Source organism: Ipomoea nil, unplaced genomic scaffold (genome assembly GCF_001879475.1).
Source record: "Ipomoea nil cultivar Tokyo-kokei standard unplaced genomic scaffold, Asagao_1.1 scaffold2694, whole genome shotgun sequence".
Lineage (NCBI taxonomy): Eukaryota > Viridiplantae > Streptophyta > Magnoliopsida > Solanales > Convolvulaceae > Ipomoea > Ipomoea nil.
Window position 1 is genome coordinate 1,847,098 of NW_017619122.1, and position 144,179 is coordinate 1,991,276.

At 41.0% G+C, this 144,179-nt stretch overlaps 3 protein-coding genes and 3 long non-coding RNA genes across 9 annotated transcripts; 5 read left to right on the plus strand and 1 right to left on the minus strand.

Moving 5' to 3' along the window:
- Positions 1–26,003: 26,003 nt before the first annotated feature.
- On the plus strand, positions 26,004–27,891 carry LOC109155189. Its single transcript, XR_002049869.1, has 3 exons — positions 26,004–26,124; positions 26,237–26,293; positions 27,634–27,891. It is a non-coding gene; the product is annotated as an uncharacterized LOC109155189 (long non-coding RNA).
- A 22,976-nt stretch (positions 27,892–50,867) lies between these two features.
- LOC109155139 lies at positions 50,868–68,628 on the minus strand. Its single transcript, XR_002049860.1, has 3 exons — positions 68,618–68,628; positions 58,471–58,477; positions 50,868–50,941 (listed from the first exon to the last, which is right to left on the minus strand). It is a non-coding gene; the product is annotated as an uncharacterized LOC109155139 (long non-coding RNA).
- On the plus strand, positions 63,204–66,224 carry LOC109155137 (protein S-acyltransferase 24-like). Of its 3 annotated transcripts, none has more exons than XR_002049856.1 (5): positions 63,204–63,564; positions 64,941–65,079; positions 65,185–65,284; positions 65,946–66,050; positions 66,152–66,222. XR_002049856.1 is itself a non-coding variant. In XM_019302872.1 (5 exons), exons 2-5 carry the CDS (start codon positions 64,956–64,958, stop codon positions 66,154–66,156), a joined length of 318 nt encoding a protein of 105 aa, XP_019158417.1. In that variant the 5' UTR covers positions 63,204–63,564; positions 64,941–64,955; the 3' UTR covers positions 66,157–66,224. The 3 variants fall into 3 exon arrangements, 1 of the variants encoding a protein (XP_019158417.1); XM_019302872.1 differs by having other exon boundaries at positions 65,962–66,050; positions 66,152–66,224; XR_002049857.1 differs by lacking the exons at positions 65,946–66,050; positions 66,152–66,222 and adding an exon at positions 65,732–65,930.
- LOC109155138 lies at positions 66,229–67,686 on the plus strand. 2 transcript variants are annotated; one of them, XR_002049858.1, is made up of 5 exons: positions 66,229–66,319; positions 66,385–66,471; positions 66,578–66,810; positions 66,913–66,982; positions 67,455–67,686. It is a non-coding gene; the product is annotated as an uncharacterized LOC109155138 (long non-coding RNA). The 2 variants fall into 2 exon arrangements; XR_002049859.1 differs by having other exon boundaries at positions 67,486–67,686.
- Positions 68,629–96,181: 27,553 nt separating the features above from the next.
- LOC109155174 lies at positions 96,182–97,204 on the plus strand. The gene has a single exon (XM_019302903.1). It carries the CDS (start codon positions 96,182–96,184, stop codon positions 97,202–97,204), a length of 1,023 nt encoding a protein of 340 aa, XP_019158448.1.
- Positions 97,205–99,933: 2,729 nt separating this feature from the next.
- Positions 99,934–101,274, plus strand: LOC109155175. Its single transcript, XM_019302904.1, has one exon. The coding sequence runs from the start codon at positions 99,934–99,936 to the stop codon at positions 101,272–101,274; it is 1,341 nt and encodes a 446-aa protein (XP_019158449.1).
- The last annotated feature ends 42,905 nt before the right edge of the window (positions 101,275–144,179 follow it).

The following is a 144,179-nucleotide window of genomic DNA, read 5'->3' on the forward strand; positions in this document are numbered from 1 at the left end:
AATTAATTCATGGATTGGAGTATGGATTTTTCGGGGTGTCACATCCTCTCCCCCTTCAAAGAAGTTTTGTCCCCGAAACTTGGGTACAACGAACTAAAGCGAAAGGTAACAAGGAAACAAAATTGTGACAAGAATTTCAAGGTTCAAAGCAAAGAAGAAAACATTACGAATCCAAGGATTGGCAAGAGGTCAACAAACGGATAGATTGAGCATCAAGAACTCTACCCTCAACACAACAACCAACTTCTAGACAACAACTTAGAACTAAACAACTAACCCAAACACCAACTAACAAACTAGCTAAACAACAAGGCAACAAACGAAACAAGCAAGCACACAAAGCACACAACAACCTAACACCAAGCTACAACAGCTAAGAATCAACAAGAAAGAAGCGAACGGGATTACCACAACACAACTAGAACTCCTCACTCTCCGACTCTTCGGCCTCTTCAGACTCTTCCTCTTCGGCTTCATCTCTGTGACTAGAACTAGCTTCAAACCGATCCAGCCTCTGATGCACTGCGGCAAACTGCGACCTCACAAACGCAAAGCCCTCGGCGATCAAACTGTTCTGCTGACGAAGCAAAGAGACAACATCCTGCTCTCTCTTGGTGCGAACTTCTTTCCTTCTCCGACTTTCCTCACTGTCTGATTCACTTACTTCAGCTTCAGCGGTCTCCGGTGTTCCTTCTTCTTCTTCCTGATCTGCTTCCTCCTCAACTTCTTCGTCACCACCCAAACTCTGGACTACAAGACTCAACTTCCTGGCATGGATCCCAAGCCCAGCAGCTAACTCTGCTATCTCAACAGGTGCTTTCCTAGCAACCTCTTCAAGCGTGATGTACTCACCACTATCCAACTGAAAAAGATTACAACTCCGGAGATTGGCAGTATCCAACACCATCTTTCCCACAGCCTTCGGGAGACAACCATCCACACTAACACCTTTCTTAACCAAGATCCAGCTTAGCACCATGCCATACGGCAAACTCTTCCGGTTGTGATCCCGGCAAAACACCATGTGTTGCATCATCAAAGCAGGCAGATTGAACTTAACCATATTCTTCAAACAGAAAGCAAAGGTACATTCCAACTTACCCAACAAACTGCTCTTGTTGTTGTTAGGCAACAAACAATCTGACACCAACATAACCAAGATCCTTTGTTCCGCAGACAACCACTTACTTTCCTGCCTCGAAGCTTGAGTGAAACCACTCGTACGGCCAAACAGATAGCTCAAATAGTCACGGTACCCCATGGCATCCGTACTAATCCAAGAATGACCACTGTACTGAGCCACTCCAGAAGCAGACAAACTCAACAACTGAGCTAACCTCTTCTCAGACAACACAACCTTCACACCTATCACCTTAGAGATGATCTCAAGCCTTTCACTTTCCTTCGTCACAACCATGTGACGGTAAAACTCCTTCACCAAATTCGGGTAAGTCTCGGCCCTTATGGCGAGAAACCCATCCAACAAACCTTGAAACTTAAGCAAATCCAACAAGGAACTTGAAAAACATTCCGGATCAAAAGCTTTACCTTCAAGCACAAGGTAATGGGCATCCACCCATTCCTCTTTCCTAGCCAAGCTTGACCTTCTAGGCATGGTGGAAGATGATCCAAAGCTCAACAAACAAAGCCCACAACTCTCCTTCTTCACACTCACGCTGCACTCTCTCTCTCTCTCAAGCTCTCTCTCTCTCTCACGGCTGCTCTCGGCAACGCGGCACACAGCAGGTCGGCGGCGGCGACGGGACGGCGAGGCTCCGGCGGTGGCGAGACGGTGGTGCGACGGGCAGGTAGGTGGGGGGTGGGATGGCTTCGGGTAGCTCACGGGTAGGGAGAAGGAAAAAGAAGAAGAGAATTTGGGGGAAGAAATTAGGGATTTGAGTGAGATTGGGGAAAAAGATGATTAAATTTGGGGATTTTGAACAAAGTGGGATTTAAGGTTTAGAAAGAATTAAAATGGGTTAGGTTCTAAGAAAGATAATTGGCTTAAGTGGTTTAGAGGTTGGGTAGAAAAGAAATTGGCTAAGGTTTGAAACTTAAAGGTTACAAAGAAACATTAGGCTACACAAGGAAAGATTTTGGTAGGGATTTGCTATTTTCCAAATCAAAGAATACTTGGAAAATTTAGGGAAAAGCTCAAGAAATTGTTGTAAGAACAACCAAGTCCAAAGGTGGAAGGATTGGGCTAAGCACAAGATAACTCAAGGATAGATGGCTACCACAAACAAGATACCAACTAAAGAGAACACTTAGCAAGAAAAGAGTCTATACTAAGCATCCAACAAAAAACTAACAAGGAAAGCATGCCAAGGATTGCCAAACAAAGACAACTACGAAACACAAGATAACACCCAAGGCAACAAAGAACACAACGCTCTCGGGAACACAAGGATAGGCTCAAAACAAGGGTTACCTGCTAACTCCTCCTCCACCAGACCCTCCGACTCCGCTTGCGAACGCGCCATCACGAAAAATCTCCCAGGTGGCCTAGCTCCAACCGCTCCACGACTCGAACTCCCTCCTGGTGCTCCTCCGACTCCCGGGGGTGGCGGCAACGCTCTCTGACCGACAAGCTGAGGACACTCCGCAACTCTATGACCAACAACCCCACAGCGAAAACACTTAAACGCCTGGCCATAGAAAAATTGACCCAGATGCACCTTCCCACACTTGCGACAACCAACCGACTTAGCTTGAACCGAAGGCTCCATCCTAACTGGTCCTTGAGAAGAAGATGACACAACTCTAGCCGGAAAACTCGGTCGGGGCTTCTTGAAAGCAAAAGAACCACCACTCTCAACTCTCTTCCTAGCCAACTCAAGCGAACTCTTCTGAAGCTGCTGAACACGAAACAGATCCGCGGCACACAGATACGCATCCTTGAGGGAACTAGGCCAACTCACCGTCAACGCTTTTCGTGCCTCATAATTCAGACCGGCAACGAAACGCTCAACTTTGGCAAGCTCTGTAGGCACTAACATCCTCGCGAAGCGCGCCAGCTCTAAGAACTTCTTGTGGTACTCCACCACAGATAGGGGTCCTTGCTGCAGATTAAGGGACTCATCAAACATGGCGGCTCGCACATGCGCTGGGTAGAACCTTTCGCGCATCCTGTCCTTGAGCGCGGTCCAATCAAACACAGGCTCTTCAAGAAAGGTCGGACTCTCGTGAACCCACCACAGATCAGCTTCTTGGCAGAAGTAGAACGTTGCCAGTTCTACTCTTCTCTCTTCGGGACAGCCTACCACGGTAAAAATCTTATCAAATACCCGTAGCCACTCTTCAAGGACTACAGGGTCTTCTTCACCAGCAAAGGAAGGCGGCCGATGCCCTGACACAAGGCGACCCACATCACGGTGCCCAACCGGAGGCGGAGGCGGCGCAGCTTGATTGTTGTTCAACAGAGCTTCACTGAGAGACTGCATCGTCTGCGTCAACTGATGGAGATTCTGGGCGAGCTGCTCGTTGGTCGGGGTCTCTGGGGAGTGAGCGCGAGGACGAGGAGGCATCGCACTTCTGCTACAACAACAAGGTTACCAAAAAAGCAAGCAAGCAAGCAAGACAGAAAGCAACACACATCTCACCGCGCAACCTAGAGTCCTAAGCCTAACACTTAGCTTCTTAAGGTCGCTTAGAGGTCTCAAAACACACTTAAACACTTAGAAAGTCTAGACTTAACTCTTCCTAGGCTCTAAACCAAGGCTCAAAACCTAGGCTCTAATACCAACTGTAACAACCCCCAAAAACAAGACCTAAAAACAAGTCTTAACACATGCAGATTAACACAAACACTAGCACAGCGGAAGAAAACGGAAACTGGATAAAAGAAATCCAAAACAGGGGTGTTATGCCACATCTACCACACCCGGTAAATGCTAAGGCGAACAATCTGCAAGTGTATCACTATCCCAAAACATCAAACTACAAACAGTCTAAAACCATTGGCACGCAGGCCACAAAAACACAATCTAAAGGTACAAGCGCTAAGCTACCGGCTCTAGACATCGCGCTCGACTACTCAACACCTGAAAGATACAAAGATAAACATCGGGGCGACGCCCAGTCAGCGAAAGATGCTAGTAACCCACCAATACCGTTAAGTATCATAAATAGGTAGATATAAGATATAAAAACCACTTTTGAAACGGAATACATATATATAAGTCAAAAGCCAAGATCAGAAGACAACACAAGACTCACCACTCACAAGGATAACACCGGGAACACATCCCAAACCACAAAGGTTAACTACACACAAGGATAAAGACTCACCCAACGGCAACACATGCCAAAACACCACAAGCCGCCGTGACTACACACGTCACGAGAGAAGATCACACAACAACGGCTACACAAGCCCTCGTGACATCACCCATCACGAGTTGATATGCCTTCCTTATGCCCTGTTCCAACCTTATGGCTACCCCCAACCTTGTACCTTCAAAGCCAACCATTACCTCCAGAAATCCCCTGTACAGCCAAGTCCAACCTTATTCCGCCGGGACCGTCGTCCCCCACCTATAACCACCAACGAAAACCCACCAATCACGGCAACACATGCCCGGATAACACAATGTTATCCCCCAATCACGTGGACTCAGCCACAACTCCATAATCACGTCACGGCCACCACGAGGACCGCTGCAATACCTTGGTGACTAGCGTCCCATACCACTAATCGTGCAATCCATGTAGAGCCACACACGCACCACCACTCACACGAAACAATCAACGGATTGCAAAGAAGGTATGAAACACACTCGATCAAGGAACGGGTCACAACCCAACAACAACAACGATGAATAACACAAGTTATCATCAACCAAACGGAAGGTACGAACAACACACACGCTAGTATTAAGACAACGAACTAGCATGCTTAACAACGGGGAAACTCAAGATGGTTCCGAGGAACACACAAGACACCACTCGGTTCAACGAAACACAAAGTTGAACACTTAGCACGATTCAAGACGCCAAAGATCCTACATGGATACCTACTATAAAGCTCTAGACCTACGAAACATCAAGAAGACACTCAAATAGTACCACAAAGAACAACGGGAAGCCAAAAGATCAAACACCGAGACAAACGAATCACGGGGAACAAATCCAGAACCATCTCCACCGTGTTCCCCGCGGGTGGACCCACGGTTAGTGCCCCACCCGTGGTCCCGCCCACGGGTACACTACCCACAGGGCGACACGTTCCCCGCGGGTAGGCCCGCGGGTGGTGCCCCGCCCGCCGTTCCGCCCGCGGGTACGTACCTGTACCACAACAAATCCCTTCGGGGATTTTCTCCTCCAAACACAAATTCAAGTCTAAAACACACCAAATCTCACCAAACACAACAAAATGACTTGAACCAAGGAAAATGCCAAGCAATGGCACAAAGGAACCCTAAACACAAGCTCTAGATATGCAATATCTCAAGATAAATGCATTTACTCTCACATTTCATAGCAAAACACAAATAGAAGCCAAGAAATCATATATAGGTAAGCAAAATAGGTTTTGTAGAGCATGGGTTACCTCTTGAAGACCAAAAGACTCCTCTTACACCACAAAAAGCTCTCCACTAAGCTCACTAGCCAAACCCACTTCAAGATCAAACCAAAAGATCATAAAGATCCTACCTTTAAGAAAAGACAACTAAGATGGAACCAAAAAAACTAGACAAGCTTAGATCTTACCCTTCTAGATGCCCAAATAGAGGAAAGATTGAAACTTGGAAGCAAAACTTGGAATCTTGACAAAGGTCTCACTAGGCTTGAGGAACAAGCTACTCATCTTTTCTAGAGAGAAGTTAGAGATATTTTCTATGAATTGTAAGGGATGAAAAATGAAGAAGTCTTCTAGGTTTAGGTTACAAAACTAACTCTTGGTGAAAAGATAAGGATACCCTTACTAACTCTTAGAAAGTGTAAGGAACAAGGGAACTCCTCTCAAAGCACAAGGTACAACACCACTTAAAGATTGACTAGTCAAATACTAGTCATTGAGTATCAAAAATCAGGATTTTAGGAATCAATTCCTCAAGAGAAATAGAATTAATTACTCAATTAATTCATGGATTGGAGTGTGGATTTTTCGGGGTGTCACAACCTCCGTCGGGCCCGGTGCTGTCCCACTTATGCTTTGCTGATGACATGGTCCTTTTTTCGGAAGCGACCATGGACCAAGTTGCTGTTATCAAAAGATGCCTGGAGGTTTTTTGTGGAGCCTCTTGGCAAAAAGTGAGCTTTGAAAAATCACAGGTCCTCTTTTCCAACAACAGGAACACGGAGCTGGCCGCACAAATCTCTAATGCACTTGGTGTCACAAGAACGGCGGACCTGGGCCGATATATCGGGGTGCCATCGACTCATGGCCGCGTGACACACGGAACCTTCACCAATCTCCTTGATAGAGTGAAGACCAGATTGCATGGTTGGAAATCAAGAACCCTTTCTCTTGCAGGAAGGATTACGCTGACCAAAGCTGTCATCAGTGCCAAGCCCACATATACCATGCAAACTATGTGGCTGCCAAAAGGAGTCTGCGATGAGCTCGAGATGATTATGCGAAGGTTTATGTGGGGCGGTGTGGATGCTACCAAGGTCGTGAGATTCGTCAGATGAGAGCAAGTCACGCAGGGTAAGCAAGACGGGGGACTGGGGATTAGGAAAATCCACGATGTCAACCTGCCTTCATGGCGAAGCTTCAATGGCGCATGCTAATGGAACCGGAAAGTGTTTGGGTTAAAGTTTTGAAGAGTAAATATGAACCGATAGAAGATGGCAGACGTGGAATAACGAGCAGGTGCTTATCAAACGCTTGGAAAGGCATTCAATATGCATCCCATATCCTGGATAGTGGCATCAGGAGAGTTATACGAAATGGCTATAGTACGAAGTTCTGGTTAGACGCTTGGGCAATAGAACAGAGGCTCTATAATTACAGATGCAAACACATTCCTTTAATAGAGCTTTATGCGTGCGTGGCTGACTACTGGGAAAAAGGAAGTCGGTGGAACTGGGGGTTACTCGACGAGGCTCTCCCAGTCGAATGGAAAGCAAGGATCAACGCCTTTGTTGTTTTAGAGGATGAAGAAGAGAAGGATACTTGGGGATGGAGCAGAGAGCTTAATGGGTCCTTCCCAATTAAATCAGTTTATGACGCCATTCAGGACGAACCGCCAGAGAGGGCTGATTTTGATTGGAAAAGCATGTGGAGAATCAAGATTCCAAACAAAATGCTTCATTTTATGTGGCTAGTAAAACATGGCAAAGTGATGTCTAATGAGGAACGTTTTATGAGGCACTTCACTGCTGATAAATCGTGTTATGTTTGTGCTGGTACTACGGAGAGTTTACTCCATATCTTTCGGGATTGCCCACAGATGGAGGGGGTATGGGAGTCGCTTCTCCCCGCGGCGACAGTTCTCGTACTCAAAGCTAAAGGTTGGGAAGATTGGCTGGCTACAAACCTGAAGACAAAAGGCCAACTGGATATGAGATCAACGTGATGAGGTGAGGGCGGCCTTCAAGAATCGGTGGTCACCAGCGGCAGCTCGAGTAGGCCTGGGTGAGATAACCTCTATGTGGGAGAAACCGCGCATGGGATGGCTTAAGCTAAACGTTGATGGGTGCAGCAAAGGTAATGCCAGGAGGGCAGGCTGTGGGGGTGTCCTCCGCGATAGCCAGGGGCTTTGGCAAAGAGGTTTCTCACATAACATTGGTTCGTGCTCGGCGGAGGAAGCTAAAGCGTGGGCTGTCTTGGAGGGGCTTCGCATGGAAGCTGCGCACGGGACTCGAAGGTTGATCATTGAAAGTGACTCGATTGGGGTAATTCGAGCTCTTCAGATGGACGACCAAGAAGTGGGGAGAGCACATAACGTGGTGCGGGCTTGCATGTGTGAGTGCAGCAAGTTTGAGGAGACTGAGTACAGCCATGTCGTTCGCGAACAGAACAGAGTGGCAGATTGGCTAGCGGCTTCCGCCCTTGATCACAACTTAGGCAACCGGAGTTTGTTTTTTCCTTCGAATCCCGTTCAGGCTTTGCTGTGAGAAGATAAGAATGGCGCACGCATTCAGCGTGGCGCTTCTGTTTAGTTATCCACCTGGGTTTCATACGCTCTTTATGTTCCAAAAAAAAAATGAATCGAAATAAACCGAGCCGATCCAAACTTTAAAAAATTAAGTCAAAGTTTGTTACAAAAATTTAAGGCCTAGCTCTAGGCCTGAGCCTGTATGTAAATTTTTCGTTAGGTCAAAGCCTGAGCTGCGGAGCCTACAATTATTGGCTTAGCCAGGTCTGAAACCTTTTTAAAAGTCGTTGGTTTAACATGTAAGTCATTAAAAATGCATCAAAGTAAATTTTCCTTTGAGCATATTTAAAGCCTACATGTTAAGAGTTTTTAAAAACATTAGTAAGTATTATATCTAATACAGAACTAATATATAACTATATAAGTATATCACCACAATGAAAATATAATAGCATTAAAACTAATATGGATTATTCCCCGGCAATCGTGCCTATACGGCGGTCGGCCCCGGAACCTCTTTATGAGCTAGGCTTGGGCCGACCCGTACTGACCCCATACAAGCTCTTTCTTGGTCTTCCTACCCTCCGTTCCCCGCCAGGGGCAGCTGGCACATGCGTCCTTGCAATATTTAGGTCCCGACCTGAACGGCTTGGGACCGACCTCCCAACCTACCTTCAGCAGCAGTGTGCAAGGCATTCCGGAATCATAGAGCACGTGGCCAAGTGATGTGAACCTAATTGTGCATAGTTCTAGTATTAGTTTGGTTAAATTTGTTGGGTTTAAGTTCATGAATTTAGTACTTTAATTGCATACTCCGATGTTCTAATTATAAATATATGATTTATACTTGTTTTGAATGTTTTACGTTGTTTGTTAATATTTTGGAACCATTGTAGGTCAAGAGCAAAGACAACGGAAGTTGTAGGACAAATTTGGAGTCAAAGTAGACCGAAGGACGCGCGCACAGCAAGTTCGACGTGTCCAAAAATTCCACTGACAAGTCCGAGACGCCAGCAGAAGGCTCGACATTTCGAGCGGTCACAACAGCATTGCGAAAATTCGATGCCGCATTCGACGCGTCGAGCAAGCCGCTCGACGCGTCAAACTTTTCCAGTAAGCGTCCGAGAAATAAAGCATGAAGGCTCGACGCGTCGAGCGGGTGAGGGCCCAAGTCGCGTTTTCAGCCCGTTTTCCCGCGGAATTTTTCCCTCTTTCCCCAGGTTTGGTTCATGCTATATAATCCCAACTTTCTCAACCCTAGAGAATCATCCAGACTTTGTGGAGCCGAGAAAGAGAAGAATTGAGAGCTACGAGTTGTCTTTGGAGCAAGAAGAAAGCTAAGGAGATTTGGGAGAATCGCTTGGTTCATTCTTGTACCCTTTTCGATTATTTGTAAACTCTTTATTATATTTGCTATGAATAATTTAGCCATGCTTGGCTAAATTCCTTAAGATGCTCTTGGGTAAAAAGTGTTTATGAACCTAACACTCATCTCCAAATTACTATGCCCAATACCATGGATACTAGATCTACCCATTTGTCTTGCTAGATTGAACATTTGTTCCCAAATACCATGGAAAATAAATTACCTAAGATGAGTTAAGAAAATATTTTCTTCATATTTGAGAAATTTAAGTTACTTCAAAAAAATTTCCCATGAACCAAACAAAACATAAGAGATTTTTGTTCAAATTTTAGGAATTCTAGTTCCTTGAAAAAAAATTTCTAACCAACCAAACACCCCCAAAAATATCTTCAAATGTACAATCGTAATTACAAAAATGTCACATTGTTTCTTTCATTAATTTTTAGTCATTGATCATCTTATATTAATAGATAAGATTAATCAACATGTTTTTACGAAAACCAAATTTTAAAGAGAGGTAGAATATGTGTGTGTGTGTGTGCGCGTGTGTGCGTGTGCGCGTGTGTGGTTGGTTGTTTGAGTTGCGGTTGTGGGTGAGATGAGAGCCATTGATCTTGTCATGATCAACGTCTAGGATTAACAATAATTAAAAAATACGCAATGGTAATTTGGTCTTTTTGCATTTAGGTAAAATTTAAGGTGTGTCATTTTTGTGCTATATGCTTAAGGTGTGTCAGTTATTAGAAACTTAAGTGTGTTGGTCTAAAGCTTTAGGTGCGTGGTTTTCCTTCTTAAATTGCGTGATTTGTGTGCTTAAGGTGCATCCATTGTTGAAATTTAAGATGCGCCGGCCTAAAGCTTTTGGTGCGTGATTTTCCTTCATAAGGTGCGTGGTTTTGTGCTTAAGGTGCGTGGTTTTGTGTTGTGTGCTTAAGGTGCGTCAGTTGTTAGAAACTTAAGTGTAGGTCTAAAGCTTTAGGTGCGTGGTTTTCCTTCTTAAGGTACGTGGTTTTCTTTCTTAAGGTGCGTGATTTGTGTGCTTAAGGTGCGTCAGTTGTTGAAACTTATGATGCGTCAGGCTAAAGCTTTAATAACATGAACCAAACGCCCCCCAAGTGCATTATTTTCCTTCTTAGGGTGCGTCAATATAGAGTTTTAGGTGCGTGAGTTTCCTTCTTAAGGTGCTTTGTTTTCGTTCTTAAGGTGCAATGTTTTCATTCTTAAGGTGTTTTGTTTTTCTTTGTTAAGAAAAAAAAAATTAAAATGAATTTTTATTAATTTCATGAGTTCCTTTAGGTTGTCTATCTTCGCACGTCCTGAGATGAGAGCATTAATGGAGGATGTGCGTTTTTTTATTTTTAATTTTGATTTATTTTAGCCGTTGATATAGATTTGATCAATAGCTCAGATCTAACCCCATTTTTTACCTATGAGCAACCCCACACCCGAACTCATCTATATATATATATATATATATATATATATATATATATATATATATATATATATCTGTGTGTGTGTGCGCGCGTGCGTGCGTGCGTTCGTGCGTGTGTGTGTGTGCATGTGTGTATGCGTGCGTGCGTGTGCGTGTGCGTGCGTGTGTGTGTGTGTGTGTGTGTGTGTGTGTTGGGGGGGTGGAAGGGATCAGGTGCATTTGAGGCTTCCCGTGCGGTTGTGTGGGTGGACGCACGTTAAGCATTAATCTGACGCACTTAAAGTACACAACACACGCACATTAAGCTCACAAACAAAACACTTTCAAAATACAACCTCACTCATGTTAAGCACCAACATCACGCATGTTAAGCACAAACCTCACGCATGTTAAGTACAAGTCTCAAGCACGTTAACCACAAGCCTCACGCATGTTAAGCACAAAAACGCACGCACCTTAAGTTTTAAAAACAACTCACATTAAGTACACACTCACGCACATCAAGTACAAAACTCACGCACCTTAAGCACACGACTCACGCACATTAAGCACAAAACTCACGCACATTAAGCATAAAACTCATGCACTTTAAAGTTTCAATAACAACTCACATTAATTACACACTCACGCACATTAAGCACAAAACTCACGAACATTACGCACTCATATTAAACATTAAGTACAAAACTCACGCATATTAAACATTACACACTCACGCACATTAAGCACAAATCTAACGCACATTAAGCACAAGACTCACCCACATTATGTACAAAACTCGCGCACATTAATCACCCGCACAACTGCACGGAAAACACTTAAATGCACCTGAACCTATATATATATATATATATATATATATATATATATATATATATATATATATATATATAATTCTCAATCGAGAAAAATAGTTAGTAAGTGAAGTATGATTTTAGTACTACTTAAAGTCACAATTTTAATTATTATCAACACAGTTTTATTCTGTAGACTACTGCACAAGTGCATAATCAAATTATTTTAACAAGACTCAACATGTATTCTTCCAACTTTTCATTACATACAGAAATCCAAAAAGTATAAAATAAAAAATTTTCACCTAGCTAGAATTTGGCTAGAAATTTCCATCCACTAACCTTGGTGGACGAAAGGGTTGTTGGTGATAATGAACCAAAATCGATTTAATATCCCAAAAATAATATTTATATATATACACGAAAATATATATAAAATATTGTTGGATACATATCCGAAATATATATATACACACAAATATATATAAACCGGATCCAAAGGTTATATATACGAATATATCTACGAAAAAGATATACCAATATATATCAACCAAAATTGGAACTTAAAATCCTCAGATTATAATTCCAATCCAACAAGAAAGAAGAGAGGATTTTTGCTTAGAGCATAATCCAAAACAAGAAAGAAGGAGAGGAAGAAAGATTAGTACGAGTTAGGCGATGTGCCTTTCTTTCCTTAAAACATTAGCCCGCAAGGCCTGCCAATTTCCGGACGACATTCGTGCCCGCAGGTGCCGGCGCACACGAGCTCAGGCTTGAATCAAGCCTTTTCGATCTCGTTTCTAGTTGGAATTTGATTTGCACCCCCCCCCCCCCCCCCCCCCGCGCACGCGAGAGAGCTTCTATGCTGTATAAAAGGGGGGTCAAATCCTCTTTCCAAACCAATGTGGGACAAAGCTCACTTTTCCCTTCATTTTTCCAACTCAATGGGTCTACTTTGAGAATCAATATCTCATTCACTCATTATCCGTTTTGAGCGTACAATATATCAATCTCTTCAGGGTATTTTGAAATCGGAAACAGCTGTGTTCAAACGTTTGGTCCCTGCATAGGATAGGTAGGGATCACTATACCCTTTGAACCTTCCCTTGTGAATATATGTTTACTCTACTGGCTGTACGGTAGAACGCGATGTCTTTGAACCGACTGCCGTTTGTGTAGACAACGACATATCTCACACAGGAATCTCCCAACCATGCTCTGTTCTCATGAGTGTGCCCATTTTGGTCGCGGGTCACCGTCCTTGTTCAACAAGAGTTTGTGAAGAATTGTGCCCATCAATTCTCCTTTGAGGCGACCCTCACATCTCTCTCACATAGGTGATTCTTTTCCGAGTATCCCGCATACTTACACATGTCAACCGGCATTTGAATCATTAAAGCATCAACATGCTAACCTTGCGCGGGAGTCACTGTTTCTAACGAGGAGTGGTAGGGAGTCTGAGACCCCACAGTGACACGCTCCGTTCCATAATTTAGTTGTCCCATTGAACCTAGGTGCCAGCTAGATTGGGTATCCACTATAGAACTTTTAGTCCAAGGGATTTAGACCCATTCCTCGTTCCAATTTCTCCACAACCATTTGCTTACCCTCGGGTTAGCGAGTTAGCGGCCGCTACGTTATCTTTTGACATCACGTAGTCAATAGAGATAACCACTGTTGTAACACCCCCCCTAATTTTCCAAGCTAATTAAAGCCTAAAATATGCAGATATCTAAACAAAACGTCAAACACAGCGGAAAACTAAAAGATGAATATATAAACTGGAAGTAAAAGGGGTGCTATGCCACGCTCATCCAGAGATGAACGCACAGTCTAACATCTGCATAATTCAACATCTAAAACCATACATGTTCAAAGTACTTAGTCTAAACTGGGCTCACAGGCCACAAAACACAAGAAAGGAGCTACACTAGCTGGCACTAAACCGCGCTCTCGTCTAAACATCACCTGAAAGAAACACATAAAAGATGGGACGTAGCCCGGTCAGCGAATAATGCTGGTAACCCACCAATACATGTGAAATATCTTACATAGATAAGATATATGCTTGTAAAGTCATTTGCAAAATGGAATACATATATATAAGTTCAAAACCAAGAGCAAAGGTCAACACAAGACTCAAAGCACTCACAACAAGATAAGGGAACACATCCCAAGACCACAAAGGACAACAACAACTCACACGGACGGCTCAAGGTATAATCTATCATCACACAATAGATTAACACCTGACATGCACAACTCAAAAGAATAAGGACACCACCAATGGCAACACATGCCTTTGTGACAACACATGTCACAAGAAGAGAACTCACCACAACGGCTACACAAGCCTTCGTGACATCACCCATCACGAATTGATATGCCTTCCTTATACCCGGTTCCAACCTTATGGCTACCCCCAACCTTATGTCTAGTACCAACCTTTACCTCCAGGACCCCTGTACACCAAGTCCAACCTTATTCCTCTGGGAACCGTCATTCCCCTCCAACAGTTCCTCCAATAGAATCACCGATTTTATAGTACACGAGGGTACCGATCACACACACGGCAACACATGCCACCCAAGAAATACGTGAACCTTACACAAAGGTCACATCTCCATAATCACGTCATGGCCACCACGAGGACCACTGCAATACCTTGGTGACTAGTGTCCCATACCACTGATCGTGCAATCCAGGTAAAGCCACACACACATCACACCTCAACAGGAATCAATCAATAGATCACAACGAAGATATGAAACCATACTCAATCAAGGAATGGATCATAGTCCAACAACAACAACGATGAATAACACAAGTTATCATCAACCAATAAGAAGGTACAAACAACACATACACTAGCATTTAAACACCGAACTAGCATGCTTATCAAACGGGTAAACCAAATGTTGTTCCGAAGAACACACAAGACTCATCATGGTTCAACGAAACACAATGTTGATCACTTAGCACGATTTAAGACACCAAAAGCTACATGGAATCCTACCATATAGTTCTAGACATATGAAACATCAAGAAGACACTCAAATAGTTCCACGAAAGAACATCGGGAAGTCAAAAGACCAAATACCGAGTCAAAGAATCACGGAAAACAAATCCCCGCCAAACCACATTACGTACCCTGCGGGTGGGCCAACGGGTAGACCCCTACCCGTGGTTCCGCCCGCGGGTACATACCCACGTTCAAATTGTACCCCGCGGGTGGGCGGCGGGTAGGCCACTGCCCGCCGCTCCGCCCGCGGGTACGTACCTGTGCCCAAAATAATCCCTTCGGGGATTTTCAACACCAAACTCAAATTCAATTCCAAAACATGCTAAATCTCACCAAATACAACAAAATGACTTGAATCAAAGGAATAGCCAAGCAATGGCATACAAGAACCCTAAACACAAGCTCTAGATATGCATTTTCACAAGACAATGCATAAACACTCACATTTCATAGCAAAACACATGTAGAATCCAAGAAATCATCATATAGGTAAGAAAAATAGATTTTGTACAGCATGGGTTACCTCTTGTAGACAAAAACCTTCACTTAACACTTCACCAAGCTCCTAATAAGGCTCACCTTCCAAACCCACTTCATGAACACACCAAAAGATCATAAAGATTCTATCTTTAAGAAAAGACACCTAAGAAAACACTAAATACACAAGATGAACATAGATCTTATCCTCCTAGATGCCCAAATGTATGAAAGGTAGAATCTTGGAGATAACTCTTTAAGATTTGACAAAGCTTCAACTTGGCTTGGAAGAAAAGCTATCTACCTTTTTTTAGAGAGAATGTAGAGCTAAAGTTTGGAAAGTGTAAGGAGAGAAATGAGGAGTGTCTACTAGGTTAGCTTGCATTACTAACACAAGGTGAAAAGTCATGAATACCCTTACTAAAATGAAGAGGTGTAAGGGGACATGGGATCTCCTTTCAAAGCTCAAGGTACAACTTTGACTTTGGGGTTGACTAGTCAATTACTAGTCCCTGACTATTGAATTTTTAGGATTTTTAGGGATTAAAATACCAATTGGTTTAGGATTAATTACTTAATTAATCCCATAATTGAATTTGGATTACGGGGTGTCACGTCCTCTCCCCTTTCAAAGAAGCTTCGTCCCCGAAGCTTGGGTACGACAAATTAAGAAAACAGTGAAACGAAACAATTATGTGACAAGAGTGCCAAGAACAATCTCTTTTGATCAAAATCCAAAAGGATTCACAAGGATTCAAAGCAAGAAAGAATGTATACTACAACAAGAACTTGAGGAATTTAACCAACGAATATATTGAGCATATCAAACTCTAAACCAAACACAACCACCAACTACGAACTAACAATTATTTCAAAGCACCAACCACAAAACTAGCTACTCAACAAAACAAACAAGCAAGAGCAAGCACACAAAGCAAACAACAAGCAACTACCAACGGTAACAACAACTAAGAAGATAACAACAACTAAGAAAAGGCAAACAAGATTACCACAACCCCGAGCTAGAACGACTCGCTCTCCGACTCATCGGTGCTCTTCTCGGATTCTTCATCATCCCCACCTCTACGGCTTGAACTGGCCTCAATCTGATCTAGCCTTTGGTGCATGGCTACAAACTGCGTCTTCATGTACGCGAAGCCTTCTTCAAACATGCGACTCTGTTGACGAAGCAAGGTGACTACACGTTCCTCATGCGTCATGGCATCATGCTCCCTTTTAGTGCGGGCTTCCCTTCTTCTTCGATTTTCTTCACTTTCAGAATCACTTTCCTCAGCCTCGGCAGCTTCCGGTGCTTCCACTTCTTCCTCACGGCCTGCTTCACCCTCATCTTCTTCATCGCCTCCCAAACTCTGGACTGCGAGGTTCAAATTCCCGGCATGAATCCCAAGCTCGACTGCCAACTCGGCTCTTTCTTCGGGGGATTTCCTTGCAACTTCTTCGAGAGTGATGTAATCACCATCGTCTAATTGAAAAAAGTTGTAGCTTCGAAGATTGGTGGCATCCAACACCAACTTTCCCACGGCCTTCGGTAAACAACCTTCAACACTTACACCTTTCCTAACAAGGATCCAGCTCAACACCATCCCACACGGTAGGCTCTTTCGGTTATGATCATGACAGAAAACCATATGTTGCAACATCAAAGCTGGCAGATTGAACTTGACCATATTCTTAAGGCAAAAGGCAAAAGTACACTCCAACTTTCCCAACAACTTACTTTTGTTGTTATTGAGCAACAAACAGTCCGACACCAGTATAACCAAGATCCTTTGCTCTGTAGAAAACCACTTTTTCTCCGGTCTTGAAGCTTGAGTGAAACCACTCGTGCGACCCAACAAATAACTCAAATAGTCCCGGTACCCCATGGTATTCGTACTAATCCACGAGTTACCGCTATACAGAGCAATTCCCGAAGCAGACAGACTCAAAAGCTGAGCCAGCCTCTTCTCAGACAGAACTACTCTCACACCTCTCACCTTAGAGGTGATCCCAAGCCTATCACCATCCTTTGTCACAACTATGTGATGATAAAATTCCTTAACCAAACTCGGGTAAGTCTCGGCCCTTATGGCGAGGAACCCATCCAACAAACCTTGGAATCTAAGCATATCCAACAATGAATTAGGAAAAGATTCCGGGTCAAAAGCTTTACCTTCAAGAACAAGGTAATGGGCATCCACCCATTCCGCTTTCCTAGTCAAACTTGATCTTCTAGGCATGGTAGGAGATGACCGAAAGCTCAAAAGGAACACCTAAAGCTTCTCCTCTTAACTTCTTCTTCACTCTCGCTGCCTCTCACTCTCTCGCTGGTCTCTCTCTCTCTCTCGCGGTGCGACTTCGACGTGGCGGCCCGGCAGCAGCTCGGCGGGGAGGCTCCGGCGTGCGACGACTTTGGCGGGCAGCGACGGTGGCAGGTCGGCGACGGGCGGGTGGTGATGGGTTGGGGAGGGGTGTCTCTCGGCTGACTCACGGGTAGGGAGGGGAGGAAAGGAAAAAGAAATTGGGGCTTAGGGATTTGGGGAATAATTGGGGAAAAGATGATTTAATTTGGGGATTTGGGTAAAATGGAAACTTATGGTTTAGATGGAATTAAAATTGGATGGGTTTTAAGAAAGATAATTAGCTCAAGTGGTTTAGGAGTTGGGTTGGCGATGAGTATACCTGGGTTTGAAACTCAAGGCTTACAAATAAATATTATACTTGATTTTTAGGCCACACAAGAAAGGGTTTTGTATGGATTTCTTATTCCCAAGTTCAAAGAATACTTGGAGAAGTTTAGGTGGTTCTCAAAAAGAAAGGTTGCAAGAATATCCAAGTGCAAAGGTTATAAAATTAACCCTAGATAACTAACTCCATCACGAGGCTTACTCATAAAACTAAGAGAATCATTCATCAAGAAACACTTACACTTAATTCCAAAGGAATCATTATCAAGGAAACAACATGTCCTGATAATAAATATTTTAATAAAAATATTTATATAGCTATTTATTTTAAAAACGGGCTCGGGTCTACCTATTATGGTGAACCAATACTTTTGTACAAAATATGCCTAGACCCAAAATAGTTTTAATTCCTAAAAGCCTAGTAATTGTTTTTGAGCCCAAATATATGTGTAACCTATGAGTGAGTAATTTTGGACCCATCACCTACACCAAGCCCTTATAATGTATATATATATATATATATATATATATATATATATATATATATATATATATATGTGTTATTATTATTTTGAGAGCCCAAAATAATATGTATTTTCTATCAAGCCCTAAATTTTTCAAAACCCAAGCCCAACCTTGAAAGATAACCCTACCATCTCTTGTTTGTGTGTATGCATTGTATCATCTATAATCCAAGTAGCCGAGATCTTAGCTCAAGCACCTCCTCTCCCTATCGGCTTTGTCAAGAACGAACCAAACAACCCCATTTCCTTCTTCCTTCTTCGACAAGCAGCAGCAGCTAAGCAACCCCTCCTCTTCGTCTCTCTCTTGGTTTAAAGCTGCAATCAACATCAAGCCATCCCATCCTCCCCCTTCTCCAAAGCTCTTCTCGTGACCTCTTGTAGAAGTGTAGAGCATCTTCGGCAAGACCGGCAGCCCTGTTTTCCCCTCCCTTTTGATCATCAGCGACAGGCCACAACAGGAGCTTAGGCCAAGCAGCATCGGTAGAAAATGGGGACGACGACAATGCCTTGAGTGAAGCTCCGACCTTTTCCTCTGTTTCCGGTGAAGAAGCAAAGCAGCGGTGGAAGTCGGAATCTTGAGACGGTGGAGGCAGTTTTGCGTTGCGATGCTTCTCCCTCCCATCTCCGGCAAGCTGTGCGTCGGCGGTGTTGACGATGGATGATCGGGGATCTCTGTTTCCGGCAAAGCAGAGCTGCTCGGCGGTGTGGGAGATCTTCCGGCGTGCTACGAGTCTCCGGCGAAGCAGAGCAGGTGCGGGTGGAGGGTGTACGCGTGTTCCACCCGCGGGATGGTGAGCATGCAGAACGAAGAAGAAGATGGCGGATGGTGAGCTCTTACCTTGTTTACCTTGCTTGTTTAGTGTTAAGTAGGTTGTTGTTTAATTATGTTATTAATAGGTAGTTTAGTTTAGTGGTAAGATGGGTGGTTGTGTTAGTGTTTGGCTAAGGTTCAAACTTTACTTAGCTCATATTAGTTAATGGTTTTACTATTAAGTCTTGGTTAATTAACTAATCTATTAGTGTTTCATATTGTGATTAAGTTTCCAATAGAACACCTAGCCCAGATTGTTAGACTTGGTGGGTAATTTAGGGAAAGAATAGAGTTTGAATCCCCTTGTAAGTTTAATTAGTACGTTTGTTAATAGTTGAAGGATCGGTTTGATTCACTGGTTCCCGTTTGGTTTATGAGTTGAGCCTAGCCTAGCCTAAGTTGGCGTTGTTTTTGGTTGGATAAGTGAATGAGGTAACCCATGCTCTACAAAATCTATTTTGCTTACCTATTTGATGATTCTTGGATACTACATGTGATTTTGCTATGAAATGTGAGTGTTTATGCATTGTCTTGTGGAAATGCATATCTAGAGCTTGTGTTTAGGGTTCACTTGTGCCATTGCTTAACAATTCCTTTGATTCAAGTCATTTTGTTGTATTTGGTGAGATTTGGCATGTTTTGGACTTGAATTTGAGTTTGGAGATGAAAATCCGCGAAGTGTTGTATTGTGGTACAAGGATGTACCCGCGGGCGGAACGGCGGTAGGCGTTCAACCCGTCGCCCACCCGCGGGGTACATTGTTCGGGTAGTCTGTAGCCGCGGGCGGAACCGCGGGTAAAGGCCTACCCGTGGGCCTACCCGCGGGTACGTATTGTGGTGATGGCGGGGATTTGTTCCCCGTGATTCTTTTGACTCGGTATTTGGTCTTTGGACTTCCCATTGTTCTTTTGTGGAACTATTTGAGTGTCTTCTTGATGTTTCGTATGTCTAGAACTATGTGGTAGGAATTCATGTAGGTTTTGGTTTCGTGAATCGTGCTAAGTGTTCAACATTGTGTTTCGTTGAACCGTGATGAGTCTTCTGTGTTCTTCGGAACTACCTTTGGTTTACCCGTTTGATGCGCATGCTAGTTCGGTGTTTAAATGCTAGCGTGCGTGTTGTTTGTACCTTCCTATTGGTTGATGATAACTTGTGTTATTCATCGTTGTTGGTGTTGGGCTGTGACCCATTCCTTGATTGAGTATGGTTTCATATCTTCGTTGTGATCCGTTGATTGATTCCTGTTGTGCTGTGATGTGTGTGTGGTTTTACCTGGATTGCAGGATTAGTGGTATGGGACACTAGTCACCAAGGTATTGCAGCGGTCCTCTTGGTGGCCGTGACGTGATTATGGAGTTTGTGACCTGAGTGATGGGTTCACATGATTCTTGGATAGCATATGTTGCCGTGTGTGTGTACGGTACCCTCGTGTACTATGAAATTTGTGGTCTCGTTGGTGGTCGTTGGTGGGGGACGACGGTTCCAGGAGGGAAAAGGTTGGACTAAGAAGTTCATGGGTCCTGGAGGTAATGTTTGGAAGAAGATACAAGGTTGGGGGTAGCCATAAGGTTGGAACCGGGCATAAGGAAGGCATATCAACTCGTGCTGGGTGATGTCACGAGGGCTTGTGTAGCCGTTGTTGTGAGTTCTCTTCTTGTGACGTGTGTAGTCGCAAGGGCATGTGTTGCCATCGGTCTTGTCTTTATCCTTTGTGTTGTGGTTATCCTTTGTGGTTTTGGGATGTGTTCCCGTATCCTTGTTGAGAGTGTTGAGTCTTGTGTTGACTATTGCTCTTGGTTTTGTACTTATATACTTATGTATTCCGTTTGGAAAATGGCTTTACAACTTATATCTTATCTATGTATGTTATTTCACATGTATTGGTGGGTTACCAGCATTATTCGCTAACCGGGCGTCGTCCCATGTTTTATTGTGTTCTTTCAGGTGATGTCTAGACGAGTGCGCGGTCAAGTGCTTGCTAGTATAGCTTCTCCCTCTTTGTTTTGTGGCCTGTGTGCCAGTTTAGATGTAGCACTTTGAGACTATGGATTAGATGTAAACATTGCAGATGTTGCCGTAGCGTTCATCCTTTTGGTGAATGTGGCATAACACCCCGTGTTTTGGATTTATGTTTATCTAGTTATCTTTTAGTCTTCCGCTGTGTTTGTTGTTTAGTTCAGTTATCTGCATGTTTAAGGCTTTTAAATAGCATGTTTTTAGGGGGTGTTACAGTTGGTATCAGAGCCTAGGTTTGAGCCTAGGATGTTAAGTGTTGGACCTTAAGAACCTAAGTTGAGCTTAGGTTAGTGTTGTAAGTTGAGACCTTAAGATGTTTAGTGAAGCCTCTAAGTGTTTACGTACCTATGTTTAGGATTCTTAGGACGCGCGGTGTGGTTGTGTGTTACCTTCTTGTTATATGTGTAGTTCTTTTATCTTGTTCTGTTGTTAGCTCAAGTAGTTGTAGCTGTTGTTCTCAGTTGGTGTGAACCTTCTTGGTAAGTCGCCTCGTTCTGGGTTCGTTGAAGTTTTGACGAAGACCGTGTCCAAGAGTAAGAAGACCGAAGATCTGCTGATGCAAGATAGTCAAGTCGTGGTGGTTACAGCTGGGCACGTGGTCAACACAAAGAAGATGGTCTGCTATGCACGAAATCGAGAGTCAGCTACAACAATCTCCGTTCAAGCAAGTGGCGCCGTTTTTCGTACGACATCGTCATCAGTTCTACGCTAATCCTAGAGTTGAAGTTTACTTTTCGTGCAACCGTAGTCCGTTATGAAGTAAGTCGTCGTTTAGAGTTCGAAGATCAAGTTTAGAAGACCCTCACTCGTGAGGGGTGGCCAAGAGCGGTCCCAGACGCTCTAAGAAGATGTCAATATACGCCAAGTAGCCGCTTTCGGATCAACGTGTTTGAAGCCTCCCAGAGTTAAAGGGTTATGAGTCAACCTCGGACAGTTCTGAGCATGAAGAGTTGAAGTGTAATATCGAAGTGTTCAACATGGAAGTAGTCCTACCTACCTTCAAGAGAAACCAAGATCGGGAAAGTTCGAAGCAAAGAACTTGGAAGTAACAAAGCTCAAGATGGCCTTACAAGAAAGCTTAGACCTTCAAGGTACCTAGAAGGGACGAACATCGTTGATTGTCAAGTCGCCTGATCTTGTGAAACGTGAAGAAGTTAAGTAGTGGTTGGTGAATGAGGGTACCGTTTATCCCAATCGGCACACTTGGAAAGTTATGGGTAACATGATGTCTTTTGGTTAGGAGGTTCGACAACAAAGAAAAAATGAAGCCATAACCGAGTTGCAATCAAACGTTGGGGGCAGTTAGAAGACTAGAACCGACAAGAGCGAAGCAAAGACAGATTTGATCACCGAGTGTTCCTAAGTTGCAAGTGGGGCTCTATGCCGATGATCCCTGTTAAGAGATCTACCTAAAACCAGGATGGAACGAGAAGTAGCTAATCTTGAATGGGAAGTTCGAACAGTAAAAGGAAGGGCAGTCAGAGATCAACCTACAGACCGATTCTACCGTTGGACCTTCATAAGTAGGTCATGCTCGTGTGGCAACAAAGTGTTCAGGGAAGACTTACCGTTAGTCAAGACAAGAAAAGACCGAGTGGTTTTAACCGACTACCTTATGAAGATTGCAAGATTGTCAACGGTGAACAAGACTCGACCTACGGAGCTCCTAGTAAGGATATGAGCAAATCTTTGGACAAGGAACCATGTAACGACTCCAAATGTTGACTATGGTAAAGGCTACAGTTTACAAAAAGTTCTACCGTTTGCGTTTGGTTTAAGGTTGCAGTGAGCTCTACGATTCAACCAGCTTCAGATGGTTAACGGGAAAAGGATCATACCGATCAAGAAGGCAAGTCGGAGACTTGCGCTATAGATTTATGAAGACCGTGGGTTGTGCTCTAACGATGGACCAAGTTTCCTTTCAGTGGTGGTTGGTGTCAAGCATTCAAAGGACTCCTTACAAGATTTTGGTGAGATTTAGAATGCCAACGGTCACGATGCTAAGGAAGGTATAAGGATCACGCAGGTGCTTAGATCTCAACGATCTTCAGGTGCATTAAAGAAGAAGGTTTGGTTTGTAAATCACCGAAGTCCTGAGATGAGAAAATCAGACAATCGAGTGCGCTTCAAGAAAGAGGAAAGTAGTGGTCAGTGCTTCGACCGATCTTGAGTCAGCTAGAACGGACAACAAGCCGAATCTCTAAGAAGATCAAGGAAGATTGCTAAGAGTTTCGTTTCTAAAGCAATGATGAAGACCGATAAGGGAAGCAAGTCAACTCGCAGTTGCCTAGTCCGTGTGAGTTCCGCTCGACCATAACAAAGTTAAAGAAACAACCAGTGTTTGAAGAAGGGTTTGGGGTGAAGATGTTTGTGATCTCAGCTTATGAAGAGGGTCCGAAATAGATCTTAGCGTTAGAACGCGTCAGAATCAAGGTTGGGAACCTTCAGTTCGTCAAAAGTGCAGTGATCGAAGCGTCAAGTCGAAGAAGTCGCCTGAAGTTGAGAGTCCTTAACCCTCTTTGAGCCGTTTTCCCTTCCTTTTTTCTCGTCAAATCTTCTGCCTTCTCGTAAAATCCGTCCTATCTCTTCGAGCCTCGTTCTTGTTTCCTCCTTAATTTGATTCTGTACAGGGTGACAACCTCGTTTTCCTAAGTTGTAACCTTGAAAATCTCGAATTCCTTCTTAATCTACGCTATCCTTGAGCCTAAATCTAGTGCCTTTCATTAGGAAATCCTTTCAATTCTTTCAAATCTCGTCCTTAATCCTTCATTTCAAACGATTCTGTGCAAGGTGGCAACCTTATTTCCTAAGTTGCAACTTTGATGACTTTGATCCTAATCCTAATTGACGTTGTCTCAAGTTTGGAACCCAAACTCTCATTCCCTTTTCCTTACCAACCATCGTGTCCTTAAGTTTAAAATCTAAACCCTACATCCACTCTAACCTATCGAACCCAATCTTCCCTAACCTTATATATAATTTTGCCCGTAAAATATTTTCCCTAATATAAATTACCGTATTGTTGTGACACTCTTATCCCCAAAATGATTTTTTCTAGCTTCGGGGACAAAGCTTCTTTTAAGGGGGTGAGGATGTGACACCCCGTATTTTCCTAAAATAAATTATAGTCCCGATAATAAATATTTTAATAAAAATATTTATATAGCTATTTATATTAAAAACGGGCTCGGGTCTACCTATTATGCTGAACCAATATTTTTGTACAAAATATGCCTAGACCCAAAATGGTTTTAATTCCAAAAAGCCTATTAATTGTTTTTGAGCCCAAACATATGTGTAACCTATAAGTCAGTAATTTTGGACCCATCACCTACACCAAGCCCTTATAATGTATATATATACATATATGTGTTATTATTATTTTGAGAGCCCAAAATAATATGTATTTTCTATCAAGCCCTAAATCTATCTAAACCCAAGCCCAACCTAGAAAGATAACCCTACCATCTCTCGTGTGTGTGTATGCATTGTATCATCTATAATCCAAGCAGCCGAGTTCTTAGCTCAAGCACCTCCTCTCCCTATTGGCTTTGTCAAGAACGAACCAAACAACCTCATTTCCTTCTTCCTTCTTCGACAAGCTGTAGCAGCCAAGCAACCCCACCTCTTCGTCTCTCTCTCTCGGTTTAAAGCTGCAACCAACATCAAGCCATCCCATCCTCCCCCTTCTCCTTAGCTCTTCTCGTGACCTCTTGTAGAAGTGTAGAGCATCTTCGGCAAGACCGGCAGCCCTGTTTTCCCCTCCCTTTTGATCATCAGCGACAAGCCACAAGAGGAGCTTCGGCCAAGCAGCATCGGTAGAAGATGGGGACAACGGCAGTGCATTGATTGAAGCTCCGGCCTTTTCCTCTGTTTCCGGTGAAGAAGCAAAGCAGCGGTGGACGTCGGAATCTTGAGACGGTGGAGGCAGTTTTGCGTTGCGATGCTTCTCCCTCCTATCTCCGGCAAGCTGTGCGTCGACGGTGTTGATGATGGATGATCGGGGTTCTCTGTTTCCGGCAAAGCAGAGCTGCTCGGCGGCGTGGGAGGCCTTCCGCCGTGCTACGAGTCTCCGGCGAAGCAGAGCAGGCGCGGGTGGAGGGTGAACCCGTGTTCCACCCGCGGGATGGTGAGCATGTAGAACGAAGAAGAAGATGGCGGATGGTGAGCTCTTACCTTGTTTACCTTGCTTGTTTAGTGTTAAGTAGGTTGTTGTTTAATTAAGTTATTAATAGGTAGCTGTAATACCCGGTTTTTCTTCCTTCCGATTTAATACTTTTCTTTCTTCATTCTTTTAAATCCTTTGGTCCTAAACCCATTTGATTCCTTATAGCCTCACTATTATTATTATTATTATTATTATTATTATTATTATTATTATTATTAATTATTATTATTGTTATTATTATTAATGATTAATTATTGATAATAAAAGTATATATTATTTTTTTTTTGTACAAAATCAAGTGGCGTAATACATATATTATTATTTCGAAAAATATATATATATTTTCTTCATTATATATATGTAGTATACGTATGTATGTATACTACTTGGGTACAAATAATTTTGCATACCAATATATATGTTACCGTGTATATATGTAGGTATATCTATCCAATATATTTTTTTTTTATATTAATCAAAAAGATTATTTTTTTAATGTGTTGGGATGTGATTAGGAGTTACATAAGTTACAAAAGTTAATGTTAATCAATCATAAATTATATTATTATTAGAATTAATGATTAATGATCAATGATGAGAGGAGATAACTCCCTTCTTATTCTTTTTCTCTCCCTCTTGGCCGATCATCATTTCATCAAGGAGAACAAAAATTTCCCTTGCTTCTTCTTTCTTCCCCATTCGGCAATTAAAAAAAAAAAAAAACAAACTTCTTCCATTTCTTTCCTTCAAGAATTGAAGTGGTTCCTTCCAGCTTAGTAAGACTTCTAAGTTTATTAATTTTATTTTATGAGTAGAATGGAAATAGGGTTGTAATATTTTTTTATGCGCTTATTGTGTTTATTATTGGATGATGATCATGGTCGATAGAAGAGGAGGATTTGAACAATCCAGGCTTAGAGTAATTGAGGACAATAAGCTTTCAAGGTAAGATTTATGTTTATCCAAAATTTATTTACCCCAAAGAAAATCATTTTTACTAAGAGTTTATGTGACTCATGATCCTTGTGAAAAATTATGTTTAATATCTGAATTATTTGTAATAGATAAAAATATGTTTGTATGGGATAATTCGTATGCGTATTGTATGTACATCTATTCGATTATTCGTAAATAGATAAGCATAGTTAGTGTACTGTGTTGTAAATATGAAAACATTAAGTTTGATATTTATGATGTGGGTTCATGCAAACATTAAAAAGTTGAGGTATGTATCTGCATATGTTAACTTTGGAAAATATAAGTTGATGTTTTTGTGGATTCTGTGCAAACTTGTATACATTATTTGTATATATTTGGTGAATAGACACATGCACGCAGTTTACTATATCGTATGGTAAAGGATAATTAAGTATACAGTTTCTTATATTGTATGTTCGTAAAGATTTTGTATATTTTGTGAATATTTGGTACATGGTATGTTAAGTGGTGTAATTAGAATAGTACTATCCATATATATATATATATATATATATATATATATATATATATATATATTCAAGTATGGTGGAGAGAACAAATTAATTGGTATTAAATTTATATTATAATTCACTTTGGTTATGGAGGATTTGTACCCGGATTTTCTTGTGAGTTTGGTCTCTCATGTTTGATGGTGGATTATTATTATATATCGGTGTGGGCCGGGTAGTTAATCCCACGATTGATTATGGATGTGGAGTCTACTTTACATGCCGGTGTGGGCCGGGTAGTTAATCCCACAGACTCCTCGAGTTCGTTCTGCCCATTGGTGTAGGTCTCCCATTGGGGGTATGCATACTTAAGGAATTGATCTCGGACCAACTGTGTGGGTCTCTGGTTGGTTTTTTTTTTGTCACTGGGGCCGAAGTAATGGCTCTTGCCTGGTATTTTTCCCTCCTCATTGACTTGGTGGTAAACAATGGATAAATATGAAAATGTCATAATATATTTATGATTGATGGAAATTGGTGGTAAATAAACGGTTAAATCTTATCCTATTATTGATAAAAGTGGTGAAACGTGGAGGTTGTGGAATTTTATGTGAAGTTAAATGATTATATAGCAAATTCTGGAATGTTATCTAGAATTATAAATTATATTTATTATATGATTGATTTGGTAATTGGTGATTAAATGTGGAGTAGTGTGATGAATTAATCTAAGGATAATATAACTAAGGGGTTAACGTGGAATTATGTGCTCCAAAGTGTTACATGTTATGTGCAAATATTTTACGGGGTGGAGTAAGTCTTATCCGCTGTTGTATGCTGAATTTGTCCCCTGCTTAGTTTCTTTTGCAGGTACACCTTGCATGACATTGGGAGCATGAGAGCGATTTATCCTTTAGAGATTTGGAGTTTTATTTTGTTAGAAAATTTAGAAGTTGTACCTAGACAATTGTATTATTTGAGTTATTAGACTAGTCTTAGTTTTTGGTTGTTTTTGGTAGTGTTGGTTTTAGCCTGTGCGTTTAGATATAGCTTGTATTGAAACGTGGCGGTAGCATCCCTTTTTCCTTGTTTTGTTTAGCTTCCGCAAGTAAATAACGAAATTTTAATCTAAGAAATGCCTTGTTATAAATTAATTTGGTTTTGGAAAATGGGGGTGTTATAGTAGCTTAGTCTAGTGGTAAGATGGGTGGTTGTGTTAGTGTTTGGCTAAGGTTTGAACCTTACTTAGCTCATATTAGTTAATTAATGGTTTTACTATTAAGTCTTGGTTAATTAACTAATCTATTATGGCCCGTTTGGTTCACGGAATAGGCCGGGAATGGCATAGCATTCCCAGTAATAGGCCTATTCCTTTGTTTGGTAACCATTTCTATTACCAGGAATAATATTCCTGGTAATAGCCTATTACCTCAAATAAGGTAATAGCTAATAGCTATTACTAGGGCCCCCCTGGTATTAGCCTATTACTGAACGCTCAGGAATAGATTTTAGAATCTATTTCCTTTTTTACCCCTTTCTTTAACCTAATTTTTTTTATCCTATATATAAATTTATCCTATTTCACCACCACCACCATCACCGCCGCTGCCACCACCATCACCATCGCCGCCGCCGCCGCCCCACCACTACCACCCCAGCACCAACACCGCCACCACCACGATCACCACCACCGCCACCACCATCACCGCCACCAAAACCACCACCCAGCACCACCACCACCACCACCGCCACAACCGTCGCCGCCACCACCACCGCCACCAGAACCACCACCCAGCAGCACCACCGCCACCACCACCGCCACAATCGTCGCCACCACCACCACCACCGCCACAACCGTCGCCGCCCCCACCACCACTACCACAACCGTCACCGTCAACCGTCACCACCACCACCGTCGCCCCCACCACTGCCACCGCTACCACCACCACCACCACCGCCACCACCACTATCACCACCACACCACCATCGCCACCACCACCACCGCCACCACCACCACCGCCACCACCACCACCGCCACAACCGTCGCCGCCCCACCACCACTACCACAACCGTCACCGTCAACCGTCAGCACCACCACCGTCGCCCCCACCACTGCCACCGCCACCACCACCACTACCACCCCAGCACCACCACCACCACCACCATCACCACCACCACCATCGCCACCACCACCGCCACCACCACCACCATCGCCACCATCACATATTTTTATAAGGGTATTTATGACTTTAAAATATATTTCATTTCTATTCCTTAAATCAACCAAACACTGTAATATAATTCCTAAAGTCTATTCCTTCCGCGAACCAAACAACAGAATACAATTCCTATTATATTCCTTGCCTATTCCATTCCTTATGGAATAACATTCCTATTACCTCAAAATTCATTCCGTGAACCAAACGTGCTGTTAGTGTTTAATGTTGTGATTAAGTTTCCAATAGAACACCTAGCCTAGATGGTTAATTAGACTTGGTGGGTAATTTAGGGAAAGATTGGAGTTTGAATCCCATTGTAAGTTTAATTAGTTTTAATTAGTACGTTTGTTAATAGTTGAAGGATCGATTTGATTCATAGGTTCCCATTTGGCTTATGAGTTGAGCCTAGCCTAAGTTGGCGTTGGTTTTGGTTGGATAAGCGAATGAGGTAACCCATGCTCTACAAAATCTATTTTGCTTACCTATTTGATGATTCTTGGATTCTACATGTGATTTTGCTATGAAATGTGAGTGTTTATGCATTGTCTTGTGGAAATGCATATCTGGAGCTTGTGTTTAGGGTTCATTTGTGCCATCGCTTGGCATTTCCTTTTATTCAAGTCATTTTGTTGTATTTGGTGAGATTTGGCATGTTTTGGACTTGAATTTGAGTTTGGAGATGAAAATCTGTGAAGTGTTGTATTGTGGTACAGGGATGTACCCGCGGGCGGAACGGCGGGTAGGCGTCCAACCCGCCGCCCACCCGCGGGGTACATTGGTCGGGCAGCCTGTACCCTCGGGCGGAACCGCGGGTAGAGGCCTACCCGTGGGCCTACCCGCGGGTATGTATTGTGGTGATGGCGGGGATTTGTTTCCCGTGATTCTTTTGACTTGGTATTTAGTCTTTGGACTTCCCGTTGTTCTTTTGTGGAACTATTTGAGTGTCTTCTTGATGTTTCGTATGTCTAGAACTATGTGGTAGGAATCCCTGTAGGTTTTGGTGTCGTGAATCGTGCTAAGTATTCAACATTGTGTTTCGTTGAACCGTGATGAGTCTTGTGTGTTCTTCGGAACTACCTTTGGTTTACCCGTTTGATGAGCATGCTAGTTCGGTGTTTAAATGCTAGCGTGCGTGTTGTTTGTACCTTCTTATTGGTTGAAGATAACTTGTGTTATTCATCGTTGTTGGTGTTGGGTTGTGACCCATTCCTTGATTGAGTATTGTGTCATATCTTCGTTGTGATCCGTTGATTGATTCCTGTTGTGGTGTGATGTGTGTGTGGCTTTACCAGGATTGCAGGATTAGTGGTATGGGACACTAATCACCAAGGTATTGCAGCGGTCCTCGTGGTGGTCGTGGCGTGATTATGGAGTTTGTGACCTGAGTGATGGGTTCACGTGATTCTTGGGTGGCATGTGTTGCCGTGTGTGTGTACGGTACCCTCGTTTACTATGAAATTGGTGGTCTCGTTGGTGGTCGTTGGTGGGGGACGACGGTCCCAGGAGGGAAAAGGTTGGACTAAGAAGTTCAGGGGTCCTGGAGGTAATGGTTGGAAGAAGATACAAGGTTGGGGGTAGCCATAAGGTTGGAACCGGGCATATGGAAGGCATATCAACTCGTGATGGGTGATGTCACGAGGGTTTGTGTAGCCGCTGTTGTGAGTTCTCTTCTTGTGACGTGTGTAGTCACAAGGGCATGTGTTGCCTAGGCATGTGTTGCCATCGGTCTTGTCTTTATCCTTTGTGTTGTGGTTATCCTTTGTGGTTTTGGGATGTGTTCCCGTATCCTTGTTGAGTGTGTTGAGTCTTGTGTTGACTATTGCTCTTGGTTTTGTACTTATATACTTATGTATTCCGTTTCGAAAATGGCTTTACAACTTATATCTTATCTATGTATGTTATTTCACATGTATTGGTGGGTTACCAGCATTATTCGCTGACCGGGCGTCGTCCCATGTTTTATTGTGTTCTTTCAGGTGATGTCTAGACGAGTACGCGGTCTTGTGCTTGCTAGTATAGCTTCTCCCTCTTTGTTTTGTAGCCTGTGTGCCAGTTTAGATGTAGCACTTTGAGACTATGGATTAGATGTAAACATTGCAGATGTTGCCGTAGCGTTCATCCTTTTGGTGAACGTGGCATAACATCCCGTGCTTTGGATTTATGTTTATCTAGTTATCTTTCAGTCTTCTGCTGTATTTTTTGTTTAGCTCTGTTATCTACATGTTTAAGGCTTTTAAATAGCATGTTTTTAGGGGGTGTTTCATACGCGCTCGTGGGCGAGGAGGCATCGCAAACTTCTACAACAACAACACGGTTACCAAAAAGACAACAAACAAGCAAATAACTGAAAGCAACACTCAGCTCACCGCGCCACCTAGAGTCCTAAACCTAACACTTAGATTCTTAAGGTCACTTTAGGGTCTCAAACCACACTTAGCCACTTAGAAGTCTAGAATTTATCCTCCTAGGCTCAAACCTAGGCTCTGATACCAACTGTAACACCCCCTGATTTTCCAAGCTAATTAAAACCTTAAATATGCAGATACCTAAACAAAACATCAAACACAGCGGAAAACTGAAAAAGGAATATATAAACTGGAAGTAAAAGGGGTGCTATGCCACGCTACGCTCATCCAGAGATGAACGCACATGCTAACATCTGCATATTTCAACATCTAAAACCATACATGTTCAAAGTACTAAGTCTAAACTGGGCTCACAGGCCACCAAACACAAGAAAGGAGCTACACTAGCTGGCACTAAACCGCGCTCTCATCTAAACATCACCTGAAAGAAATACATAAAAGATGGGACGACGCCCGGTCTGCGAATAATGCTGGTAACCCACCAATACATGTGAAATATCATACATAGATAAGATATATGTTTGTAAAGTCATTTGCGAAACGGAATACATATATATAAGTTCAAAACCAAGAGCAAAGGTCAACACAAGACTCAAAGCACTCACAACAAGATAAGAGAACACATCCCAAGACCACAAAGGACAACAACAACTCACAAGGACGGCTCAAGGTATAAACTATCATCACACAATAGATTAACACCCAACATGCACAACTCAAAAGAATAAGGACACAACCAATGGCAACACATGCCTAGGCAACACATGCCTTTGTGACAACACATGTCACAAGAAGAGAACTCACAACAACGGCTACACAAACCTTCGTGACATCACCCATCACGAATTGATATGCCTTCCTTATTCCTAGTTCCAACCTTATGGCTACCACCAACCTTATATCTAGTTCCAAAATTTACCTCCAGGACCCCTGTACACCAAGTCCAACCTTATTCCTCCGGGAACCATCGTTCCCCGTCCAACAGTCCCTCCAACAGAACCACCAATTTCATAGTACACGAGGGTACCGATCACACACACGGCAACACATGCCACCCAAGAAATACTTGAACCTTACACAAAGGTCACAACTCCATAATCACGTCATGGCCACCACGATAACCACTGCAATACCTTGGTGACTAGTGTCCCATACCTCTAATCGTGCAATCCAGGTAAAGCCACACACACATCACACCTCAACAGGAATCAATCAACGGATCACAACGAAGATATGAAACCATACTCAATCAAGGAATGGATCACAGTCCAACAACAACAACGATGAATAACACAAGTTATCATCAACCAATAAGAAGGTACAAACAACACTAGTGGTCAGTTCCATGGAAACATCTATCGTGTGGTTTAGCAACACCCATGGAAACATCATTTCCAACGTTGCTGCCATCAACTGGCATCTCAGAATGTGCAACAACGTTGCCGTTCCTACCATTAGAATGTGCACCATGAGCAACATTCGTGGATCCAACACTTTTGGAATCCATCGATTTGTTCATTATAAAAAATAAATTAGGTTTTAAGAGTGTTGGTGATAATGAACCAAAATCGATTTAATATCCCAAAAATAATATTTATATATATACACGAAAATATATATAAAATATTATTGGATATATAACCGAAATATATATATATATATATATATATATATATATATATATATATATATATATATATATACATATATATATATATATATATATACACACACACACACACAAATATGTATAAACCGGATCCAAAGGTTATATATACGAATATATCTACGAAAAAGATATACCAATATATATCAACCAAAATTGGAACTTATAATCCTCAGATTATAATTCCAATCCAACAAGAAAGAAGAAAGGATTTTTGCTTAGAGCATAATCCAAAACAAGAAAGAAGGAGATGAAGAAACATTAGTACAAGTTAGGCGAGATGCCTTTCTTTCATTAAAACCTTATTTGTCACCTCCCAAAAGTGCTAGGAGCGTTGAGGCCTAGGTTCCCCAAGATAAAACGTACAACGGTTCGACGTTTGAGCACCCAAACGAACGAACCCGGCGAACAAGAGCACGGGAGAACACAGTAGCAAGAAAGGAGTAGGAGCAGAGTTTTGAGAAGAAAAAGGTGCTTATCGTTGTGTGTTTTGTCTCTCTTGTTCTTCCCTTTCCGTTGTAAATCACTTGCTCCTCCTACCCCTTCTTATATATGAATTGGAGTACTAAATAGCATTTAGTTGGCATTCATGGCACGTTGCTAACATCTGAAACAGCTAGTCATTAGTGCAAATTTAATTCAAAATTTAAATTGGAATTAATACAGAGATTAATTCCGTAACGGACGAATTAAATCTCCAACTGTCCAGAAACGACTATGGTAGACCGAAGTTTCAGCCTTGCGCTGCTGCTCGGCCGCAACACACGAGAGTTCAACTCTCGTGCTGCTGCTCGACCAGCGCACGAGAGTTGCTCTCGTGGTGTTCTTGCCAACGCATGAGAGCAACTCTCGTGTTGCTCTCGGCCAGGTCGAACCCAGCTTTCAAGTGGCTAAAAAAATGATACCGACATTCGTGCCAATTTCTGGACGACATTCTTGCCCGCAAGTGCCGGCGCACACGAGTTCGGCCTTGAATCAAGCCTTTTAATTATGGATTAATATTGGACAATGTTGCATGTACTACAGTACGTACATTGCATGTGTTGTTCGCTTACGTCAATGAATATTACAATTAGAACCATAGAATAAAACAAAGTATCGGAAGGACACCAACAAATTGTTAAGTTGTTGACTATACAGGGCACTAACACAACTTAGAAAGAAACTCAGAGTGTTTATATGAAAAGAAATCATTCTTAATCATACACTTTTCGCTAATATGGTCTAGTGTGACACTCAAGGAATGAGAACTGATGGATATATTAGAAATGGGCTCGGGGTAAATTGACCCGAAGAAGAGGAGATGCAATCCGGGAGGCTAAGGTTGACCTTGGTTGGGGCAGCCACAGCCCGGGGGGTCTATGGTGAAGGGCGGCCTCGGTTGAGGTGTCCTCAGCCTCGGGCATGTGCACGCGGACCTGGTCAAAGGGGATACAACTGCCCATCATATTCTCATGGAGTTGTTGGATGAGGCTTTGTTATAAAAACATTCAATCTCTTGTCTAATCATTACATTTTCCTTGTAATTCTCCTACAAAATATTATCAATACAAGAATTATCTCCGCGACATATATTCCTTGTCTTTTATTACCGTATTATCCATTTACTTTATTATCGAGTTTAATAATTCGGGCTACCGCGGGTTAATTAAATCCATTGTTGGTGCTATTGTTGAGAGTTGACGTACATGCTCGAGCGTGCTCCATATTCCACTAGCTATGGAAAGGTCGATGTTCACCTCTCAGAACTCGAACGGCTATTGTAACACCTGTGCCTCCTATTAGGAATAAAAAGAGTAAACCTTTTACTAGTCAGATTCCAATTAGGAAACCTAGACCTATACATCTATTAGGAATAAAGCAAGTAGGCATTTACTATTCAGATTAGGATTAGGATTCTTGATTCTATAAATAGGGGATTAGAAAGCAATTAGAACCCTCACCACCCATAATTATATTACACAAAAATATTCCTCGGAGATCCCCCACCACCAAGCCTAGGGAGACTAATCGGATGGAAATCTTAGAGAAGACCCTTCATAGCCAAGGAATTTAATTAAGGCTAAGAGAAAACCCATGTCTCAACAAAACCTATTTTCCTTGCTATAATCTTCTACTTTGGCTCCCTGTTCTATACTTGTGTCTTGATGAAATCTTCTATGATAATTGTGATATGATCTTGATAATTGTTGTGGTGCTTTTATGTGTGATCTTGATGATCTTGATGATGATAAGAGGTTCTTGATAATTGTGTGATGTTCTTGATTAATCTTGATGTTCTTGATTTTTAAAAGATAAAACATGATTTTTTGATTTAAATATGATTAGAGCCCTAGGTTGAATCATGAATTTCGTATTGGGATTTTCTTGGTATATTTGGCTGGGAATTCGCATGCTCGGGTGATAATTATGTTTAGAAGTCATGTTAGGTTGTGTTCTACGTGATTGTTGCTTTTGATTCGTTAATTGCCTACGTGGTGTCGTTATTTGCGTTTAAAAGTGTCTAAGCATGGTTTCGGGTTCCACAAAGGATCCCGGGACGTTTATTTTGATAAAGAGTCAGTGGGGGGTAGGTGGGGGTAGGGGGACCCGCCACCTACCCGCTGCCTAAAGAAACACCACTGGCAGCGGGTAGCCGGCGAGCAGGCGGCTGTCCGCCGGGCACCCGCTGCCTGGAAATCTGTCGCCGGCGGGCAAGCCGGCGTGTGGCCATCCACCCACCGGCTACATGCTGTTCGTTGCCCACTTTGGGAGTTTGGCTTCCGCGTTTGATGTTCCCCAATCCCCGTGGTGTCCCAACGGACCCCGTTTGTCGTGCATGAGTCTAGTTTGATGTTTCGGGTGCCATTCGTAGGATAGAGGAGTCTTAGGTATTGCACGCTAGTTGAATCGGTAACCCGTTGGCCTAGGAGGAAGATGCCTGAACCCCTTAGGACTATTCTTAGCATGTGAATGATCACACATAAGTTTATTTATACGCCTCCCCCTCCCAATGTGCTAATACGTGCTACTATGTGTTATGTGATGTATGATACCCCAATTTGGTTGCGATCAAATTGGTTGTTCCTGACACTACAAGAAAAATCACGAATCGCGACGGAAACATCGCGACGAAATGTAATCCGTTGTCGATTTGCGATGGTTTTTGCTACGGAATGTGTTCCGTCACGCTTTTGCATCGGAAATGGTGACAGAATTCTATTCCGTAGGGATTTTTGGCTCAAAGTGAGAAAAAAAACTGAGAAATTTTGGTGCCCATATTTTGATGACGGATTTTGCGACAGAATTAAGTCTGTCACCACAACGGCGACGGAAAAGGCAACGACTGATGGTTCCATCGTCGTTTTGCGACAAAAATCGGCGACGATAATCAATTCTGTTGCGATATTTTGGGCAAAGTGGAAAATATTCTCATGTAATCTATGCACCAAGGAATTGACGACCGAAGCTGACGACGGAAATTGCGATGATTTTTTTTCTGTCGCGAAAATAATTAAAATTTGAAGTAAAGTTTATTTTTGCTACAAAAAGCGACGGTAGAATCAATTCCGTCGCCAATATGTTGATACATTGGCGACAGAAAATACGACGCCCTACATGTTTGTCGCGCTATGACGATGAAATCGACAACAGAAATTAATTTTGTTGCGATGTTTGGCTCAAGGACAGATTTAACGTTTGAGGTTGGCGACGGAACTTGCGATGATCGTTCTTTCCGTCACTAAAATATTTAATTTTTTAAGTAAATTTTATTTTTGCTACAGAATGAGATGAAGAAATCGATTCTGTCGCCAATATGTTCATACATTGGCGGTAGAAAATCCACGCCCCATATGTGTGTCGCATTATGGCAATGGAATCAGCAAATAAAATTAATTTTGTTGCGATGTTTGGCGCAAAGATAGATTTGAAGTTTGAGGTTAGTGACGGAACTTGAAAAGATCGTTCTTTCCGTCACTAAAATATTTATTTATGTTTTAAAGTAAAGTTTATTTTTGCTACAGAATGAGACAACGGAATCGATTCAGTTGCCAATATGTTAACACATTGGCGACAGAAAAAGCGACACCCCACATGTTCGTCGTGTTACAGCGATGGAGTCAACAACGGAAATTAATTTGGTTGCGATGTTTGATTGCACAAAGATATATTTGACTTTTGAGTTTGGCAACGGAACATGCGACGGTCGTTTTTTCCGTTGCAAGAATATTTAATTTTTCAAGTAAAATTTATAATTTTTTTATTGTCGAATTTTGCACTTAGACTTGGTATTACAATTTACTAGTAGTAAATTTTCAAATTTTAATTTAAAATTGAAATTGCATATGAATTATTAAAAATTATTAATCTTTTTAATTTTATATGTAAAAATGAAATATGAAGTTTATTTATTTATAACCTTTTTTGTTTAATAATTATATTGATTTGCTAAGATAAAGTTACGGACATAAATATTTGAAATTACAATAAGAATTGATATTTAAAATGGGTAATTACTAAAAATAATAAAATATATTAAATCATTAAAACAATGTATTTAAAATTTCAAAATTTTAATAATTCCTTAGTGAATTAAGTTGGTAGTTAAATTACAATTTGTGAAATCATCAAAATAAAAATTTGAGACTCTTTTTGGCAAAATATATAAAATAATTATATAACTGAAATTTAATTTGATTTAGCAAAATAATTATACTCGGACAATGAACTCATATGCTATAACTAAATTGCATAACTCTTTTGTCACTACTCCCTCCATCCTATTTTACTTGTTTTACTTTCCTTTTTAGTTTGTCACGAAATAGTGTTTTCTTCCCAAAATTGAACATAACTATTATTTTACATTTTCCAATTTGTCCTTTTGACTTGTTCAAATTTCTTGACAATTAATGAGACAAGTACAATTGTACTTTGTACAAATGACACCTACTTTTGAACGGCAAAATTTAAAAATTAGAAACATCTGTTTTGTTGCATTAATTAAAAACCATGCAAAAAAAATAAATGTGACAAGATATTATGGACATGTGGATTATTTCACAACATCAGTAAACTTATTACAGTAATTTCACTTTTAACAAATATTAAGTTGAGTTTTACTGTCTAATCAATACTGTATTAAGAAGATTTAAATTATTTTAATATGAAAAATTGTTACGATGTCATTTTTATTATCAATTATAACTATGTACAACAGTAATCATCTTTACTACTAGTTTTTATTACTAAAATTTAAAAAACTCTTTTTGATTATATCGAAAATAATCATTTTTATTTTATATTAATTATTTAACATTTAAAAATTATTCTAAACATTTACATATTTTAACTTGTTTGTTGGATATCAATTTTAACGCACAATATATGCATGATAACAATATATATAATCGTGCAAAGGGAACCATCGTCGTAGGGTTTTTAAAATTATTTTAAATATAAATACATATAATATGTTGGGGTTTGTAACCCACCGTATTATTATTATTATTATTATTATTATTATTATTATTATTATTATTATTATTATTATTATTATTATTTAACAAAACTTAAAATAATAAACCTGCGACGTCGGTTCCATAAAGAACCCACATCTTAGGTTTAATTTAGAAAAAAAAAAAAAAAACGACGTCGTATGATTAAGATAAAATATAATATATTTTTAAAAAATTTATATACATATGTGTTTTTTTTTTAAAAAAAAAAAATTATCATAAGGCATACAAATAAGTTATTTTCTTTTTTTTTTTTTTTCAAAATATTTGTTTATATATTTTTATGTTTTTATTGAATTTTAATAAGGTATATAACATTGGTTTTTAAAAAGATTTGATTTTATATTTTATTTTATTATATATATATATATATATATATATATATATATATATATATATATATATTTCTTATTTTATTTTTATTATATGGTATATAACATAGGTTAAAAAACATAAATCTTATATATTGTATAACATCATTTTATTATTCAAATTGATTAGAATTGATTTTATAACTTCAGTTATATATATTAAAAAATTCCCTCCAAACTTAAATCCAAAATTCCCCCAAGCTTAAATTCAAAACCTTCCAAAAATCTTACAATTTCTCCCAGACCTAAACCTAAACCAAAACCCTCTTCATCGATCGCCACAGGAACCCAAGTTGCTGCAGTCATCGCTGCTTGCCAACGCCTCCGTCACCATCAGCCGCCTTCCCCGTGAGCCGTCAGCCGCTGCATAGAGTCACTGGTCATCTTCTCCGATCGCCTCCGAGAAGGCCTTTGTAGAGTCTCCCCAGATCTGAACAGGTTCCCTCGCTCTCCTCTCATTTCTCCGTTTATTTTGTTTTCTTTTAGGTTTCTCTCTCGTTTGTGCTATTCTGGTGTATTATGTCGGTCGTCCAGTGGCCATGAATTTCTGCCGGCGTGGTCAGAATGTGCCGTCGTTTGTTGTCTCTCTGTTGCTTGTTGAGAAAATTAATTTGTTAGTGTAATAGGAGAATTACACTGTCGTCCCAAAAAAATTAATTATTTAACCTGTTAGTGTAAATGTGTAATAGGTGTCTACTCCTATATCTATTTGTATTGTAACCAGAACTGGAATTTGTAATGGGAATGTATATATATGGTTTTGTCAATGTTGCATTCTGAAGGTTTTATATGGATAACTCAGGTTCAGGTAGTTACTATATATCTTTGTTTAAGAGTTGATTATATATATATATATATATATATATATATATATATATATATATATATATATATATATATATATAATATATATTCCTCATGAATGCTTGAAATTGATTATGATTGTTACTGCAGATTGCACAACATAGTTTGTACGTTCTGCATGTCCTTGCATGATTGCTATTGATTTACAAGGAAAAGTATAATTCTAATTCTCCATTTGTGGCATCTATCATATCTTACAAATCCTCACTCAAAGCATAGATAATATACTTAAAATTTTCTTCTTAATTGCATGTAGGCTACAAACCTCTGATTTCAGCTTCCTTTCCATGCCATCTTATGATCAGACTGCATTTCCAAAGCTACCTACTAATGTAAGAGGTGCTGTTGTTAAGGTGATTGGCTGCAGTACAAATTAAAAATGGCAGTCAACATCTTCCAACACTAGACAATGTTAGAGAAACTTGAAATATGCATTATTAATTTGTGTGTATTTAGAAATTTAAATTATTAGTGAAAAAAAATTTGCCTTAGATAATTAGGAAATGTTGAGATTCTCAAACCGAACTAATGTATTTGACGGTAAATGGCTTAGAGCTCCATAAGTGTGTTTATTCGTATGTAATGCTTCTGTTTTCTCATGGAATTCAATCTTTAGCCTAGAAACATTTAAAATGTCCAGCCTCATTTTTGTTCTACTTAGCATAGTTGGATATTTAGTACATTTCACATTTCACATTATTTCCTTTTCTAGGGATTTGGAGGCTTTAAAATGTGATTGGTTCTACTTATTAGTGTATATATATATATATATATATATATATATATATATATATATATATATATATATATATATATATATATATATATATATATATATATATATATATATATATATATATATATATATATATATATATCAGTTACATCCTACAATTTTACTGCAATGTGTAATGTGAAATGAGTGTATATGCTTAAGATTCATTACTCGTGTGCTTTCTAATGTTAAATATTGTATGATTTATCTCTTAGCCTCTCATATCATATTAGATCGTAGTTGTTATAGTTTTTTTTTTTTTTTTTTTTTTTTTTTTTTTTTTTTTTTTTTTTTTTTGAAAAACGTAGTTGTTATAGCTTGTTTAAGGAAATAACTAATAAAAAAGGGATTAGGTTCAAGTAAATTTGTAAATTTATAATCTTTACATATAGAATAGTTAAGCTGTTTTCTTGACTTCTTCCCAAGAGTCTTAATCATTTTTTTTTTTTTTGAAATCAGGACTATGTTGCGGTTGGCAGGCATGATAAGAAAAGAAGAGTTTATAGGCTCATATGGTAGCATCATTTGTGGTCCAATTAATGCTAACATAATAGATTTTCTATGCTTCTTATGCAGCAAAGATTGGATCTTTTGAATGTGAGAGAGCTGGTACTTCATCATCACCCTCATCACAAGTGGATTAGACTTGATATTCATATTTTATGGATTATTATATTGTTGTTTAGACATGAATTTCATATTAAGTACACCATTAAATTTGTGAATTATAAAGCACTATTACTTTTATATTACAAATTATATTGTATTTTAGTTTTAATAGTGCTTTTGTTTATAAATATAATTGCATATTAACATTTTGTATACTCACCTTAGAATTTTAACATAATAATAATAATTACTGAAATATTAAAAAATTAATAATTTAGAAGAATAGCAACGAAATGTAATTTTAGCAATAGAATATTCGTTGTCGTTATGACGACGAAATTGGTGACGAGAAGATTACTGTCGCCCAAAATGCAATGAAATTGCGACAGTAATTAGTTTTATTACATTCTTACGATGAAATGTCGTGATGGAAAACAAACTTTGCGACAAAATATCTAGCGATGAAATTGCGACGACAGTTTGTTCTGTTGTTTTGTTACGACGGAATTTCGTGACGGAATACAAAATTTACAACGAAAAGGTTAGTGACGGAATCACGATGACAATTATTTCCGTTGTTATATTTCACGACGATGTGCGACGGAATATGAGTTTCGCGACGGAATATTTTCTCACACGATGGCGACGGAAGGAAAGATATCCGTTGCCAAAATCGCGACAGACTCACGACGGAATGATTTCCGTAGCCAACTTCACGACGGAAAATTCCGTTGCGGTTTTCTGTCGCTACCGCTCGTGACGGATTATTTCCGTCACGAAATGGAATACTACAAGCCTGGAGACTACAGAATGAATTCCGTCACGAAAATGCAAAATTCCGTTGCAAAACGCGATTCGCGACGGAATTTCTCGTTTTTGCGACGAAAAAATTCCGTTGCGAATCGAGATTTTTCTTGTATTGTGAGCTGCGGTTCAGAAGTTGGTTGCGGTCAAATTGGTTACTTATGAGCAGCGGTTCATTTTCTCGGCTGTGGTCAGTGACTCACTTCTTGGGCTGCGGTCCACATGGGCCTCGTGTGCTATGGTCCACCGACTGGACGCGCCAGGCAGTGTGTAGGGCCACTAGCCCGAGGAAGGCCATAGCCCACCAAATGAGTGATCAGGCGGTGTGTAGGGCTATGGTCGGCTGCGATCCACCGAGTGTATGGGCCAGCGGTGTGTAGGGTCGTAGTCTCCGAAGATCATCGCCCACCGAATGAGTCCCTCAGGCGGTGTGTAGGGCTTGATCTACTACGACCCACTGACTGAGTTCGTCAAGCGGTGTGTAGGTTCGTAGTCCCCTAAAGAGGATCACAGTCCACCGACTGAGCGCGTCAGCGGTGTGTAGGGCTGTGATCCGCCGTTGAAATCATCAACAGTCTATACTGTTGGTTGTGATCAACCCCTTCATGCTGCGGTATGAGGTAGGGTGCTGCGGGGCCGTGTTAGAGCTATATGTGTTAACCATCATGTGTGGGGCATGCGATTGGACTCGTGGCGCCACCAAAGTGTGCTTGTGTGACTTGAATGATGATTGAATGATGATGTGAATGATTTGAGAGTTAACTGTGACCTTAGATACATGTTCTTTATGATATTGTCTCTATATAACTGTTTATCGTTGTTTAATGTGCTTGTCCCTACTTGTCGAGTCTATTCCTAGTTTTAAAGCTAGAGTCTCCTAAATACATATCTTCATGCTTTAAAATGATTTTCATATATATATATATATATATATATATATATATATATATATATATATATATATATATATATATATATACCTATATTGTATTTCAACGCGTTGGAGTAGGTTACCAGCATCATTCGCTGAACAGATATATTTGGCTTTCAGGCACAGATGAGTAGACCCCGGAGCGCGCTAGAGATCCAAAGCGTAGAGTAGTTAGTCTCCCTTTCGGCCTGCGTGCCATGATTATGTATTGACATTGCTTTGAGGATATTTAGTTAGTTTAGCCTGTGCATCTGAGCTCTCCAGCTCAGATGTGGCATAGCACCCTGCAGTCTTATGTTTGGTTTTGAGATTTAATGAGAATTTTCTTTTATTATATAAGTTTTAAAAGTTTCAAAATTTCGGGGTGTTACAGATGGCATCAGAGCCTAAGTTTGACCCTAGGATAAGACTCTTAAGACCAGACTTTAGGACATTAGGCTTGAACTCTAGGAATTTAGGAACATAGGATTCAGGAACCTTAGGACGCGCGGTGAGATTGTGAGCCTACCTATCATCACATAATTTTCCCTCACTCTATCCTGCATTTAACTTAAAGAACCCCCCCTATGCTTACCATACCAAGGTAAGGGTGCAGCATACTGACTCATCATTACAATAAATGTTGGCCCTGAAAACCAGCAGCATGGCGCCAACAAAGAAATCAGTCAAGGACCCCACACTTCACGAAGAATGGATCCGAACCTTCAACAAAATCCTCGGGTTAGTGCAATGCCCAGAGGAACGCCGCGTAGGGATAACCTCATTCTACTTCAAACACGAGGCCGATCTTTGGCAAATCCACGAAGGACCCACTTATGGGCAACAACCGGGGGCTCAATTGGGAGTGCCTAGAAGCACGGCTACGAAAACGATTCCACCCCGCACACGTAAGGGCAACGATGTACTAGGAATTTCTCCACCTAAAACAAGGGATGGCCACCGTCAGGGAATACCACAAACAATTCCTCCAGCTGGCTCGTTTCGCACCCGAATTAGATCCTACAAGAGACAACCAAGATAAAGAAGTCTGTGACAGGCCACAAACTACGAAACCCAGAGGGCCCTAATTGTAAGCAAACCCCGAACCCTTAATGAAGCCTACACCAGTGTTGCCGACCTCTATCGAATCCAACTTCTACAATGGGAAATTCAGGAACAATCCCGAAACTCTTATGTTTGGTTTTGAGATTTAATTAGAATTTACCTTTATTATATAAGTTTTAAATGTTTCAAAATTTTGGGGTGTTACAGCCAAGGCCGACTACGAGCGATCCACCAATGGAGGCGTTCACATTACTAACTCGCCTCGGGGAGGAGCTCTAAAGAGGTGTCAACCCCCTCAACCTTATGCCGAACCATCTCAAAGGGGCCGACCTTTATGGCACCACTTCTAAGGATAGACGGGGGAGGTCAACTCACCTCGACCACCGAATAGGCATGGAGGAGGTGGTGCTAGCTAGGACGAGCTAAAACATCAAATGGAGAATGGAGGGCTGCCAGCTCGCACCAAGTCTACCTTGGGACGACTAAGTTTCTACGTACCGCCCGTGACCACATATGACCCAGGTCAACCGCAAATTATCCACCCATGGAGGCATCCTCCTCACGAAAGACCAGAAGGTAGGGACCCCTCGGAAAAGAGGAAGAGGTGGGCGAGGAGCCCCTATGTGGGCGAGATCGTGCGACACCTACACGAAAAGAGGCCGAAGAGGAAACCAGCGTTTTCACCGGCGACGACCTCTTATATGGCCCCCTCCCCCAACAAGATGCCTTGGTAATCAAAGTGGAGATCATCGACCTCCCAGATGGGTACCTCCACCCCCTCCCGCCAGCCGAAACATCATCACCTATAAGCTAGCTGTAGACCCTGCGGTCTGGCCAGGCCAACAACGCAAGAGGTTCCTCTCCGCGGAAATGAGGGAGTTCGTGAAGAAGGAGGTCAACACCCTCCTCGAAATAGGGCACATTAGGGAGGTAATATACCTCGAGTGGCTCACCAACGTGGTCCTCGGCCCCAAGTTTCCCACCTGTAGGGTGTGCGTGGACCACACCGACCTCAACAAGGCTTACCCCATGGGCTCCCTGAGGGGTTTGGCTCGCGACTAGCAATATCATTGTTCTAGAAAAGGTGCACCTAGCGACCCCACCCCTAAAGCCCAAAACTATTTTATTTTTTCAAAGGTAAATGTGGGGGATTGACCCCGAACCTCGGCATATGTTCTCCTTAGTAGAATTGACGAAGTCCAACCTCGCCTAGCAGAAGGAAGAGTTATCAACCCATGGTCGCGGTCGTGCACGACGACCCGACCTTGGCATTCCCTAACAGTAGTATAGGGGGGACGCCCCAGCTCAGTACTACCTAACGGAAGAACCTATTACGGGCTGACAAGGCTGAGGTCGAGCAGGTAGGTAAAACCTACTTGCTCCTCAGTTATACACTCAACAAGAGGTCCTATAACGACCCCCTACTGCAATGCCTATACCCTAACAAGGCAAAATCTATCATTGAGGAAGTACACAAGGGGACATGCTCGGCCCAGCCCCTCGACCTCGGCACCTGAGCAGATCTCCAACATAACCTGGGTGGAGGACCTCAAAATGTCCAGTTTGGAGGCTTACCCAGTCTTCCTCGTGCAAACTCGAGCTACCTATTGGCTAGACCACAGAAACAAGAAGACAAGCGTACTCCCCCAGGCGAGGTGGAGGCCAAGCTCGTTACTTCCAGGTCGACCTTCCGTGTCGAGCATTACCGACGCCAAGCTAAGACCTACCATGATAAGTGTGTCCGACCTCGTTACTTCTAGGTTGGCGGCTACATCTTGTGGAGGCGTGAGGTAGGCCAGCCCTAGGAGGGGGCAATTTCGCCAAGAGGTAGGAATGCCCGTACGTGGTAGCAGCCGTAGTTCGTCCCAGCAGCTACAAGCTCAAGACTCCAAGAGGAAAGACGGTAGATAGAATGTGGAACTATGAGCACCAACTCAAATATTTCCAATGATTTTGTTCTTGAGGTGGTCCGTCCCGTTCAATGAAAGTAGTAAAAATTCACCGTGGACTCATTTTCACTACTCGTAGAGAGGGGGTGGTGTAACACCCCGTGTTACGGCCTTGTACCCGGATTAATTATGAAATTATGTCCATTAACATATAATTAAAAAGGATTTAATTAGACTAGAATCCCCATTAATTAATTCATCTGGTCCACAATGGATCATGGGCCCTTATATCTACCTATATTGTACTTAACGCGTTGGAGTGGGTTGCCAGCATTATTCGTTGACGGTTGTTACACCGCATGTTTTCAGGTTCAGATCAGTATCTCGGAGTGCGCTAGTTGGATTCCCGTACTTAGCTTAGATAGTTGTAGTTTTCAGTAAGACGGCCTGCGTGCCTTGATTTGTACTCAATTATGGATCTATGGATTTATACTTTGGTCAGTTAGTTAGCCTGTGCATCTAAGTTCCCTAACTTAGATGTGGCATAGCACCCCGACTATTATGTTTCGTTTATGCTCTGTTTGGGATTTAACATTAGATTCGCATTTACTTTATAGGCTTTAAATATTTTAAAATTTAGGGGTGTTACAGTTGGTATCGGAGCCTAAGTTCGACCCTAGGATAAGACCCCAAAGGACAAGACTTTAGGGCATTAAGTTCGGACTCTAGGTACATAAATACATAGGATCTAGGAAGTCTAGGACACGAGGTGAGACTGTGAGTTTATCTAACATTACCTGCTTAACTTCTCCCTAATATATTCTGTGCTTAGCTTGAAAGCCCCTTATAAATTATAACACCAAGGTAAGGATGCAAGTCCCTAACTTATCGTTACGATCGGTGTTGATCCTGTAGACACCGGGATGGCCCTAACAAGGAGTCAGTCAAGAACCCCTGAACCTACAACAACTGACCAGGTCGCCCAGACACAGAGCAACGCCATCCTCCATATCAACAACCGACCACTGCCGCAAAACGGAAACTCAGATATAGCTCGCCAAGTCTCAAACCATCGCCCGCATATCTTCTCAGGGGAAGAAGATCCCACGACCCTTGAAGAATGGATCCGAACATTTGACAAGTTCTTTGAGGTAGTGGAGTGCCCGGAGGGACGCCGTGTGGAATTAACCTCGTTCTATTTCGGACACGAGGCCAATCTTTGGTGGGTTCACGAAGGACCTGCTTGTAAGAAAGAACCGGGATTCAACTGGGAATCCTTGAAGGCACGATTACGGGGACGGTTCTACCCCGCACACATAAGGGCAGCCATGTACGAAGAATTCCTCCACCTGAAACAGGGAGTGATCACGGTCATGGAATACCACAAACGATTCCTTGAGCTAGCTCGTTTCGCACCAGAATTGGTGCCTACAGAGGCGACTAAAATAGAGAAGTTTGTGGCGGGCCTCAACTTCGAAGCTCGAAAGGCTCTAACCATAAGTAAGCCCAGAACCTTTAACGAGGCTTAAACTAGCGTCGCCGACCTTTACCAGATCCAGCTTCTACAACAGGGAGTCCAAGAACAAATCCGCAAAAGGAATACCGGAAGTGGGGGACGGACTGTGAAAAGGACCCAGAACGACTCCAACGCAAGAGCGGCCAACCCGCCAAACCAAGGACCGCTTACGAGATACAACGAAGCCAACGTAAAACAATTCCTTTGCAGTAGATGTAACAAGGATCATAGGGGCAAGGATTGTATCGGAAACACCCTACAGTGCTTCAACTGCGGAGGAGAAGGACACAAGGCTTTCCAGTGTAACCAACCCCCAAGTGCAAAGCCCACGGTCGCGGTCTAATCGGGGAACGTGAACAATCGAGGGAACTACGGGGCACCTAGAAAGGTGTTCGTCATCAGTCGCACCCAAGCCGACCTCGAAGCCGAAGTTGGGATCGACGCAGAAAACGTAGCCCTAGGAGACGAGGACCATACGAACCAGTTGGAAGAGAATCCGGAAGAAGAATTCTGTCTATGATAGATGAACTACGAACCCTTGTAAACTACCTTTTAGTATAACCGCTTATTTAGTTCGATTATTTAGAACCCCCATACTTTTAATAAAAGCCAAGTTAATTAGTTCAATAAGCTTGAATCCCTCTTACTCTGCCCCTCGGATTGATTGAAGGATTAAATTCGTGCCTCCTACAGATCTATGAATCCCGAAACCAACACTCGGTAAGATCAATAGGTGCAACTAGAAAGCCTAATCGGGACTCTTCCCACCCTAAGACAAATGAATAATAGAAAACCCTCAAAAGCATAAAAGGAGTGCACAAAAAATACTAATATAACCAATGAAAATTAAACCCTAAGCCTCCCACTTAGAGAACCAAGCTCTTAGACCATGAGTGTTTCTTAAAACTTCAAGGGAACCCAACCCACTTCAAGGGAACCCAACCCTCTTAACCCCCACCAAATCCCTAAAATCCCTTCTTCTTCTTCTTCTTTTTCTTCTTCTTCTTCTTCTTCTAGGAAAAGTGGGCATTTATTATTCAGATTCTAGTTATGACTCCTGAATCTATATATATAGGGAATTAGGAAGCATTTAGAAACCCTACCACAATTAATATTACCATGAGAGATATTCCCGAGGAAACCTAGCAAAGGAATTTCCCTGCCACCAAACTTGGAGAAATCCATTGGAAGGAGATCTTAGGGAAGAACCTTAGTAGCCAAGGATATTCATTAGGGCTAAGAGGTAACCCATGTCTTACAAAACCTATTTTTCTTGCTATATCCTATTCATTGGCTCCTTTAATAATCGTACGTCTAATTATGTGATTGAGTCTTGATAGAGCCCTTGCATAGGATTTATATTGTGCTTATTTGATAATCTTGATGTTCTTGATATTGTGATTGATTATGTGTATGATCTTGTATTTTAATTATGTCTAGAACCCTAGGGTTTATATCGTGAATTTCGTATTATGATGTTCTTGGTATATTTAGGTGGGATTATGCATGATCGGGTGTTGAGTCTAGCCTTGGACTTGTATTTAGGACTTTGCATATAGATTTCTTGATGTTCTTGTGGTTCCGGATGTTCCTGAACCGTTATATGATTAGTGTGGAGTCTTGGCATGTTTAGGAATCGTGTTAGAACGTATTTGGAATTCCTGAACCCCAATTTTCATATCCAAAATTTTCTTAAATTTTTTTTCTTAATTTACAATTTACTAAACTCATAGCGGAAACATTAACTAATCAAAAGAAAATGGGTGTTACCGCCACACTTAGTCAACCACCAACCTAAGTGCTAAGGCTAAATTTACAACTTGCAATAAACAACTCAAGATATGTACTAGTATAAAAACAATTAACAATTCAACTGTCTAACTAATAAATGATTTCTCTAGGTGGTTCGCTCATTCTTATGCCCAATGCTCAAGCAAGAGTTCCTGCAAAAACATTTAAAGAATAGAAAACAAAGAAACACACAAATTCAGCATAAAGCTTGTAAGATCTACTTCACCCTGTAAAACATTTTGCACATAGCATGTAACACATAGGAGCAGATAGTTTGCATCTAGAATGACCCCTTAAACATTTTTATTTTCATCAATAATACCAAATCAGTATTTTTCACAATAAGAATTTTAGAAACATTTCAAACGTAATATATTTTTTTCCAAAATAGAGGAACACCAATCTCAATGGGCAGGGTCTTGTTTCATCAAACCCTAGTGTACAGTAATCACCCTACTAAACACTACACAAAATCCCATTCAATCTCAAATAATGGGCAGGGTCTTAATTATTTAAGCGCTAGAGAACAGTAATAACTTTACTGAACACTACGCAGAAATCCCATTTAAGCCAACCAAATAATGGGCAAGGTCTTATTCAATAAGCCCTAGTGAACTTCACTCTACTGAACACTACGCAAAAATCCTATTAAAGTGGAACAGAACTAATACCTTAAGTGTGCACACCCCTAATGGGTTTCCAAGCTCATTGGGTAGTAACTAGTCGTAGTAGTCAGGATACGTTTCCACTGACTACTACTCAACAGGGTAGATACCCTACTGGTAGACTCCGCTAACCACTCCTCAAAATAACAGGATTAAAAGTCCTAGTGAGACAGGATATGTTTCGATCCACTGCTCACTACTCAAAAATAACAGAGAGTTTTTAAGCTCACTATTGAGTCGGTATATTCAACCGCTCACTCCACAACAAACCACAAACTGGGTCATAACCCAAGTATCCAGAATTTCATAACAGGATACTAGACAATTCTTAAGAATCCATTTTTCTTTATCCTCCATCTTTATAAAAATGATAACATTACTATTATTTCTCAAGCAAGCAAATTCTCAACAATTCAAATAAGAAATTGACAGAAATTTTCAGAAGGTATAACCTGAATTGCAAAATTTACTAAGAAAAATCGGTAACACATTTCCACATGAAATTTTCCAGAAGAAAAAATATAGATTTTTCAATCATATTTTTCTCCACATAATTTTTCCCAAGTCAGTTTTAGTCCACAATATAGAGGTAGTACAAATTCTTCAAAATATCTTTTCCTCAAAATATTTGATTTCTCCAAAATATATATTCTCCAAAACATAATAATAAGTAAGTAGCATATGTACGTACAGTACATGTATATTTAAAAAAATATTTTTTTTAAAAAATAAATTGCTATATTCACACCCACATATACACATAATTGAACACGTGTACTTTTTTTTTTTTTTTTTTTTTTTTTTAAGCAATACGGCATAGTATAAACAAGTAATAGTTAAACATTTTGTTATGATGAAATGAATACACACATACGGCAATCACAGACATTTATACAATAGTTATATATATTTTTCCTATATATATATATTACACACATACGTGCGGCATCAATACATATTCTGTAATATACAATATATTTTTTCACACAATATATTTTGTCAGAAGGTATAACCTGAATTGCAAAATTTAATAAGAACAATCGGTAACAAATTTCTACATGAAAATTTTCAGATATGAGGGACACTAAGTCTAGATTATACACAAAAAATTTCAAGTCAATCCAAGGTCTACAAGTATTTTTCCCGAAATATTTTCTAACACTGCGCCAGACAAAAATTGAACTGGCAGCACACTGCCTCCACTTTCTGAAATATTATGGAAAAACTGAAACGTATTTTTAACCAAAACTTTTTACAAACATCAAATATAACAAATCTGGGTTCTCCAAAAAAAACAATGAAGCAAAAATAAGTTTAGGAAGCATTTTTCACGAATTTTTCTTTCCAGCTGTGCCAGTCAAAATTTTCTCACGCAATGATCAAATTGAGTAAACTTTTTTTTTTCCTTTTTAATCACCATATCACATATGCAGGGTTTTCAAAACATATAAACTCATATATCTATTCACATAATATAATCAAATAACTTTCCACATTAAATATCACAAATTCATTACAATCATGAATCACATAAACAGATAGGAAAAGTGATTTTTGATTTGGGGTAAAAGAAATTTTAGGGAACATAAATCTTACCTGAATTCCAATGACACAGGAAGAATTCCAATGACACCGAAAGGAAGAATTGGTGATGAAGGAGAATAGGTCGGCATCGGCTGCTGATTAGGGAATTGAGAAACGAAAGGTGGATTCTCAAGGGTTTTGTTTCCTTTGTTTTTGATGGGGATTATACCCCGGGTTCAGCCTCTCCGTACGTTCCGTGCTCCTGTTTGGGTCGGAGTCAAACGATTCGGGTAAATGGGTCAAAGTCAAACCCGTCAACCTTTGGGCCTATAAATAAGGCCTTAGCCCTCATTGTTAGGGGCTTTTCCTCTCCACTCTCTCTACCCTCTCTAGAGTTGCAAGAACACACGTTAATAAAAGAACCTTGCTTTCTTATATCTTTTGTTCCTTGTTCATATACTCCATCTTCTCTCTTCATTTTCATACATGTTCATGCATGTTCTATACACAATAGAGTACACATAAACTACTCCATCTTCTCTCTTCATTTTCACATGTTCATGCATGTTCTATACACAATAGAGTACACATAAACTTCATGGGTGAATTATCCACATCAGTTTTCATTCGGCAGAATACTAACCTAGGTTAATTAAGTATTAGGCACAACTAGTAATTATATATCTATTAGGCTTAAGCTCACATATGTATATTGTAGTTTAGGTACATATTAACCTATTAACATACATAACATATATATTAAAACTTCAACCGTACAGGACTAATATATATATATATATATATATATATATATATATATATATATATATATAGTAAAACTTTATATTTATTTAATAAAAACATATTAGTTTGAGAATTCTAAAATTAGATATTATATTATATTAGTAATATGAAGTTAAGTAATAGCAATAGCCATAAAATAATAGTAGACTAATCTAAAATAGTTTTGGGTCTCATAAAATAATATCTATGTCAAAATAATACATATAAAATAACGGGATATTACAATCTATCCTCCTTAAAAGGATGCTTCGTCCCCGAAGCATAACCATAAAACAACAAGGGACAAGAGAGACTCAACCCATTACTGGCTCTATTATATTAACCATAAAACAACAAGGGACAAGAGAGACTCAACCCATTACTGGCTCTATTATATTGTAGTAACTGTTCATATACTTTCTCAACCTACTGAAACACAAAAAATCAATAACGCCTCCATTGAGGCTTGAACTCATAATCTTCCAAATAGAAGTCCAACCCGAGTACCATTAGACCACATAGTCCTGGTAAGTACATATTAACCTATTAACATACATAACATATATATTAAGACTTCAACCGTACAAGACTAACACACACACACACACACAGATATATACAAACTTTAAGTTTATTTAATTAAAACATATTAGTTTGAGAATTCAAAAATTAGATATTATATTATATTAGTAATAGTAATATCCATAAAATAATAGTAGACTAGTCTAAAATAGTTTTGGGTCCCATAAAATAATATCTTTGTACAAATAATACATATAAAATAACTCGGTATTACACTCGCCCAAGGCGAGGACGCATCAAGGAGGTCATCTCATGATGAGCTCGCCCAAGACGAGGACACGTCAAGGTGACTATCTCATGAGCTTGCCCAAAACTAGAGCGCATCAAGGAGATCACCTCATGAGCTCGCCCAAGACGAGTACACATCAAGGGGGCCGTCTCATGGGCTCGCCGAAGATGAGAACACATCAAGGAAAAATGCATGAAAGAAGTAAAGCGAGCGCATAAATCAGAAGTTTCATTCACAAACCAAGGAATCCAAAATACATGGCGAAAACATATAGGAACACTAATCTAGGCATATGGAGGGGAGCTCGGCTAGGGGTGCTCAGTGCTAGCTGGGTGCTAAATGAGGGCGGCCATGTCACCAGGTAGGTGAGTGTCCTCTAGGCGAGGAGTCAAGGAAGGGTCTCCGCCACGTGCCTCCAGGGGACATCACCAACATGAAGGGAGGCAGTCCCATGTAAGGATGCACGAAGAGGGGTTGCAACAAGTAATTATTCTTGTAATTTTGAGTTGGATTTTGGTTCGGGACTACTCTCCTTCGCTGCAGAAGATTCGCAACTCGGAGAGTGGGGTATTGATGATGGATTTATTAGAAACGGGCTTAGGGCAAACCGACCCGATGAAAAAGAGGAGATGTGATCTTGGAGGCTAAGGGCGACCTCGGTCAAGTTCGACTTGGCTGGGTCGACCTCGGTTGGGGCAGCTACGTCCCGATGGGTCTACGTTGAAGGGCAGCCTCGGTTGAGGTGTCCTCGGCCTCGGGCGTGTGCACGCGGACCCGGTCAAAGGGGATCCAACCGCCCACCCTATTCTCATGGAGCGGTTATAGGGGGCTTTGTTATAAAATCATTCAATTTCTTGTCTAATCTTTACATTTTCCTTGTAATTCTCCTACAAACTATTATGAATACAAGAATTGTCTCCGCGACATATATTATTCCTTGTCTTTTATTACTGTATTATCCATTTACTTTATTATTAGGTTTAATAATTCGGGCTACTCCGAGTTAATTAAATCCATCAAGAACACTACCCTCTTTAATTTCTAAAACCACTTTTACCTCCTTAGTAACTCCTATAGTTTAAGAAAATCCTCATTCACGAAAGATGTACAATAACACTAATTTCTTCCCTTGAAAGGATAATTTCAAGTTGTATCTCTCTCCTTGTAGAATCGTAATACAAACTTAATTTCCTTGTATGATTGAAAATTCAAAAACCTTCCCAAGGTACATTGCATGAATAAATGTTTGTCAAGATCTCAATCAACTCCCTTGATTCTTTCTCCAAATTAGCCTTCTAAAGATTATTTTTAAAAAAAAAAAAAAGGTCATGAATAAGGTAATGATCAAACCATAAGTTGTTTTGACTTTGGTCGGGCAGCCGAGTGGTTCAGAACACTTATTTGCATGGGGGCCCGAGGATATGCCCGGGATCGACCGAACTGTTATCTGCTACCAGTTGGCTGTGGATCCCGTCGCTAAACCGATCAAACAGAAGACTAGGCATTTGTCTTCCGATCGCCGGGAGTTTGTCCGCGAAGAGGTGAAGAAGATGGCCGCGATCGGGCACATTCGCCCGGTCACTTATCCCGAGTGGGAGGCCAATATAGTGTTGGTTCCTAAGCCTCCATCCTGGAGAATGTGCATTGACTTCACCGATCTGAATAAGGCGTGCCTGTTGGATCCTTATCCCCTACCAAGCATTCATCAGATAGTTGATGAAACGGCCGGGGCCGAGCTAATGAGCTTCATGGATGCTTTCAATGGTTATCATCAGATCATGATGAACCATGAAGACGAGTGTATAATGGCATTCATCACGCCTGATGGTTTATATTGTTACCGGGTTATGCCGTTCGGCCTACGCAATGCGGGACCCACATATCAGCGCATGACCGACATGCTCTTTGAAGACCTGCTAGGCCAGACCATAGAAGCTTATATTGATGATATGCTTGTGAAGAGTCGGGACCGAGCGGACCATACTCGTGATCTCTGACAGTGCTTCCAGATTATGCGAACGTACCAGCTACATTTGAACCCGACCAAGTGCACGTTCGCTGTACAGACCAGGAAATTCTTAGGCTATATGATGACGAAGAGAGGGATTGAGCCAAATCCCGCCAAAGTTAAAGCAATCCTCGACATGCAACCACCCACAACCGTTCGGGAGGTGCAACAGTTGACCGGGAGATTGGCGGCCTTGAGCAGGTTCCTCTCGAAGTTGGCTTAACGCGCCTTACCATTCTTCAAAGTGCTACGCAAGGTCAACGGATTTGTGTGGGACGATGAATGTCGTTCAGCTTTCGATGATTTGAAGGAGTATTTGATGTCCCCAATTGTGCTGTCTAAATCCGAGCCCGGGGAAGAGCTTGACGTTTACTTGGCCGTGTCCGATCGGGCTGTCAGTGCGGTGCTATGCCGGACAGATCCGGAGGGGGTTCAGCGACAGGTTTACTATGTGAGCCATGCGCTCCATGGTCCGGAGCTTCGCTACTCCCGTCTTGAAAAGATTGTTTATGCCTTATATACGACGGCGAAGAAATTGGCTCCTTATTTCCAAGGACGAGTCATACGTGTTTTGACGGACCAACTGATCGGAGCAGTCCTTCGCACCGCTTCTTCATCCGGACGCTTAGTCAAATGGCCGTTAATGTTGACACAATATGCTATAGACTATCAACCGCGACCGGCTATCAAAGGCCAGGCTTTGGCCGATTTTTTGGTCGAATGCACTGCTCAGGATACTCAAAGCAGCTTGGTGGACATTGGCCACCGGTGGGTCGAGTAGTAAAAAGGGAGCGGGCGGAGGAGTTGTGATCACGAGCCCGGAGGGGTTTAAAGTTTACTACGCTCTAATGTATCAGTTTACCCCGACCAACAACGAAGCAGAGTATGAGGCATTTGTCAATGGCCTACAATGCGCTCGGGATTTGGGGGCTGATTATATCCGAGCACAGATTAATTCAGTGTTGGTGGTGGGGCAAGTCCTTGGTGAATATGAGGTCAATGGAGAACGATTACAAGATTATCTTGACTTAGCGATGGAGAAACTGAACTTATTCCGGGCGTATACTGTCCGCCATGTTCCCCGACTGGGTAATGCCGATGCAGATATCCTATCGAAGCTAGCACAAGATGCACCTGAGCATATGTCTAAGATTGCTCGCATTTTGGTGATTCCGAGACGCAGTATTCATCGATTATCGGTCATCTCGATTCAACCGGCTGAAGAAACTTGGATCTCTGACTTAATGGACTATCTGCTGCATGACCGTTTACCGGACGATCCGCAACGGGCTCGGAAGGCGAAATTAAGGGCACCAAGATTCCAAGTGCAAGATGGACGCTTGTACAGACGATCGTATGGTGGTCCTTTGTTGAGATGTTTGAACTCTTTTGAAGCAGACCTAGTCATGAACGAGTTACACTCGGCATATGTTCGTCGCACCAGGGAGCTCGCTCGCTTGCTCAGCGTATCATGGTGATCGGGTATTATTGGCCGTCCATTCAGTTAGATTGTGAAAAGCTTGCAAGAAGTTGTGAAACATGTCAACTTTAAGCTCGGATGCCTGGTCGTCCGGCAACCTTTTATCAATCGGTCACGACTGCAATCCCGTTCGCTCGATGGGGGGTGGATATCTTGAGGCCTTTTCCGCAATTGTCCGGACGGCGGAACTTTGTTATAGTGGCAATTGATTATTTCTCAAAATGGATTGAGACCGAGCCCTTGGCCACGATCACTTCTCAACAATGTGCACGGTTTTTATGGCGGAATGTGGTCTCTCGGTTTGGTGTCCCCGTTCACTTGATAAGTGATAATGGTCGATAATTCGTGAGCCAATATTTTCAGAACTTCTTGGCGATAATCGGGACAACTTCGATCCGATCATCGGTAGCTTACCCGCAGGGAAACGTTCAGGTGGAAAATGCCAATCGAACCATCCTGGAAGGACTAAAGAAGAAACTGCACTCAGCTGGTCGTAGTTGGGCCGAGGAGCTCCCGTAAGTGCTTTGGACATATCGCACGACCCCTAGAGAGGCAACGATGGAAACACCGTTCGCTCTAGTCTACGGCGCTGAGGCGCGCCTACCAATCGAGGATTGGATCCCGACGGCTAGAGAGCGGTCATACAATGCCGAAGGGAACGAACATTCTTTGGTCGTGGATCTAGATGGTGTGGAGGAGAAAAGAGAAATCGTGGCTAGACGCATGGCCGAATATCAAAAAAGAGTGAAGAGTACTAAAGACGTGCGGGTTCATCCGCGGTACTTCCAGGTCGGAGATTATGTACTGCGATGACGAGAGGCGAGTCAACCCCTGGAAGGAGGCAAATTATCCCAGAATTGGGAGGGACCGTATCTGGTCACATCGGTCGTTCGCCCGGGCACTTATCGATTGGAAACAACAACCGGGATAGTGATTGATGGCACATGGAATTATGAGAATTTGGTCTTATTTCGACATTGATTTTGTTATGTAACTTCGGATGGGTTAGGGGCTCAACCTGCGAGTGGGCACGCCCATCTTTTATTTTATATGTAAAATTTGTATGTCCGTCTGCGTACGGGAATAAAGTATGTATTGTCGATCTATGATTGCTCGCTCGTCTGTGCACGGCGGCTCAACCGACTGTCAAGATGTGTAAATAGCAAGTAGTTCGGCTAAATCCATTTCGGAAGTTATTTTGATTGTGAAATATTTGACCAAAACTCAGCATCAACGATCAAGTTGGGCAAAAGCCCAACGACCACAATGTCGCTAAAACTTACCCGATTATACCGGGATCTAAAATTTTTAGTTACAGCCGATACAGGTACACACCCCTCACTCGGCACCGACCGATAGGGGTAAAAACCTAACAGATTTTGAAGTCTTCTACATCTCATCCGGGAAACTTATAACGTCCGGAAGAAAACGCTCTTCTTCGGCTGACAATCGTGTCAGGCCATCGTTCGGGAGAACAGGGCATCCGGGATCTGCCCGATCAACCTACCTAAAACACTCTCGCACTCATTCGTTCCTCATGTGTCCGGTAGTGTGGCGGCTAGGGAGGGTAATCAAATTAATCAATTGATTACCAAAATGAAAAAGTTCATAAAAGACAAAAACTAAGAGAAGCAATTCATTCATTTAAAATAAAAGTTTCCCTATACAAACGGGACTGGGCTCCCGACTGAGTTAAGTTTACAAAACTTAAAACGAAAATTACAAGGTCGGTCGGGGACTACACGCCCTTCCCCTCATCTTAGTCACCGGTGCTCGGTTCGGCTGCAACTCCAGAGGTGGACGGCTCGGTGAAGGGCGTCGGGCTAGGATCGGGAATCTCGTCCGGAAGCGTGGTTAACACCGCCTTTAGATCTTCGCCCTCGAAGACCTCCTCCATTATCGACCGGGTCTCTACCCGCATCGCCCGTTGGTCGGACACATCGGCCCAGTGACCGGACGTCCAAATCTTTTCTTCCCCGAGCTTATTCTTCATCAAGGCTCGGAAGAATGTGTCGGCGTAGACTCATCACGGCAGAGGAACTTCGCCAACCCTTCCAGATTGCCCAATCGGGTCTTCAGTTCACCTGCTTCCTTCAGCGCAACCCGAGCGGCCTTCTCAGCGATCGGTAGGGCATCCTTTGCCGCCTTCAGATCTTGTTGAAGCTCGGCGTTTTCCTTCCCTCGCCGCTCGGCGACCTTCTTCAAAGCCTCGGCCTCGTTGGCCAACAAGGCTCGGTATTGGAGGCTCTGAATTGCTCGGGATACCTACAAAAATAATAAGTTAGCTCGAGCGACTAAAGTTGAAAATAAAGTTGAAGATGCAATAAAACAAACCTCGACCAGGTCTTGAGCACCCCTCTCGGCTATTTGCGCCGGTGTCCGCTTGCTCCTATCCTCCCCGACCGGCTGTAGATTGTTCAGCCGGGTAAGGAGAGACTGTTCCCCGCTCGAGACGACTCCGCTCGGAGGGCTTTGTTTGCGACGACTCCGCTCGGAGGGCTTTGTTTGCGACGACGCTTAAGAGCGCCCGTCTCTTCTATGTCCTTCCCGGATGCTTTTTCCTTGCCTTTTCGTTCGGGGGTTCGGAGGGCTAGTGGGTCGGTCGTGGTATCGCTTGGAAGGGTGGTGGAAGCACCGAGCGGTTGTGCGGTAGGGACAGAAACGTCGTCGGCTTCTTGCCCGGCCGATGTCTCGGCTTTAGTGGCCTTCTTCCCGAGCGTCATCTTAGCTCGGGGGGCTCGGGGAACCCGCGAGTTGGACCCATCTCTGCAATCATAAACCATAAGGTTAAAAATAATAACAATCAATCGGCAGGAAATGACCGGGAAAGTATAGTTAGTGTTAGACCTTCGTCGGTCGGTTCGGCTTGAGGCGCCGCTACAGCAATCGATACGCCCATCGATCGAGGTTTATACTTTCGCTCTTGGTCGTTTCGAGGCGGCGGCAATCGGGCGTTGTCTTAAGCCTCCCGCGTTCGGAAGATCTTATACTCGTAGTACTCACACGATATGCGGAAGGTTGCTTCGCGAAGGGCCCGGGTAGCTGGTGGTTGCACTTGCTTCCTGTAATGCGTCCCCCACGTCCGGTCGATCGGGAGAATCCATGGAACATACTCGACCGAGAATATTCTGTTCTTCCATCCTCGGTTATTCCTGGGTAGATCATCGATCGAACACAGGTGATCCCGGGATTGAACCATTAGGAATCCGCCACCGTACTTAGCCGCTAAGGGCTTGACCGTGTAGATATAATTAAACAGCTCCATCAAGCACGTAACGTTGTGCCGAGCGCAGATCTGCGGAAAACACGCCAATATGCGATGGGCGTTCGGGCATATCTGAGCGGGCAAGACCCTGTAAATGCCTAAGAAGGCGGTCAGCAAGGGAGAGTAGGGGAACGTGATCGGGGCCTGCAATGAGTCGAAGTGCATCCCGATCCATTTCCCTTGGTGACGCTCTTTAATTCCCCCGAGGCTCCTACGGGTGTCGAATTTTACCCGGCCGCTTAGCCTTGCTGAGATCTTCGCAGCTTCGCGAGTCGTTAAAAGGCACTCCTGCTGCTCAACGCTCTCGCTATTGAGGAAGACGAACTCCGGTTCTTTGGCTATTGATGTGGCCGGTTCTTCATCGACCGGATCGGGCGTAGCTTCTCGGTCGCGTGAAGGAACGTGAGCTCCGTGATCGGTCCCGATGGTGCTCGTGGGCGTTTCTCAAGCGTGAGGGGAAGAGGATTCACGGCCGCTTGTTGAGGTGCTATCGCTATCGCTGCTTAAGCCGCTTGAGCTGGTCGAGCTTTCAGACCTAGAAGAGCTTTTTCGTTCGGGAGTGGCCTTTGATCTTCAAACGACTTCGGTAACTTCGGGTGAGGATGCCTCTGTCATCGTTTCTTCACTAACTTCCTCGATCGTGTTATCGTAGTCCGCCCCCGAAACGTTTAGGTTATCCGAGTCTGGCATATCCCCTTCATAAAGGAGATCGCCGTTTCAGCGGAAAGGGGTCGGTTACTTTTGGTCGGGGTTAGTGGGGTGCTAGAACTGGCTGTTATATGAGAAACTAAGAAAATAAAGAAGTAAAAAGAGGGAAAAGAAGTGACTTACCGGTAAGTGAAGCTTGTCGGGAGGTAAAAATATGTTGCTCGACCGATCTACAGTGCTGCTTGCTCGGGAAGCTCCGATTGATTCTCACAGAGTTGTAAAAGTTGAAATGAACCTCAGGGAGACCTATTTATAGAAGAAGATTTGGCGGGAAGTCGCCCACTTGCGCGATTTGACCATTACAGACCCCAAAATTCCTGCAGACCGATACGTGGCGCGACTAGCAACAGCTGGGCGGTCGGGATCGAAGCCCGATTGACAAGGACTTTCCATCCCGTCCAGTTTTTTCCCGGGCAGTTCAAAACGCCCCGGGCTGGGGGGCTCTTGGTAGGATATATCCCGACCGACATAAGATAGATTCTTCTTGTAGTTTGTGCAGGATCTTTGGGTCGGGCGTCGTTAAAACGAGGCGGTCGGACCCAACCGGTAGACTTCCCGACTGGTGTTATTTCCCGGTCATCGTGCCTTTACTTTAAAAAGAGACAGAGATGTTGGAGAGAGGCACGTGGCAATATGAGGCGTTGGAAGAGAAGGTTCACCGGGTGAAGACGCGTGGACGTTACGTGGGTTACATGCCGGTAGGCCAGAGGTTTGTCTCCGCCCAAAGGCTATAAATACCCACGGCGGCTACAGTGAGGGGGACTTTTGGAACGACCAATAGGCTATTTACAAAGCAGCCCGACCGCAGTCAGTCGGCCCTCGGGATAGCCATTTAGATTGTATTGGGTCACCTTCTGATTAATAAAATAACCTTTACTACTACTACTCGTTCTCATTTAGTACTTAGACCGCATACACGTGGATATTAGTACTATCAAAAGTAATTTCCAATTGGGCTCGATTTTACCCTATCACAAATTAATTGGTCCAATCTCCCCGCAGTTAGCCTGAAATTCTCTATCCTATATATACATATTATTTTTTTGTTTAAATTGGAGGCCATGTGCGGTCGCGCATGTTAGACATGCTCAGAGCTGCCCTGATTAAGTTGAGTGAAATTAGGTCAAGTTATTAAAATTTTGACCGTAAAATAACATAAGACAAGATTGTGTTAAAAAAAAAAAAAACATAGGACAAAATTAACAAAATATACATAATATAAGCGTAAATTTTTTTATTTAAAAAAAATATTGATGATGATATTTTATAAATTAAATATTGAAATAATGTTTCAAAAAAAATCGAAAATAACTTAACTAACTCAATAATTTGAAATAATTAATAAACATACTACTAATACAATACCATTGAGTAATTGAGAGTTTTCCTCATAATACTAGTACAACATAGTTTACCTAGTACATACCTTTGAGAAATTGAGAATTTTCTTTCTTATACAAATAAATAAGTAAATAAATAAATAGAGCTAAAACAAAGTGGATTTGACTCCGAATAATTAGAACTTGACAGCTAAGGAAGAAGAATGTATTGCTAAATTAAATTTAGGTAGAAGTGTTAAATACGTCTATCTACTACTGCGAACTAAATTCCCTCCATGAACTAAATTAAAGTCTAATTAGTCACACTTACCAGCTAAATTTGTTCGATTAACTTTATTTACAGGTTGCTAACCGGTTGCCTATTCAATTATTAAAAATAAAAAATAAAAAATAAATAAAAAAAAAAAAAAAAAAGAATTTCAGCCACTGCCTGTCTGACGAGGAGAACTGGTGGTTGCGTATTTCACAGACAGTCGTGGCTGTCCGGCGAGGACAGCCGAATAACCACGGCTATCAAACATGAGGTCCAGATCTGGACCTCAAACAGCCTGCATAAACCGACGTCCTCGTTCCAAACGGCCTTGGACGGCCTTGGCGGCCGTGCCTATTAAATTTGTTCAACAAATTGGTCGGACAGGAAGAGCAGGTGCCAAAGGAACAACTTACACATTCTTCACAGCTGTAAATGTGAGATTTGCAAAAGATCTTAAGAAAAGTTTTTTATAAGTGAAATACTATAAAAAAATCCCACCTTTTAAAAACTTATATTCACTTTTTTCTTTGCAAAAATTTCCTCAAAATCCATTACATAGATGATCTTTAAAATAAAAAATAAAAACGTCACGGCTTAAAGCATTGTGAAAATCCCATATGACACGTTGACACCAAATGAAAAAAAAAAAAAAAAGAAACAAAAAAAGAATATACTCTACACATGCATTTTTCTTACCATGTGGGAAAAATGGAAAAGAAAACGGATAATTTATTCAAGCTTGATAATTTTTATTATTTATTTATTTATCAATTTAGAAAGTTTGGGCAGAACTTGCTAATTAGCTTGCCTATTAGACCAGGGCTTGTCTCAATTTGAACTTTATCACTCCTATAATTTTGATGAACACATAAAATTATGAAAGTAATATATATTTATCTAATTTTTTACCATTTAAAATAATTTTGTCTAATTAATGTATAGTGATTAAGTTAATTGACCCGATATTTTAAGGTTAATGTTTACTTTTTTTTCTTCTTATTTTTCCTCATAAAGCTTTGATACACTGCTGGAAATTAACAATTTTCTGACCACTTTTCCGACCACTCAAAAAATGGTCGCAAAAAGTGAAATTATTTTAATTTTCCGTCGAAAGAGTGGACTGGGCAGAAAAAGGTTGGAATTTCCGACCACCTTCTAATTTGTGGTCGGAAATGCTTAAAAAAATAGAAATTATTTATTGTATATATTGGTAAAGTTAGAGTTTGAGACCCTTAAGACTTAACCCTGATTTCATTTCATTTCCGCCCCTCAGCTGTTCTTACTCCTCTCTTAAAAAAGCTCTCGCAACTGTCTCTGAGTCTATCGCCTAGACTACCATCGCTGCTCAGCTCTGTTCATTGCTCAGTCTTCTCCCTTTGCCCCTCAGCTGTTCTCAGTCCAACGCTTCGAATCCTCCATTCGACGATGGTTTCCTGAATCCGTTTGCTGACGAGCCGATCTTTGTTTCGTCGCCAATCTACGCTTCTGAAGGCTCCTCCGATCCGAAAGATGAGAAGCCGTTCGTAGATGCTTTTGCGACGTCTAATGCACCAGTTCTGCCGCCGCCATCGAAAATGCAAGAGGAGGGATTTGCTCTCAGGGAATGTAGAAGGTTAGGCATTTCTACTGTCTTGTTGATTTATTCGCTGATCTGTTGCATACTCACATCCATTTCACTTCTCTTAACTGATTTTGTCTAGATTTCTTTTAGGATTGAAATTTTATACCGATTATCTGTCTGAACTTATTTAGCTTACTGCTTTATTTAAGATTTGAATTTATTTACTTTGTTCTGCAGAAATTTTACTTCTCTAGTTGTTTGTTTATGTTATATGAACTTTTGTCCAAAATCTTCACTGAGTTTACAGTTCTTCTGCTCCTTCCTCCTTTAGTTTTGCTTGGTCAGTGGTTTAGGGTTGCTTGGTTGCAGGGTTCGGTGGTCTGTTGCTTGTATGTTAATCTTACATAGTAGTTACTTCCACAGCTTTGAAATTAGTTATTTAACTATCTTATTTGTGTTTTGTTTAGTCAAATTTTTGGTTTGTGAAGTCTAAGCAGCATTTCTTGGCTAGAATACTAGCATCTCCTTTAGGTCACCTAATTTTAGAGGCTCATTGTCATTATTGATTTATTAGTTAACCAGTACTATGAGGAGACATAGGAGCTAGATAACCCTTGTGTTCTGATTTTGATTCCGACTCAATATGAACTGAATTGTGGTTATCTATGATCTCAGTAATTTTTTTTTCTTTTTCTTGCAAGTATTTTTTATTTAAAAATATAATTTTATTGTATTTTTTTACTAGTCTACAAACCAGTACAACCCCAAGATTATAGTTAAAGATTGCTTGGCTACCATAAAAACATCTGGCCATTTTACAGATAAGCGGAAAAAGAGATCACCTGGCTACAATAAAAACATCTGGCTACCCCAATATCATTTCTTTGTTCCTGATTTCAAGCTTTCCCAGTTTGTATCAGCTCCAATTGAGTTTGGCTTCACCTGCTAGACTTTTTCTCCCACAATTTTTTTTTTTTCATTCTATTTCATTACTTATCAGCAACTTTATAAATGTACAATGTTCATAAGCAGATGGTAAAAATTATTATGCACTTAACTTACAATATACTAATGCCTATAAAGATCAATTTCTGTCAGTTCTTACTTACACATTCCGACATCCCTTATTCATGATCTGATTCTAGCAAACCAAATCTTTTTACTTTGACTTATGTTCTAATAATTGATAGCTTAAATTCATTTTATTATTATTATTATTGTTGTTGTTGTTGCTATTATCATCATCATCATCATCATTTTCTACTTCATCATTATTATTTTGCAAATTGTTTCACACTCTCAGCTTATTGTAAGTTTGTTTCGATGTTTGGTTATAAGATGAGATAGTTTGGAGTGGATGTGATTCTTTGTGGCACAACTTTCTAACAAAGATCCTAAATGTTTCTTGGACAAATGTGGTTCTGCAGGGAAATGCTAGAAAGATGTTTGAAAAACGTTGTGATGGGAACAGCCGGCTTGGGAAAATTTCAAAACTAGGCTTTGCTCCTATACTATGGTGTATAATTTTTCTACTACTTGTAACATATATCCATTCAGTCATCATGGGTAACTTTTCATGCAAACTTTTTCTTGTTTTTGTTTTTATTAAAACTAATTAATTACTTTGACATGTGATTAAATTCAATATTTACAACTATGTTTGATTCACAGCTCCTACTCTACCAAAATTAACTGCTGGCGGTGCTTTATTTGCATGGTTGGGTGTTTTCGTTGCAACTTCTGGACTAGTTATGTTTTATAGGTGTAGCAGGTATAACTCATGATCTTTTGTTGGCTATACATACATTGACGAGCAATGCTTACATTGTGGCAATGGCATGAAATGACTAACTTAACCATTTTACATTTTTCATTTTATAAACTAGTTGTTAAGCATTCATCTGCTGTCATTCTTTCTGTGTTCTTACTTCCAATGTAAAAAATTTGTTGTTGCTCACTCTCTAAAACAATTCTTCGATTAATTTTCTTATGTTTCAACTTAGAAAAAGAACATTGCTTCCTTTTTTTTTTTTAAGACAAAAAGTGGGTGTATTTATTTTAAAATTTCTATAAAGTCTCACCAAAAGAGGGACTGTAGGAATAAAAGTGGATGTATTATTTATGCTATGTGAACAAATTATGAACTTATTATTCATACATTTTTGCCCTAATGAAAGAATTCTCCTTTTATTCTGTTTAACACCTTTCCCTTCCCTAGATTTTCTGTCATTTTACAGTGCCAGGTCTTGTGAAATACAACTAATTACACATTTGGTGTGCATATTTGCTTCATGCTAATTTATTCATTTTTTACTTATGGTTTCACCATTTATAATCAGAAACATCTGTCTACTTCATTTTTAGTCTTGCTCTCTGTGGCTCATTTTGCATCATTATACCCTAGATAAAATAGGAACTAATTATACATTTAGTCTTGCTCTTCCACAGCTTTGGATTTCTTTTTCTTGTTCTTCTTTGTGGAAGCTTGGCTGGGTGCTGTATCAACATCCATAGACTCATCTTCATCTCCAGTAGAGGTAAGAACAGTGATACAGTACTCATATTATTAACACAATTTGAGAATATAGAATTATTCAAATTTTAAAATATTATTAAATTAATGTTTACTATTTTCTAGGCTAATATACTGAAACATCGCAAATGGATGTACAACCGATTGATGCCAAGAAATAGGGCGGCGGGGGGGGGGGGGGGGGATCTGGAGTCAGAAAATGAGCTTCTCCGCACTCAAAGAGTAGTTGTAGAGCATGTAGCAAACTCAGACCAAGCAGATTCAGCATTAAAGGTAACAACATGCCGATATTTATTTCTTTCTGAGTAGTGTTGAATGTAAAACTTCTATACAACTAGCAAATTGAAAACGGATACCAAGTTCATGAAGATGTGAAGACAGAGGAAGTGCAACAAGTGACAAAAGTGGCGCAACAAATAACAAAGGTACATTAAACTTCCAAGTGATAGTTTCCATGGAGCTTCGGAGAGCTACTGCTATCGGATTTTACTGTTTACTTATAATAATGAGGAAATCTGTGACTGTCTGCAGGATTCCTATCCTCCCTTCTCTTTAACAAAACAAAGATCACTGACAGATAAGCAGGAGGCAAGTAGTAAAAACATATGAGAAGAAAGAAGAAAGTAGCACAAAAGATATCTAAGGTAAGCTGAATTGGAGGAAGGGAAGCAAGACAGAAAATGAGGGATCAAGATTCGGTCACTTCTCACACTTCCATGGAGAACTGTTGTTACTCTACAACTTGAGAGTGGGAGGCCTTCCTCGTATGGATTATATAGCTCAATTCCAACTTCTCATAATGGAATCTTGTGTATTGCTTTTATTGCTAATTCTCTTGCATAACCAGTGTTTATAATCTTTGACAGCTTTGTACATAATGTCTTGAAGAGGTTCTTATTTGAAGAGACAGATGAATCAATCAAAGGCTTGACTAAGGTAACCTACTACTCCATGGTACATGAGTTTTGAATAAATCTTATTTAGCATACCATATCCAAGGTTTGAGTTACAATTGCCTTTTGTTTATACTTGAGAAATTGCTTTCATTTGACCTTGATAATAGTACTTTTATTTGGAGTTTTTGTTGTCCAAGACTTTAATAGTTATTAGCCATTTATGGTTTAGAACTTTATATAGATGCTTATACCTCATTTGTAGTACCACTTAAGAATAGACCAATAGTTAACAATTTATTAATTTATTCTCCTGAAATTAGTATTTTTAAATTTGGGTAAAAGCTAAAGCTTTGTTATGTCTGAATGAGTTGGTTGATTCCATGTGTTTAACAAATGAGGCAATGATGTTGAACTGCATTACTCCATTTAAGAGAGCTCTAACCATGAGTGCAATTCAAAACTGAGATGAAAATGATAAAGCTAGCTTGTTTATATATTTCTGCTTCTTTCAGCTGCCTAATAGTGAAAATGCCTAATCTGCAGAAGGACAATGGAAACACTGATGATGGAACAAGCTGCTTCCATACTGCAAATGTGTCCTGGGAACTTGTGTCTTTCCTGTTTATACATTTAGACTTAAGAGACTAATAGAAATGCCATATTTTGACTTGTTTTAAATTTTCAATTGTATATTGATGAATGAATTATCTTCAAGCATATGAAATGTGTATTTTATGTTTTTCACCAAATAATATATATATATATATATATATATATATATATATATATATATATATATATATATATATATATATATATATATTTCATTACAGAGGATTCCTCTGTAGTGAAATGAATTTTTTTTATTGACTGCGTCCAGATTTCCGACCACCAAAGTGGTTGAAATTTTCGACCACCGGTGGTCGAAAAATCTGGACGCACCTAACTATTCTGTTGGCCATTTTTTCCGACGTGTTTAGAAAAGTGGTTACTCTTTCCGACCACTCTCTCTGGTGGTTGGAAATAGCTAGGGGAATTTTTCCGAATACCCAAATTGGTCGGAAAAGAGGTCGGAACAGGCGTTTCCAACCTAATTAAGGCTGTTTCCGACCACTTTTCGGTGGTCGGAAAATGACAAATTTCCAGCAGTGATATATATATATATATATATATATATATATATATATATATATATATATATATATATATATATTGTTGGAAAAAATAGCTTAAAATAACATAAAATGGCATATTAAGTGGCTATTTTGTGGTACAATTATCAGTGGGGTCCACTTCCGATTTGGATCGGGTCAAAGTGGATTCGGGTTCTTCGTAGTAAGACGAAGATATTGATATATTGTACGCTCAAAACGGATAATGGGTGAATGAGATATTGATTCTTAAAGTTGACCCATTTGAGTTGGAAAATGAACGGAAAATGTGAGCTTTTGTCCCACATTGGTTTGGGAAGAGAATTTGCCCCAATATTTATACATGAGCTCTTTTTAAGCTTATTGAATTGTATAGCATAGAGGCTCTCTCTCGCGCGCAGGGGGGTGAAAATCAAATCCCAAAAATGAGATCGAAAAGGCTTGGATCAAGCCTAATCTCGTGTGCGCGATTTTCCTATCCGAAAGTTAGTTGGTGAAATGGTTTCACTAATTCGTGGTGAAACAGTGAGAAATGGTTTCACTGTAATGCAACTTTCGTGGTGTGAAATGAAACAACGTTTCTTGTTTCGTGTGAAACAATTGTTTCGTGGGCCACCTGGGCCACCACGAAACTTGATCATATGTTTCGTGTAGTAGGCCGAAACTACTACCTAGGCAGAAAGTTTGGCCTGAAGCTCTTGTTTGTGACTGTTGGGATTTAATTCAGCTGTTATGGGATTAATTCTTTGAGTTAATTTCAATTTTAATTTTTGAATTAACACCCATGTTAATGGTTACCGTTACAAGAGTTGTAGGGATGCCCTTAAATGCCATAATAAAAGTTATTGACTCCTCATTTCCTATATAAGAAGGGGTAGAGTGCAGCAGAAATTTTCAAAGGGAAAAAAGTAACAAGAACACACAAGAAAAATTATTTTTCCAAGCCTCAAAATACTTCTGCTTCTACTCCATTCTTGTAGCTGTGTTCGTCCCGTGCTCTAGTTCGCCGGGTTCGTTCGTTTGGGTGCTCAAACGTCGAACCGTTGTACGTTTTATCCTGGGAAGCCTAGGCCACAACGCTCCTAGCACTTTTGGGAGGTGGCAAATAAGGTTTTAAGGAAACAGAGGCATCTTGCCTAACTCGTACATTTCTTTCTTCTTCTCCTTCTTTCTTGTTGTTGGATTATGCTTTTAAGCAAAAATCCGTTCTCTCTCTTTTGATATATTATTTGGATTGGACTCATAATCTGAGGATTATTAGTTTCAATTTTGGTTGATATATTGGTGTATCTTTTTCGTAGATATACATGTATATATAACCTTTGGATCCATTTTATATATATTTGTGTGTATATATATATATATTTTGGATAAATATCCAATAATATTTTATATACTAGTGTGTGTATATATAAATATTATTTTTTGGGATATTAAATCGATTGTGGTTCATTATCACCAACAATCTTAAAACCTTATTTATTTTGATAATGAACAAATCGATGGACTCCAAAAGTGTTGGATCCGTGAATGTTGCCGGAGGTGCACATTCAAATGGTCGGAACAGCAACGATGTTGCACATTCCGTGATGCCAGTTGATGGCAGCAACGTTGGAAATGATGTTTCCATGGGAGTTGCTAAATCACACGATAGTGCTCCGGAGAACTTTGGTTCACGATCCGGTAGACTAGTGGCTAATGGCACACAATTGGTACCTATTGTGTTGCCTAGTGGATCGGCTAAAAGCCACGAAGGATCCTACGATGGTGTGACCACTACATGGTCTGAGGACTATGGTAGTGTGACCAATGACTTCAACTGTAATCAAAGGAAACTTAAGCGAAAGCTTAGCTTTCAAGAAGATTATGAGAAGAAGGAGAAATGCCACTATGAAGCGAACCGTCATCCTGGTGAAAAGGTTGAGGACAACTTCGCTATGTTTAAAACATGTGGATGGTTGGACGAGTGAGGTCACAACCGAGGTACCCCCGATGTGCGCTATGGACCACCCTTCGTGGAGTGGACGGTTGGAAAATGGAACAAGGCACACGGGTTGAAGGACTACTACGAGATAGGAATAAGGAATTTATTTCCAATGTAGTTTTTCCTATTTATTTATTTTTAATAAATGTTGTAGTATCCTTGTGATACATTTTATTTTTAATAAATGTTGTAGTATCCTTGTGATACATTTTATTGTTGAATAAAATGAATTGTTTCATTTGTGTGTATTGAACTTTGTATATTTTAAAATATTCTTGTGTGATATTTTTAATATATATAAGATTCAATAAGGGTGCTTAGAGCATCACGGAGCATTATGTGGAAAATGCTAAAATGGCTTAACGGCCGGAAAGAAATGTAACTAACGTGTTACATGTTGAAATCCCGTAACGAACTTCGGTTCAAGTTCATGTAGAACCATAAGGATTTCAAGGGTCAATATGTCAAAAATTGGGATAGCTATATAATCGTGAGCGTCACAGCTCAATTGTTGAATATTTTATTAATATTCTGAAAACGATTATATAATCGTGATTCAACTAGTCGGAAGATTTGGTTGATTCGTTCTTGTTAATTGTGTTATAATTAACTTGATCAAAAATTCCAAATTATACTAGTATATTTAATTTGAGACAAATTGTGTTTTGGTGAATAGTGCTTTTGTAGCACTAGTGGAAAGTGTAATTTGGCACTTTGAAGTGCAAATTACAACACTGTAACAGTGCTATTAAGCACTAGGTAGAGTGCTTGATTAGGCACTTTCGGCCACTTGGTGGCTGCACCTTTAGGTGTTGAAAACTTAAGCATTTGGTGCTTTGGTAATAGCAATAAAGGTGCTAGGTTATGATTGGTTCTAATGCTAATCTACTTAGCTTAAACCTTTCGTGTGTGGCTAATTATTAATTTAGCGTTGTAAAGGTGCTATGTGATTAGCACGAAAGGAAGTTTGGTTAATTGTGTAATTAACCAATAATCCTAGTGCTAAGTAGCACTGGAATTATAAATTAAGCAACCGAATGTTGCTGTGAGTTTATAATTTAAAGCAATAGAGATTGCTTTGGAATCGGTGGGTTAGTTTGGTAGCATGTTTCGTGCTAAACACTGATTGGTGCTTCAATTTTGGAAGCACTGATTCGAGTTTGTGGCCTTTCGATCAAAAACCGAATGGATTTGTGAAGGCTAATCTGTTAGCTTCTACGAAATGTGTTAACGTGTAACACATATTTATTCTTTATAAGAATAAAAGGATAACCAAATTAATCATGGATTAATGCGGTTATGAACGATCGATCTGGTGAAAGTGAAACACCTATTGGTGATTTCGGCGCAAGCGTTGATATTGTACTCGAGAGTACGGTACGGTATTCACCTCAATCGAACGTTGTGGCCGAACATAAGGATCAAGACGTTGATAAGTTCGGGTTTACCTCAAAGTATGTGAGGTGAGACAATACTTTGGACAAGTAAGTACCTTTTAAATAAGGTTACCCGCATCAAATTCTTACGAATTGTTGGTACGTAGGAAATTTTCCTACTAATACCTGAAATGTGGGGGTGTCTTGCCAAGGTGTGTATTGGTTCTTAGTACATGAGTCCTATAGTCTGGATGTACAAAGAACGCAATAAATTGAATCAAAAAAAAATTCATCTTTCCTTCGAAGAATGTATCTTTGAAGGTTCAATAAGGGACCTAGCACGTTGAAATGAACTTTCGACGTACCTATGGTTGAAGGGTATGAAAGAGAACCCGAGCTCAAAGCTGGACGCAGCAAGAGAGCTAGGATTGAAAAATCCTTTGGTCCAGATTTTCTGACGTACATGTTAGAGTGTGATGCGCACAATCTAACTTGTTTACTAGAAAATAAATTGGATTTTCTGACATGGTTGTTAGAAAACGAGCCTCGAACATTTGTAGAAATGTTGATTTCTACAGATGGACCAACCCGAGAGAGGCTACCGAGAGTGAAGTAGATTCGATCTTAGAGAAACATACTTGGAACTGGTTGTTCTTCCTCCAGGTCGTAAGACCTCAGGATCCTAAGTGGATCACTAGTCGGAAGATAAAACCGGTTGGTTATATTGAAGTAAAATGGCCGGACTTGTAATTGTAGATTACATGTAATGCGAGTGCCACAGTTACTTCGATATATATTCTTGTGATGAGAATGGAATCCATTAGAATGATACTTGCCAAAGAGCTGTTTAGCGAGACTTGGAAGTTCATCGAAATGGATGTATCGCTTTCTTAATAGACATGGAACAACCTGGGGGTTTTGTGGTTCCGCGCTATGGAAAGAAAGTGTGTAATTGGTGAGATCATTGTATTGTTCGAAACAATTGCCTTAGTGTTTGGCATGTGAGGTTTTGATCATGCAGTGATGACCAACGAGTTTGGTATAAACGAAAGTGAAAGTGTGTCTACGTATTGCGCATGATAGACAGTGATATCACTATTTGTCTATACACGATAAACTCAACGTGGGTAGTAACGATCACCGGATCAATTCTACCAAGAACATGTTAAGTTTGAGATTTGACATGAAGGATATGGGGTTGGCAGATTTAATCCTCGGGATTAAAAATTGGGAGAAGATCGTATGGTCTCGTGTTAAGCAAATCTCATTGTGTTGATTAAATCTTTGCAAAGGACGTTAATCAAGTGGCTTGGACACCGTTAGATACTAATGTACAACTAGCCGATAATCACGGAGATTGTATTTCTCACGGAGAATACATTTAGATTATCGGTAGTTTAATTGTATCAAATGGGTTGTACTAGGCCGGATATTGCCTTTGCGGTTAACGAACTCGGTAGACATACGAGTAGCCCTAGTGTGGCGCACTAGAAGTCAATAGCAGTTATGAGATACTTAAGGTATGCTCGTGACTTTAGACTACACAACGTGGGATATCTAGTCGTACTTGGAAAGTATAACATGGATATCAAAGGACGCTAAGTCCATTAAAGGCTACGTCTTTACGTAGGCCGGTGCAGTCGGTTAAACGGAAATTCTCAAAAATGAATTTGTGATAGCTAAGATCCGACGGGATCAAAGCTGAGAGCCTTACACTCGTGTCGCGAACGAGTAGGCCGAATGGCTATGCCATTATTTTGAGAATGTTCCTAGTGGTAAGCTTGTACCTCCAATTTGTGTGCATTGCGATAGTCAAGCCAAAATTGGCTAAGTACAGAGTTAGATGTGGAATGGTAAGTCTAGACTTATAAGTCATAGACATAATACCATTAAACAATTTCTCACAACGGGGTTATCTCGATTGACTACGTGATGTCAAAAGATAACGTAGCAGTCGCTAACTCGCTAACCCGAGGGTAAGCAAATGGTTGTGGAGAAGTTAGAACGAGGAATGGGTCTAAAGCCCTTGGACTAAAATTTCTATAGTGGACACCCAACCTAGCTGGCACCTAGGTTCAATGGGACAACTAAATTATGGAACGGAGCGTGTCACTCTGGGGGTCTCGGACTTCCTACCACTCCTCGTTAGAAACAGTGACTCTCGCACAAGGCTAGCACGTTGGTACTTTAATGATTCGAATGTCGGTTGACATGTGTGAGTATGCGGGATACTCGGAAAAGAATCACCTATGTGAGAGAGAAGTGAGGGTCGCTTCAAAGGAGAATTGATGGGCACAATTCTTCACAAACTCTTGCAGAACCAGGACGGTGACCCACGACCAAAATGGGCACACTCATGAGAACAGAGCATGGTTGGGAGGTTCCTGTGTGAGATATGTCATCGTCTACACAAACGGCAGTCGGTTCAAAGACATCGCGTTCTACCGTACAGCCAGTAGAGTAAACATATCTTTACAAGGGAAGGTTCAAAGGGTATAGTGATCCCTACCTATCCTATGCAGGGATCAACCGTTGAACACAGTTTGTTTCCGATTTCAAAAATACCCTGAAAATCAATTTTTCATTCATGTGGGGGATTGTTGGAAAAAATAGCTTAAAATAGCATATTAAGTGGCTATTTTGTGGTACAATTATTAGTGGGGTCCACGTCCGATTTGGGTCGGGTCAAAGTGGATTCGGGTTCTTCGTAGTAAGACGAAGATATTGAGATATTGTACGCTCAAAACGGATAATGGGTGAATGAGATATTGATTCTCAAAGTAAACCCATTTGAGTTGGAAAATGAAGGGAAAATGTGAGCTTTTGTCCCACATTGGTTTGGGAAGAGAATTTGCCCCACTATTTATACATGAGCTCTTTTTAAGCTTATTGAATTGTATAGCATAGAGGCTCTCTCTCGCGCGCAAGGGGGTGCAAATCAAATCCCAAAAATGAGATCGAAAAGGCTTGGATCAAGACAAATCACGTGTGCGCGATTTTCCTATCCAATTCAGCTACGAAATAATCCGAAAGTTAATTGGTGAAATGGTTTCACTAATTCGTGGTGAAACAGTGAGAAATGGTTTCACTGTAATGCAACTTTCGTGCCCACCACGAAACTTGATCATATGTTTCGTGTAGTAGGCCGAAACTACTACCTAGGCAGAAAGTTTGGCCTGAAGCTCTTGTTTTTGATCATATGTTTCGTGTAGTAGGCCGAAACTACTACCTAGGCAGAAAGTTTGGCCTGAAGCTCTTGTTTGTGACTGTTGGGATTTAATTCAGCTGTTATGGGATTAATTCTTTGAGTTAATTTCAATTTTAATTTTTGAATTAACACTCATGTTAATGGTTACCGTTACAAGAGTTGTAGGGATGCCCTTAAATGCCATAATAAAAGTTATTGACTCCTCATTTCCAATATAAGAAGGGGTAGAGTGCAGCAGAAATTTTCAAAGGGAAAAAAGTAACAAGAACACACAAGAAAAATTATTTTTCCAAGCCTCAAAATACTTCTGCTTCTACTCCATTCTTGTAGCTGTGTTCGTCCCGTGCTCTAGTTCGCCGGGTTCGTTCGTTTGGGTGCTCAAACGTCGAACCGTTGTACGTTTTATCCTGGGAAGCCTAGGCCACAACGCTCCTAGCACTTTTGGGAGGTGGCAAATAAGGTTTTAAGGAAACAAAGGCATCTTGCCTAACTCGTACATTTCTTTCTTCTTCTCCTTCTTTCTTGTTGTTGAATTATGCTTTTAAGCAAAAATCCGTTCTCTCTCTTTTGATATATTATTTGGATTGGACTCATAATCTGAGGATTATTAGTTTCAATTTTGGTTGATATATTGGTGTATCTTTTTCGTAGATATACATGTATATATAAACTTTGGATCCGTTTTATATATATTTGTGTGTATATATATATTTCGGATAAATATCCAATAATATTTTATATACTAGTGTGTGTATATATAAATATTATTTTTTGGGATATTAAATCGATTGTGGTTCACTATCACCAACATATATATATATATATATATATATATATATATATATACATATATATATATATATATATATATATATATATATATATATATATATATATATATATATATATATAATTAGGTTCTGGTGCGGTTAGAGTGCTCAGGTGCGGTTGTGCAGTTTAAAATGGGCCATTCATCTCGCTTAAATTAACGTCCAGGATTACCAAAAATTTTTTAAAAAAAACGCGGTGGAAATTTTGTAATTTTTGCATCTAGGTCAAAATTAATGTGAGCGGTTTTGTGACTAATTGTTGGAAAAAAATAGCTTAAAATGGCATATTAAGTGGCTATTTTGTGGTACAATTATCAGTGGGGTCCACTTCCGCTTTGGGTCGGGTCAAAGTGGATTCGGATTCTTCGTAGTAAGACGAAGAGATTGATATATTGTACGCTCAAAACATATAATGGGTGAATGAGATATTGATTCTCAAAGTAGACCCATTTAAGTTGGGAAATGAAGGGAAAATGTAGGACTTTGTCCCACATTGGTTTGGAAACAAGATTTGCCCTCCTTATATACATGAGCTCTTTTTAAGCTAGTAGAATTGTATAGCATAGAGGCTCTCTCGCGGGGGGGGAGGGGGGGGGGGGGTGCAAATCAAAATCCAACTAGAGGACATCGAAAAGGCTTGATTCAAGCCCGAGCTCGCGTGCACCGGCACCTACGGGCACGAATGTCGTCCGGAAATGGGCTGGCCTTGCGGGCTAAGTTATGCCTAACTTCGGTATCATTTTCCATCGGGTATAGTCACTTGGTTCGGCCAGAACCGAACCGAGAGCACAACTCTCGTGCATCTATGACCACGAGAGTAGTGCACTTTCGAGTTGCACCACAGTGCGCACGAGAGTTGTACTCTCGTGTTGCCTGGTCCGTGTGCTCTCGTGTGAACCTGCACCCCAACGGTCTGAAACCCGAAAGTTCAGCCTGTTGTACAGATTAAACTCATCTGTTATGGAATTAATACTGTTTTAATTCCAATTTTTAAATTCTGAGTTTAATCCTACTTAGTGGTGACCGTTACAGGTGTTACACAATTGGTTTTAACACCAATTTAATGGCCATGTTGAATGCTATCACTCCAACATCCCTATATAAAGAGAGGTAGAAGCAGTAGCATTTTACATAGTGAGAAACAAAGGAATTCCAGTAGCTTTTCATCACAAAACTCTGCTTCTACTCTCTTCTTTTAGCCAACCAGTGTTCCAGCTTTGCTTTGTTTGCCGGGTTCCTTGTTTAGGTGCTTAAACAAGGAATCGTAGCACGTTTTATCCTGGGGAAACCTAGGCTACAACGCTCCTAGCACTTGTGGGAGGTAGCAAATAAGGTTTTAAGGAAAAGAACTTCGTGTTCGAACTCGTGCTAAACCTTTACCCAAACACTCCTCTTTTTCCTTCCCATTTTTCTGTTTTCCCATATAATATTAATCTTTCCGTAGGATTATTATTATTTTTGGGAATTTTCAACCATATTACCCAACAATCTTAAAACCTTAATTCCGTTTCCCGTGGTTGTTAATCTCTAATTTCGTAGAAGAAATGGAGAATCCAGTTTTGCCAGCTCTCGGGGAGAAGAATGTTGTTGAGAATAACAGTGGTGGGAATGGCAATAATGTTGCTAATTCCCAAGCTACACCAGTGAACGTTGGTTCACAAGATGGTGGGAGCACTGAGGGATATATTCCCATGACTCGGGTACCTACGGTACCCAGTGGTTCGGCCGAAAAACCGGAGAAATTCACCGGTATTGGATCGAATTTCAAAATGTAGCAACAAAAGATGTTGTTCTACCTAGCAACTCTCGGCTTGGCGAGATTTTTGACCGAGAAGGTTCCCGAACTAAGGGAACAGGATGCCCAATCCGTGATGGCAGTTGGCTATTGGAAGGATTCGGACTTCCTATGCCGAAACTACATCCTAAATGGATTGTGTGATGCGTTATACGATGTATATCGCAAGATTGGCACAGCGAAAGCGCTGTGGGAAGCCTTGGATCATAAATACCGAAGTGAGGATGCCGGCGCAAAGAAATTTGTTGTTGGCCGATTCCTTGACTTCAAAATGGTTGATTCCAAAACCGTGCTAAGTCAGGTTGAAGATTTACAACTAATCTTTGATGAAATCCGTGACGAAGGCATGACGTTGAGTGAAGCCTTCCTAGTGGGATCTGTTATCCACTTGCTGCCTCCAGGGTGGAAGGACTTCCAGAATTACCTTAAGCATAAGCGAAAGGAAATGAACCTGGAGGACCTGATCCAGCGACTCCGAATTGAGGAGGGGAACAAGACGAATGATGGAAGAAATTCTGTCACTATTGGTGCTAAAGCCAATGTTGTGGAACATGCTAAAAAATCCAAGAAGAACAAGAAGGACAAGCAAAAGCTAGGTCCGAAATGAGGCATTACCAAGAAGAAATTTCATGGGAAATGCTTCAATTGTGGCAAGACTGGCCACAAGTCCTCTGAGTGCAAAGTTCCAAAGAAGAAGAACAAGAGTTCTGAAGCCAACATGGTTGAGGAAAGCAATCAGAAGGAGGTCGAGATTAGCCTTTCGGCTATGGTGACCGAGGTGAACCTCGTCGACTCTAACCCACGAGAGTGGTTCATCGATACTGGTGCAACAAGGCATTTGTGTTGCAACCGAGAGATGTTCAATACCTTTGAGACCGTTGAGGGCGAAAAGGTTTGGATGGGAAACTCTGCTCAGTCTGCTGTGGAAGGCGTGGGCAAGGTGGTTCTGAAGATGACCTCCTGGAAGGAATTGACGTTGAACAACGTGCTGTATGTTCCAGAGACAAGGTTGTTTTGTTTAAGTTAGGAATGTTTGTAGGCAAAGGTTATGTAACTGATGGCCTTTTTAAGCTCAATGTAATGCCTATTATCATGAATAAGAGCAAAGTTAATTCTGTTTACGTGCATGAGTCTTCCAATTTGTGGCATGGTAGACTAGGTCAAGTTAATTATAATTCTATACGTAGATTAATTAACATGGACCATATTCCTAATTTTCAAATTAACACAAATAACTAATGTGAAATTTGTGTTCAGGCAAAATTAACAAAAGTACCTTTCAAATCGGTTGAAAGGGAAACTGAACCACTAGAATTAATCCATAGTGATTTGTGCGATTTTAGATCGATACAAACGAGAGGTGGTAATAAATATTTTATCACATTTATCGACGATAGCACACGTTATTGCTATGTGTATTTGCTTAAAAGCAAAGACGAAGCCTTGGAAAAATTCATTCTTTATAAGAATGAAGTTGAAAACCAACTTAATCGTAAGATTAAGAAAGTTAGAAGCGATCGAGGTGGTGAGTACGAAGCACCTATTGGTGACTTCTGTGCGAGTGTAGGTATAATACACGAGCACTGCACCTTACTCACCTCAATCGAACGGTGTTGCCGAACGAAAGAATCGTACATTGAAAGATATGATGAATGCGATGCTTATAAGTTCGGGCCTACCTCAAGACGAGTGGGGAGAGGCTATTTTGACAAGTAATTACCTATTAAATAAGGTACCCCACAAGAAGCTCGATAAGACTCCTTATGAGCTGTGGAACGGTAGGAAACCTTCCTACCAGTACCTGAAAGTGTGGGGGTGTCTTGCCAAAGTTTTGGTGCCAACACCTAAGAAAGTAAAGATAGGTCCTAAGACGGTGGACTGTATCTTTATTGGCTATGCACATAACAGTAGTGCTTATCGGTTCTTAGTACACGAGTCCCATAATCCGGACGTACACGAGAACACGATAATAGAATCAAGGAATGCATCTTTCTTTGAAAATGTATTTCCTTGTAGGTCCAATGAGGGACCGAGTTCGTCAAAACGAACGTTTGACGAAGCTATGGATAATGATAGTGGGGAATCCGAGAGAGAACCCGAGCTCGAGCCAAGACGCAGTAAGCGGGCGAGAGTTGGAAAATCATTCGGTCCTGATTTTCTAACTTACTTGTTGGAGTACGATTCGAGTACTCTAACTTGTTTATTAGAAAATGAACCCGATTTTCTATCTTGTTTGATAGAAAACGAGCCTCGAACGTACGGAGAAGCCGTGACTTCTACAGAAGGACCAATGTGGAAAGAGGCTATTAAAAGTGAAGTGGATTCTATTTTACAGAATCACACTTGGGAACTTGTTAATCTTCCTCCGGGTAGTAAACCCTTAGGATCCAAGTGGGTCTTTAAAAGGAAGATGAAACCCGATGGTTCCATCGAGAAGTATAAGGCTAGGCTTGTAATCAAGGGTTACAGGCAACGCGAGGGCCTTGATTACTTCGACACGTATTCTCCCGTGACGAGAATAAATTCCATTAGAATGATACTTGCTATAGCCGCGCTGCGGAATTTGGAAGTTCATCAAATGGACGTTAAAACCGCTTTCCTAAATGGCGAACTAGATGAGGAAATCTATATGGAACAACCCGAAGGGTTCGTGGTTCCGGGCGAAGAAAGGAAAGTGTGTAAATTGGTTAAATCGCTATATGGTTTAAAACAAGCGCCTAAGCAATGGCACGAGAAGTTTGACCATGCGATGTTGACTAATGGATTTAAAATAAACGAAAGTGACAAATGTGTCTACGTTAAAGAAACGATAGACGGTTATGTCATTCTTTGTTTATACGTAGATGACATGCTCATCGTTGGTAGTAACGATTGGATGATCAAGTCTACCAAAAACATGTTAAATGCGAGATTTGACATGAAGGATATGGGTTTGGCTGATCTAATCCTCGGGATTAGAATCATTAGAAGACCTGATGGTCTGATGTTAAGCCAATCACATTATATTGATAAAATCCTTGAAAAATTTAACAAGGATAATCATCAAGGGACTAGGACGCCATTAGATCGAAGCGTTCATCTAACCAAGAACCACGGGGAATGTATTTCTCAAGTAGAATATGCTCGGGTTATTGGTAGTTTGGTGTATCTAATGGGCTGTACTAGGCTGGATATTGCCTTTGCGGTTAGTAAACTCAGTAGATATACGAGTAACCCCGGTGCCATGCACTGGACGGCAATAGTGAAGGTTCTGAGATACTTAAGGTATACTCGAGACCTTGGACTGCACTATGGGAGATATCCTGCTGTACTTGAAGGGTATAGCGACGCTAGCTAGATATCCGATATTAAGGACTCCAAGTCCACGAGTGGCTACGTGTTTACACTAGTCGGTGCAGCCGTTGCATGGAAATCCTCTAAACAGACCGTGATAACTAGATCCACGATGGAATCTGAGCTGATAGCCTTGGACAAATGTTGTGAAGAGGCTGAATGGCTACGCCATTTTTTAGAGGATATTCCTAATTGGGAAAGACCTGTACCTCCAATGTGTGTGCATTGCGATAGTCAAGCTGCAATTGGACGAGTACAGAATCATATGTATAATGGTAAGTCTAGACATGTGCGTCGTAGACATAATACCATTAGACAACTTCTCACAACTGGTGTTGTCTCGATTGACTATGTAAAGTCAGAAGACAATATAGCGGATCCGCTAACCAAAGGGTTATGTAGAGTAGCTGTGGAGAAGTTGAGACGAGGAATGGGTCTAAAGCCCTTGGTATAAAGTTCTATAGTGGACACCCAACCTAGCTGGCACCTAGGTTCAATGGGACAACTAAATTATGGAACGGAGCGTGTCACTGTGGGGGTCTCGGATTCCCTACCACTCCTCGTTAGAAACAGTGGCTCCCGCACAAGGTTAGCATGTTAAATGCTTTAGTGATTCGAATGTCGGTTGACATATGTGAGTATGCGGGATACTCGGGAAAGAATCACCTATGTGAGAGAGAAGTGAGGGTCGCTTCAAAGGAGAATTGACGGGCACAATTCTTCACAAACTCTTGCAGAACCAGGAATGGTGACCCACGACCAAAATGGGCACAATCATGAGAACAAAGCATGGTTGGGAAGTTCCTGTGTGAGATATGTCATCGTCTACACAAACGGCAGTCGGTTCAAAGACATCGCGTTCTACCGTACAGTCAGTAGAGTAAATGTATCTTCACGAGGGAAGGTTCAAAGGGTGTGACCCTACCTATCCTATGCAGGGATCGACCGTTGAACACAGTTGTTTCCGTTTTAAATCTACCCCGAAAATCAATTTTCATTCATGTGGGGGATTGTTGGAAAAAATTAGCTTAAAATGGCATATTAAGTGGCTATTTTGTGGTACAATTATCAGTGGGGTCCACTTCCGATTTGGGTCAGGTCAAAGTGGATTCGGATTCTTCGTAGTAAGACAAAGAGATTGATATATTGTACGCTCAAAACGGATAATGGGTGAATGAGATATTGATTCTCAAAGTAGACCCATTTAAGTTGGGAAATGAAGGGAAAATGTAGGACTCTGTCCCACATTGGTTTGGAAACAAGATTTGCCCCCCTTATATACATGAGCTCTTTTCAAGCTAGTAGAATTGTATAGATAGAGGCTCTCTCGCGCGGGGGGGGGGGGGGGGGGGGGGGGGGTGCAAATCAAAATCCAACTAGAGGACATCGAAAAGTCTTGATTCAAGCCCGAGCTCGCGTGCGCCGGCACCTGCGGGCACGAATGTCGTCCGGAAATGGGCTGGCCTTGCGGGCTAAGTTATGCCTAACTTCGGTATCATCCCGAGAGAACCTACTCTCGTGCTACAGAGGAGCAAGAGAGGTTGTGGTGCACCGAGAGCACAACTCTCGTGCATCTGTGACCACGAGAGTAGTTCACTTTCGGGTTGCACCGCAGTGCGCACGAGAGTTGTACTCTCGTGTTGCCTGATCCGTGTGCTCTCGTGTGAACCTGCACCCCAACGGTCTGAAACCCGAAAGTTCAGCCTGTTGTAGAGATTAAACTCATCTGTTATGGAGTTAATACTGTTTTAATTCCAATTTTTAAATTCTGAGTTTAATCCTACTTAGTGGTGACCGTTACAGGTGTTACACAATTGGTTTTAACACTAATTTAATGGCCATGTTGAATGCTATCACTCCAACATCCCTATATAAAGAGAGGTAGAAGCAGTTGCATTTTACATAGTGAGAAACAAAGGAATTCCAGTAGCTTTTCATCTCAAAACTCTGCTTCTACTCTCTTCTTTTAGCCAACCAGTGTTCCAGCTTTGCTTTGTTTGCCGGGTTCCTTGTTTAGGTGCTTAAACAAAGAATCGTAGCATGTTTTATCCTGGGAAACCTAGGCTACAACGCTCCTAGCACTTGTGGGAGGTAGCAAATAAGGTTTTAAGGAAAAGAACTTCGTGTTCGAACTCGTGCTAAACCTTTACCCAAACACTCCTCTTTTTCTTTCCCATTTTTCTGTTTTCCCATATAATATTAATCTTTCCGTAGGATTATTATTATTTTTGGGAATTTTCAACCATATTACCCAACACTAATGTGCGTGAGTTTTGTATATAAGATGTGTGAGTCTTGAGCATAAGGTGCGTGAGTTTTGTGCTTAATGTGCGTGGGGTTGTGCTTAATGTGAGTAGTTGGTAAAACTTAAAGTGTGGGCTTTTGTGTTTAAGGTGCATGAGATTTTTTCTTAATGTGAGTCGAGTTTGTGCTTAATTTGCATAGGGTTTGTGCTAGGGCTGGGCACTTCGGTCTTCAGTTCGGTTTTTTTCGGTTTCGGTTTTTCGATTTTAGAAAAGATGAACCATTCGGTTTAACATTATAGTTCGGTTCGATTTCAATCGTTTTGGTTTCGGTTCTGATTTAATTCGGTTCGGTTTAAGACTTTACGAGAATTACGATCATCAAATTTCAACATTTCATAATTTTCCAAACATACTACCAAACAATACCTATTCACATAATCCACATCTAAAATATAAACGTTATATAACAAAATAATAATTCAAAGTTTAAACATACTACTAAATATTAAATACTAACACCACATACTAATAGCAATCTAATTACCAAAACATCACATACTTAGAAATTAGAATCCAAAGTTCAAAGTTCAAACATTACAAACATGAATCACGTAGTTCAATCTTCAAATCCAATGTTTAAATAGTACAAACATGAAACATCAAATAAAAATATTCAGTTGGAATTAATATATTTATTGATAAGATGAATAATCATCTATCTGTATAGTTGATATTAAAAGAACAAGTGTCAATTACTATATAGTTAATTTTTAGACACAATGTCATTGCTAGTGCACTCGAAATATATTCCAGTACTAGAAAATAATTATAATGCACTGGAAATCAAAATTAGAATGACTGTAAAGCACATTAAATTTATAGAAAAAAACATGAAACTAAGGAAAATACTGAATATTGTAAATATAACTCAAGTTAGATATAATTGTGAGGTAAAGAACAATTGCGACAAACAACAAAAGTGCACTGTAGAAAACAAGCTATAAAGAAATCAAATAAAAAATTTAAGGTTCGGTACCAGTAAGAATGAGAACTAAACGGCGGAGCAAGCATCAAGGAACTTGGATTTACTTCTTTTATTATTATTATTATTATTATTATTATTATTAATTTTTTTATTATTATTATTATTATTATTAATTTATTATTATTATTATTATTATTATTATTGTTATTATTATTATTATTATTATTATTATTATTATTATTATTATTATTATTATTATCATTTATTAAAAAAATTATATAGCATTCGGTTCGGTTCGGTTTTGCCAAACCGTTCGATTTCGGTTCGGTTCGGTACTAAACCATTCGGGTTACAAAATCTCGAACCATTCGATTTTCTATTACTAGTTCGGTTCGGTTCGGATCGGTTTGGTTCGGTTCGGATAAACCGAACCGAAGTGCCCACCCCTAGTTTGTGCTTAATGTGTGTGAGATTAGTGATTAATGTCAGTAATTGTTGAAACATAAAGTCTATGAGTTAATACTTAAAGTGCGTGGGTTTTGTGCTTAATGTGCATGAAATTGTGCTTAATGTGCGTGGGTTTTGTACTTAATGTGCGTGAGTTTTTGCTTAATGTCAGTAGTTGTTGAATTTTAAGGTCTGTTAGTTATACTTAAATGCGTGGGTTTTGTGCTTAATGTGCGTGGGTTTGTGCTTAATGTGCGTGAGTTTTGTACTTAATGTGCGTGAGTTTTGTACTTAATGTGCGTGAGCCTTGTGCTTAAGATGCATGAGATTTGTGCTTAATGTGCGTGAGTGTGTAATGCTTAATGTGAATGAGTTTTGTACTTAAGGTGCGTGAGTCTTGTGCCTAAGGTGCGTGAGTTTTGTGCATATTGTTCGTGAGTGTGTACTTTATGTGAGTTGTTGAAACTTTATAGTGCATGAGTTTTGTACTTAATGTGCGTGAGTTTTGTGCTTAAGGTGCGTGAGTCTTGTGTTTAAGGTGCGAGAGGTTTGTACTTAATGTGCGTGAGTGTGTACTTAATGTGAGTTGTTGTTAAAACTTAAGGTGCGTGTGTTTTTGTGCTTATGGTGCGTGAGTTTTGTGCTTATGGTGCGTGAGGGTTGTGCATAAGATACGTGACTTTTGTGCTTAAGGTGCATGAGTTTGTGTTCTGAATGTCTTTTGTTAGTGTGTTTAATGTGCGTGTGCTGTGTACTTAAAGTACGCTAGTGTAATGCTTAATGTGAGTCCACCCGCACAACCGCACGGGAAGCACCACCCGCACCTGATCCCTTCCCTATATATATATATATATATATATATATATATATATATATATATATATATATATATATATATATATATATATATATATATATATATATAGAGCGGGTTCATATGAGAACATTTATTTAGGTGAGATTGTGAAATCAAATCTTGTGCATAAATCTAATAAATTTTAATGGTCTAGATCAATCTAGATCAATCGCGTTCGTACACACTTAATCGCGTTCGCACACATTTAATCGCATTCGCACACTATTAATCTAGATTAATCTAGACTATTAAATTTATTAGATTGATGCACAACATTTGATATCACAATGTCACCTAGACCAATATAGATTGATAGTACTAATTCCCGATCCTTGTAGAATGAATGTACTGTATGTAATAACAATATAGAATAGACAAGAAGTGGCCCAAAGGTTTCTCTTTTATTCATTGTTGTTGTTCTAGGTTCTAGAGAGAGTTAAGAGTGTTAGCTAGAGAAAGAGAGTTGACGGGAAGCACCCTTAACAATGAGGGCCAAATGCCCTTTTACAGGCCAGGTTTGGACAGGATTGACCCGCCATCCTTGGCTTTCACCGGTAGACCGGGACCCGAGCCGTTTGACCCCAACCCGACTATAAAACGGGAACACGAACGTATAGGGAACTCGAACCCGAGGTATATAACATATCACGAAGCCCCCCTAGTCCGTTCACTGACGACGAACTTAACGAGGAAGGGTTCGGGGTGGAAAAATTGGTTATTCGGTCCGTGACTTACCCCGGTTGCCTCATTAAAATCTTAGGCTAATATAAAACCTAGTGGGAAAAATATCCAAGGAAAAAGAGTACAACCCTAAACACAGTCTTACGGACTATACGGGATCGCTTAAGCTGTACCGATTTGGGGATCAGATTTGCAACGCGATTCGAGAGGTTGAATTATACCTATCTGGCAATCGGGATGCTAGCTATGACAAGGAGGTCGAATTAACCACGATTTAGAGGTCTACTTTTCACCAACCAAAAGGTTGTGTTTGTTGACGATCAATGGATCGAATTCTTGCGCGGTAAAGAAGTCAAATTACATCGATATAGGGATCGACTTGCACCAATCGGGAGATTGGACTTTTAACGCGTCTAGCGATCAAGTATTACCAATTGAGAAATTAGATTTTACTCACGATCCGAGGACCTCAATTGATTGTGTGGATCATAAGTGGGAACACTCTTCCCAATGCCCTTCACTCGAGCTATGGTTTAACTAGTTTGAGCTCGGTCAAACTCTAATACAGATTACTCGACTAAAAGATCGTTATTAGCCGATTGCGATTGGCTAGCCTTTGGTGATTGCACTAATCACTATGATAGGTTCTTAAAAACCAAAAAATTATACCGACCGAGGTGCACTCGGTTCGCGAACCAAGGGTCCCAAGCGAAGGTGTTGCTAAGAGACCCGAAGGTCTAACGATAATGAGACCGGGAAAGTAATTTTGATCGGGAGATGACAACGAGACTGGGAAAGTCGGTTTACCCAACAAGCGCTTTGGCGCTTGGAATACTTTTAGCGAAGCGAACGAGCTACTCTACCGATGTACTCCGGAAATACTTTAGCGAAGCGAACGAGCTTCTCTACCGGTGTAGCCCCCCATTCCCTTAGTTACGAGAATTGTTAACATAACGGAGTAGATACGACAGTTTTCCGAGTTTGCTTTGCAACTTTGATTGCGATCAGAAAATGACTCCACTGGTCTCATGATGCCGATGCATTAGACTATACTTAGGGTACCGATGGTCGATTTGCGTAACTTGTAGGACTTGGAAGATTTACGAAGTCTAAATTTACCGATCTAGAGACTAGGCCTCTGTTATGATAGAGGGTTTGCGTGCTACCGATCAAGCGATCGGGTTTCAGACACGATCAAGTGATCAATCTTTACTCGGGGTGGGAAGTCCGACCTCGCAGGCTTAAAGCCGAGATATGATCTCGAGGAGACCAGGCCGGTGGTGGCAAGGCCAACCTAACCGGTCTAAAAAATACCGAGACATGATCTCGGGCTGACTGGGCCAGTGGTGGAAAGGCCAACCTAACCGGTCTGAAAAATGCCTACCTTGTATGGCTTAAAGCCGATATATGATCTCGGGATGACTGAATCGGTGGTGGTAGTGTGGCCCTAACCGGACTTAAAAACAAGACTGGAACTGGAAGACCTTTGTCCTCTTTAGCCTTAGACTTGAATTGAAGGAACCTCGTCCTTATCAGTATAAGACCAAAGCGGAAGGAACCTCGTCCTTATCGGTGATGACAAGAACTTAAAGATTACGCGACATCGCGGTCGTATATAAAGTTTACGCGACATTGCGGTCGTACTTAAAGTTTACGCGACACTACGGTCGTATTTAAAGTTTACGCGACATTGCGGTCGTACTTAAAGTTTACGCGACATTGCGATCGTATTTAAAGTTTACTCGACATTGAGGTCGTATATAAAGTTTATGCGACATTGTGGTCGTATATAAAGTTTACGCGACATTACGGTCGTATGCTCGGGCATGTGCCCTCATCGGTGATGATCGGACTATAGTTTACGCGACATTGCGGTTGGTTGGTCGGACTTGTGTCCATGAACTTGTTTATAGTTTACGCGAAATTGCGGTCGTAAGGTCGGAGCCTCGTCCGATTGGTCCGGAGACCAAAATTGCCTACTTAGTAGGGCTTGATGCCAGGACTTTTCATGGGCTTAACAATGCCGAAGGTGGCGTGGCCAACCTAACCGGGCTTATTACAATTAATTCTAACTATTATAATTTTCTAAGTATAAGCCTATAACCAATACAATTTGTTAGGACTATTCTAACTAACTAATACAATTTACAAATTGGCCTACACATTTTACAATTTAATCTATATTAACAATTTACTACTTTTAAAAATTCTAAAAAACCCCCAGATGAGCGAACACATATGTTTACGTGCTAAGTCGCTCGGGAAGCTGCGCCACTAGTCCGTCAAATTAGTTTCGGTGTCATCAACGACACGTCCTATGGATGTGAATGAGTGAGTATACCCTTGCCTTTCCTGATGCCGAACAGGTCAAAGTAAATAATTTTTGAATTTGTTGATGCCTGGTAACAACGAGTGGAATTAGATGAGGATGTCACCAACGAGTAGCATATCCGACCAGCGTGTAACACCCCAGAATTTTACCCTTCAAACCCGAATTAATTATTTAATTATTTCCGTTGGGAGTAGCCAAAAAGGATTTAATTTGGCCCAAAACCCCTTAATTCATTAATATGGTCCATGGTGGACCGTGGATCCTTGTCTATATTAAAGCCTTAAGCCTGTCAGAATAAAGATGAGATGCACAATCCTATTCAAACTCTCATTAGGAATCGTACACCTATTTAAAGGGGATTATAAAGCATGTAGAACGCTTTTCCTCCCTCTCACTCGAAAATTCCCTCCCTTGACCTAGTCAGAGAAATCCCCACCACCCAGCTTAGGAGAGATCTTTTGGAAAAAGACTTTGAGGAAAGACCTTAGGAGTGGTGAGAAGTTTAATTAAGCAAGAAGGTAATCCATGTCTTACAAAACCTATTTTCTTTGCTATGTTATGATTTATTGGCATCCTTGGATGATGAATGTGTTATCTTGTAATTATGCTTTGATAGAGCGTGTCTTTAGGGTTTATATTGTGGCTTCGTGATGTTCTTGATATTCTTGAGCGTTTATATGCATGTTCTTATGTTTAAGCATGTTTAGAGCTTGTCTTTAGGGTTATTATTGTGGGTTCTTGATAGTCATGATGTTCTTGATACTCTTGAACGTTTATATAGTTATTCTTGTGTTATTGCATGTTTAGAGCCTGTGTCTAGGGTTCAATAATGTTGTTCATTGAGTCATTCTATGTGTTCAAGTCCCTATTATTGTTGATGTGTGTTTTGGGTGGGTTTTGACTTGAACTTGGGTGAAATTGATGAATTCCCGAATGGAAAAAAAAAATGACAAGAGGAGATGTTCCAGCGGGTAGTCGGTGGGGGGACGAACCCCCACCCGACCACCCGCCAGAACGGCGTGATGTTCCAGTGGGAGGCTGGCGGGTGGACGACCACCCGCTGGAACATGTGGTTCCGCCGGTGGGGCAGTCCGGCGGGTGGTTGCCCACCTGCCGTACCGCCCGCTGCTACGGACTGGCACGGGGTCGTTTGGTCTCCGTTGGGTCGAACCCCGTGCCATGAGGTGTCTTCTTTGATGTTTGTGAGTATAGAATGATGTCCTAGGTACCGTATATGGGATTTGTGAGTCGTGTCTATGCATGAGGTCTAAACTTGTAATGTGTGGGTCCAAAGAATGGTTTATGTTATTCCCCGTAGATCGTATGTTTAGATTGACATCCCATGTCGTTGTGAGTCTATTCGTATGATCTCCCCTTTCCCCTGGTACCCTTGATTGGCGTCGTTGTTGAGTCTTGAATGTTGTGTTAATGTCCATGGATGATGAAAAGATATGTGATTGGTGGAAAAGATATATTGGCGGTATATTTCATTGCGTGTGCTTAGATTATCGTGCTACGGTACGATCAGGTTGCACTGTGTGTGCTGATGATATTGCACTGCGCGTGCTTAGTTTATTGTGCTGCGGTACAATAAGGTTTTGGCACTGCGAGTGCTCAGATCGGTGGGAAAGTTGGTGGCAAAGCAGGCGGGGAGCATTGCTCTGGAGGGATAAGGCTGGTGGAGTACAGGGTGGCCTGGAAGTACAGGTTTGAACTGATATAAGCATGGAGAGGAGTAAAGGTTGGAACTTGGTATAAGGTTGGAACATGGACGTGTCTTGTTATGTGGTCTTATTGTTGTTTGTTATTGACGTCTTGTCCTGTAGTCAGAGTTTGTTATGTGTCCCTTATCGTTGTCTTGTCTTATAGTCATGGGTTGCATGCTTGTATCTTGATGTGGTCTTAACATGTCGATGTCTATGATATGTCATGAGTCATTATCCAGGTTTTAAAGCTAAAGTTCCTAGGACTATATCTATGTATTCCCAAGTCTCAAAATGTTCTTCTTATATCTATATAATTGTATTCAACGTATGGGAGTGAGTTACTTAGCATTATTCGCTAACAGTTGCTACATCATATTTTTTTCAAGAAAAGAGTTGTTGGCTCGCGAGCGGGCTAGTCGGAGTTGTGGCTCCTAGCTTAGATAGTAGTTAGCTTTAGTTCGATGGCTTGTGAGCCTCTTTTGTATTTGGATGATGTTTATGGGTTGTGATTAGTTAGTTATTAGTCTATGCATCTAGGTTTTCAAGCTTAGATGTGACATAGCACCCCCAAACTATTATGTTAGCTTTCGCTCTATTTTGGTAATGATAGATTCATCCTTATTTCGTAAGCTTTAATTGCTTTAAAATATGCTGAAAAATCGGGGGTGTTCACAGCGCCTCCAAAGGATGAGGTCGGGGACCTAGAGCTCGTCAACCGAGGCCAAAAATATGTTCAGATACTACGATCGGCAAAGTTACAATGATTGGCGATGGTTTTGAATGATTACTGCGTCGAATGCACTGTGCCCATGCTCGGGGGTAATGCAACATCATCAAGATTACCCGCGTGATTTCTGAGAAAATGACACCAAGCAATAGTGCCCATGCATCTGGCTTGGTTGCACGGAGCTTAGATCGGGAAATAGTCGTTGGAGCTCGGTGATCGACCATCAGTGGAATGCATGAAAACGCCAAACTTAATCTGTCCGGCCAAGTGAAGGCACTGACCGCTGGGTCGGTTGATCGTGATCGTGATGCTCGGGGAATAGTGACCAGTTCTGGTAGTGATCAACTAGCGAATAGATGATCAATTGAACGGAGGGATAGTATGCCATGCTCAGCTCTACTTCGATGGGTGGATAATGCGAGGTCGAAGGATATATAATGAGACCTAGTTTGAGGACGCTAATCTTTCAGTCGCCGGTTCATTTACTCATATACCAGATCGGCATCTTGCCGATTAGAGAAGCTCGGACGGTCGTGCTCAGATGGTTCAACAGGTTAAACAAACGATGAAACAGGCATTTAAAGCTGGCTAACTGGTGCTTCAAGATTAAATCTCCAAACATCATGGAGTTATGACTGATGCCGAACTCTTTAAATTCATTAGACTGAATTTTGCAACTGGTTGGTGACGGGAACATCGATCATCATTAACAGTGCGGGGAGTCCGACCATCATTATATACTGCGTGCAACAGAGTAATAAAATATTCAAAGCTTATTCTGGCCGGGTAACCTGATGGTGGTCGGTCGTATTTGTGACAACCCAAAAATAATTTTTCTAAATTCTATTTTACAAAATTCCAAAATAGCCATTTTCACTCTTCCAAAATTTTATTTTGCAAACGGTGTTTGAATTAAATATTTTAAATAAATTCAACACCAAGACTTATTGCATTTTGAAAATCCTAAATTCCGGGTACATTTATGTACCAAGTTTTGACCCGAAAAGTCAATCTGAGTGAAACCGGAAAGGAACCTGTGAAACCGAACCAAGTGTTTTAACTAGAAACCATTTTTAGAAAATCTATTTTTGACCCCAAGTTATCCAAAATCCACATTTTAGACTTTGGTCTGTGATGCAAGGTGGACCATAAGATTCTACCTTTGTCTGACCTTTTAAAAATCAAGTCAATTTACCATTCCACCCTCAACCAATCATTGGCTTCTCACCTAGGGTTTTGCACCCTATATATTCAGCACTATTCATCCATTGTTTCCTGATCTCTTTCCTTGCCTCTCTACCTTTGTGTTCTACGTTGAAGGAAGAAAACATTTACAGTAAGTTTTCAACTTCATTTATAGCTATTCATTTCCATCCGTTCCTTAAGGTTTCATCTCTTAGCCTTCAATCTCTGAGGTTTCTTCTCTTGTGTGATTGTTTGAGGAGTCTAGGAAGTGTAAGTGGTGGAAGTTGAGTAGAGAGGAGGAAGAAGAACAAGCAAAGGTATAAACCATGGACTCCCAAACTATCAATTTTTTGTTCTTTGTTAACTGTTAGATGGTGGTTTGATGTGTAGAAATGCTAGATAGATGTTGTGGTTGAGCTATTGGTGTGTTGTAGATGATTTATGATTGATTTATTGTGGTTTAGAAGTGTTGGTTGTGCACTGGTTTTGCTTTACAGGTGAAGTTGGAGGTGTCTGGTGCACATAGAAGGTACACCAGATCACCCAACAGAGCTAGCCAACGGACCTTGGCAAGGTCCGTTGGGCAGCTCCGTTGAGGGGCGGATCAAGGCCACGGTTCTAGGCAAGAACCGTTGCCATGATCCGTAGTCTGGCGGAGCCCAGTGATGGGGCTTCTCAAGCCCCGTCACCAAGCTCCGCTTGGCCAATCCCAGTTCAGGCCGGGCCCTTTGTGGCTCAGCTACGAGTTGTCTGAGAGTCGATTTCCAGTAAATGAATTTTTGGCTTTTGAGCTTTGATTTTGAATTGAGAAGCATGCCTAAGTACTTGTTAGTAATTGTTGAGGAGTTTTGTTAAGAATTTGAGATTGACCACGTGAGCAGTGCATATTTGATAAGATCACAGTGAATGAGAATTGAGATTGATTTATAGTAAAGAGCTTGTTTTAGTGCATTTCAATGTTTAAGTGCATCATTGGCTCTATGTAAGCCTAAGTTATATTTCAAAAATGTATATCTATTTTGGAAAATAATTATCTATTTGCATTGAGAGTTTGCATGATATTTGATTTCCAAAGTTGTGAGAAAGAGAAGTTGATTGAGAATATTTGTGCGTGAGTTGCATAAGAAGAGTTTGTGGCATGAGTAAGATGTTGCATGAGATATATCTATATATTATCTATTGTGAGGCAATAGGTTTTTCGGAGGCCCATTAGGACTATGTCCTTTTGGAAGAAAAGAGAAAGAAAGAAAGTTTGAGAAAGAAACGGATATTGCGAGCCGATATGAAGTAATGAGGCGTATTCCTGTGTTACTAGGTTGGATACTACCCGACGGGCTTGGAATCCTGGTTAGGGGGTGTGCACACTGACAAGTACGATACCTGATTCCACAGAGATTGAGTTTAGAACCTAGAGAGTGGTTCCGTGGGCGAGATTGAGGTTAGGCCGGCTAGATGCCGAGTCTGGACAGGTTCGTTCACACGTGGTGAAGTTCCTACCTCGCCCGCGTTTAAAGAAGAGAAAGTGAGTCTGTGTGAGTCAAAGAGAAAGAAGAGAAAGTGAGTATGTGTGACTCAAAGAGAAAGAAGAGAAAAGCGGGTCGTTGTGACTCAAAAAAAACCTCTAACGAAAAGTATACATTTTTTAGTGTGAGAGTATATATCTATACTTATAGCATTATGGCTTTTCCTTACACTTTATTGCATGTGTTGCATTTAGAGTATGTTGAGATGTTTAGTTTGTTATTGATTTTTGTTAGCGTGTAAGCATGAGATTGATGTTATGTTATTTAGTATGTCTTTATTTATTGTTGAAGCATGAAATTTGTGTTAAGTTGAGTACTTGAGAAAGCATGACTATTGTGTTGATTTTACGATTTATTAGGTTGCAAGCATATAGAAGTGCTTATAAGCATGATCTAAGTTGGTTGTTTAAGTGTGAAAGTACTTGAAATAATGTGTGCTTGCCAAATGATTTTCAAAACGTATATTCTATAGTACTTTACAGGGTTGAGTGGTTTTATACTTAGCATTAATTTGTTAACGGGTTTATTTTTCTACTTGTTTTTATAACCCCTTTCAGGTGGGCCCAACTGTTGAGCGCGCACGAGTTTAGTTGTAGTGCGTAGATGAGTTGTTAGACTCTAGATAGTTTCTGTTTGGTTGTTGATGACTAGATATTGATGTTTGATGTTAGTTGTTTGTTGACTAATGAATTAGTTTGATCTTTTGTTGGTGCTGGACACCAGGGTTGTACCCCAAGCTTTAAGGTTTTTAATGAAGTTGACTTGTTTAGTTTATTTCCTTTAGTAGCCTGTGCAGTCACTGTGGGTGGTGGCTGTGGCGGTAACACCCGTTGGTTAGTTTAGTTTGAATCAAGTATTTGGGAATTTAGATTAAGAAAAGTGGGGTGTTACAAGTTGGTATCAGAGCGGTGCGAACCGCGGGATTTAGGAAGGCTGAACCTTAAAATTGAGCATAGGAGACCTAAGTGGAAGTACTAGGATGGACAAGTTAAGAAGGTGAACTCTAAGTTGTAAGATTTAAGGTGAGAAAGACTTTAAGTTAAGCAGTTAAGTATGAGAATTCTAAGGTTAAGAAGTTTCTTAAGTTTTTCAGTTAGGAACGCGGTGAGATTCTGAGTTTCTTACGTTTGCTTAACTGTTTACATGCTTCTTCAATGTGTTTAAAGTACTGTTTGCTTGCTTCTAAAAAGTTTAAAGTTGAAAGTTAAGAGTTGGGAGTCGAAAGTGATAGTTGAGACTTTGAAAGTTAAAGTGTAAGTGAAAGTTTTGTGAAAGTTGTTACTTGTTTCTTGTTTTGTGCCTTACTTGTTGTGAGCCTTACTTGAGAAAAGAGAAGTTAGAAGTAGTTAGTTCTTAGAGGTACTAACTGAGCTGACCTGTTCTAATAGTGTAAAGGGCTAACGTAATGCCACCGAGAAAAAGAGTTAGAGAAGAGACTCCTCGTTCCTCAGGACCTGGAGCTTCGTCTTCCACATACCTGACGGAGAGCCTACGTCAGCTGACTCAGTTGACCCAGACTAATGGAGCCGCTGTATTGAATGGGAACAATGGTAGTGGGGACTTGACAAGGAAGATTTAATATTTAAAGTGCATTGTTTCAATACTTAGGGTGCGTCAATTCTTCAGTTGAAAACACAAGGTAGTGCGTTTTTGGTTGGAACTTAAGGTGCGTAGGTCTAAAGCTTTAAGTGCGTCTTTCCATACCTTAAGGTGCGTCCTTTTTACACTTAAGTGTGTGGTTTCTGTACTTAAGGTGCGTCGATTTAATATTTAAAGTGCGTTGTTTCAATACTTAAGGTGCGTCTGTTCTTTAGTTGAAAACACAAGGTAGTGCATTTTTTGTTGGAACTTAAGGTGCGTAGGTCTAAAGCTTTAAGTGCGTCTTTCCATACCTTAATGTGCGTCCTTTTTACACTTAAGTATGTGGTTTCTGTGCTTAAGTGGTGTGTCAGTTCTTCAATTGAAAACTTAAGGTGTACTATTTTTTTTTTTTTTTTAACTTATGATGCGTTAGTCTAAAGCTTTAAATGCGTCTTTCCACTTCATATATATATATATATATATATATATATATATATATATATATATTTATTTATTTATTTATTTATTTATTTATTTATATATGAAGTGGCATGAAGTTTATGGGTAAAAGTATGTTAAAAAGTGTTCAACTGTATATTTTTTTTTCAGAATTCAGGTGCATATTTTTTATATGATTTTTTTAATTCAAGATTAATCATATGTTTCCAATTAGATCAAAAGTAAATTTAACTCTTTTTCTTATATTAAAATTACAATATCTATCTACTATACTAATAAGAGCTCAAGAGAGTTAGGCCTATAATGGGAAGAAAAAATAGCGGTCAATTTTTTTAATCAAATGAATGGCTCAGATTGATCAGATTTTAATTTTTTCTTAAGATTTCCTAATTTATCCTTAATTAATATGATTATCCGTTAACTTTTCCGTTAAATATTATCTTTTCCGTTAATTTCGGTTAGTTCACCGTTAATTTACTCATTGATTTCAGTAAGAAAGTTCTTAGGTTCGAACCCCATCCTAATCAAAGTTGGCATAATTAGTACTATATTTTACTCTTATTAAATTATAAATAAATAATAATTTAGTAGCTCCAACAAAAAATAATACATATGTATTTCTTTAATTTAGAATTATGTGTCTACAATGTCGTTATTCAAAAAAATTATTCATTATCAACAAATTAACTAAGAGAAATAATCTTTCCCTCTACGTTAGGGATTCTCTTTCTCTCCCGTAACTAGGGTTTCGTTAACAAAGAGTTTCCGACGGGGGCTCACGCACGAGCAACACGATCGGCAGGCTTCTCCGTCACACGTTCGGCAGGCTTCTACATGGCGGACATGGCAGCGGCTGAGGCTGAGATAGCGGGGCTATCGAGCAGATGGGCAGATATCGTGTTGGAAGACGAGGACGCCGGTGTTGAGGCGCCGGCGGTCGACAATGGTGCAGCAGCGGTCGCAGACTCTTGGGTGGTGGTCGGCCGGTTTCTGACTCAACGATTGATCAAGGTTGAGTATATGCGACAGGTTATGGCCTCGGCATGGAAACCGGTAAGTGGTGTGCATATCACGGAGCTCCAACCGAATCTTTTTCAATTTGTATTCCATCACATAACGGATGTCCGAAGGGTTATGGATGAGGGACCGTGGTCCTTTGAGAATTGTACGCTGCTGTGTAAGGAGGTGAAGGATGGTCAGTTGCCGGAGGATATGGTGCTTGATAATGTGGATTTATGGGTGCAGGTGTACAACCTGCCGGTTGGTTATAATACGGTACCGGTACTTGAACAGACAGTGAATTTTCTGGGGAAATTCTTAAAGATCGATGAAAGACAGATGAAGGGGCCGCTCAAAGCTTTCTACCGAGTTAGGGTTTGTATGCCTGTGGATAAGCCCCTGAAAAGGAGGATGAAATTGATTCGCCGGGACAAGTCTTGGGGGTGGGTGAATTTCAAATACGAGAGACTACATACTTTTTGCTTTTTCTGTGGACTTTTGGGGCACTCGGAAAAGTTCTGCTTGAAAGCTAGAAACTCGACTTTGACTGCTAAACAATATCCTTATGGTGTGTGGATGCGAGCTGGTCAGACAAGAGGACCACGGCTAGTCGGTGAATCATGGCTACTAACCGACGATGATCCACCGATCCGCCTGGAACCCGTGAGGGAGGCGCCGGAAAACCCGGTAGTAACGGAACAAGGCCGAACGGAGGAGGAGGAGGAGGGGGTAACGGCGTTGGCTAAGCGTTGCAGGCAGGATAGTAGACAACTGACAGATACGGATATTAAAATGGCAGATAGCTCAAAAAACTTGCATCAGGCGGGCTCTGGTTCCCAGACCCGCCCACAACAATGAGTACTCTGAGTTAGAACTGTCGTGGCTTGGGCAATCCACGGACAGTTCATGCAGTTGTGGACATGGTGTCCAAGAAGAAGCCTGATTTTGTATTTTTGATGGAAACGAAAGTAGCACGAATACATGCAGAACGAGTTCGCGTTAAGATTGGTTATGAGGGTCTTTTTTATGTTAATAATACAGGCCGTAGTGGTGGTTTGGCATTGCTTTGGAGGAAGAATAATACTGTAAGATTACTGGGTTACTCGAAGACGCACATTGATGTGGAGGTGAGTATAAGTGGTTTTCCGAACTGGAGAATGACTTGTTACTACGGCTATCCAGAACGTACACGGAGGACTGAGTCATGGGATCTAATGAAACAGTTGGCAACACAATCTGAGCTACCCTGGGTTGTGATTGGCGACTTTAATGATCTCCTGTATCAGTATGAGAAGAGAGGAGGAAATCCACACCCGAACAGTCTCTTACGCGGCTTTGGAGAGACTATTGATCAGTGTGGTTTGGCACAGTTACCAATGAGTGGTAATCAGTTCACATGGCAAACGGGCAAAGGCACTCCTGGATGGGTTCAGGAAAAACTAGATAAGGTACTAGTCACTAACCGCTGGAGGGATATTGTAAATGGGGTCACAGTTGCAAATCAATGGACTAGACGGTCAGATCACTCAGTTATTTTCATGGGGATTCGACAATATGGGAATAGGAGGGGTGGGGGCCGAAGGTTTCGTTTTGAGATGGCATGGCTCTATGATGAGGGATGTAGAGCGGTAGTTGCTGAGTCATGGGAGGAAGGAAGGAATAGGGGAGCACAAGGCTGTATTGCACATTGTGGAAACCGGTTAACCCGATGGGGGGGAGACCGTTACCATAAGTTTGGGGAAAAGATTGAGCAACTCCGGAGGAGGCAAGATCAACTCAAGGGATGTACTGATCATGCATCCCTGGATGAGTATAACCGCCTGGAAATGGACCTATGCCGAGTGGAGATGCAGGAGGATGCGTACTGGAAGCAGAGGGCCAAACAGCACTGGCTCAAGGATGCGGATGCCAACACGAAATTTTATCACAGGTATGCCTCGAACCGAAGGAATAAGAATACTTTAATTAAAATTATGAATAGTCGTGGTGAATGGGTGGAAGGAGATGATATGGTGGGTGTAGTTCTGGATTATTTTAAACGCATTTTTACAACTAATAATCCCATAAGCGGAGATCTGATCTATAACAATGTTACGCCACGAGTCACTCAAGCACAGAATGAGGTATTAATGCGGCCCTTTGAGATTGGTGAGGTGAAAGATGCTCTATTTGAAATGTATCTTGATAAGGCACCAGGGCCGGATGGGATGAACCCGGGTTTTTATCAAAGTTTTTGGGATATTGTGGGGGGTGATATCTCGACTTTTGTTGTAAACTGCCTGAATGCAAGCTCGTTGCCACCTGGTTTGAATAATACCGATGTTGTATTAATTCCTAAGAAAGATGTCCCTGAACAGGTCACTGATTTGAGACCAATAGCGCTTAGTAATGTCGTTTATAGAATTATGGCCAAAATGATAACCCGGAGGATGAAACCCCTAATGGATAGTATTATATCTGAATCCCAGAGTGTTTTTATACCAGGCAGGTTGATAACGGATAATATTTTGATTGCCTCGGAGGTCGGCCATTATTTGAACAGGAAACAGTGTGGAGTGGTTGGTTGGGGTGCCTTAAAACTAAATATGGCGAAAGCTTATGATCGGATGGAATGGCCTTTTTTGAAAGGTATGATGATGGCCCTCGGATTTAATAATAGGTGGATTGATCTTATTATGACGTGTGTTACGACGGTATCCTATAATTTCCTGGTGAATGGGACACGGAGTGACTCACTAATACCAACCAGGGGTTTAAGACAGGGGGATCCATTATCTCCGTACCTGTTTATAATTTGTGCTGAAGGACTCTCTATGTTGTTACAACAAGCACAAGGAAGAGGTTTAATACATGGATGTAGAGTAGCAAGGGGTGCTCCGCCTATCTCCCATCTTTTCTTTGCTGATGATAGCTTATTATTTTTTAAAGCAACTGTGCAGGAGGCAAATGAAATTAAAGGATGTTTGGCTCTATATGAAAGTCTGTCTGGGCAAGCTGTTAATTACCATAAATCCAGTATATGCTATAGTAAGAATACAACAGAGGAGGTCAAGGAAAATGTGGCACAAGTTTTGGGTGTGGTTCAGGCTCCTAACTTTGGGAAGTATCTTGGATTGCCATCATTCATTGGAAGAAATAAGAAAGCCGCATTTGCTTATATAGAGGACAAGATCAGACAGAGAATAGGATCTTGGAACAAGAAACTATTATCGCAGGCAGGAAAAGAAATCTTATTGAAAAGTGTGGCTCAGGCTATGCCTACCTTCTCAATGAGTGTTTTCTTTTTGCCTACTAATATCTGTATGGCTATTGAGCGGTTGATGAATAGATATTGGTGGGGCTCAGGGACGGACCAGAGAATCCATTGGAAAGTCTAGGATAAGTTATGTATTCCAAAGAAGTATGGTGGATTGGTTTTTAAAGACCTAAGAGCTTTCAATGTGGCACTATTGGGAAAGCAAGCTTGGAGGCTATTGACCAATACAGACTCTTTGGTTTCTAAAGTTTATAAGGCCAGATATTATCCTAACCAACCTTTTACTGATGCGATTCTAGGAAACAATCCAAGTCACTGTTGGCGGAGCATTATGACGGCTAAGAGTTTAATTTGTAGTGGGGTGAGAAGACGAATTGGGAACGGAGATTCTACCTTTGTGTGGGGACACCCGTGGTTGCAAGATGAAGATGACCCCATGATCCAGACAGAAATGCCATCCCAACTGAGTAATGCCAGAGTAATCAATTTAATTAACCAAGATACAGGCACTTGGGATTATGATTTACTTACTGATATTTTTGAGCCCGGTGATGTGAGTAGGATTCTAAAAATACCAGTCTCCCCAAGCTATGATGACATGTGGTATTGGCATGGGGACCCCAAGGGCAATTACACGGTTAATCATGGGTATAGATGTATGGTGGGGAACTATGAAAATATTGCAAATGTGGGATTTGCAAAATGGCTCACATTGTGGAAACAGAAAATACCACCCAAATGGAAAACCTTACTATGGAGGGCTTTGAGTGATATTCTTCCTACTACCCAAAACTTGCTTATAAAAAGAGTGGAGATTGATCCGGTGTGTGCCATGTGTGGAGTTGCAAATGAAGATATTATGCATACATTGGTTTCGTGTGACTATACAAAGACCATTTGGGCACTATCTAACCTTCCATCTACAAATATTGTGACAAATATTTTTTATGAATGGTTTAGTGAAATATTAAATATTCTAGATTCTGATGGTATTGCCTACGCAGCTGCAATTATTTATCATGTATGGAGAGCTCGGAATGGTGCGGTTTGGGATGCATGTTTGCCCAGACCACGACGAGTGCTCGCCGCGGCCCAGGCCGAAATTACAGCATGGCGTCGGGCCCATGCACTGAGAGGGGACCCGAGTCCCGCGACACCCAGCGCCTTAGCGCAACCCACTGCCCACGGAGCCGGACCCAACCACACTCCGACGCAACCACCACCATCCAAGTGCTGTGTCGATGCTGGATATCGACACACGGACAACACAGCAACGATAGGAGTGGTAATACTAGAACCGGGTGGTCAATTTATCTCAGCATACTCCGCACCTTTGCCACATTGTTTTTCACCACTCATGGCGGAGGCCTATGCTTTTAAGGAGGCTCTTTCTTGGCTACGCGAGCGTGGAGAGCAAAATATAGAGCTTTATACAGATTGCCAGGTACTGCAGTCTTACTTAACGACACCACAGCTGCTGACACGATCGTATGTTGGCTATGCAATTGATGGATGCAGGAATCATTTATCTACTTTTAATTATTGTCATGTTAGCTTCTTACCTAGATCGCAGAATATTTTAGCACATAGTTTAGCTACTACAGCTTTCCAGTATGACACAGTTATGTATTGGGATACTATCCCACCTGACGCTATTTCAGCTTATCTATGAATACAACCCATTGGTTGACCTTCAAAAAAAAACTAAGAGAAATAATTTCATTAGTTATATTGTCTTTATTTTTTTCAATATAAAATTTCTTTAAATTCAAATTCATCAATTGATTATATTCGCTACATTGTCTCTACAATGTCTTTATTTAAAAAAAATATTCATTATCAATAAATTAATTAAGAGAAATAATTTTATTAGTTATATTATCTTTACATTCAAATTCATCAATTGATTATATTCACTACATTGTCTATTATCTTTTTTGTGCACTATTTTTTAATTAAATATCAAAGTTATAATACAAAATAATGCTATATTTTCTTTTTACCAAGTATTTTATTAATACCATGAAAAAATTAAAAAAAATATAATTAATAAAGCCAATCATATTAACTACGAGATTTGTTGACAAAGAGAGTATTCATCCTCCCAAATACTCTGTCGGGTCGGAGTGTGGGGGGGCCCTTGGGGTTGGGGATTCAACCTTTATAAAGGGCAGTATTTGGGAGAAGTATTCAAATAATCAAATCACACAACAAATTGAAGTGAGAACTACCTCGCAATGTCCGTGTTTGACAATAATCAGTTGACAATCAAAAAAGATATTTGAAAAAATTAACTGTTTAGGTTAACATGTAAAATGACCTAAGGGTGTACATAATAATAAATATAATAATAATAATAATAATAATAATAATAATAATAATAATAATAATTGTTTTAAAAAATTAAAAAAATAAATAAAATATATAATTAAGCCAATCATATTAACTACTTGGAGGATTTATTGACAAAAAAGAGTATTCAAATCACACATCAAATTGAAGTGGGAAACTACCTCGCAATGTCCTTGTTTGGCAATCAGCAGTTAGCTCTTCAATATTAGTATATATTTAATATTTTATGCCCTAATTTTTATTTGATCTTCCTTATATCTCGTATTTGGTTTCAACCATACCAAATAAAATTATAATATTCACAATTATAATCAATCTTGACTATATTATCTTGCATTTGTTAAATTAGAATTACCTATTTAAATACGCAAATTAAACATTCAATTATCTAAGCATGAACAATTCCAATATAATTTTACCTTAATATACTTTAATGTTTTTATTTAGAAAAAAAAAAAACATTGGGCATTATCCCAATCGCGCAATGCGCGTAAAAAACTAGTGGGAAGTATAAAGTACACAATAAATACAAGTTATTATACTAACAGAATTTTTATTCATTTTAAAACTAAATTAGTAATATTGTACTGTCTTTAATTAAATTTGTTAGATGGTTAGATATACAACGGTAAAAATTATACATTTAATTTAGAATTTTTTTATGGGACCGTATTTTAAAAAGAAAAAATTATTTATTAGAATGTTTCTATCGGTGAAAACTAGAAAGACTGCAAGCAGACAATTTTTGTCGGCAAAACACTTTGCCAGCAAATAACCAGTCTCTGCAGTCAAATAAAGAGTTAATTCGATCGGAGGTCTCTTCTTTTTTGTGCAATTTTAAATTTAATCTCAGATTATCGCTTTTTGTCATTTTACATTTTAAATTATCTTTTTTTAGATACTTTTAGTTTTTCTTGTAGTTTTTTTATTTTTTTATTTTTTTATTTTTTTTTTAGTAAGGGAATTTTCATCTCTTCATACTTTTCTTAAGTTATTTTTTCGGTTTCAACTAGTTAAATATACTTTTTAGGACTTTAATAAAAATTTATTGAAAAATATGGTTACTAAAAATCAGAGGTTACCTAAAGTTCTAAACCAATTAAACTGGTTTAAACCGGAAAAATAACCAAAAAAAAATAAAGAGACAAAAATGCCCTTACTAAAAATAGAAAAAATCATAAGGACTAAAATTGTCCAAAAACAATAGTCTGGGGTGTAAAATGACAAAAACGATAGTCTGGGACTAAATTTAGAATTACCACCAAAGACAAGGGACATCCGGTGTAATTTACTCGTCAAATAAATTTTGCATTAAAAAAAAAAAAAAAAAAAAGAAGCTAAACCCAAAAATCCCAAGAAGAGATACTCATACTTCACAATAATTTTAATGGATTGATTAGATTAAATGGAATTAATTCAAATTATTAAAATACTGATTTATAAAAAATAATATAAGATAAAATTAACATAGTATACATAATACAAATATTAAATTGGGATTAATCACTGTGTCTCACAGTGAAAACCTGGGTATACCCAAAAAAAAAAAATACAAACATCAAATTAGTATCCAGAGGTTCAACATCTCTTTACCACATATTTTGTAGGTATTACCTATACGGCTATACTGTCGTTTTATGTAATTTTTAACTTTTTAAATTTTTTTTCTTGTATACCCAAAAAAAGAATACTAATATTTTGGCATTAAAAGAATATTCTTATTTATTTTTTATTAAATTAAATATTAAAAGGAAAATACTATTTAATTACGTTACTAAAATCACTACATAATATAATATTCACTTCCATAAAGAGAAAAAAAAAAAAAAAAAAAAAAACGAATTTCTTAAGTTTGACTGAGTATTCGTAAATTGACAAATCCTTTTGTGAATTAATAAATAAACCATGTGAATCAAATAAAAACTTAATATAATAATGATATATCACTTAATGAAAATTATTATATAATAATTTTTGTAAGAGGTATTGTAGCATTACTAATATTGAAAATGAAGGATGATGTGTTACTAAATTAAATTTATAATTGTTAATGAAGCATAATAAAACAAAGGCCATGGCTTAATCATTGTGAATATCTCATAACATGAATATAATAATGCAATATGCTCTACACATGCATTTAAGTTGTCATAACATGTGGGGAAAAGAATACATAATTTATTCAAGCTGGATTGTTTATATTTAAAATTTTTTTATATATCAATTCAGAAAGTTTATGTTGGCTACCATATTATAACTTTTTTTATGAAAAGAACATGTGATTATGAAAGTAATATCTGTATGTATCAAATTTTATATCATTTGATAAAATTTTATTTAATTAATTTGTAGTGGCACATTTAATTATGAGTAATCCATATATATGTCGCTTAGCTTAATCTTCCTATATTTCAAATGGTATAAATTTTGATATAAAATATTTGATAGAATTAATAGTTTCATATTTAAAGTTTATAATTATACTAGTTTTACACGCGCATTACGCGACAGATTTAATGACAATGTTTGTATTTAAATAAGTAATTCAAAGTATATTAATGTGTTGAAGCCCTAGGTCCTTTTAAGAATGGGACCATTAGGTATCAGAGCCTAAGTTTTCTAGGCTATCTTCTTTCTAAAAATTTCTAAAAGCACAATTTTTTTCCGACAATACGAGGCTGCCCATCTCGTTCCGACGTACTTCCGACCATTGTTCAAAGAAACTAACACCACAGCCGTACTCGGTACCTTGTCGCGAGTCTTCACCGAAAAACCCATCATCGTCCACCGCTGCACGTGCCACCACCGTCGTCGAAAGTTGCAATTGTTTTCCGGTCAGATCTCTCTCCTCAAGTCTCCGTTCAAGGTGTCTATGCCTCCATTGGATTTGCCTTGAGGAGATGCACCTAGTAGTGCTTTTAGATCCTCCGTCGGTCTCTTGTCGCCGGTCAATGCCGATCAACGACCAGTCAACACCGGTCAACTTCTCCGGTTAACAGTCAACGTTGGTCAACCATCCCTTGAGGTAGATTTTCTTGTCCTTTTGAATAATATTATGGCTTCATTTCTCACCATTGGTACCTCTTCTCTGTTGTGTCTCTCTCAAGCTAGTAATACAAGCACTTGGATTCTAGACACAGGTGCCTCAGATCATATTTCAGGTAACCTATCTGTAACACCCCACTTTTCTATAAACTAAATCTCAAATACTTAACTTAATAAGATAAGTTAAACAAGATTTAAAGAAAGATTCAATAACTTAATTCAACCAAAACCATCCAACAGGTGTTACCGCCATAGTCACCGCTAGCGGTGACTGCACAGGCTAAAAAGGGTAAACTAATCAAAGTCAAACTTCATCAATTAACAACCTTAAAACTTGGGGAACAAACCCCGATGTCCAAACACTACAAAAGATCAATCTAAGTAACTAACATCAATCAACTAGGTAGAATCTAAATCTAGAAACTACCGCTACAACTACGCACTAATCTATCTCGTGCGCTCTCAAACACTGGGCCCACCTGAAAGGGGTTATAAAAACAAGCAAATAGAAAACAACCCGTTAGCACGAAAGCTAAGTATAAAGCCACTCAACCCTGTAATGTACTATAGATATACTTTTGAAAAACATTTTGCAAGCACACTTAATCTCAAATACTTTTGAAATTACTTATACAACAATATCATAACATGCTCATATGCAACTCTATATGCTCACAACATATTCATCATATAAATATACTTTCTCAAGTACTAAACTCAAACACGTATCTCATGCTTCAACAAATACCTCTAAACATAGCTCAAATATGACTCATGCTCAACTGATAGATAAAAGATACTAAATAACTCAACAAGCAATCTCATACTGACAATCGGTAGCCAACTTTAGTTAATTAAGCTTTACTTCCAATCACGCTAATAGATAAAGAATTAACTAATACTTAACAAATAAGCTCATGTTTTCATGCCAACTCTTAAACAACAATAAAGCTTTACTTCTCAATATACTTTAATGCAAATCGTGCAAGTCACGCAATAAGATAATCATCATGCTTTATATGTATAGATATATATACTCTCGCTCTTATGTAAAAAGAAATATCTTTTTCGGTGGAGGTTTCTGTTGAGTCACATTGACTCGCTTTCTCTTCTTTCTCTTGAGTCTCTTGACTCGGTTTTCTGTTCTTTCACTTTCTTTCATTCTTACTTTCTGTTGAGTCACATTGACTCACTTTTCTCTTCTTTCTTTCTTTCTTTCTTACTTTCTTTTGAGTCACATTGACTCGATTTTCTCTTCTTTCACAATCTTTCTCATATTTCTCGTTTCTCTTCTTGTGCGAGTACTCCTGTAACACCCCACTTTTCTAAAACCTTATAAACAAGTACTTAACTTAAATAAGGAAACTTAACAATCATAATAAACTTGCTAATCATCATTTAAGGGGTGTCACCGCTACAATCACCATACACAGTGATTGCACATGCACAAAAAGGATCTAAACATTAAAAGCTTACTACTTTAAAATAAACTTGGGGAATGAAACCCCGGTGTCTAGCACCATCAGAACGAAAAGGGTCTACAACCATAGTCTCAAAATATCAATAACTGAACATAAGAGTTTAGACTAAAGATAGCAAACTAAGCTAAACTAGTCTAACTCGAGCACTCTCAAGAGCTGGGCCCACCTGAAAGGGGTTAACCAATAGATAATTAGAAAACACCCGTTAGCATGAAGCTAAGTATAACGCCACTCAACCCTGTAAAATACTACAATATATACTTTGGAAAATATTTGTTTCACATTCTCAAGTAAAGCATTCTCAACCACTTAGGCAATACTTTAACATAATTAACAGGGTTTCTATAGGCTTGCAACCTAAATTATCAAATAGGCATGCTTCCACATTTAACCACCTTATCATCAAGCTCATACTATCACATACTTAACTTATCAATAATCTCAACTCTATCTAACATCTCAATATCAATCTCATGCTAACACATAATCTCAACAAGCAATCTCGTGCTATTATATAATATAAAATCAATCTCATGCTATCATGCTCTCATCATGCAATCTAGTGCAATCATACTCAATATGCAATAACATGATGCTTTTAGAATAAGTATATATAGATATACAAGTATACTCTTTTCTCATGGAAATTTCTTAGAGTCACAATGACTTGCTTTCTTTCTCTTGAGTTGCTTGACTCGATTACTTTCTCTTGATTCTCTTGACTCAATTGCTTTTTCTTGAATCTCTTGACTCGATTGTTTCTCTGGAGTCTCTTGACACGATTGCTTTCTCTTGAGTCTCTTGACTCGATTGCTTTCTCTGACCATGAGCGAGGAAGGACCTCACCATAAGGTGGATGGACCTTTCTGGGCTCGGCATCTAGCTGGCCTAATACTCATCTCGCCCGTAGGACAACTCTCTTCGCCCTTTTCTTAAACTTTGTGGAATCAGGTATCGAACTTTCAGTGTGCACACCCCCTGACCAGGATTCCAAGCCTGGCAGGCAGTTTCCAACCAATAACTCGGGAATATCGACCTCGTTACTTCACCTCGGATAGCAATGATCATTTCTTTCTCAACTTTCTTTCTTTCCCTTTTCTTCCGAAAGGATCTAGTCCTAACGGGCCCCCAAAACATGGGTTTTCTCACTTATGTAGATAGCATATATATGTATATGTATATATATATCTTATGCAACCACTTACTTAAGCAAACTTATGCACGTATTTTCTCAACAATTTCTCAAATGCAACAAGATAATGACTTTCTAAAATAGATATGAGTTTTGAAAGTAATACTTAGGCTCACTTTGGCCACATATGCATCTTAAAACATGATATGCTCAAAATGCAATTTCACTATAACCAATATTCCAACTCTCTATTATAACACTGTGAACATGCTCTTAACTCATAATTTGGCAAAACTTCATTGGCAAACACTTAGCAAGTATCCCGCATGTACTTAAACTCAAAGTGCTCAGCATGAAAATATTTACTGTAATCACGCTCCTTAACATAACATTCTTGGCAATCATATCAACAAGTCAAAATAGACATTTATGCATGCTTTTCTAGCAAAACTTATCAAATATTGATCATGTATCATTATCTATCAATCATACAATTGTCATGGTTATCAAACAATTAGGCAAGAGTTAACACTTAACATTTTCATTCATTTCAACTTTCACAGACAACTTCTGTGAGCTTTTCCTTCACAAAAACTATCACAAAATGCTCATTTCTACTCCAAAATCAATGAAATCTAATTCTAAATGTGCGTCGTGACGACCCTGAGGATCCGAAACGCAAGGGCCCACGAGTCCCGGTTCAAATTGTAACACCCCACTTTTCTAACTCTTAATTATAACTCTAAACAGTCATTAACAACACTAAGCAGCGGAAAACTAAAAGATAAATAGTGAGAGTGTCACCGCCACAACCACCATTCTGTGGTGATTGCATAGGCTAAAGGGTTAAAACTAGAAATAAAGTAAAAGTCGGGCATCCATCATAAAACTAAAAACATAAGGGGGAAATACGTCACCCCAAATAGTCTACATCAATCCTCAAAACATAACGTCAAAAGACTAAAATCCATACATATCATCAGTGGTACTAGAGTTTAGATATCTCTATCTACGAGACTAATCTAACTCGACTTCTTCACACTATGAGCCCACCTGAAAGGGGTTTTGCAAGCAACACATAGACAAATAGGAAAACACCCGTTAGCACGAGGCTAAGTATAACCACACTCAACCCTATAAAGCATTCTAGCATTTACTTTGAAAACATTTGATTTCTTTATCAGGAATAAGCTCATCTCAAATCATCTTTAGATTTATCACACCCTTTCTAGATGCTTGCACCCTATAATATCAGCTGGCATGCTCATATATGTATAAGACTGTTCACATAGATTCGTCAACATATAAGCTTCTCAAATAACTTAACAAGCAATTTATGCTTGCGGATAGGATCATGCTAAAAGACCATATAACAGGTGTTCACATGCTTTCACATTCTTAACACATACTTGATAAGTAGAGCTTCTAGTACAACAAGATAATCATGCTCAAAGGAATACCTTAAGTCAAACTTCTCGTTATAAAATCTCATACGGAACTCTACTCGCATGCAAACTCATGCAACAATATAATCATACTCTTATGAAATCTAGTGCAATAATATACTCATACTCATATGCAATCTCGTGCAACAATATAATCATACTCTTATGCAATATAGTGCAATTCATATGCAATCTCGTGCAACATTATAATCATACTTTTATGCAATCTAGTGCAATAATATACTCATGCTCATATGCAATCTCATGCAACATTATAATCATACTTTTATGCAATCTAGTGCAATAATATACTCATACTCATACACTCTTTTATAAAACAGAGTACTTTCTGTGGAGGTCTTTTTCTTACTATCCTGAGTCTATATTGACTCTCTTTCTTTCTCTTGAGTCTTTATTGACTCTCTTTCTTGAGTCTCTGTTGACTCTCTTTCTTTCTCTTATACTCGTAGATGACTTAGGGTTTCACAGAAGTGTCAATTACCACATTGGGAACGGCATAAATCCGACCCAATATCTCCTACCGTCTACGGAACCAATCTCGTGGTTCAAACTCTGTGGAATCAGGTATCGAACTATTAGTGTGCACACCCCCTAACCAGGATTGCAAGCTTGGTGGGAAGTTTCCAACCTCGTAACGTGGGAATACGCCGCGTTACATATACTGGGACCGCAATGTCCATAAATATCACCCGAGAAGACATAGTCCAAACGGTATCCTCCAAAATCTCACCGATATAGATACTACATATATATATATATCTCATGCATTTAACAATTATACTACTGCTCAATGCATCAAAGAATGATATGCCACATGCTTATGGTTTTTGAAAGTATTCTTGCGATAACGTTGGCCCCTTATGCATTTTTTAAATATGACACATGTGAAATGCCAAATGCTCTATATCATGCTTCTAAATCATGTATAAACTAACATGGAGTACTCAAGAATATAATTTCATGCTTGGTTTGCAACATAGCAAATTCTATACATTCTAGTAACAACATATGCTTCATTTCTCATGGATCGAATATCTCAAACTATTCATGCTTTCATAATAAATCAAATTCTCAAATGATAATGCTTCTATACTCAATAAAAACATCATCTGATCACATAACCAAATATTTCTCATACACAATGAACTAAGAAAAAATATACTCTGTTTAGCAATTCTTCACAATTTCCTTCATTACATACTCGTTTTTAGTCCAAATTCAACGAAATCAAAGCCAAAATGTGCGTCGAGACGATCCCGAAGAGCCGAGCCACAAGGGCTCGGCCACTGCACAAAATCCTTCTCAGAACAAACTCAGGGACCTAGGGCGGGACTCCTTATGGCCTGCCCCATGAGCCCCGTTCAAACACCGAGACTAGGCAACGACCCTCATCTAGGGCCGTGCCCTAGTCCCGTGCCACTACGGCTCTAGCCAGCGGCCCTCCTGATGGGCCGCGGCTAGGGCCGTCCATCTGATCTGGTGCACACTATGTTGTGCACCAGATGGTTTTTCATCTGCAAAAACTAATCCAAACAAGTCCAAAACAATCTCAACAACTTACAAACAATTACTAAATCACTTCTAAGCATGAACACATCAAAAACTCATTGTTTCTACTCATTTCTACTCATAACTAAGGCTTCACAAATCTGAATTTAAAGAGGAATCCATTGGGTTATGCCTCTTACAGTCTATTCTTCTTGCCTGGATTTCAGCCCCACTTCACTCAAGGATCTCTACATCTTTCACCACCTAAACATCTGAAACAACCACACAAGGCCTAAGTCTTAAACCTTAAGAAGAGATGATGTTGCAGAAAACTTAGAGAAGGAAGAAATGAATGGAGGAAGAAAACTTACTGCTACGGTGTTGACAACCAAGGAAGAGATCAGGAGAAGATGATGCCAACACTATTCTATTTATAAGGGTTCAAAACCCTAGGATGATTCACAATGATTGGTTGAGGGCAAAGGAGTAATTCCATTAGCTAAAAGATGAATCAGGAAGAGATTTTTGGATGTCTAGTGGTCCCCCATGCAACATGAACCATAGGCTAGAAATGCCAGCTTTAAATACTTTGGGGTTGAAAGTGAATTTTCTCAAAAGCTATTTGAATGAATACTTGTTTAAAATCCTCTTTGAATTCTCCCGGTCTCACTCAGATAAATTTCTCGATTTAAATCTTGGTACGCGAAGTTCCCAAAAACTTAGGAATTTTCGAATAGAATCCATTTTTGGTGTCGAATTAATTTAAAATGCGACGAAAATATTTTATTCAAACACCGATTGATCGCTAAATTTTTTTAATGGAGTGAAAAAACTATTTTGGGATTTCATAATACCGGATTTATAAAATGAAATTTTGGGTTGTTACAGAAACGACACGTAGATGAGCCACAAGGGCCCGGCCACTGCACTGTAATCTGCTAAGCGGGGCTTGCGGCGAGACTTGAGGAGCCCCGCCGCTTGGGATCGCCAGACGGCAGCCTAGGGCCACGGCTCTTGCCTAGAGCCATGCCCTAGGGCTGCTCCCTCACGGCCCTAGCCAACGGCTCCCTCTGTGGGCCGTTGCCTAGTCCCGTACCTCCACCTGGTGCACACTGAGTTGTGCACCAGTGTGTTCTTCTTCACCTGTAGGTCAATCTCAGACAAATATCCACTTCCAAATCATCAACAACACATCATATAACAATAATAAATCATCTACTAGCACAAACACACAATATCCTAGCATTCTTACTCATTTCTAACATAAATCAGTGATTCACAGAGTCTAAAAAGATTGGGAATCCATGGGGTTATACCTCTTCTTGTCGTCCTTCTTGTTGGGATTCCTCCTTCTTCCCAAGTCAGCTACAACCTCCTTCTCCTCCTAAACACCTCAAACAAGCCACACAACAACCCTTAAGAACTAGAATCTCAGAGATAGAATAGAAGGAAGTTGAAGAAATGAAAGGCTAAAACATTGGAAGAACTTATCGTGTTTTCTTGCAGGGCTTTTGGTCGGGGAAGAAAAGGATGGAATCAAGAGGCAAAGTGTGATAAATGTGCATTATATAGTGGCTCTAAACCCTAGGAGAATCACCTATGATTGGTGGAGGGAAAAAGTGGAAATGGAGTGGCTGGAAATATGCATCAGACAAAGCTTGGAGGGATGTGGTTCACCATGCTACATGGACCATGGTCCCAAAATCAGGATTTAGAATAGTTTGGGGTCGAAATTGAATTTCCCCAAAAATGATTTCTAGTTAGGCACTTGATTTAGGCTTTTCAGATTTCTCTTGGTTTCAGTCAAATTGAATTTTCAGTTCAAAACTTGGCACGCAATGTAGCCGAAAATTTAGGATTTTTGTTTCAAATCAAGTTCCGGTGTTGAATTTACTTAAAAGTGGCTCAAAATAATTTATTCAATCACCAATTCAATTGCAAAAAATTTTTTATAGAGTGAAAAATGGCTATTTTAGGACTTCTTAAAATCTAATTTATAAAATTAAATTTTGGGTTGTCACAACTCCGCCATAGCGAAGTCCTAGCGTACGGTGCAATCTCGTGCATCCGTCACATCTGTATCAACAGAACCTCTAACTCATGGGGGAGGTAAGACCTTCACAACTCGTGAATGGACCTATACAAGCTCGGCAATCTATCCGGCTTAATACTCAACTCGCCCACAGAACCACTATATTGGTTCTTAATCTTTCTTTCTTTGTTTCTTTCTCTATGGAATCAGGTATCGTACATTTAGTGTGCACACTCCCTAACCGGGATTCCAAGCCCAGCGGGTAGTATCCAACCTAGTAACTCGGGCATATCGACATCATTACTTCTAAATATCTGTCGGCTCGCAATGTCCGTTTCTTTTCTCAAACTTTTTTTCTTTCTTTTTTCTTCCGAAAGGACATAGGGATTAATTATGGAATTAATTCCGTTAATATATGATTAAAAAGGGTTTAATTGGGCTAGAATTCCCTTAATTAATTAATATGGTCCACAATGGACCATGGACCCTTATCCCTAGCACAACCTTTAATCCCGTTGGGAATAGGGAAAGTGGGCCTTTACTATTCAGATTCTAGTTAGGATTCCTGAATCTATATATAGGGGATTAGAAAGCATTTAGAAACCCTACCGCGAATAGCTCTGCCACCCGAAATATTCTCTCAGGTAATCTAGCAAAACAATTCCCTCTACCGAGCCTAGGGAGAATCAATTGGAAGGAGATCTTAGAGAAGAATCTTAGTAGCCAAGGAAATTTGATTAAGGGCTAAGAGGTAACCTGTAACACCCCTAATTTTTAAAACAATCAAAAGCTTACATAAATAACGCATTCTACCGTTAAACATCCAAACATGGCATAAACTATTCTTGAGAGTCGGGTTGCTATGCCACACCTAGGTTTGAGAACCTAGGTGCACAGGCTAAACTAACGAATACATAAAATTCATAAGTTCAAAACACAAGTCAAGGCACGCAGGCCATCATCAGTACCAGTACTAACTAAGCTAAGGCTACAAATCCAACTAGCGCGTTCCTTAGCTACTGATCATCACCTAAAAAAACCTGTCGTAGCAACCGTCAGCAAATAATGCTGAGTAACCCACTCCCACACGTTAAGTACAATAAATATAAATATAGGAAATCATTTTGAAACTGGAATACATAAATATAATCCTGAGCAACTCTGGCTTTAAAACCGGAATCAAGACTTGAGACACCAACAATAAGGTAACATTTTGAATATTATAGAGATACAAACATGCATCTTACGTTGCAAGGAATAATAGACAAGTAAGCTCATGAATAGCAATTAAAGGCAATAATGGGATCCAATGACAATCAATTAGCAAGTAATCATCAAAGCACACAATGGATCCTATTGTTGCCTTTAGTTGTTATAAGGATGGAGAGGAGTAAATGTTGGAACTAGGTATAAGGTTGGAAGATGGATTGTGTGCTTTGATGATTACTTGCTAATTGATTCTCATTGGATCCCATTGTTGCCTTTAGTTGTTATTTATGAGCTTACTCAACTATTATGCCTTGTAAACGTAGGATGCATGCTAGTGTCTCTATAAGATTTGAAATGTTGCCTTATTAATGGTGTCTCAAGTCTTGATCCTGGTTTTAAAGCTAGAGTTGCTCAGGATTATATATGTATTCCAGTTTCAAAATGATTTCCTATATTTATATTTATTGTACCTAACCTGTACGAGTGGGTTACTCAACATTATTCGCTGACGGTTGCTATGACATGTTTTTCAGGTGATGATCAGTAGCTAAGGAGCGCGCTAGTTTGACTTGTAGCCTTAGCTTAGTTAGTTCTAGTACTGATGATGGCCTGCATGCCTTGGCTTGTGTTTTGAACTTATGGATTTTATCTATTGGTTAGTTTAGCCTGTGCACCTAGGTTCTCAAACCTAGGTGTGGCATAGCACCCAGACTCTCACGAATAGTTTATGCTCTGTTTGGATGCTTAACGGTAGATTGCATTATTTATATAAGCTTTTAAATGTTTTAAAAATTAGGGGTGATATAGCTCTGATACCAACTTGTAACACCCCACTTTTCTTAAACCTTATTAACAATACTTAACTTAGAAATGGATACTAAACAAGCATAATAAACTTTCTAATCAACTTTAGGAGGTGTCATCGCCACAATCACCGTACACGGTGATTGCAAAGCCAAGGAAAAGAAATAAACAAACACAAGCTTACTAACTTTAAACAAACTTGGGGAATGAATCCCCGGTGTCCAGCACCATCAAAACATCTAGATAGGTCTCCAACCAAGTCTCAAAATAAAAATAGCTGGTAAGAGATTAGACTACCACCATAAAGGGGTTAACAAACAAACAAGTAGAAAACTACCCGTTAGCACGAAGCTAAGTATAACGTCATTCAACCTGTAAAATACTATCATATATCTCAACAAACAATCTCATATTGACATATGTCTCAATAAGCAATCTCATCCCATCATATATCTCAATAAGCAACCTCATGCTATCAAATAACTGGAAAAACAATCTCATGCTATCATATATCTCAATAAGCAATCTCATACTATCATATATCTCAATAAGCAATCTCATGTTATCATATATCACAGTAAGCAATATCATGCTATCAAATAACTCAATAAACAATCTCATGCTATCATATATCTCAATAAGCAATCTCATGCTATCAAATAACTCAATAAGAAATCTCATGCTATTATATAACTCAATAAGCAATCTCATGCTATCACATATGTAACACCCCCGAAAACACGTGCTATAAAAAGCCTTAACACATGCAGATCATACATCAACACACTGAATAAAAGGAATCCCAACGGGGTGTTATGCCACGTCTACCAACCACGATAAATGCTACGGAGGTCAAATCTGCAATGTGTATACATCTATCCCAAAGACATCAGTCTAAAACTACATTGGCGCACAGGCCACAAAACAAGGATAAAGGTACTAAGCTACCGGCCACTAGACATCGCGTTCATCTAGAGATCACCTGTAAGAACACAAAGATAAACATGGGACGACGCCCGGTCAGCGAATAATGCTGGTAACCCACCAATACCGTTAAGTATCATAAATAGATAGATATAAGCGGTAAAACCATTTTCGAAACGGAATACATAAGTATATAAGTCAAAAACCAAGATCAACAGTCAACACAAGACTCATCACTCACAAGGATAACACGGGAACACATCCCAAGACCACAAGAACAACACGACTCACAAAAGAGTCAAGGCATGATCTATCATCACTCAATAGATCAAAACCCGACAAGCACAACGCCAAAGAATAAGACTTACACACCCGGCAACACATGCCAAGGCAACACATGCCTCCGTGACTACACGCGTCACAAGAGAAGAACACACAACACCGGCTACAATAGCCCTCGCAACATCACCCATCACGAGTTGGTATGTCTGCCTTATGCCCTGTTCCAACCTTATGGCTACCCCCAACCTTGTTTCTTCTTTCCAACCATTACCTCCAGGACCCCTGTACTTCTTAGTCCAACCTTTTCCCTCCAGGACCGTCGTCCCCCACCAACGACCACCAACGAGACCACCAATTTCATAGTACACGAGGTACCGTACACACACACGGCAACACATGCCTTCCCAAGAAATACGTGGACCCATCACTCAGGCCACAACTCCATAATCACGTCACGGCCACCATGAGGACCGCTGCAATACCTTGGTGACTAGTGTCCCATACCACTAATCGTGCAATCCAGGTAAAGCCACACACGCACCACAACAGGAATCAATCAACGGATCACAACGAAGTTATGAAACCATACTCAATCAAGGAATGGGTCACAGCCCAACAACAACAGCGATGAATTACACAAGTTCTCATCAACCAATCGGAAGGTACAAACAACACACACGCTAGCATTTAGATACGAAACTAGCATGCTTATCAACGGGGAAACTCAAGACAGTTCCGAGGAACACACAAGACACCTCACGGTCCAACGAAACACAATGTTGAACACTTAGCACGATTCAAGACACCAAAGTCCTACATGGATACCTACCATATAGTTCTAGACATACGAAACATCAAGAAGACACTCAAATAGTTCCACAAAAGAACATCGGGAAGTCAAAAGACCAAATACCGAGTCAAACGAATCACGGGGAACAAATCCCGATCCAACTCCACTGTGTTCCCCGCGGGTGGACCCACGGGTAGGCTCCCGCCCGTGGTTCCGCCCGCGGGTACACTACCCACGAGGCTTATGTTCCCCGCGGGTGGGCGGCGGGTGGAGCTCGACCCGTCGTTCCGCCCGCGGGTACATATACCTGTGCAACATAATCCCATCGGGGATTTTCTTCTCCAAACACCAATTCAAATCCAAAACATGCCAAATCTCACCCAATACAACAAAATGACTTGAACCATGGAAAATGCCAAGCAATGGCACAAAGGAACCCTAAACACAAGCTCTAGATATGCAATATCACAAGACAAATGCATAACCCTCACATTTCATAGCAAAACTCATGTAGAATCCAAGAAATCACATATAGGTAAGCAAAATAGATTTTGTAGAGCATGGGTTACCTCATTCACTTAATCATCCAAAAACAACGCCAACAAAGGCTAGGCTCAACTCATAAGCCAAACGGGAACCTGAGAATTAAACAGGATCTCAACTATTAACACAAGTACTAATTAAAACTAATTAAGCTTATAAGGGGATTTAAACCCTAGATCTTTCCCTAATTACCCACAAGCTCAACCATTCAAGCTAGACATCCTATTATGAATTAATCACAACATTATTAAATCAAAAGCTAAGCTAGACAACTAAGCTTTATAAAGGCTAATAAACAAAACCATTGAGCTTAAGGGATTTAAACCCTAGCCAAACTGCCACATAAAACACCCCCTTACCACCACACTAATCAACCACTTGGTAACTTAGCTTAACTAAGCTAAGCTAATACTTAAGCTAAACAACAAAGCAAGGTAAAAGGCTCACCACTGCCAACTTTTTCTTCTTCGATCATCTTCATGCAACGTTCCCACGGGTGGAACACGGTGACACCATCTCCCATCCATCAACCCGCGGGGAACACTCGAGCCACCGCGTCGCCGGAGAGGACATGCCGGAAGGAGAAGAACGCCACTGCCGAGCTCCGCCGACACCGTCGTTGCCAAGCATCGCCGCTGCCACGAACCCCCCACCATTGACGATTCTGCTGCTAAGAACGCAGAAAGCAGAGGAGAAGCTTCGTCGGAAGGGAAAGCTACTGGTTCGCCGGTGTTTGCTGCCCTATCGGAGATGTTGCTGCCGTAGGAGTCCACATGCCGCCACTGTCGGCCTCTCTTGTCTAAGCCGAAAAACAAAGGAGGAGGCGTGGTGTTGGTGTTGGTGTTGCTTTAGCTTCTCGCCGATGATGCCCTACACCACTACTACTGATCACGAGAAGCGCTTAAGGAGAAGGGGAAAGATGGGATGGCTTGGGGTGAGGTCCTTGCTGCCGTGCCCCATGAAACCGAACGAGAAAGCGGAGATACGAGGGTGATGAAGATCGCGGCTGCTAACATGGACAAAGGGGGATGATATTACACATTCATACACACACTAAGGAGTAGGGTTCACACCTAGAAGGTGGGCTAGGCTAGGCTTGGGTCAAAGACTTGGGTTGGGTATTACTTTTGGGTCAAGAACTATACAAAATATATAAATATATTTTGGGCTCACAAAATGATAGCACTTATATAATATATAGTCTTAGGATAAATATGCACTTGGGCTCAAAGAATAATTAGTAGGCCTTAGGGATTAAAACTCATTTTGGGTCTAGGCATATTTTGTATAAAAATATTGGTTCACCATAATAGGTAAACCCGAGCCCCCTTTTTTTTTTTTTTTTTTTTTTTTTTTTTTTTTTTAAAATAAATAGCTATATAAATATTTTTATTAAAAATATTTATTATCGGGACTATAATTTATTTTTATGAAAATACCGGGTGTCACATCCTCACCCCCTTAAAAGAAGCTTCGTCGCCGAAGCTGAAAAATCATTTTGGGGATAAGAGTGTCATAAAAATACGATAGTATGTAGAGAAAATATTTTACGGGAATATATATATGTATATATATACACTTGGTTTTGGGAAAAGATTTAGTTCGAAAGGTTGGAAAGGATGAAAGGTTTAGATATTAAACTCAGGGACACGATGATTGGTAAGAAAAGAGGATGAAAGTTTAGGTTTCAAACTTGAGACAACGTCAAAGGGTTAGGATCAAAGTCATCAAAGTTGCAACTTAGGAAATAAGGTTGCCACCTTGCACAAAATCGTTTGAAATGAAGAATCAATAACGAGATTTGAAAGAATTGAAAGGATTTCCTAACGAATGGTACTAGATTTAGGCTCAAGGATAGCGTAGATTAGAAAGGAAATCAAGATTTTCAAGGTTACAACTTAGGAAAACGAGGTTGTCACCTTGTATGGAATCAACATAGGAAGGAAAACAAGAACGAGGCTCGAAAAGGTAGGACGGATTTCATGAGAAGGGTAGAAGATTTGACGAGAGAGAAGGAGGGAAACGGCTCAAAGAGGTTTAAGGATTCTCGACTTCGGGCGACTTCTTCGACTTGACGCTTCGATCACTGCACGTATGACGCACTGAAGCAGCCTTACTCTAAAACCGACGCGTTCTAACGCTAAGATCTATACCGGTCCTTCTTCAAAAGCCGAGATCACAAACATCTTCACCCCAAACCCTTCTTCAAACACTGGTTCCTTCTTCAACTTTGTCACAGCCGAGTGAAACTCACACGGATCAGGCAACTGTGAGTTGACTTGCTTCCCTTATCGGTCATCATCATTGCGTCGGCAACGAAACTTCTTGCAAACTTCCTAAATCTTCTCGGAGACTCGGCTTGTTGTCCGCTCTGGCTAACACACGATCGGTCGAAACACTGGTCACCACTTTCCTCTTTCTTAAGCGCACCCGGTTGTCTGTTCTTGCCAAATCAAGGTTCAGGTGATTTGCCACCCAAACTTTCTTCTTTGATACACCTGAAGATCGTCGAGATCAAAGCACCCAAGTATTGCTTGCACAACAACCACCGTTGATAGAGAAACTTGATCCATTATTAGAGCACAATCCATGGCCTTCGTGAATCCGTAAAGCAAGTTTCCAACTTGTCTTCTTGGTCTGTATGCTTCTTTCTCGATAACCATCTAAAACTGGTTAGATTGTAGAGCTCAACTGTAACCTTAAGCCAAACGCAAATGGTAGAACTTTTCGCAAACTGAAGTCTTTACCAAAGTCAACATCCGGAGGCGTTACATGGTTCCTTGTCCAAAGATTTGCTCATATCCTTACTAGAAGCTCAGCAGGCCGCGTCTCGTACACTGTCGATAACTTTGCGATCTTCATAAGGTAGTCGGTTACAACCACTTGGACTTTTCTTGTCTTTATTAACGGTAGGTCTTCCCTGAAAACTTCGTTGCCGCACAATCATGTCCTACTTATGAAGGTCCAACGGTAGAATTGGTCATTGGGTTGATCTCTGACTGTTCTTTCTTTCACGGTTCAAACTTCCCAAACAAGATTAGCTATCTCTTGATCCTTCTTGGTTTTAGGTAGATCTCGCACCAAGAATCATCGGCACAACGTCCTCCTTGCAACTTAAGAACACTCGGTGATCGGATCCGTCTTTGCTTCGCTCTTGTCGGTTTGAGTCTTCTGGCTGCCCCAACGTTTGATTGCAACTCGGTTACGTCTGCTTTCCTTCTTGTTGCCAAACCTTCTTACCAAAAGTCTTCATGCTAGCCATAACTTTCCAGGTGTGCCGAAAAGGATAAACGTTACCCTCATTCACCAACTACTTCTTAACTTCTTCACGTTTCACAGGATCGGGCGACTTGCCAACAACGATGCTTTTCTCTTCCATGTACCTTAGAGGTCCAAGCTTTTCATGTACGGCCATCTTGAGCCTTGTTACTTCCAAGTTCGTTGTTTAGAACTTTCCCGATCTTGGTTTCTCTGAAGATAGGTAAGACTACTCCTATGTTGAACACTTCGATCTTACAATTCAACTCTTCATGCTTTAGAACGTATCCAGGTTGACTCGTAGCTCTTTATCTCTGGGAGGCTTCTATAACGTTAATCCGAAGGCGACCACTTGGCGTATGTTGACATCTTCTTGGAGCATCTGGGACCGCTGTTGACGTCCCCTCGCGAGTGAGGGTCTTCTAAACTTGATCTTCAAACACTAAACGACGACTTGCTTCTTAACGGGCTACGGTTGCACGAAAGATAAACTTCAACTCTAGGATTAGCGTAGAACTGATGATGATGACACACGAAAGAGGGCATCACTTGCTTGAACGAAGATTGTTGTAGCTGACTCCAGGTTGCGTGTAGAGTAGACCAAATTTTTTTTTGTTGACCGCGTGCCCAGCTGCAACCACCACGTCTTGACTAACTTGTGACAGCAGATCAACGGTCTTCTTACTCTTGGACACAGACATCGGTTGGACTTCAACGAACCCAAAACGAGGCAACAAACCGAGAAGGTTCACACCAACTGAGAACAACAACTAAAACTACTAGAGCTAACAACAGAACAACATAAAAGAACTACACAGATAACAAAAGGTAACATACAACCTCACCGCGCGTCCTAAGAATCCTATACATAGGTACTTAAACACTTGAGCCTTCTTCGATCATCTTCGTGCAACGTTCCCGCGGGTGGAACACGGTGACACCATCTCCCATCCATCAACCCGCGAGGAACACTCGAGCCACTGCGTCGCCGGAGAGGACACGTCGGAAGGAGAAGAACGCCACTGCCGAGCTCCACCGACACCGCCGTTGCCACGCATCGCCGCTGCCACGAACCCCCCACCATTGACGATTCTGCTGCTAAGAACGCTGAAAGCAGAGGAGAAGCTTCATCGGAAGGGAAAGCTGCTGGTTCGCTGGTGTTTGCTGCCTTATCGGAGATGTTGCTGCCGTAGGAGTCCACATGCCGCCACTGTCGGCCTCTCTTGTCTACGTCGGAAAACAAAGGAGGAGGAGCGGTGTTGGTGTTGCTTCAGCTTCTCACCGATGATGCCCTACACCACTACTATTGATCACGAGAAGGGCTTAAGGAGAAGGGGAAAGATGGGATGGCTTGGGGTGAGGTCCTTGTTGCCGTGCCTCATGAAATCGAACGAGAAAGAGGAGATACGAGGGTGATGAAGATCGCGGCTGCTAACATGGACAAAGGGGGATGATATTACACATTCATACACACACTAAGGAGTAGGGTTCACACCTTGAAGGTGGGCTAGGCTAGACTTGGGTCAAAGACTTGGGTTGGGTATTACTTTGGGTCCAGAACTATACGAAATATATAAATATATTTTGGGCTCACAAAATGATAGCACTTATATAATATATAGTCTTAGGATAAATATGCACTTGGGGTCAAAGAATAATTATTAGGCCTTAGCGATTAAAACTCATTTTGGGTGTAGGCATATTTTGTACAAAAATATTGGTTCACCAAAATAGGTAGACCCGAGCCCCCCCCTTTTTTTTTTTAAATAAATAGCTATATAAATATTTTTATTAAAAATATTTATTATCGGGACTATAATTTATTTTTAGGAAAATACCGGGTGTCACAACATAACTCAATAACCAATCGCAAGCTATCAAATAACTCAATAAGCAATATCATGCTATCCTATATCTCAATAAGCAATCTCATGCTATCAAATAACTCACTAAACAATGTCATGCTATCATATAACTCAATAAGCAATCTCATGCTATCAAATAACTCAATAAGCAATCTCATGCCATCATATAACTCAATAAGCAATCTCATGCTATCAAATAAAAAAATAAGCGATCTCATGATATCGTATATCTCAATAAGCAATCTCATGCTATCAAATAACTCAATAAGCAATCTCATGATATCATATATCTCAATAAGCAATCTCATGCTATCAAATAACTCAATAAGCAATCTTATGCTATCATATAACTCAATAAGCAATCTCACGCTTTCAAATAACTCAATAAGCAATCTCATGCTATCATATATGTCAATAAGCAATCTCATGCTATCATATAACTCAATAAGCAACCTCATGCTATCAAATAACTCAATAAGAAATCTCATGCTATCATATAATGAATAAACAGCAATATAATGTCACGTTTCTTATCATACTTTCATGCAACCCGTGCAATTCATTTAATCATGCAATAAAATGAACATGATGCTTTTGTATAAGTAAAGATAGATATACATATACACTCTGTCTTTTGTAACAAGGAACAGTTGTTCTGTGGAGGTTTCTTAGAGTCCCAATGACTTGTTTTTCTCTTCATTCACTTGAGTCACCCAGACTCGCTTTTCTCTTCTTTCTCTAGAATCACAGTGATTGCTTTCTTTCTTTCTTTACTTTTACTCGTGGGCAAGGTAGGAACTTCACCATAATGTAAACGGACCTATCTCGGCTAGGCATCTAGCCGGCCTAATATTCTTCTCACCCACAGAACCATTCTCTTTGCTCTTTTCTCAAACTCTATGGAATCAGGTATCGTACTTGTCAGTGTGCACACCACCTAACCGGGATTCCAAGCCCGGCGGGTTGTATCCTACCTAGTAACTCAGGAATATCGACCTCTTTACTTCACATCGAATCGCAATGTCCGTTTCTTTATTTACTTTCTCTTTTCTTCCGAAAGGACATAGTCCTAACGGGCCTCTAGAACTTCAGATTATTCACACTAGGTACATATAGATATAACTCATGAATTTCATTCTCATGCAACAACTTTACTTATGCAAACTTATGCGCATAGCTTCTCAACAACTTCTCTTTTCTCACAAGTTGGAAATCAAGTATCATGCAACTTCTCAATGCAACTAGATAATGATTTTCCAAAATAGATATAGGTTTTTGAAAGAATACTTAGGCTTACTTTAAGCCACTTATGCACTTTAGTTCATGATATGCTAAACATGCTCTTTACTATAAGAAATATCTCAAATTATCTTTGATTATAAGTCAAGCAAACATTATGCTACTTCATGCTCATCACTTTAATACTTAGCAAAACTTTTTAGCAAACACTTAGCAAATATTGATCATACTCTTTAAACTCAAAATGTAATTCATGAACTTATTCACAGTAACTCGAAATCAAGATCTGTACATTCTACAATCTCATTTTCTTGGCAAAACTTCTCAACAACTCACAATTGATACTTAGGCATGCAAATCAAGCAAACTTTGGCAAATAATTATCATTCTTCTTAATCCAATAATCAAATAATTGTCACGCTTCTTGTAACACCCCGTGTTACTGCCTCTAACCCGAACTAATAATTTAATTGCTTAACATTAAAAGAGAACTGAATTCCCTTAATTAATTAAGAAGGGTCCACCATGGATCATGGACCCATATCCCTAAACCAAATCCTTAGTCATATAAGGAATAGAATAAGTAGACCCTTACCATTCAGACCCTAGTTAGGACTCTTTAGTATATATAAGTGTAACACCCCAAAATTTTGAAACTTTTAAAACTTAAACAATAAAGGTGAATTCTCATTAAATCACAAACAGAGTGTTACTAAACATAGGAGTGCGGGGTGCTATGCCACATCTGAGCTGGAGAACTAAGATGCACAGGCTAAACTAACTAAATATCCTCACTACATCATCATGGCACGCAGGTCGAAAGGAAAACTATCTATCTAATCCAAGTTCTTCTAGCGCGCTCCGGAAGCTAATCATCTGTGCCTGAAAGCCAAATATATCTGTTCAGCGAATGATGCTGGTAACCCACTCCAACGCGTTGAAATACAATATAGGTAATTATATATATAGATATACGAAAACCATTTTGAAGCAGGAAGATATATACTTAGGAGACTCCAACTTTAAAACCAGGAATAGACTCAATAGGTAGGGATAAGCACATTAAACAAGGATAATCAGTTATATAGAGAATATCATAAAGAACATGTATCTAAGGTCACAGTTCACTTTCAAATCATTCGCATCATCATTCAATCAACATTCATATCACACAAGCACACTTTCGTGGTGCCACGGGACCAATCGCATGCCCCGAAGATGAGGGTTAGCGCATATAGCTCTAACACGGCCCCGCAGCACCCTACCTCATATCGCAGCATGAAGGGGTTGGTTGTATAGACCGTCGATAGTTTTAACGGCGGATCATAGCCCTACACACCGCTGACGCGCTCAGTCGGTGGACTGTGATCCTCTTTTGGGGACTGCGACCCTACACACCGCTTGACGAGCTCAGTCGGTGGGTCGTAGTTGATCAAAGCCCTACACACAGCCTGAGGGACTCATTCGGTGGGCGATGATCTTCGGAGACTACGACCCTACACACCGCTGGCCAGTACACTCGGTGGATCGCAGCCAACCATAGCCCTACACACCGCCTGATCACTCATTCGGTGGGCTATGGCCTTCCTCGGGCTAGTGGCCCTACACACCGCCTGGCGCGTCCGGTCGGTGGACCATAGCACACGAGGCCCATGTGGACCGCAGCCCAAGAAGTGAATCACTGACCGCAGCTAGGAGAATGAATTGCAGCTCATGAGTAACCAATTTGACCGCAGCCAACTTCTGAACCGCAGCTTAGGAATAACCAATTTGATCGCAACCAAATTGGGGTATCATGCATCGCATAACACATAGTAGCACATATTAGCACATTGGGAAGGGGGAAAACATATAAATAAACTTATGCGTGATCATCCACATACTAAGAATGCTTGTTGCGCGAGTGATATTCGGGGTAGCTAGAGGGGTTGCGGAATGCTTGTTCAGGCGTTGGCCTATGCAGCATATCCTGCCCCCAAACTGAAAGACGATCGTTGCATATCTGGAGGCACATGTGCCGAGACGCGTGGTCAGGACGGTCAGATGGTCCCCACCTGCAGTAGGAGCTCTTAAGATCAATGTATCTCTATCGAACGTTGTATGGGGAGCCGTAACTTTGGTGCGCAACCCTATGGGTGGGCTTTGTTACGGGGTGGCGTGGTCTGGGCAAGGGGAGCATGCCCAAGGGCTATTTCAGGTGTTGTTCTCCTGTCTAGAGTGGTGCCTGGCTGGAGGATATAGGGAGATGGTTTTGAAGTCCACACTGTCAGACCTGGGACGCTATCTTGATATTTCGATCCGGCCACCGTGGGCACTAGATGATGTGGTATCCCGGTTCCATTTTCTATGCTCATGTGGGTCTGTCTCTTACAGTTAGTGCCCGTCTAGGGCTAACTTGCCGACTCAGGCTCTAGCTGACTGGGTTGTTGTAACACCCCGTGTTACGGCCTTCAATCCCGGATTAATTATTAAATTAATCCCGTTAATAATAATTAAATATGATTTAATTCGGTTAGGTTTCCTTTAATTAATTAATAAAGGTCCACCATGAACCGTGGACCCTTGCCTAAATTAGAGTCCTAAGCCTATTAGGAATAGAGAAAGTAAACCCTTTACTATTCAGATTCTAATTAGGAATCCTAGACCTAGTTATCTATTAGGAATAAAGGAAGTAGGCCTTTTACTATTCAGACTACGATTAAGATTCCCTTTAATTAATTAATATGGTCCACTATGGACCATGGACCCTTATCCCTAAACCCAATCCTTAGTTCCAAAAGGAATAGAATTAGCAAGCCTATAATATTAGTTCCTAACCAGGACTCCTAAATATATAAATAGGAGACTTAAGAGGCACCTAGAACCCCCGACCACAATAAACGTTCCACCACCCCAAAGTGCTCCAAGAATCCCCTTAGAAGAAATCAAGAAAGCAAGAAAGCTTAAATAAAGACCCTTCATAGCCAAGGAATTAATTAAGGCTAAGAGGTAACCCATGTCTCAACAAAACCTATTTTCATAGCTATGATTCCCCCTTAGGGTTTCCCCCATATTATTGTGATTGGCGAAATATGATGATGATTATTAATGTTTGATGTGATGATCCCATGAGGGATCTTGATAATCTTGATATTGGGAGATTCTTGATAATTATGGTGTTCTTGATGATTATATGGAATTCTTGATAATTATGTGACGTTCTTGATGCTTATGTGTTATCCTTACCGAATCTTGCAATTAGAAGGCGAATCGTATTCTTATTGACATAAAAGTGATTAGAACCCTAGGTTGTATCGTATGTTATGATTCTTGGATTGTGGGGTGGGGAAATCGCATGTTTGGGTGTTGATTATGTTTAGAAAAGCATGATAGGTTATGTGCCGTTCGTTTCTCGTATTTGATCAGTCAATTGTCTACGTGTTGTCATTAATTACATTGTAAAGTGTCTAAGCATGGTTTCGGGTTCCATAACGGTTCCCGGGGCGTATTGTGTGATAAGAGTCAGTGGGGCGTAGGTGGGGGGTAGGGGACCCGCCACCTACCCACGACCGAGAACACCTTCCCGGCAGCGGGCAGCCGGCGGGCGGGCAGCTGCCCGCCGGCGACCCGCTGCCAGGAACAGTAATTCCGGCGGGCAGCCGGCGGGTGGCCCCCACCCACCGGCTACCCGCTGGAAATTCATCCCACCCGGGATCCCGGCTTCCCCGTTTGATGTTCCCCGTTCCTCGTGGTGTCCCAACGGACTCCGTTTATCGTGCCTATGTCTAGTTTGATGTTTCGGGTACCGTTCGTAGGTTTATGAGTCTATTATATTGCATGCTAGTTGAATCGGTATCCCGTTGACCTAGGTGGAGGAAGTATGAACCCCTTAGGACTATTCTTAGTAAGTGATGGATCACGCATAGGTTTTGTTATACGTTTTGCCCCCATTCCTAATGTGTAATGTGGGTTGCATGTGCTTGCTATGTGTTATGTGTGTGTTACCCCAATCCGGTTGCAATCGGATTGGTTATCCTGTGTTGCGGTTCAAAAGCTGGCTGCGGTCAGATTGATACTCTTGGGCTGCGGTCCACCATTTGGTTGCGATCAAACGTTTCTATACGAGCTGCGGTTCGTCCTTTTTCCTGGCTGCGGTCAGATGACATTCTCTTGGGCTGCGGTCCACTGTTTGGTTGCGATCAAACACTATGATGAGCTGCGGTTCATCGGTCGGTTGCGATCGACCCCTCCGTGTTGCGATACGGGGCAGGGTGCTGCGGGGCTGTGTCAGAGCTATATGCGCTGACCCTCATGTATGGGCATGCGATTGGTCCTGTGGCGCCAACAAAGTGTGTTTTGTGTGTGACATGGATGAGTTGTGATTACGAGTGTCTTGGGGGATGTGACTATGGGATTTATATTGGGGATTGTTCATGTTGGGTTATGATCATTGTTTATGCTTTGCCTTATCTGCCTTATCTGTTGTTAACTGCATATGCTCGTTATAACTGTTGCTTGTGTCTGGCCTTATCTGTCGAGTCATTCCCGGTTTTAAAGCTAGAGTTCGTAGGATATATCTTCATGCTCAAAATGGTTTTCGTATATCTCTATATATCTCTATATGTATTGTATTTCAACGCGTTGGAGTGGGTTACCAGCATCTCTCGCTGAACAGATATATTTGGCTTTCAGGCACAGAAGATTAAGTCACTGGAGTGCGCTAGAACTTAGAAGTAGATAGTTTCCCTTTTGGCCTGCGTGCCACGTTTACGTATTTATGCTTTGAGGATATTAGTTAGTTAGCCTGTGCACTTGGGTTCTCTAGCCCAGGTGTGGCATAGCACCCCGAACGCTTGTATTTATATCTTGGGATTTAATAAGGTTCTACCTTTATTATAAGTTTTAAATGTCTTGAAAATCTGGGGTGTTATAGTTGGTATCAGAGCTTAAGTTTGACCCTAGGATAAGACTCTTAAGACCGGACTTTAGGACACTAGGCTTGAACTCTAGGTACTTAGGAACATAGGATCCAGGAATCTTAGGACACGCAGTGAGATTGTGAAACCTACACATAACCTCCCCTCACTTCATCCCTCTCTAACTTCAAGGAACCTCCCCCTACGCTTACCACACCAGGTAAATGTGCGAATAGATAAGTTTACTTCCACAACTGGGTAACGTACACTTACCCGATAAATCGCCTCGTCCTAACTCCCGTCAAAAGACTTGACAAGGACCCTGACCAAAGAAAAGGAAGATTTGGATGACTACTAAGAAGAGGCGTTACAGTCAGGACTGCAATACGCACCAACCCAGGGTAACCACGATAACCCCCGAGTCAGGCAAATGACATGCACCTTCCGACAAGTTGCCTTATCTCGGCGAACCCGGGTTGCGGCTACAACAAACATGAAGGAGAACTAGGACACCTATTAAAGTAGCAAAGGAACGACACCATTAGTCGAATCCTTGGGTGTAAGGTAAGTACATCGCGACACCTTGCGACCCCACCACCCCAATTTAAAATATCATCCGCCCTGAAACCCCAGCATCTTGATACCCCTATTTGTTGAAAACTCCCACCCCGAATCCTTAATTACCTTAAGAGAAAATTCGCAACCGTCATGACCTTGCTCACCCTTTGTTACGCTTAACCCAAACCCTCGGAAACCCTAAATTGTTATTGCCCTTACTCTAAGTTCATATCCCCACTCCGTTTGGAAACCCTGTTAAAAACGTAGAGCAGCATAAGGCCCTTACCCTGCCCAGGAGCGTGAAGAACCGACATTCATTGATTCAATATTAAAATAAGTTGTTAGATAGGAATCGGCGAAGTAGGTGGAGGTTACGAATACGTATCACCCCACCCTTGCACGAAAAACGTGAAGGCTTCACGAGAAACCATAGCCTGTACGTACGCCACCGAAGAACGCCATGCATTGACAAGAGCGGGCAAACAAATACGTTCAATGTGTCAGGGGCCCTCGCTATAGAAAACAACGTCAAATAGGTGCAACAGGCCGAACCTCGAGGATGACATAAATCCTTGCTAAGAATTTCATCCACCAAGGAAGGGATGAAACCCAATAGAACAAGAAAGACTAACCCGAAACCCCCCTTACCCTTAAGAACCCTCGGCAAGGATTAGGAGTCAAGACCTAGGGGTTTGACCCACTAAACCGACTGGGTCCAGACTTCTGGACATCCGAGTGGAACGTGCACGGAAACCATCACGAGAATTCCCCTGGAAGCCATAGAAACGAAGGGGACTTCGACACGGGAAGAGAAGATCAAACAAAAATCTTAGAATCAAACAAAGCCAAGGAAAAGGGATCACCAGTTCGACTGCACGCCACAACCAAGCCCCAAACAGGCATAATCACTCAAAGCCAAGAGTCCTTAGCCCCTTTCCCTCCCCTTGCCAATCAAGTACCATTTCGTTAAAGAATCCGTCCTATCACTCCAAACCTCGCTCTTGATCCCTCATTACAGACGAACCCGTACAAGGTGGCAACCTTCCTTCCTGTATTACGACCTTGAGACATCGACCCTATCCGCCCCTCGACTTTGAAACCTAGCCCTTGCACTCCTTACACCCCTTTAAACCCAGACCAAGAAAACATAGATATATATATGTACGTATATCTACCTCTAGAACTCGTGCTTAAGGATCAATGAACATTGTACGATGGGTCATCCTATGTATCCAAGTCCCCTTTATTGTGCACAAGGGCATGGGACTTGTCAGGACATGAATCTGTGCATTTTTGGGGTCTTTCCCGAAGGAATTGACTATTCCTAGTCACTTTCCCGCGGGTCCCCAACGGGTCCTTGACGGGACCTTGGCGGGTCCTTGGCAGGAGCTTGGCAGGCGGACAACCGCCCACCTCGCGCCCACTGGTACAATGTGCTGATTTCTTAACCCCTCATTTTATTGATTTGTGGCGCACTTGTGTGCCTCGATTGAGGAATGTGAGTCTTGGGTAAGGAACCATGGACCACCTAAACATAGTGTCCTACGTAAAAGACCTTGACGCACGAGACACCATCGGGAAATCACAATCCATTACATTGCACGAGTAATTGAAATCGGATCCTACGATACAACCGACTAGGGATGTTTGGCGTAAAGGATTGCGCAAACCAAGGAGGCGAGTTGGGAACTCGTACTAAGAACCCACGAAAACCTTAAAAGTCAAAATGCTAAGGAGGGACCGGGACTCCTCCAAACCATGGACATCGTTCGAGCAAATCAGAGGACTCCTTACAAGTTGTATGGAATCAAGAACTACGTAGCCCATGGTGCTAAGCAAAAGGGTGAAGAACACATTCGCGCCAAGACTTCAAGGGTCATTAAGGACCTACAAGGAGATGAGGTGACTCGTAAAGTCGCCGAGTCATCCCACAACGAGATTTGGTAACCGACTGCGCTTTAAAAGAAAAAGGGCACGCAAGGACACCTTCATCATTAAAAATAACACAAACAGGGCACAACAATGCCGAACCTCGGGTAAGACATGAAGTCTTACTAAGAATTTCATCCACTAAAGAGGAGATGAAATTCAATAAGAAGAGAAATTCAACCCAAAATCCATCGACTCCCAAGAGACTTTGGGAAGAATTTGGGAAATGCGCCCTAAGAGATTGGCTTAGTTGACCCAACTCGGTTAAGACCTTGGGCGCATTTAAGAAGTAAGTGTTGAATCACCACGGGAAATTCCCTCAAGAAAGAAGAGAAGGATGAAACCTTAGCCTGGGAAGCAAGGTCTAACAAGGATCTTAAAGTCAAGCAAGCACCAACACCAAGGAAGGAGGATCATCAGCTCGTCGGCGCATCGTGATCAAAGCATCTAACCAGATTATTCACTTGGGATCGAGAAACCTTAACCCATCCTAGCCGAATTCCTTTCCCTCCCTCGGAAAATCGGCCCCTTCCTTATTTCAAAGCCCTTTCTACCCTACAGACCCCATTCTCAATCCCATGTTTTAACGATTCCATACAAGTGGCAACCTCACAACCTAAGTTGCAACCTCGAAAACTTGATCCTAATTCCTGAATTCACCGTGTCCTCAAGTTTGAAACCCACTCTCTTAACCCTGTAAAACCTAATCGCTCCCAAAAACCCAACACACATAGGCGTGCAAGTATACAATTTCCCTGTGGAATACCTTCTCTATAGGACCACGGTTCTTCTCTTGACTCGTTAACCCTGCAATGATTTCCAAGCTTCGGGGACGAAGCTTCTCGTAAGGGGGGGAGAGTGTAACACCCCGTGTTACGGCCTTCAATCCCGGATTAATTATTAAATTAATCCCGTTAATAATAATTAAATATGATTTAATTCGGTTAGGTTTCCTTTAATTAATTAATAAAGGTCCACCATGAACCATGGACCCTTGCCTAAATTAGAGTCCTAAGCCTATTAGGAATAAAGAAAGTAAACCCTTTACTATTCAGATTCTAATTAGGAATCCTAGACCTAGTTATCTATTAGGAATAAAGGAAGTAGGCCTTTTACTATTCAGACTACGATTAAGATTCCCTTTAATTAATTAATATGGTCCACTATGGACCATGGACCCTTATCCCTAAACCCAATCCTTAGTTCCAAAAGGAATAGAATTAGCAAGCCTATAATATTAGTTCCTAACCAGGACTCCTAAATATATAAATAGGGGACTTAAGAGGCACCTAGAACCCCCCACCACAATAAACGTTCCACCACCCCAAAGTGCTCCAAGAATCCCCTTAGAAGAAATCAAGAAAGCAAGAAAGCTTAAAGAAAGACCCTTCATAGCCAAGGAATTAATTAAGGCTAAGAGGTAACCCATGTCTCAACAAAACCTATTTTCATAGCTATGATTCCCCCTTAGGGTTTCCCCCATATTATTGTGATTGGCGAAATATGATGATGATTATTAATGTTTGATGTGATGATCCCATGAGGGATCTTGATAATCTTGATATTGGGAGATTCTTGATAATTATGGTGTTCTTGATGATTATATGGAATTCTTGATAATTATGTGACGTTCTTGATGATTATGTGTTATCCTTACCGAATCTTGCAATTAGAAGGCGAATCGTATTCTTATTGACATAAAAGTGATTAGAACCCTAGGTTGTATCGTATGTTATGATTCTTGGATTGTGGGGTGGGGAAATCGCATGTTTGGGTGTTGATTATATTTAGAAAAGCATGATAGGTTATGTGCCGTTCGTTTCTCGTATTTGATCAGTCAATTGTCTACGTGTTGTCAATAATTACGTTGTAAAGTGTCTAAGAATGGTTTAGGGTTCCACAACGGTTCCCGGGGCGTATTGTGTGATAAGAGTCAGTGGGGGGTAGGTGGGGGGTAGGGGACCCGCCACCTACCCACGGCCGAGAACACCTTCCCGGCAGCGGGAAGCTGCCCGCCGGCGACCCGCTGCCCGGAACAGTAATTCCGGCGGGCAGCCGGCGGGTGGCCCCCACCCACCGGCTACCCGCTGGAAATTCATCCCACCCGGGATCCCGGCATCCCCGTTTGATGTTCCCCGTTCCCCGTGGTGTCCCAACGGACTCCGTTTATCGTACCTATGTCTAGTTTGATGTTTCGGGTACCGTTCGTAGGTTTATGAGTCTATTATATTGCATGCTAGTTGAATTGGTATCCCGTTGACCTAGGTGGAGGAAGTATGAACCCCTTAGGACTATTCTTAGTAAGTGATGGATCACGCATAGGTTTTGTTATACGTTTTCCCCCCCTTCCTAATGTGTAATGTGGGTTGCATGTGCTTGCTATGTGTTATGTGTGTGTTACCCCAATCCGGTTGCGATCGGATTGGTTATCCTGAGCTGCGGTTCAGAAGCTGGCTGCGGTCAGATTGATACTCTTGGGCTGCGGTCCACCGTTTGGTTGCGATCAAATGTTTCTATACGAGCTGCGGTTCGTCCTTTTTCCTGGCTGCGGTCAGATGACATTCTCTTGGGCTGCGGTCCACTATTTGGTTGCGATCAAACACTATGATGAGCTGCGGTTCATCGGTCGGTTGCGATCGACCCTTTCGTGTTGCGATACGGGGCAGGGTGCTGCGGGGCCGTGTCAGAGCTATATGCGCTGACCCTCATGTATGGGCATGCGATTGGTCCTGTGGCGCCAACAAAGTGTGTTATGTGTGTGACATGGACGAGTTGTGATTACGAGTGTCTTGGGGGATGTGACTATGGGATTTATATTGGGGATTGTTCATGTTGGGTTATGATCATTGTTTATGCTTTGCCTTATCTGCCTTATCTGTTGTGAACTGCATATGCTCGTTATAACTGTTGCTTGTGTCTGGCCTTATCTGTCGAGTCATTCCCGGTTTTAAAGCTAGAGTTCGTAGGATATATCTTCATGCTCAAAATGGTTTTCGTATATCTATATACATCTCTATATGTATTGTATTTCAACGCGTTGGAGTGGGTTACCAGCATCTCTCGCTGAACAGATATATTTGGCTTTCAGGCACAGAAGATTAAGTCACTAGAGTGCGCTAGAACTTAGAAGTAGATAGTTTCCCTTTTGGCCTGCGTGCCACGTTTACGTATTTATGCTTTGAGGATATTAGTTAGTTAGCCTGTGCACTTGGGTTCTCTAGCCCAGGTGTGGCATAGCACCCCGAACGCTTGTATTTATATCTTGGGATTTAATAAGATTCTACCTTTATTATAAGTTTTAAATGTCTTGAAAATCTGGGGTGTTACAGTTGTGGACAAGCCAGGGGAGACCCGCTTTTCATGTTTTGCTGAGCTCTCGTTCAGGGTGCGTGTACTGCTTGCTAATAATGGTGTGCCCCATGTTTTCTTTGACGTGGATGATCCGCCATGACTATTACTAGTGGGCCTGCGTGCCTGTATTTTTGGCCTGCGAGCCATTTCTTTATTATATTTTCATTACTATCTTGTACGTTTGCTTACATGTTTATTTTCTGCTGGGCTAGTGGAGTAGATTGGCCTTACCGGCATAGGGTGTAGGGGGCTTTCCAGCTTTGGGGGTTTTCTCTGTCTGCTCTGTGCTCTCTTTGCCTGGTCTGCCTCTATCTGTGGCTGTGTGTCTCGCAGGACTTGATTATTGTGTTTCATGCATAGCATACACTCTGAGGTGGGAGTGCTCTCTTAGCCTGTTAAAAATTAAAACCTTAAGTTCGGTGGTTGGAAGAAAGGCTGGCTAAAAAGGGTTGGGTGGGTGTAAGGTGGGCTTCTGGTGCTTAGCATATATACTATTGCTTTTGTGGATGGCCGTACAGGTTCCCCGGGTTAAAATACAGTACGCTGTACCGAGGGAGCTAGTCTAACGCCTAAGGGTGGTATATATGTTGGCATCAGTAGTTAGGGAGCCATCGCTTGGGACTTTGGGCCGTTGAAGCCCTCTGCGATAAAATGCAGAGCTCTGTACGTATGAGGGTGGCCTGGGTTCCAAGGGTGGGTAGAGGCGAGAACCATTGCTCATGTGGCAGACTATTCACGGTTCCTCCGGATAAAAATGCAGAGATTTGTACTAGAGGGGATCTGTCCAACGCATGAGGGTGGTGGGGTTTCTGGAGGCTGGTTTCATTGCTTATGTGGATGGTCACATAGGTCCCCTCGGATAAAATGCAGAGCTCTGTACCGCGGGGGACCGACCTGACGCTTGAGGGTGAAACTAGCCATTCTTGGCTTTGTAGCACCGTTCCCACCCTTTGTGTAGGGCATGACGCCCAGGAATTGTCCAGCTTTGCATATGGTACAGATGGTCTGCAGTATGGGTGCTGGGCCCACTTTGTGGTTTAGATTTAATCTCCTTTGCTAGTTAGCCTTAGGCCTTAGCAAGTTGGTTTTTAATAAAAGTTTTGGTTACTTTTGGGCCTTGGCAAGTTGGTTTTTAATAAAAGTTTCCCTTTCTTTAAAAAAAAATAAAAAAAATAGTCCTAAGGGGTTCATGCATCTTCCTCCTAGGCCAACGGGTTACCGATTCGACTAGCATGCAATACATAAGGCTCTTTTAACCTATGAATGGTACCCGAAACATCAAACTAGACTCATGCACGATAAACGGGGTCCGTTGGGACACCACGGGGGTTAGGGAACATCAAACGGGGGAGCCAAAGTCCCGAAGTGGGCAACGACCAGCGGGTAGCCGGTGGGTGGAGGGCCACCCGCCGGCTGCCCGCTGCTGGCAGCGGGTAGGTGGCGGGTCCCCCTACCCCCCACTGACTCTTTATCAAAATAAACGTCCCGGGATCCTTTGTGAAACCCGAAACCATGCTTAGACACTTTTAAACGCAAATAACGACACCACGTAGGCAATTAACGGATCAAAAGTAACAATCACGTAGAACACAACCTATTATGACTTCTAAACATAATCAACACCCAAACATGTGAATTCCCACCCAAATATACCAAGAAAATCTTAATACGAAATTCATGATTCAACCTAGGGCTCTAATCATATTTAATTTAACAAAATCATAGTTTACCTTTAAAATCAAGAAACATCAAGACTTATCAAGAATATCACACAATTATCAAGATCCTCTCATCATCATCAAGATTATAAAGATCACACATAAAATCACCTCATCAATCATCAAGATCACATCACAATCATTATTTCAAGACACAAGCATATAGAGGAAGCCAAAGAAGAGGATTATAGCAAAGAAAATAGGTGTTGAGACCTGGGTTACCTCTTAGCCTTAATTAAATTCCTTGGCTATGAAGGGTCTTTCTTTAAGATTTCTTCTTTTTTGATTTCTCCTATGGGAATTCTTGGAAATTCTTGTGTGGTGAAAGTTATTGTGGTGTGGGTTCTAGGTGCCTCCTATGCCCCTATTTATATATCTAAAAGTCCTAATTAGGGTCTAAATGGTATGGGCTTGCCAATTCTATTCCTTATAGGACTAAGGGGTTTGGTTTTAGGGATAAGGGTCCATGGACTATGGTGGACCCCTTTTTAGCTAATTAATGGATTTTAATTCCGTTTTTAGGGTAAGTAATTAATTAATTAGTTTCGTTTAGGGGTCATAACACGGGGTGTTACACTCTCCCCCCCTTACAAGAGGCTTCGTCCCCGAAGCCGGTGCGTGGATCCATTCTTTCACCCCTGGACGTCACGTATTTTGGCCTCCTGATTAGGAAATGTGGCTCCACGTGTTGTCTTTGCTGGGGTAGATTGGATTTCTAGTGAGGTGGTGATTGGAAAGTTCGGATCTACCTTGGTTTCCTGCTCCTGAGCTGGATGCACCGCGAGTGCTCAATAGGGCCTCGATTACTTCCACCCTCTGGTCTAGTGCACGCGTTGCATGGATTAGGGACGAGAACCCTTCGTCCATGATTTGGTTTTGCCGGGTGAGCTGCGCGAGGATGCGCTCGTTAATGGATTCTTCATTTCCGCCCCCTTGGTTTCCCCTTTCTTGTGCGGGCGCTGGTGGGTTAGGTTCGTTATCCTCCTCTTGTTCCTCATTTCCTTTCAGTCCCCCGGTTTAGCTTTTTGTTGGAGATATCCAGTTGATCAACCAATTCCCTTCGTTCCTCTTCGGGTTTAAGGCAAACCTTTTCGAGGGTGATGTATTGTCCCCCTTCGGTGTAGTTGATGTCATTGCGGCGGAGGTTCTGGGCATTGAAAACCATGCCGCTTACGGGTTTGATTTCTGTGTGGCTCAAGTCCACTCCTTTTTTCTCCATGATCCAACTTAGGATCATCCCGTAAGGTAGACTAAGCCGGGTTCTAGTATTGCAAAACTCCATGTGTTTCAACATAAGGGCCGGTAGATTGAACTTGATTTTGTGCTTTGGGAAGTAGGCAAAAGTACACTCCAAGCTTCCCACATCTTTGCTTTTGTTGTTCGTAGGCAATAAGCTATCAGTTACAATCATGACTAGTATCTTTTGTTCAGCGGTTAGCCATTTCCTGTTTGGCCGGGTGGCCGAGGTGAAACCTTCTTCCTTTCCGAGTAGGTACCCGAGGTAATCCTTATACCCCGTGTTTTGGGTACCGATCCACCCCTTCCGGTCGTAGTCTATCACACCCGTGGTGGTCAGTCTCAAGAGTTTGGCCAAGCGGCATTCTGAAAGTATGATTTCCTTGCCTCGGACCTTAGCGGTGATTGACAGTTTATCACCCCGCTTGAGGGCTACCAAATGGTGATAGAACTCTTTCACCAATTCGGGGTATGTATCCCCTTTGATGGTGATATACGTATCCAAGAGTCCTTGAAACTTAAGCATATCAACCAACTCCGGGGAGAATTGTTCGGGTTCAAGGGTTTTACCTCCGATCACGGTGTAGTCGATGTTGCTCCACTCCGGGGTTCGGATTTCGAGGGGCTTTTTTGGGATTTTGAGATTTCTCTTAGGTGGTGATTTTCCGGCGGACTTCTGCGAGGAGTTTCGATGGCGTGGCTTCTCCGAAGGCGATGGGGCGGTGGCGCGGTTCGGCCTTGGCGAGGTGGCGGTGGACCCAGGCGGAGCTGGGGGCTGCGTCGGCAGTGGGGGGCGACCGGGCGAGTGACGGGCGGTGGTGGTGTTGCGGGCGGCTTCCGGGCCTTCGACGGCGTGTCTCCGGCAGTGGGGTGGTTTGGGCGGCAGACCGCGGCTGCTGGCGTCGCTCCGTTTGGTGGGGCGGCTGGCAGTGTTGTTTCGGGTGGTGAGCGGTCGGTATGGAGGGGAGGAGAGGAAGAGAGAGAGAGAGTGGGTGAGGGAGAGTGTGAGGAAGAAGAAGGGTTTTTGATTTGGGGGTTTTTGGTGGGTTTTAGGGATTTGGAGGGGTTTAAGAAGGGAGTGTTCCCTTGAGGTTTCAAGAAACACTCATAGCTTAGTAGTTAGGGTTTTGGTCATGTAAATGAGAAGTCCAAGGTTCTATTCTCATTGGTAACATTAGTTTGTTTTGTTGTGTATTCCTTGGCTTTTTCCTTCTTTTGTCTTCTAGTGGTAGAAGATTTGTTTGGTCCTTCTAGTTGTTGATGTCGATTTTCGGGGTAGTCTAGTCCTTTTTCTTTATGCTAAAGTATTTTGATTTTGCTTCTTTATTTATAATAATTCCGAAGTAGCTAATCTAAACAAGTAATCCCACTACGAGCGTGGTTATAGGGGATTCTCTAGTCTATCCTAAACAGAACTCGTCTTCTTGGTTTTCTTTCGTTTGGCTTGCGGGATCTTCGTTTCCTGGGGCCGCGTTTTCTTCGTCGAGGTTGCCCTCGTTCTCGAGTTCGGCTTGGGTGCGGCTCATGATGAACACTTTTCTGGGAGCACCGTAATTCCCTTGATTGTTCGTGCCTCCGCGTTGGCCCATGATTGTAGGACGGGAGTTCGAGGGTTGAGTGCACTGAAAGGCCATGTGTCCTTCTCCTCCGCAGTTGAAGCATCGCCAGGGATTTCCCATGCAATCCTTGCCTATATGGTCTTTGTTGCATCTTTGGCAAGGGAAGCTCCTTGTATTAGCTTCGTTGTTTCCTAGGGGTGGCCTCTGGCCAGCTGGATTGCCTGTCCTTGTGTTAGCGTCGTTTCTTGTTCTTTTCATAGGTGGTGCTCCACTTCCTGTGTTCCTTTTTTGAATCTGTTCCTGAACCCCACGTTGTAGTAGTTGGATTCGATAGAGGTTGGCGGCACCGGAGTAAGCCTAGCTGAGGGTCCGGGGTCCGCTTATTACTAGGGCTTTCCAGGCTTCGAAGTTGAGGCCTGATATAAACCTTTCTATTTTGGTTGCCTCTGTGGGGACTAGTTCTGGTGCGAAGCGTGCCAGCTCGAGGAACCGTTTATGGTATTCCATGACGGTAGTCGTTCCTTGTTTTAGGTGGAGGAACTCTTCGTGCATGGATGCCCTTACGTGTGCTAGGTAGAATCGTTCTCGCAGTCGTGTTTATAGGTTTTCCCAGTTGAACCCTGGTTCCTGCCTGTAAGTGGGTCCCTCGTGGATCCACCAAATGTCTGCCTCGTGCCCGAAGTAGAATGAGGCTATCTCGACACGACGTTCTTCTGGGCATTCTACCAACCCCAGAATTTTGTCGAAGGTCCGAATCCATTCCTCAAGGATTGCGGGATCTTCTTCTCCTGAGAAAGTGGGTGGTCGATGATTTGAAACTTGTCGGGCGATATCCGAGTTTATGTTTGGTGGAGGTGGTGGTGGTCTTTGTTTCGGAGAGCTACGTCGCTTAGTGCTTGGGCGACTTGGGTTAGTTGCTGTAGAGTTTGAGCCAGGGGATCGTGTGTGGCGGGTTCCGGAGTCCTTGATTTTCTTCAGCTGGTGCCATGCTGCTGATCTATGGAGCCAATATTTATAGTGATATCGAGTTAGAGTGTTGCACCCTTACCTTGATGTGATAAGCGAAGGGGGAGTTCTTTGAATTAAGTGTGAATTAGGGTGATGGGAAGTTTAGGGGTCTCACAATCTCACTGCGCGTCCTATGATTCCTAAGTCCTATGTTCCTGAACTCCTAGAGTTTAAGCCTAATGGCCTAAAATCTGGTCTTAAGAGTCTCATCCTAGGGTCAAACTTAGGCTCTAATACCAACTGTAACACCCCAAAATTTTGAAACTATTAAAAGTTAAACAATAAAGATGAGTTCTCATTAAATCCCAAACAAAGTGTTACTAAACATAAGAGTGCGGGGTGCTATGCCACATCTGAGCTAGAGAACTCAGATGCACAGGCTAAACTAACTAAATATCCTCATTACATCATCATGGCATGCAGGCCGAAAGGAAAACTATCTATCTAATCCAAGTTCTTCTAGCGCGCTCCGGAAGCTAATCATCTATGCCTGAAAGCCAAATATATCTGTTCAGCGAATGATGTTGGTAACCCACTCCAACGCGTTGAAATACAATATAGGTAATTATATATATAGATATACGAAAACCATTTTGAAGCAGGAAGATATATACTTAGGAGACTCTAGCTTTAAAACCAGGAATAGACTCAACAGGTAGGGATAAACACATTAAACCAGGATAATCAGTTATATAGAGAGAATATCATAAAGAACATGTATCTAAGGTCACATTTCACTTTCAAATCATAAGCATCATCATTCAATCAACATTCATATCACACAAGCACACTTTCGTGGTGCCACGGGACGAATCGCATGCCCCGAACATGAGGGTTAGCGCATATAGCTCTAGCACAGCCCCGTAGCACCCTACCTCATACCGCAGCATTAAAGGGTTGATCGCAACCAACCGTATAGACCGTCAATAGTTTCAACGGTGGATCACAGCCCTACACATCGCTGACGCGCTCAGTCGGTGGACTGTGATCCTCTTTTAGGGACTGCGACCCTACACACCGCTTGACGAGCTCAGTCGGTGGGTCATGGTAGATCAAAGCCCTACACACCACCTGAGGGACTCATTAGGTGGGCGATGATCTTTGGAGACTACGACCCTACACACCGCTGGCCCATACACTCGGTGGATCGCAGCCAACCATAGCCCAACACACCGCCTGATCACTCATTCGGTGGGTTATGGCCTGCCTCGGGCTAGTGGCCCTACACACCGCCTGGCGCGTCCAGTCGGTGGACCATAGCACACGAGGCCCATGTGGATCGCAGCCCAAGAAGTGAATCACTGACCGCAGCCAGGAGAATGAACCGCACCTCATGAGTAACCAATTTGACTGCAGCCAACTTCTGAACCGCAGCTCAGGAATAACCAATTTGATCGCAACCAAATTGGGGTATCATACATCACATAACACATAGTAGCACATATTAGCACATTGGGAAGGGGGAAAACGTATAAATAAACTTATGCGTGATCATCCACATACTAAGAATAGTCCTAAGGGGTTCATGCATCTTCCTCCTAGGGCAACGGGTTACCAATTCGGCTAGCATGCAATACATAAGACTCTTTTAACCTACGAATGGTACCCGAAACATAAAACTAGACTCATGCACGATAAACGGGGTCCGTTGGGACACCACGGGGGTTGGGGAACATCAAACGGGGAAGCCAAAGTCCCGAAGTGGGCAACGACCAGCGGGTAGCCGGTGGGTGGAGGGCCACCCGCCGGCGACAAACTTCCGGGCAGCGGGTGCCCGGCGGGCAGTCGCCTGCCCGCCGGCTGCCCGCTGCCGGTGGCGTCTCTTTGAGCAGCGGGTAGGTGGCAGGTCCCCCTACCCCCCACTGACTCTTTATCAAAATAAACGTCCCGGGATCCTTTGTGGAACCTGAAACCATGCTTAGACACTTTTAAACGCAAATAACGACACCACGTAGGCAATTAACGGATCAAAAGCAACAATCACGTAGAACACAACCTATTATGACTTCTAAACATAATCAACACCCGAACATGTGAATTCCCACCCAAATTTACCAAGAAAAGCCCAATACGAAATTCATGATTCCACCTAGGGCTCTAATCATATTTAATTTAATAAAATCATAGTTTATCTTTAAAATCAAGAAACATCAAGACTTATCAAGAATATCACACAATTATCAAGATCCTCTCATCATCATCAAGATTATCAGATCACACATAAAATCACCTCATCAATCATCAAGATCACATCACAATCATTATATCAAGACACAAGCATATAGATGAAGCCAAAGAAGAGGATTATAGCAAAGAAAATAGGTTTTGTTGAGACATGGGTTACCTCTTAGCCTTAATTAAATTCCTTGGCTATGAAGGGTCTTTCTTTAAGATTTCTTCTTTTTTGATTTCTCCTATGGGAATTCTTGGATATTCTTGTGTGGTGAAAGTTAATGTGGTGTGGGTTCTAGGTGCCTCCTATGCCCCTATTTATATATCTAAAAGTCCTAATTAGGGTCTAAATGGTATGGGCTTGCCAATTCTATTCCTTATAAGACTAAGGGGTTGGTTTTAGGGATAAGGGTCCATGGATTATGGTGGACCCCTTTTTAGCTAATTAATGGATTTTAATTCCCTTTTAGGGTAAGTAATTAATTAATTAGTTTTGTTTAGGGGTCGTAACACGGGGTGTTACACTTCCCCCCCCCCCCCCTTACAAGAGGCTTCATCCCCGAATCCGGTGCGTGGTCCATTCTTTCACCCCTGGACGTCACGTATTTTGGCCTCCTGATTAGAAAATGTGGCTCCACGTGTTGTCTTTGCTAGGGTAGATTGGATTTTTGGTGAGGTGGTGATTGGAAAGTTCGGGTCTACCTTGGTTCCCTGCTCCTGAGCTAGATGCTCCACGAGTGCCCAATATGGCCTCGATTGCTGCCACCCTCTGGCCTAGTGCACGCGTTGCGTGGATTAGGGACGAGAACCCTTCATCCATGATTTGGTTTTACCGGGTGAGCAGCGCGAAGATGCGCTCGTTGATGGATTCTTCATTTTGGCCCCCTAGGCCCCCTATCACCAAACGTAGGAGAAATCACGAAGAGGAGATTTTAGAGAAAGAACCTTAGTAGCCAAGGATTCTAATTAAGGCTAAGAGGCAACCCATGTCTCAACAAAACCTATTTTCCTTGCTATATCTTCTTCATTGGCTTCCTTGATATATGATTCTGTGCTCGAGTCTAGATAAAGCCTTGCTTGAAATTGACATGATGATTATGAGATGATCTTGATGTTTATGAGATAATCTTGATGTTTATGTGTTGATCTTGATACTTATGTGATAATCTTGATGTTCTTGATTCTAAGATAAATTATATAAACGATCTTGTATTTTAATTATGACTAGAGCCCTAGGGTTAAAACGTGGGTTTCGTATTGTGGTATTCTTGGTATGTTTGGGTGGGATTTTGCATAATCGGGTATTGAGTCTTGGCATGTTTAGGAGTCGTGTTAAGATGTATTTAATGTGATTCTTGGTTTTAATCCATTACTTGATTACGTGGTGTCGTCGTTTATGTTTAAGTGTGTCTGGATATGGTTTTGGGTTCCCGCTGCCTCATAGTTTGTCGCCGGCGGGTGGCCCTCCACCCGCTGGAATTCAAGAGTGGAACATGGTGGTTTTCCCCGTGGTGTCCCATTGGACCCCTTTTGTCGTGCTTGAGTCTAGTTTGATGTATCGGGTACCGTTCGTAGGATAAAAGAGTCTTGTGTATTGCATGCTAGTCGAATTGGTATCCCATTGGCCTAAGAGAAAGGTACATGAACCCTTAGGCGTATCTCTAGTAATGTGGTTGACCACGCATAAGATATATATGTTTGGTTTCCCCCTCCTTATGTGTTAATATGGGTTGCATGTGCTTGGCTATGTGTTATTTGTGCATGATTCCCCAATTGGTTGCGATCAATTGGCTATACATGCAGTTGGATGGGTTGAGAACCATCGGCTATTAACTAGGCCGGTTGCAATCGGTCGGTTATATATATACATAGGGCTGCGGTCCATAATCTGGTTGCGATCATATATACATACTATTCGAGCTGCGATCAAACGTTATAAATGCGCCGCGGTTCATCGATTGGTTGCGATGAATCTCCTTGTGCTGCAGTACAGGCAGGGTGCTTTGGGGCCATGCCAGAGCTATATGCGCTGGCACTTCGTGTATGGGCGCGTGAAGGGTCTGCGGCACAACCAAATGTGTATACGTGATTGAAATAGTGATTGAGAACTGATATGATTGATATGGAATAATCTTGAGACTTTAGGGTGCATGCTAGTATCTTTATATGCGTGATGAATGTGCCTACCTTTGCTTGCTTGAGTCCATTTTCGGTTTTAAAGTAGAGTCTCACAAGTATATA

What these genes read in the sequence shown, in the direction of transcription:
- LOC109155175 (XM_019302904.1), top strand. Translation starts at nt 99,934, where the DNA reads ATGACGGCTAAGAGTTTAATTTGTAGTGGGGTGAGAAGACGAATTGGG.
- LOC109155174 (XM_019302903.1), top strand. Translation starts at nt 96,182, where the DNA reads ATGGCGGACATGGCAGCGGCTGAGGCTGAGATAGCGGGGCTATCGAGC.
- LOC109155137 (XM_019302872.1), top strand. Translation starts at nt 64,956, where the DNA reads ATGTTTGAAAAACGTTGTGATGGGAACAGCCGGCTTGGGAAAATTTCA. An exon ending in TATCCATTCAGTCATCATGG is followed by an intron (nt 65,080 to 65,184) that starts GTAACTTTTCAT and finishes TTTGATTCACAG; the next exon opens with CTCCTACTCTACCAAAATTA. An exon ending in ATGTTTTATAGGTGTAGCAG is followed by an intron (nt 65,285 to 65,961) that starts GTATAACTCATG and finishes GCTCTTCCACAG; the next exon opens with CTTTGGATTTCTTTTTCTTG.